The sequence below is a fragment of the Hippopotamus amphibius genome, chromosome 17 (assembly GCF_030028045.1).
Source record: "Hippopotamus amphibius kiboko isolate mHipAmp2 chromosome 17, mHipAmp2.hap2, whole genome shotgun sequence".
Lineage (NCBI taxonomy): Eukaryota > Metazoa > Chordata > Mammalia > Artiodactyla > Hippopotamidae > Hippopotamus > Hippopotamus amphibius.
Window position 1 is genome coordinate 39,868,999 of NC_080202.1, and position 144,179 is coordinate 40,013,177.

A 144,179-nucleotide genomic window follows, 5' to 3' on the forward strand; every position below is an offset into this window, starting at 1 on the left:
TCCAAGAGTTCCCCGTGGAACTTAACATTAGCTGCTACTCCTCAGAGAAGCTAAGATCCTCCATGACCCTCTTCCATGTATCTAGTCTTATCTTTGTCATTCTCCAAGGTGAATTCTCCACTCTGCCAGATGCAATGTCATAGTTCCGTGTAAATCATGATCAGTCCTATCACTTTTCCTTCTTTCATATTGGCTTCATGTCTGCCTATTCCAATCCTGCCTTCAAAATTCAAGCCTTTTTACTTTATTGAGCCTAAAAGCATTGTTGAGTAGATGCAAAGTAAAAATTATAAACTATGTACAAAGTGTTGAGAAAAACAATGCAACAGATACCCATGAACCACACTCAGGTTAGAAATGAGACACTGTCATTACCAGTACAAGTGAGTCACTTGTGTGCCCTTCTATTCCTGCCCCTGAATTTTGTGTTTATATTTTATTTGCTGTTTTATTATTTTTTTTTAGTTTAACCTCTTTTGTTTGCATCACTAAACCGTATGTCGTTTCATAATGGTACAGTACATGTTGTTCAACTTTACATAAATGGAATAATTCTTACTTATGAAACATAAATTTGGTGATACTCTGAACACAAAACATTCTTGTAAATAATGACCTTCTACAGTGTATTCAGCTAAAATATCTTTTCATTTTTAGAATTTCATTTATTTCTAAAAAGAAAAATACTCTTTTCATAACTTGTGACTCCAGTATTAAAAATAAGCCTGGCATGGGACTTCCCTGGTGGCACAGTGGTTAAGAATCCGCCTGCCAATGCAGGGGACACGGCTTGGATTCCTGCTCCAGGAAGATCCCACATGCCTTGGAGCAACTAAGCCTATGTGCCACAACTACTGAGCCTGCGCCCTAGAGCCCGAGAGCCACAAATATGGAAGCCTGTGTAGCTCGAGAGCCACAACTATGGAAGCCTGCGTGCTCTAGGGCCCACGTGCCACAACTACTGAGCCCATGTGTTGCAACTACTGAAGCCTGCATACCTAGAGCTCCTGCTCTATGACAGAAAAGCCATGGCACTAAGAAGCCCATGCACTGCAACAAACAGTAGCCCCAGCTCACCGCAGCCAGAGAAAAGCCTGAGTGCAGCAATGAGGACTCAATGAAGCCAAAAAAAAAAAACCAAAAAAAAAAAAACCAACAACAGAAAACAAACAAACAAAAAAGCCTTGCTTCACGTAGCGTTTCTCTCTTTGGCTTATGGTCTCCATTGTGCCATTAAAGGTAAGCACATCTTACTTTTGTCTGAAGCCATCAGCTACTAGTTTTACATTGTCAGTCTGTAGCATGAAGCTGGTATTAATGGCTGCATCTGATATCTGGAAAAGCAGGACACAAAAAAGTTGTGTTTGTTACACTTACATTCTGAACTTCTGTGCACTGGTATTTAGCAATGCCAGTTTCAGGGTCTTCAAGGAAATTTTATGTGGATGTGATTTTCTAATGACAAATACATTAAATAATTGCCCAAATATTTCTTTATAGCATTTATCTCTTCTTTTGAGAATAAAATAACTGTAGGCAATTTTACTTGGTTTAATTTTATTTTAGTATTTTGGAAATATTTCTATAACTCTTTCCACAAAATGAACTATATAAAGTTGAGAAAATTAGAAAAAAAAAACTAACATAACTAAGAGGTATATTCTCTTATTTGTTATATTCCTTAATCTGGTTAAATTGAGAAAATACAGGTGTATGTGTAAGATGTTCCTAATCTTTTAATATTTTGTCATTTTTAGTGTAGTTCTTTCATCCAGCAGTAGCAAAGTTTCTTACCTTGTTTTGAAGTTCCTCAATAATCTTTTAATATTTCTTGTAGTTCTGTTTCTCTTCTTGACCATTAGCGCCAGGCCCCAAATTTCTTATATGATGCTTTGATTTTATATTGAAGTATACTCTTTGCCTGCTCCAGAGCCCTAGCTGGTCCAGGTAAACTGTGTCATGGTCATTTAGATTTCTCATCCTATTGCTCTTTCATCTGCTCCCAAGTTGGCATTCCCAAAGTTGGTGGAAAAAGCTCCCAAGAAGCCACTTAAGGCACATTTCCCCTCTACAATTCTTCCTTTCCCTTGACCAGATTCTAATTGCCATAGACTTGATTTTTGGGGAAAGTGTGAAATGATGAAAGTCTTCAACTCTGCAAAACCCAATGCCTCCAGGAGAGCGTTGAGAGATTTATCAATTAGTAACTCCTTTTATAGCTGATAAAGTGGATGTTTCATCTCTGATAGAATTGCCTTAAGGATTTTTAATGACATCTGTAATACTAAATTATTGTTTTGGTAATTATTTGTTAAACTCCATAGTTTATTTACTTAAAGGCACAGAAAATGCCTTAGGGTATCTATTATCTAACATTGGAGAAATGGAGCCCAGAATAGTTACATGATATCAGCCTAGTTAAATTTGGATTTTCCCTTATGGAATTTCTGCCCTCGTGTGTTTTTTATGACTGTGCTTATAACACTTTATTTTCCTTTGGAATCATATGATAAGTATGCCATCTTTTCGGATGAAGCTATTTGAAATCAACTTCAAGGATTTCTGGGGAAGTAATAGAAAGTGGCCAATCCTTAGTTTAGGTACCCCGTACATTACGTAAGTAAGAATAAAACGTAGGAAGAGAAAAGGGTCTGATTCATTTTAATATTCTCTTGGTATGTTTTTCTTGAATGTTGCCAATTGTAAGAAAATGAAATGTTAAGTTTATAAGTTCTCTTAAAGCCTGCCTTGGACTTCCGAAGTGATTAATGCTATCTGATTTTGTATTCTTATTTTATGAAAGTGTAGGACCCTGGAAGAGTTAAAGTACAGTGGAGGAACGGATGCGGGATAGATAGTGTTCTGAGTTAGTATTAAACAGCAAACTTTCAAGTTTCTCCAGGTTCTTATAAACCTCTGCAGTGGCTGCTTCTCATTCCTTTTATGGTTAAATCAACATATGCAGATCCTGAACTGTGGTGGAAACACTCATCATGGAGAGAATATCCGTGACATGCTGCACTTTCACTCCTCCAATTCCTTACTAACATGGGGAATTCCATATTACAAAATGTATTTTTCTTTATCTACCTATCTAACATCTTTTTTTCAGTTTTCTTAATCGAAGTACAGTTGATTTACAATGTTGTGTTAATTTCTGCTGTATAGCAAACTGATTTAGTTATGCATACACGCACATACATTCTTTTTTATATTCTTTTCCATTGTGGTTATCACAGGACATTGAATAAAGTTCCCTGTGCTATATATAGGACCTTGTTATTTATGCATTCTATATGTAATACTTTGCATCTGCTAACCCCTAACTCCCACTCCATTCCCCACTTCCCCCCCCCCCCGCCCCCCGCTACTTGGCAGCTACAAGTCTGTTCTCTATGTCTGTGAGTCTGTTTCTCTTTCATAGTCTGTTTTTTTTTTTAAACAATTTTATTCATTTATATATTTATTTATTTATTTAGGCTGTGTTGGGTCTTTGTTGCTGCACACGGGCTTTCTCTAGTTGTGGCAAGCGGGGGCTACTCTTCCTTCTGGTGCGTGGGCTTCTCATTGAGGTGGCTTCTCTTGTTGCAGAGCATGGGTTCTAGGTGCATGGGCTTCAGTAGTTGTGGCGCACAGGCTTAGTTGCTCCGCGGCATGTGGGATCTTCCTGGACCAGGGCTTGAACCTGTGTCCCCTGCATTGGCAGGCAGATTCTTAACCACCTCACCACCAGGGAAGTCCCAGTCTATCTGTCTTTAACAAAAGCTGTCCCACTAAGGACAATATTTTCAGTCAGCAAACAGTGTCACCTGATGTTCTCTCTCTGCATGGCCTTGGCTTTGTTGTACTTAATGGGGAGTCTGAGCCTGTTCCTGAGTCTTCAAACACTGTAGTCATCAAATAAACATTCCTTAAAATTTTATTAAAGTTGAAACAATTCCACACAGAATAAAATCCTCAAATGGCGTATTTAGCGAACATAGATGTCAAGTTGAGAGCTGTTAATGGCAAGTGTGGGGCTGCAAGTGCGATAATACCTGCATCTTTAGGTTTTGTGATTGTTGCTTTTCTTCTAAATGTCCCCAAATATATGTAATATACCGAATGAGAGCATTGAAAATATATTACAGAATCTTTAGGCTGGAAGGATGACCCGCAGATAAATAAGATTTTGTAAAATAAGTAAAATTTTAAAAGTGAAATTCTGGGACTTCCTAGGTGGCGCAGTGTTTAAGAATGCGCCTGCCAATGCAGGGACATGGGGTCGATCCCTGCTCCAGAAGATACCACATGCCGTGAAGCAACTAAGCCCATGAGCCACAACCATTGAGCCTGTGCTCTAGAGCCCATGAGCCACAACAATTGAGCCCATGTGCTGCAACTACTGAAGCCCACGTGCCTAGAGCCCATGCATTGCAACAAGAGAAGCCACTGCAATGAGGAGCCCGTGCACCACAATGAAGAGTAGCCCCCACTCGCCACAACTAGAGAAAGCCCGTGTGCAACAAAGACCCAACACAGCCAATAAATAAATAAATAAATAAAAATAAAAGTGAAGTTCTATGAGTTAAAAACACAAAAGAGAACAGAACATCAGGTGAAGGATAAAATTTCTCTGCAGAAGTCCCTCCTCAACAGAGTTGTGGCTGCCAGTTAGACTACAGTAAAAGAAATTACAAACTCCAGGGGCCATCCTCTGTTCTTGAACCTGGTGTTTAATTCTGGGTGCCATATTTTAGAAGACTATTTAATTGCAAATATGTCTGTTACATCAATAACATGTGGTCCAAACAATGAAGAGTACGGAAACAATGTCAGATGAGGCTAAAGAAATTGGGATTTTTGTTTAGAAAAGAGAAGCCATTTAAAAACAGCTCCCAAAGCCTGAACCAGGATCAAATTGCTGGAAGTTACACAGGGAGACAGATTTTGGCTCAATATAAGGAAAACTTTTCTAAAGTTACATCTGTTCTTAAATTGGATGACCTGCCTTATCAAGTGAGGAACTTTCCAAGCTCTGGGCACTTTCAATTGGAGGCTGGACCTAGAATCAACTTTAAGGAAGAATTTCTGTTCTTGTTGGGAGGTTGGAATAAAAGTCGCCACTCAGCTCTTTAAGATTGTGTGATTTTGTTTTTTAATTGAAGTATAATTAACTTACAATGTTGTGTTAGAGTCTGATGTACAGCAGTGATTCATTTACACACATGTATATGTTCTTTTTTATATTCTTTTTCATTATAAGTTATAAGATTGAATATAGTTCACTGTGCTATACAGTAGGACTTTGTTGTTTATATATTTTATACACAGTAGTTTGTATCTGCTAATCCCAAACTCCTAATTTATTCCTCCATCCCTCTTCCCCTTCCCCTTTGGTAACCATAAGTTTGTTCTGTCTGTGACTATGTTTCTGTTTTGTAACTAGATTCATTTGTATCATTAAAATTGTGTGATTTTTAAAGCTGCTATGATTGTGATAGAAATTACAAGCACGGATATTGGATCTTCATGGAAACTTTTGGGTGTGGAGCACCCAGTGGGGAGAGCAAGATGACCTCATTCTGAAATGGTGCAATGGAGCCCCTGTTTGCATAAAAACATGGAGACTTAACAATCTAACTTCTCAATCTTAGGCAAACTAAGAAAACATTATTTGAAGTAATTTATTTCACAGATAGCTGCCAGCAATGAGTAAAGCTAAAAGCAATGTGTGTGTCTCTAAAGATGAAGGTCTAAGATTTAACTGACAGAGGTTATAAGAATATGAAAAGCTCTTTCCACAAGATCAGTACAGTCCAGACACTAATAAATCTCAGTTATGCGTTGTACCCATAGAGGTTTTTCAAGGATAACTGGGGATGCTTGGACTATGATTACATTTTTCAAAACATATGTGTCATATTCTTAACAAAGTTCTTTGCAGAAGACCTCCTCACCATCTTATTACACAAATTTTAGAATGGCACTTGCTTAGATTGCATCTCATCTGTACTTTTTGTGCATAAAATTTTAGTTTTCAATGAAAAATTTGCCTCGCCTGTCTCATCCCCCACCTTCACTGCCAGCGTGAGATTATGAAGCTCACTTCAAGATGCCACACCTGACTTTGCCAAGATGCCTCTCCTATCTTACTTCGAAAGCTTGTCTTCCCCTTGTTTTGCCTTCTGTGAGAAATCCAGCTTCAGTTTTAATGGCTGAAGGGGCGTTTAGCATCCTGCTTTCTATTCTGAACTCGGGCCGAGGGCCACCTTTGTTAGCGCTTCCGTTCTCCAGCTTCAACAATTTCCTTCTCTCAAAGCAGGTAGAGAAGTGTTCCGGGAATTTTAAAGCCTGCTTGTTTACTTGGGGTGGGGGGTGGGGGGGAAGCTGTTTTGGAAAATGGAAATATAATAGTCCTTTGGGGGTATCTTTTAGAGAATGAGACTACTTTGTGAGTTTATATAGGAAACTGTAGACCTCCATTAATGTTGGTAGAGTTGAAAGAGCACAGGTCTTGGGATTAGGAAGACAGGGCTTCATCTTCTAATTCTTTCCCTTACTTGCCTTGTGACTTTGAATAAATGACTTGACCTCTCCGAGCTACATCTCCTTCATCTGTTAAATAGGAACAGTGATATGTATATCATAGGGTTTCAGGATTAAGTGAAACAAAGCATATAGATGCTAAGTATTTATATATATAAGTGCTTGTGAAATGCAAATTCCTTTTTTCCTCAGAATTCATCTTCTTCCTCTCTTTTTTTGGTTGGCTTAAAAAGTTATTATGCTTGACATCACTTATAAAAATGCCTATTTAGACTTATTACAAACTTACTAGTTCATTGTAGTGCTTCTACATCATGAGTAGAACCACATACAGATGCACTTGCTATATGTTCTTTTTACATACAAAAGCAGTGCCTACACCATATACTAAGTCAAGCAACTATCAGATGTCTTAAGAAAAATTCTTCTTCCTCTGCCCACTAGCTCCTCACTAGGCCTTGCCAGGTAATCACTGCTAACCTTTTGTTGTGGACACCTTTCTCTATGCTCATACAAACACGTACAGATACATAAGGCTTACTTTCTCCTCTCTCGCTTTAGTTTTGTTTGCTTTGTTTGTTTTTTGTTTTTTTAACACAAATGTATTATATGTACTGCCTGAGCATTTTGCCCTTTTGACTTAACAAAATATCATAGATATATTATCAGGTTACTGCACAAAGATTTAATGCATTCTCAAACATTTTTTTATTTTTTATTTTTTTATTGAAGTATAGCTGATTTACAATGTCATGTTAATTTCTGCTGTACAACAAAATGATTCAGTGTTTATATATGTGTGTGTATATATATATATACACATTCTTTTTCAATATTCTTTTCCATTATGGTTTATCACAGGATATTGAATATAGTTCCCTGTGCTCTACAGTAGAACCTTGTTGCTTATCCATTCTGTATATAATTGTTTGCATCTGCTAACCCCAAACTCCCACTCCATCCTTCCTCCACCCGCCTCCCCCTTAGCAACCGCAAATTTGTTCTCTATGTCTGTGAGTCTGTTTCTGTGTAATACATTCTTTTAATGGCCACGTTGTATTCCATTGTCTGCATACACACAGTTTATTCTTTATTGATGGTCATTCAGGCTATTTCCATGCTTTAGAAAACAATGCAACAAACACCCTTGCACATACCAGATCTCTGGGTCTTAGGGTGTTAAGGAATCCGACAGGTCTCAATTGTTGTCAAATTATGAAAAATGGTCAGTCTCTGGGAGGATTTTTCTCCCTATGATTGTGATGTATATGTATTAGCTTACCAAATGAAGTGGCTTGTTCTCTTAATTTCTCAGGATTCTCCATATCATAGCTTTATATTATAATATAACATTTTATCCCTAACTGTTGCAACTTACTGAAAACAGTTTTCAGATCTTTGGACAAGTTTTGTGGTGGGTAGGCTGGAATGCAATACTTTTCTTTGAAATGTCCCAGGTCCCTCCCAGCTGACCGTCAACTAGGGTTTCTGGACTGAGTTTGATATCTTTCCTGCTCTCCCACCTCTGAGTGGTTCCTGACTCCGTTTCGAGAAAGATAATGAAATTCTCCTAAAAGTTGTGAATGATTTCCTGGCGAATTGATGTGGAAGTCAATGTAAATTTTTCTATTGTAACTTATAGACATACATTTGTAGGATATTATAACAATAATTTTTGGGGGTAGTCTTTTCTTTTTCCTTTTAAAAGAGGGCTATGGCATAAATAAATAAATAAATAAAATGGCTATGGCAATATGACTTTTTGTAATTTGTTTGTTTGAACACTACCCAACGCTGTGGCATCACGGAGAAGCAAGCAAAAGTCACGTAACGAACATCCTCTTGTAGTTTTGTAATGAGCACCCACGTGCTTTCATTTTCCTTGTGGTTCGGTCAGCAAAACAAACACTTTCTCACTCCTCTCTCTCTCTAGGAGTCTATGAATTTTACATGTGCTAGATCTGTGATGCACTCTGGGCTTTTCCTTTATACGCCATTTAAATAGTAATGTTAAAAAAAAGTGGTTGAAAACTAGTAGTTACCAGTGGGGAGGAGGGGCAGTAGAGGGATAGGGAGATGGAAGGTACAAATTACTGGCTATAAGATTGGCTCAAGGATGTATTGTACAAAGCGGGGAAAATAGCCAATATTTTGTAGTAACTATAAATGGAAAGTAACCTTTAAAAATTGTATAAAAATAATCTAAAGAAAAAGAGATGGTAATTATGTGACATGATAGAGGTGTTAGCTAAGGCTATGGTGGTTAGCATTTTGCAGTGATAAGTGTATCAAATTCACACATTGTACACCTTACACTTATACGATGTTGTATGTCAATTATGTCTCAATAAAGCTGAGGGAAAAAAAGAAAAGAAATGAGACCAATATGTGCCACAATATCAACAGTGATTATGCTAGACAGTGGGGTTATGAGTGATTTTAATTTTCTTCTTTTAATTTGCATTTTCCAAACTGTCTTTAATAAATATAAATTATTTTTATAATAAGAAAAAAGTTATCTCAATGTTTGCTTCTTTCCACTGGATCATTTCATATTGACATTGGTATTAGAAATGATTAAATGTTTTTAAAAGAGCTTGACCAATATTTCCTGTTCTTCAAGTGCCATATTTGAGCTACTGATAATTTTATTTTTTGATAATTTTTTAAAAATTAATTAATTAATTGCCTGCACTGGGTCTTCGTTGCTGTGTGCGGGCTTTCTCTAGTTGTGGCAAGTGGGGGTTACTCTTCATTGCGGGGGTGGTCTTCTCAGTGCGGTGACTTCTCTTGTTGCAGAGCATGGGCGCTAGGCATGTGGGCTTCAGTAGTTGCAGCACACGGGCTCAGTAGTTGTGGCTCATGGGCTCTAGAGCACAGGCTCAGTAATTGTGGCCCACGGACTTAGTTGCTCTGCGGCATGTAGGATCTTCCCATACCAGGGCTTGAACCTGTGTCCCCTGCATTGGCAGGAGGATTCTCAACCACTGCGCCACCAGGAAAACCCCTGCTAATTTTTTAAGTTATCTATTACTTGCAGTATTTCATTACTTGAGGAGATTGTCTGAAGGCTATTACTTGAGCTATTTTCTGGGTGATTTATATTCATCACTTTGTCTCCTCTTGCAGGTCTTTTGAACACTAATTTTGTGATGTCATGAAGCAAGTTTAGGCTACTTTCTACAGAGTCTCAAGTCCTTTGGTCGTTTCCTCTTCTCTGCCTACTGTAAACCATGCCTCTTGTTTCTAATCTCTGTGAGGATGGATACCACTTCCAGCATCCTCTCCATTCTCATCCATTGTCCTTTGAGGTCAGAAAGACAAGAAGAACCTTATGAATCTCTGGACCCGAAGTCAACAATGAACCTCCACATGCAAACTGGCATTGGGCTCTTCCTTCTTACCGATAAGTCCAACTCTCAGAAAAAAAGAAACACATTCCTCTTATTCAAAAGTTGACTGCAGAGCTGAGCTTTAGAGTTTCAAAATAAAGCCTATGACTGTTGTGCGGTTTTAAAATAATTTTAGGGCAGATAATAACGTGTGAACACCCTGTCCTTAATATTTTATTCAGTATTCTAAATGAATTTCACAATCCAAAATGGTTCAATAGTTTCAGTTTTTAAAATCAAATGAGCTCATAACACATTCTACTGCATCTCAGTAGTTTGGCACCTGTGATCTGGCCCTTTCTGTATCTGTAAACAATCGTTCAGTACAAATGTAGCATCTCAACACAAGCCAAGGAAACCAGAATGAGGGTTTCACTTCAAGATAATTTTCAGAGTAACCACACACTTTTGCCCTGACATGAGGCTACTACTAGGCACGACTATAGGTCCAGGTGGTACAGGACTAGAAGACTGGACCTGGGAAGACTCAGGGAGAGACGCTTTCCCAATGTGACTGTGATGGCCCAAGGGATGGGAGACCACATACAGCTGGTTTCTGTGTCTGTGCTTCTGTCTTTAATCCAGGCTGAATCAATGAGTTCATATTTCTTAACTTTTCAGTAGAGGAAAAACATCCAAGGTTTTGCTGTAATGCGTTGATGGGAAACATGTTTGACTTGAGACAGTGTTGCTCTTTTTCTCTGAATAGTGGTTGATGTTTAGCTATTAACTTCTTTCTGTGGTTACAGTGTGCGTACAGGTTCATTTTTTGTTTTGTTCAATGTGCCTAGAAGAAAACAAACTACATTATTTGGCTGTTTTTATTATTAAGGTTTGATACTCTCATGCAGCTCTTACTGATTTTATATTTGAAGGTACAATTTACATGAATTACATTCAGGTTTACCCTTTTGTAATTTTTAATTTGGTTTTTATGCCGAGTCCCATGTTCTTTTTTTGAGGACTGGCTTGTGGGATTGATGATCTAATTTGTGGTCTGGTCATATTAAATTTCCTGAGTGGGAAAGTCCTTACCCACCGTGGCTTTGTCCTTTGCCTGTTTCTTCTTGAGACAGACCTATACCACCTGTATCCTAATTTAACAGGCTTTGTTTCCCAAGTGACAAGGCAGAGCTCTGGACCACCTATGGGGTAAAAGACATTAGCAATGGAGAGTGGGAAAAGGAAACACCAGCTTGGCTAAATGACAATTTTTGGTTAGAGGTGTGGGTAGATTTGACAAGGGAGCAAATACCTGAGCATCTCTTCTCTTTGGGACTTTCAAGGTTTTCAGAAATCTGGCACTGTATCACATATCCCATCTTATTTTGACCAGTCTCCTAAGTGTCCTGCAAACATGACTTGTCAGATTCCTATGGCACTTCTGGTGGATACTGTGGAATCAAACCCTTCACTATTAACCTCCTGTATTGTCTTCTCTGTGTCTTTAACTTTCCTCTCCATCTAAAATGTGCACTTTTTGAAGTAGGAGGCATATCTTATGTTTCTTTTTATCTCATGAAATGCTCACTTCGATGATGGACATGAAGAAACTACACATTAAGAATTTGTATATGTATAACTGAATCACTTTGCTGTACACCTGAAACTAACACAACATTGTAAATCAACTATACTCTAATATAAAATAAAAATTAAAAAAATAAAAGTAGAAAAAAGAGAAAGAAACTAGATATTAATTAATTACAGAATAATTATTCAAATAATCTCATCCTTTGTGGGCTGAGCTTTGTGGGCTGTAGTGTTAGGGACACTGAGGTCTAATGTCAGGTATCACTGTGTTCTAATGTGATGTTGTTAAAAATTCCCATATGTAAAATGCCTATAATCTTGATTCTTATAAATAAGATATTACACACACAACGTATAATGTACACATTATTATTAGTAACGACAGTGCAGTGAGGTCATCATCGACAGCTTCATTTCTAGGTGAAATATTGAATTTCTTAAAAAAATTCAGGAATAATTTAGTTAACTTGCAACAGTAAGTTTATTGAAGCATAGAAACAAGCAAAGCTGTCATTTCAACTTTTTCAAGAGCATTCTATTAAGAAAAGAAGAAGATGCAGAATAATTGGTTAGTCATCTATTTCCGGATGAAAATTTTCCCCAAAGGTATGCAGAACGATGGCTAGATTGATGCAATTTCTTCACTTATGTCCTTTAGATTTTTTTTTTCTCTGAAAGACACTTGTGTTGATCTGGAAATTGTTTACTTGAGTTTCACCTCAGAAATATTGCTGACTTGAGATGAGACGACTTTGCCATCCACCACCTCCTCTACGATGGTCTTAGTCACTCTAGTCTTGCTTGGGTCTGAAAATCACAGAATCACAATGTCAGCCTGGAAACTGTCACAGAAATATAGATCAAGGGAAATCCAAGTGCATTCACTGAGTATGCTCTGTCTGGGTAAGATGAGGTGAACACCGGTATATACTTTTTATATGACGAAGTGTGCCTTTACGTTTCAATTCTATAATTTTCAGGGACATGAAAAAAATGTCAAAAATGTCTACCTCTTCCTTGGACAACAGAGCTTCCAGATCTCGAGTCACCAGATATGGACGAATCCCTGGATCCTGTGATTCTGGACCCCGTGTTTCTGGATCCTGAGTTTCTAAAATCAAATCCTCCAAAACCAGAACCACTGGAGAAAAAAAAAGAATCGTTTTCCTTTGCACTTTGCAAAGGCAGGAGAAACCTGCTCTTTCCCATGAAGGCAGTGCTCTTTTCATCGGACTGTGTCACTCTTACTTTATAAACACAGGTCTGGTCCCCAAGCCACCTTTTGGTTTCATAATGTAAATACACCAGGGTCTGCCTTTAGCATGTTCCTGGCTTTTGTTTACCCTGCTTCTCCATCGAGCAGGCGGCGGTAGGTCTCAATCTCCATCTCCAGGCGGGTCTTGATGTTCAGCAGCTGCTCATACTCTGCGTTCTGGCATTCGGTCTCACTCCGGATCTGGCAGATCTGCTCCTCCAGGCCGCCGATCTGCATCTGAATCTGTGACAGCTGCTCCATGTAGCCAGCCTCTGTGTCAGCCAGGGTCCCTTCCAGGGAGCTTTTCTAAGAGAAAAAGCAAATGAGAATTTCATGCTGAAAATAAATCATTGGGTGATTTAAATAATACATCGTTTAAGATACTAGGAGAAATGCACTTTCCATGAGTTACGACCTCTACTGCTCTATCATTGCTTCCTTAATGTTTGTTGCCATCACTTTTTTAAAAACGAAATCTTTTATGGAAATAGATACATTACTTTTAACCAGAATGTCTTATGCTTTTGACAGCCACAGTGCAGTCCTCCCTAATCCGGCTTTTATTATGTGCCAAGTGGAATATCTTGGCAAAGAAAGAAAACCGAATCGTTCAACTCCCCGCTGGAGATTTTTGAAAAGCTCTTTGCACAAACCATGGTCAGTTGGGACTGCAGCTCGATTTCCAGGGCTTGCAGAGTGCGTTTCAGTTCTGTGATCTCACTCTTGGCGGAACTGGCTGCCCCGGAATCGGTACAGATCTGTGCTTGCAGCGATGCACTCTAAATACAAATAAAATGCAGTCATTGCAGGCTGATACAATGAGCGGAAGTGGCGTGTGTGTGTGTGTGTGTGTGTGTGTGTGTGTGTGTGTGTGTGTGTGGCTGTGGGCCCAGAGGCTCAGGGTGATGACCTACCTGCTTGTTGAACTGCTCCTCGGCCTCTTGGCGGTTCTTCTCAGCCAGCTCCTCATACCGTGCCCTCATGTCATTCAGTAACTTAGTCAGGTCTGTCCCTGGGGCAGCGTCCATTTCTACGGTCACGTCCCCCCCGGAGCTTCCTTGCATGCTCTTCATTTCCTAGCACAAGGAAAAAGGACCATAGTGATGAAAAGCAATGACTTCCTAGAATGTGCCTAAGTCAACAAAAAGTTGAGACTAGGACACTGAAGGGAAACCCACCCCCACCAAATTCACATATGATTTTCTCATTATTACTCCCCCTCCCCGGTTATATATATAGAAGCTGGAAATCCATCCAGATGGAACGAATTTATTGTATTTTTACAGAATGGCTGTGGGGTAAACTCTGTTGGCCAGAGTCATTTAATCGTGGACCGTGTTCCTACCTCCTCATGGTTCTTCTTCAGGTAGGCCAGCTCCTCGGTGAGGCTCTCAATCTGCATCTCCAGGTCAGAGCGGGTCATGGTCAGGTCGTCCAGGACTTTCCGCAGGCCGTTGATGTCAGCCTCCACGGTCTGCCGAAGATGCAGCTCGTTCTCGTATCTGGAAGGATACAATACAGCCCATTTCAAAGAGTACAGTCCATTCTTACATATCCAAGAAAATATTTTCTCCCCTGAGCAATTTGATCATTGAAGGCTAAGTTTCCTCCTAGGAGTTTTTCCCTTGTAAAGAAAAATCTGAGCTGTACATTAATTCTATTGATGGCCAATATTTTTGATAACAAAATTTTCATCCTGAAATTGCTTCTTTCTTTCTTGTTGGTGGAATGATGGTTTTTAAAATGTACCCTTGGGATGTTTGTGAATTCAGGTCTTGATCCCCTAAAAGGTTTTTTTTTTTAAATTTAGAGTAAACTAAGCTAAGGGATTGAATTTTATTTTTCCTAGAACATTTGTTTTCAAGTTTTCATTTTTCTTACTTCAGTCTGAAGTCATCAGCAGCCAGTCTGGCATTGTCGATTTGCAGAATGATCCCAGCATTTTCGATAGTGGCAGTAATGATCTAGAAAAAACAGTAACAGTGAGTAAATCATGGATGCTTTTTACCTGTGTCTACATGCCCACCTGTGAGACAAGATGTCTCCTGAGGTAGCTTTTAAAGGTGAATTGCTTTGAAAATGTGCTTAGTAACACCAGCATTGATAATCCTGATGTATTTAAACCATATCTTTCTGCAAAAATTAACAGCTTGCACATTTACTGGAATGGCCACGGAACATTGTTTCACAGAACACAATCCTCTGCATATTTCTGCTGCTTTGGAAGATCAGTTGTTCTATGAGCTCATACAGAAAACAGTGCAAAACAAAACAAAAAAAGTGAATTTCACTTCCAAAAAAGTCTTTAAAAATATATTTCCCATACAACCATAGCTAAACCATTTTGGATTCCACCACATTCTCATACAATATTTGCACCAGGTTTTCTAGGAAGAGAAATAGTCGTAAGACTATTTAAATCTAGCAAGACACTAAAATACATCAACCTGCCAGAATTAATCACGAAGTAATTAGATGAAGCTGGTGTCAACTCACAGCCATCACTCTTATGTTAATTAGCTACCTGGCACTGTATAAATTTCAGTCTTATAGAAATACTCAAATGTGACATGCAAACAAAATTAATGTGGTTGGATGTCGTGTATACAATACTGTCAAAGTTAAAGCACACCAAGTCCCATTTTACATGTACAACAAAACAAATATGTTTTCAAATAATTCCTTGACTCAAATTCATCATTGCAGTTCATGATCTGAATACATGGGAAAGGCACAGAAATACAGTAATAGAAACTCACCTGATTCTTGAGATCTTCAATGATTGGATAGTATTTGCTATAATCTCTTCCAGCTCCGCCATCTCCAGACCCGGGCCCAAATTTGTCATACCACGCCTTGATTTTGTTCTCCAGATCAGTGTTGGCCTCCTCCAGGGCTCTGACCTTGTCTAAGTAATTGGCCAGCCGGTCATTGAGGTTCTGCATGGTTTGCTTTTCACCTCCAGAGAAAAGCCCCCCATCGCCCACGCCACCACCCATACCACCACCATAGCTGTAGAAGCCTCCGCTAGCACCTTCGCGGAATCCAGCACCCCCGCCGAATCCAGAACCCCCACCAAAGCCAATCCCAGAGCCTGAAGCTCCTCCAAAACCACCAGCTATTGAGCAGCTACCAAAACCCCCTCCAAAGCTGCCTCCAAAGCCCCCACTGGAGCCCCCACTCAGGCCACAGCTGCCGGCCCCTCCTTGAAAGCCCCGGGCAGAGCCTCCTGCCAGACCGCATCTGCTTCTGCTGCTTCTGCTGCTGCCACCAGCAGACACCCTGACAGAGCTGCTGCCTCCAGCCCTGGAGGAGGACACGCGAGATGAGCAAGGCATGGTGTTCCTGCAAAGGTTTGGCTTGTCCAGGTGAGTAGGAGAGGTGATTGTGAAGAGCCTATTTACAGGTCCTTATATACACACTTTTAGGGTGTTCCTTTCCCATGTCACTTCTTAATCCCTGTTACACTTTTGCTAATCCTCAACTGGATAATATTTCCCGCCCCCCCCCCCCCCCCCCAACCTACTCTACTGGCTTCTTTTCTGAAGCTGGGTCAGAGCCTCGGGGCATTTACTATATCAAGGGAAAAAAAAATAAGGTGGAGCAAAGCAAAAAAAAACAAAAAAATTTTTTTTTCAGAATTACAAAATCTTTCAGAGGTTTTGATGACTGATAATTTTTTTCTGAAAAAGTAATTCTGTTAAATTTGCTTCATGATTTCCCAATTGCAGGGCACATCCCCAGATTAACAAATGTAATTAAAATACTTATTATGATGAGAATGGGAATTTCCCATCAAACTTGTAACTTTTTGTTCATATTGTTTTCTTAAAGTTGAAATGAGCTTTAGCATCAGCATTTGTTTCAGGTTTACTTAATTGTCTTCTCTGATTATTTCAATCAGCATATTTCTAAGGTTGTTGAAGTCTGTGATTTTAGATGATTGTGCTACAAAGATGCTTTTCTTTCTGATTGAATTTGAGTCTGATATAGTGATACCAACTTCCTTCTTCAGAATCAAATCTTAAGAAACGAAGAGCTAATGTTGATTTTGTCAGTAACCAGAGAAAGATTTGAATCACTGCTTTTAAAATTTATTTATTTTTTTGGCTGTGCCACAAGGCATGTGGGATCTTAGTTTCCCAACCAGGGATTGAACCCGTGTCCCTGCAGTGGAAGTGTGGAGTCCTAACCACTCGACCACCATGGAATTCCCTAAATTTATTTTATTTTTTATTTTATTTTAAAAAACTTTATGTGAATCACTTCTGAGAACCAGTGTTAGGCTTGGAGTCATTTTGTGCATACCGAAATTTGGAGTTTCCTGCCTACTCTCTGCTCAGGCTTTTTCTGTTTTTGTTTAAAAGACATTTAGAAAAGAGGATCTGGATCCACTTCCGATGACTAATGTTATGATTGGAGTCATATTTTACAAATACTAAAATCTAGAATCCTCCCCCGTCGTTCACTTTCTGCTTCCTGTTTTTCTGCCCCTTGGTTCTTCAGATTATTTCCATTTGCCTCTGCTAGTAGTTTCTCTGTTCGAAAGTGGTATTTTTTTTTTTAGACAAATACTGTACAATTCTATTTATGTGAGGTACCTGTTGTAGTCAAATTCAGAGACAGAAAATAGAATGGTTGTTGCCAGGGGCTGGGGGAGGGGAAATGAGTTATTTAATGGGTACCGAGTTTTATTTTGCAAGATGAAAGGAGTTCAATGTACCTAACACTCCTGAACTGTACACTGAAAACTAATTAAGATAGTAAATTTTATGTTATGTGCATTTTACCATAATTTTTAAAAGATGTGTTTTGTTTTTTGTTTTTTCTTGTTTCTTTTAAAGGATAGATGCTTCCCAAAATATCTCTTGGCCTCCTGAGCTTTCGGCCCAAGTCACTGACTTTTGTTTATTTGCAACTTTCTTGCTTGTCTTGGCCGGTTCTGTTAAACGATGTGCATGTTTGAATCTTTATACTCAATCATTTCTTATCCAGTGTTCTCCCTTCTTTTAATTTTCCTTAGACTGCCTTTGATTCCTTAGACTGCCACATGATTAAATAGGTGATCATTCCTTTTACTGGGTAGCTCTTTAGGTTCTTAGCTTTTAGGTTCAACTGCATTGTTTTTGCAGTACCGCTGTGTGACTGTTCTTGCGTTTAGTGTGCCACTGCTTCAAGGGGTACAAGGTGTTTCCTAAACTTTAAATCTAATGATTTAAAGCTGGGAGTAATTCTCATTATACCCTTCCAAGGTAGGCTAAAAAATGCACCACCCATTACAGGTCATCTTGCCTCACCCCTCCCCAAAGCTATGAAACCAAAGAAGTCTAAACACTAATGGCTAAATTATATGCAGGTATTAGAGATGGGAGGAACAACACCTTTCTTTTCCTCCCTCTTAAAATAATGAAGAGTAATCTTTCCACTTTCACAAAGGCTGGCATTAGGCTAAAAGATTTAAAGAAAGGAACAATAGCTAAGTGAAAGAAGTTTGGTGAAACAGAAATTTCAGATCCTGGGTAGAAAGAACGTTAGATGGAAAGAATGAGAAAAGACAAAATTTAGCAGTATCTTTGGCCTCTGAATTTTGCCGGGTCTTGTGGAGTTTTTCTTTGTTGTCGTCTGAGTTGTGATAGGTTCAGTTTGGAAGCTTTATATATCTTATGCTTTGAGATATTTGGACATTTGGGCCGCAATTGAGGAAGCTTGTGATGACAGGTATTCTGTGTCTTGTTTCTTGTTTTTTTAGCTTTCTTCTTAATACGATTTTTAATGCTGGCATCTATCTCTTCTTGGTTTTTAAAATTCAGCTTAAAAATTAAGTTATTCTGAGATACTTCTCTGATGTTATTCTGTGATTCTGTACTTTGCACATGACCGCTGAGAAAGGCATTTAATGAATAAACTGGCCATTACTGCCTCAAATTCTTTGCCTAATGAGGCAGTGTGTAAATAAATGTAGAGGTGATTCCATAGGAGTTCCTTCTGTTTGTATTTTTGTAAATGCATTATTATGCTCTCTCTTTTTGTATCTATGTGCCTTTTCTTTTTTCAAATTTTATTTATTTATTTATTTATGGCTGCATCGGGTCTTAGTTGTGGTAAGTGGGATCTTTCTTTGCGGCACAAGGGCTCTTTGTTGCGGCTTGCGGAGTTCTCTCTAGTTGTGGCACTCGGCCTCAGTAGTTGTGGCGCATGGGCTCTTTAGTTGTGGTGCATGAGCTCTCTAGTTGCGCCATGTGGGCTTAGTTGCCCCGCAGCATGTGGGATCTTAGTTCCCCAACTAGAGATCGAACCTGCATCCCCTTCATTGGAAGGTGGATTCTTAACCACTGGACCACCAGGGAAGTCCCAATGTGTGCCATTTCTTTTAAATGGTGAATCTATCCAACAGACTAAGCTTGATTCTGTCATTTGCAAACTGTCTAGAATGTTGGTATTTCGTGGATTAAAGAATTTTAATCACATATGTAAATGAAGTTTTCTTCTTGCCTAAAGTGTTAGAATTCTTTAGTAAACATTAGTCCCCATTGTTCCAAGACATCCCTGAATTTAATGCTCATTCTCTTTATTTGAAATAATGATTTGCCAAAGATCACAAACGAGTTCTTGGCATTTCTTTCATCTGTGAAATGAAAGCTTCAAGAATCTGGTGAGGCTGTAGTGAAACAGAATGTTCAGATATGCTGGTTTCAGTGCCTGGCATCCAGTAGTTGTTCAATATATAATTGTTTAAAAGCGATGGACTGAACCCCAGATGTCCGGGCTCCTAGTTCAATGCTCTGCCTTCAGTTATATGTGGGTTTGAATACTTTGTGATTAACAGTTTTTTATTTATTTATTTTTACCTGTAAAGAATCATATAAACTACACTTCACTATAGAACATGACTTTTATAATAAGTGCAGAATGATTTGCAAATAGTAACCATCAGCATTTTTTTGTGAGATAGATTTGTATTTAAAAAGATTTTGGAGGAATAAACTGAGTTTTTAGATTAGGAGGAAAACCAAATACCGAAAGGTCTGGCATGTTGCCCCTGATGAATCGTCCGAGTTAAGAACGGAAAGAACTCAGGGCTTCTACCTTTTGTTCACTCCAGAGAATATTCTGTCATGAACCTTTCAGATAAGAGCGCAAGATTGGAATAGCTAAAGGAAGGAATTGGGCACAGAGTATTTGTGGACTGTCAGCAGAAATTTTTGTGGCAGGCAGTACAATCTGCTGTGTGCACAGCCTCTTTGTAATAGGTAACATACTGTAGAGAGACAATAAATAATCCTTGAATGAATGAAAAACAACACGGCTTGACTTGCTTTATGGGCGCTTTGATCACTTTTGTCCTTTACAATGTGTCCTGGCTTCTAAGTCGTTATTTCTCCACATTCTGGGTTTGTGATTGTGTGTGTGTGTGTGTGTGTGTGTGTGTGTGTGTGTGTTGGAAGGGTTGTTGGTGAGGGAGGTGTTGTTTGGGGAGGGGGCAGGGAAGGACATGCCAGCAGAAGCCGGGGCCTCCCCTGTAGAGAATCATTGTTTAGGTCAGTGTCCTGCTGGTGGCCACTGTGAGACCCTCCAGGCTCAATTACTTGGAAGAAAAAAAAATTTACAACACTAAGTACCCTGAGAGGCCACTCCAGTTGGATCTGGCGCCATCCCTAAATGGATTTCAACCCAGCGCTCTTGTCAGACACTAAAGAAGTTACAAACAAGTACAAAAATAGAGCAGAAATCCACTTTTGCTGTGACTGTTCTCTTCCTTCACGTCTTCCTCTCCTTTCCTGAATTCTTTCTCTGTCACCTTCTCCATTATTCTCGTAGTAGCTTCAGTTAAGCGTGTCTGTTTGAGGGCTTCCTCTTCCCCACTTGCATCTGTTCAGCTCCATTTTGCCAAATTTTGTTCTGAGAGAAAATGACTTAGCTTTGTACTTGTCATGTTTGAATGCTCTGGAATCCCTTTATACAGCTCTGTTTTCTGTATTTCCTGACGATCATTTAGTCACTTTATGGAGAGTTAAGAGAATGGGCAAATGACTTTGTAGGGAGGAAAGTTAAGACAGAGTGAAGTAAGCACAGAGACTTTTTTGGGGGCTTGAGAGGTCCTTTTGGACCTTTCTTCATACCAGGCAGACAGTAGCTTCTGTTCAGAGAACCCACAGACATCTATAACCCAGATGGTAATATGAGCAGCAAGGCCCAGGCTCCCATGGCTCTCGCCACTGCTAAGTCAATCCACTGGACATCCTACCTTCTATCTCTCTGAGATTGACCCCTCAGTCTCCTCTGACCTTCTGATCACAGACAGGTTGCAAACTTTGGTCAAGGAGTCCCAGTGGTAAAAGAATATAGTTTTATAGGAAGGAATGGAATGATATTTTATCTCATAGGCTCAAGGGGAACCTTCATCTGTTCATGTCCTCTGTCCTCATCCACCAGGATGGTGACACTTTATAAACATTGTTCTCAAATTCCAACACCTTGGATGTCTCTAGGTGAGGTCCCAGACTCCTGATCTGGAAAACTATTATTTGACTCTATAATTTTCAGGTTCCCTTCGAGCTCTAATATTTAACGATTTGGTTATTAAGTGCATCAGTTCTTGGTCAGATTTAGGAAATGTTTTATATTACAGTTAGGAGGGATTTCCTTTACTAGTGTGTAAGCTACAAAAGTTCAGCACTTGTACTTAAGAACTAGGTAGAGAGTAATGCTTATTTGGTAGACATCGTGCCAAATTAGAGGTTAGAAGTTAGAGGTCCTCCTTAACTGGTCTGTACATGTCCATCCTGAGAGAAGACCTGATAAAGGTAGCTGACTGAGGAAGCGGGAGCTTGCCTAGGAATTCTTCTGAGGCAACGTGCCAATCGAGTTACAATTGACCAATCACTCACAATAGCCCATTTCTCACCCTCTGCTTTGTCTTGACCTTGTCTGCTCTGGCTTCTCTCTTTCCTACAGGTCCTTGATCTGCCTGCCCTCAAGCTTGAGGAAGCACACAAAAAAGGTGGAACATGCCCTCCGTATGAACTCCTCCTGGGAATCAGCTGACCACAGCGAGACCCTTTTCCTGTCCGACCCCAGCGGTTATTCCTCTTTGCTTGCCCTGTTTCCTCTTCAAAGCTTCTGCTCATCTCTGCCTATAAAAGAAAACCTATACTCTTTTACTCTACAGAAGAAAACCCCTTCTCTGTATGATTTTGACATGCTTGCAGATTTCTGAGATCAGAGCAATCTCCCTATTGCAAGTCTTTCTAATGAAAGTCACTCCTTATCCAAGTCCAGATTTGTTTTTATTTGACACAGTTAGAATTCAATAATAAAAAGTCAACCAGAACAACCTTAATTTGTAAATTCAGATACATTTTTCTAAATAACTCTTGGACCAGAGGAAATCAAACCTGATATTACAAACCAACTTGAAAGTAATGAAAAGAAGAAAGCTTTGTACCTGGACTTTTGGGTTGTAGCTAAAATTGTAGAGGAAAATTTATAGCCTCAAAGGGCTGCATTATTAAAGAGAGGCTAACAATGAAGAAACTTATCACAAAAAATTTTTTTAAAAGAACAAGATAAAATAAAATAGATGAAAAATAAATTAATAAAGAGCTGATATCAATGAGATAGAAAATAACAAATACATACAGATACTCTGTATGTATCTTTAAAAAAAAAAACTGGTTCTTTTAAGAGACCATTAAAATAGATGACCTCTTTGTGACCCCAGTTAAGGAAAAGAGAGAGAGATTCAAAATGTACATGATTAGAAAAAAAAATTGGAAAGATTAGAAATGGGAAAGGAGACATAACTGTGGGTACAGGAAAGGTTAAAATAATTATAAGAGAATGCCATGTACAAGTTCATGGAACACATTTGGAGATGTTTCTAGCACTTGGCAAAATTGTTATTTTCCTGTGAGTAATCTCTGTGTTCATCAGACCAGTCCCACCAAGGCTCATCCCAGGCTCAGGGACTGGGGCAGGTGCAGGGACCGGGGCAGGCGCAGGGACCGGGGCAGGTGCAGGGACCGGGACAGGCTCAGGTAAACAGTCGACCTGCACTGGCCCCAGGGCATGCTGGCAGAGAGGAGGCACAGGGCTGACCCCCGAGGAACAGGGATGTGGAGAAACCGTTGCAGAGCTGTGGCCTCGGATAGGAAGGGCTCAGAGGACAAGCCTGAATAGAGAGGTTGTATATCTGGGCCAGGCTTGGGAGGGTTGGCTGTGGGGTTAAGACCCAGGGGAGCAGCTTATGGGGTTACTATTGTGTGGAGGGAACCCATGGGAATGCTGGCTCAGAAGCCAGATCTTTCCAGGAAGGGAGAAAAGGAAAAACATTCAGCACTGATGTAGGGCTTGACTATATGAGTGAGGAACAGGTCCCAGCAAGCAGTTGTTCTCCTCCTATGCCTGTGCCCTGGAGGGAGATAGAGAAACCAGGTGTCCGGGAATCCTTGGTTGAAGGGTGCCTGGTAAGCCTAGCATCCTTCCCCAGTGGCATTCAACAGCAAGCCCATTGCTCTTCTGGGTTCAGAGTGAACGCAAGTATTTCTAGAAAAGACAAATGCATGATCTTTAGGTACTAACCCGTCACCTCTTCATGGTAGGTGACTGGGTATTTCTAGAAGCACTTTGACATGATTAGTCTGGAGCGAAGGACCCAAACCATGCCCTTTCTCTTCTTTGTATGTATCCACATTTTACCACCGTTCAAACCCTGCCTCTTCTAGAACGTTTTTCTTGTCCCACCTACCAACTCTTAATTTACCAGCTTCTCCTCCCCCATGCACTTTTTAAAAAAAGATTTATTTTATTATTTATTAATTTAGTTTATTTTTGGCTGTGTTGGGTCTTTGTTGCTGCACATGGGCTTTCTCTAGTCGTGGTGAGCAGGTGCTACTCTTCATTGCGGTGCATGGGTTTCTCATTGCAGTGGCTTCTCTTGTTGCGGACCATGGACTCTAGACATGTGGGCCCAATAGGTGTGGCTCACAGGCTCAGTAGTTGTGGTGCATGGGCTTAGTTGCTCCGTGGCATGTGGGATCTTCCTGGACCAGGGCCTAAACCCGTATTCCCTGAATTGGCAGGTGGATTCTTAACCACTGCTCCACCAGGGAAGCCCTTCTTTCTTAATTGTTCTTAAAGTTTCTACCGCATTACTTCCTGGTTGGCTACTCTTTTATTTTTTCTTAAAAATTAAAAAAAAGGAAACATTGTAAAAACATTTAAATATACAGGTTTTTTTCTTCAAAGATCTAAAAATTTTACCAGTAGTACATGTTTATTTCAGAAAACGTAGACAATGTATAAAGACAGTAGCAGGAGGGAGGGTGGGGGGGGAGTCAAGGGAGGGAGGGAATACGAGGATATGTGTATAAAAACAGATGATTGAACTTGGTGTACCCCCCCAAAAATAATAACTAAATAAATAAAATTAAAAATAAAATAAAATAAAATAAGCACCTAAAAAAAAAAAGACAGTAGCAGGAAGAAACATCATCCATATTTCCACTACCCATGAAGAGTCACTGTTAACTTTTATGTGTATATTGTTTCAAATTTTTAATAAGCATGTGTGTAATCTGTGTACAATTATTTTTCTTACAAAAGCAGATGATACTGTATTTATTGTCTCGAAACTCTGCATTTCATTTTTCAACTGATGATTGACACCTTTTCAGGCCAATACATGAACCTGAACATTCTTAATGGCTGCATGACCCTCCTCTGATGGACTTTGATGGGTGTTTTCTAACAGTCTGTTGATTCTTCACTGTTGAATATTTTATTATGCCTAATTTTTCACTATGATAAAACACTGCTGGGAGGAATGGACATATAATAAATAACCGATTATTCAAGAACAAATTCCTAGGGACTTCCCTGGTGGTGTAGTGGTTGAGAATCCGCCTGTCAATGCAGGGCACACGGGTTCGATCCCTGGTCCAGGAAGATCTCACATGCGGTGGAGCAGCTAAGCCCGTGCACCGCAACTACTGAGCCTGTGCTCTAGAGTCCGCATTGCCACAACTATTGAGCCCATGAGTCGCAACTACTGAAACCTGCACACTCTAGGGCCTGTGCTCCTCAACGAGAGAAGCCACTGCAATGAGAAGCTTGCACACTAACAAAGAGTAGCCCCTGCTCGCCGCAACTAGAGAAAGACTGCATGCAGCAATGAAGACCCAACCCAGACAAAACAATAAAAACAAAGAAAAGAACAAATTGTTGGAAATGGAGCTGCTGGCTTTAAGGATATATTCTTCTCTTAAAGGCTTTTGATAACTGTTGCTGAATTGTTTTCATGAAGGTTTTGCCAGTTTATATTCCATTCAGCAATGTATGAGTGCTTTTTCCCTACAACCTTGCTAAAATGGGTATAATCATTAAACAAACTGGACCTGTTTTGATGCCTTTCTTTGATTTCTAGAGATGTTGGGCATTGGGCACTTTTTTTTATTGATTTTTTTGTTTTTATTTTTTATTTATTTTTTAAAATCTTTATTGGAGTATAATTGCTTTACAGTATTGTGTTAGTTTCTGATGTACAACAAAGTGAATCAGCTATATGTATACATATATCCCCATATCCCCTCCCTTTTGAGCCTCCCTCCCAACCTCCCTATCCCAGCCCTTTAGGTCTTCAATAAGCATCAAGCTGATCTTGCTGTGCTCTGTAGTAGCTTCCCTCTAGACTGTATGGAATCTAGCAAAATGGTACTGATGAACCTAGTGGCAGGGGAGCAACAGAGATGCAGATGTAGAATACGGACCCGAGGACACCGGGGCGGGGGGGGGGGGAGCTGGGACATAGTGAGAGAGTAGCATCGACATATACACACTACCAAATGTAAAATTGCACTGTTTTGACTTTTTTTGTTGGTTACTTAATTCTTCTCCATCAGAGACTCTAAGCATGCTTTGAAAAACTGAAATGAATGTTTCATTCTCAGAGTTTAAGAAATTCCATTTCAGTATGCTAAGTAAAAATTCAGCAATTGGTCAAACTGCCTATTTGATTATAAACATGACAGGAAGACATAAGCAAAACCTTCTGGCTTTATGTTTTTATTTATTTTATTTTTTTAAAATACACATTTATTGGAGTATAACTACTTTACAGTGTTGTATTAGCTTCCGCTGTACAACAGAGTTAATCAGCTATATGTATATGTATATCACCATATCCCCTCTCTCTTGAGTCTCCCTCCCACCTTTCCTATTCCACCCCTCTAGGTCACCACAAAGCATGACCTGATCTTCCTGTGCTATGCAGCAGCTTCCCACTAGCTATCTATTTTATTATTATTATTTTTTTTTTGGGGGGTACACCAGGTTCAATCATCTGTTTTTATACACATATCCCCGTATTCCCTCCCTTCCTTGACTCCCCCTCCTCGAGTCCCCCCCACCCTCCCCGCCCCAGTCCTCTAAGGCATCTTCCATCCTTGAGTTGGACTCCCTTTGTTATACAACAACTTCCCACTGAGTATTTTACAGTTGGTAGTATATATATGTCTGTGCTACTCTCTCGCTTCTTCTCAGTTTCCCCTTCACCCCCCGCCCCCTCCCATACCTCGAGTTCTCCAGTCCATTCTCTGTATCTGCTTCCTTGTTCTTGTCACTGAGTTCATCAGTACCATTTTTAGATTCCGTATATGTGAGTTAGCATACAATATTTGTCCTTCTCTAGCTATCTATTTTATTTTTGGTAGTATTATAAATGTCAATGCTAGTCTCTCACTATATCCCAGCCTCCACTGGGCACTTTTTTTTTCTTAAAGAACTTTTATTGAGATACAATTGACATACAATAAACTGCATATATTTAAAGCATACAATTTCATTGGGCACTTTTTAATGTTTGTTGGCCATTCATACTTTATGAATTACTTATGTGTATCTTGTACTCATTTCTGACTTATATGGTTAACTCTTACTTACAGATCTATTCATGAATTTATATATTGGGGATATCAGTCCTTGAACAGCCATATATAATACAGTAGAACCCCTGTGGCCTGCTTTCTTGGAAGTCAGCTGGTCCCAGAATTCTCTCTTGATTGTAGATGTAGAAGACAGCTGCCAGCAGGTGGCGCCAAACTGCAGGTAGGACAAGATTGAAATGGCACAGCCCCAATTTGGAGTCGCTTGGTTGGCTAGTTGTACAGATTTCCCTTGGGGTTGGGATGGATTTTTACCATATTCTATTAAGGTTTAAAAGGTTTTTAAAATGTTCTATTTTCTCTTATTCTTTTTGTTAAAATGAACTTTGAAGAAAAATGATTGTTTTGAAGGTGAGATTGAAAATCATTGAGACACGATGCTATTTTGTGATGTCTCTTTGTTCAATTTGGTTTTCACATTCATTTGTAGGTCAGCACTCATCAAAGTTTTCAAGACATCAACTGGGCAGTTGACCTCCATTTTGTTCTGTAGATAGAAACTTATTTTCATACCATTGCTTTTGGAAAGTGGTTAAAAATTGATTCAAATAAGAATATTTCTAAAATATTTTCTATTAAATTATATGCATTTTCTGCTATCTAGTCCAAAGACTTTAGGCAAGCTTTGACTAATTCTCTAATTCTCACTTATGGATGAAGAATGCATAATAATTTAGAACAAATTATTTCTTTTAAATTTAAAGATTTAAGACGCAGAGCGATAATTTCTTTAAGATCTCAAAATAGTTAATGGAATTGCTTAAATAAAGCTCCATGGCATCTGCATTTTAATTTGTTTACTTATTCATAGGATAAAGAGTATTCTCCATTACATTGCTTTGTAGATTTTGGTGATGTGTTCAAAGAGGAAGTTGTACTAAAATGTCTGAATAAATTGGAATCATATTTCTGCTGTACTGTAAGATTTTCAAAATTAGATTTGGGAATTTTGAGAGCTTTGGAATAATTTATTTTGGGGACAGGATTAATTTAATGCCTGCTTTCTTAATTGTTCACATTATATGTCGTATAACAAGGTATTATGATTATTTCAAATTCATTGCATTTCTTATTGTGAATGTAATAGTTGATAGTTGGTGTTTTGCTTCATTTACTAGTCACCTATTACTGTTCACTTATGATTATATTCACTTATTAGTCTATTATTTATTTTTCAATTTGTTATGATATTTATTTATCAATTATTCTATTTGTTTATTCTAGTACCTATTTCCTATTTGTAATTCTATAATTTATCATTCTAGTATTATCTTGTTACTTTATTATTCTATTTTATAATTTATCATTCTATTATATTATTTTATATTTTATACATCAGTAATAAGTCAATTTTTATCAATTATTAATTGAGCATCTTGCAAAAAACACTCTGTCAGATCTTGGGAATAAAACTGACAAGTCACAGTCCCTAATCTTAAAGAACTTGTATATAACTTTTGTTGTATTTTATATGATCACAGCAAGTCTTCTCTTATATAATTTTGACAGTGTTGAGAAAGTGTCAGAAAAATAATTTACTTTTTTTTTTTAATCAAGAAACAATAGAGTTTATTTACTGTCACAATGGTTGACCTAGTTGTAGACTTTTGGTTGCCGGTGGCTTATTTATAATCTTCTCTTGCTTACAAACAGCTGCCCTAGTTAGAGACCCAGTTTCCCTGTAGCTTCGTCCTTTCAGGTCACTTTGCCATCTCACTACATACTTCACACCACCTTCTGTCACAGACTTGCAGTCATGCCCTGCTACCCAGCAGTAGGAACCAGATTCTCTCCACAGTTTTGCTGCTGAAGTTTAGAGCTGCTTCCCTGCTGCTAAAACCAAGACCCCATCTGTCACCTGCTGCCAAAGACTTGTACCATCCACAAGGTGCATTAGTCCAAATTCCTTTCCACCATAAAGCTGTTGGGACCAATGTGGGCGATGTTGGAGAGGAGAACACCTATGTTCCTGCAGTTGGGTGCTCCAAGTCATTCTAGAGTGCTGATGTCATTAGTGGGGTGTCCTTTCTATATTAAATTCAATGAGCATTTATCAAGCACTTACTCTGTGCTGGGAACCAGGGATAGTACAGCGACAGAGCTACAGAATTTCAGCTCATGTGGTTAACTGTGATTAAAATAAGCTAGCCTGTTATTTACAACTATTCGTAACACTGTTTCCAAGAAAACATATTCAAGTTCCCGAAGGTCAGCATGGCATGGAGCCTAAAGAATTCCAGAGCCACATTTTTGCACTGCTATCTCCCCAGTTATTATCTGGCTATTTACCAGCTGTGTGATGTGGAGAAAATTACTTAACATCTCTATACCTTGGTGTTTCTTCATCCTTAAAATGAAGACACTAGTTCCTACTTCATGGAGTTGTTGTAAGGATTAAACAAATTATATTCATAAAGGACCAGGAATAATATGTGACATATGGTAAGTGTGAAATTTTGTTACATAGAAAAATTTACAGACAACTCATGGAATACAACCCCCTTTTGAACAGAAGACTGATTTTGTTTTTAATGACAAATTGAGGTTATCAATAACCATATGTCCTTGCTCACTTAAAAATAGTTCTGGAATTTTGATCATTAGCAGCAGTTACCTAAAAAATAGAAGGCAAGATTATGGATATGTTGCAATGCTTTATTTTTTATTTTAAAAATCCTGCAAAACTATTACCTATAAGAACGAGGTTGTGGATTATAGGTTTCTTGCTTGACTCATTAATTCTTCAATTACTGAATATTTGCTCTAATCTCTGGCTGGACCAAATCTCTACTGATTTTTAAATTAATTAATTATTTTTGGCTGCATTGTGTCTTTGTTGCTACACATGGGCTTTCTCTAGTTGTGGCGAGGGGGGCTACTCTTTATTGTGGTGCATGGGCTTCTCATCACAGTGGCTTCTTTTGCTGTGGAGCACAGGCTCTAGGCTCACGGACTTCAGTAGTTGAGGCACATGGGCTCAGTAGTTGTGGCACACGGGCTTAGTTGTTCTGCAGCATGTAGGGTCTTCCCAGACCAGGTATCGAGCCTGTGTCCCCTGCATTAGCAGGGGGATTCTTAACCACTGTGCCACCAGGGAAGTCCCAAATCTCTATTGATTTTGGTTTTCGAATCAGCAGCTTGTTTGTACTGTGTTCTGATAACTGAGGTTCCGGGTGGTATGTTTTTCACCTGGGAAAAGCCTACTGTGTAGATCTCAGTCATTATATCATGATACTGCCTTAACCGTAGGAGTGTTTATTGCCATGGAAATCTATACTTACACCCACACCACTATCCCTAATTGGCATCGTGTAACTTTTCAAGTTTGTTCTAATGATTCATCAGAGTTAAGACTTTTTGCCCCTTTAAATGAAAAATCATTTTCTTGTCTAACCTCTTCTGCTATTCATGCTTGTATTTCTACATCACTTTTGTGGTTTTCAACCTTTCAGCCTACGTACTAGTGTATAAGTAAATGCTTATGAGTGATGTGAGAGGTGGTCAGGAAATTTTACATAGAAGGAAACTAAAGCTCGAAAGTTATGTTTTCCTTTATGTAATCCTGTTCGTTGGTGCAAGAATCAGGATAGAACCTGGGTCTCTTGACTCTGTCCAATACTCATTTCATTAGGTCAAAGTAAGCACAGGGCTGACATGCTGTCCTCCAGGTGGTCGTCCTCACTGAGGGAGTGCCCAACCACCCACTTACCTGGAAGAGAATCTAGGCTGAGAGGTGTCACACCGGAAGAGATGACGTTTATCAGTGAAGAGCATGGATCTTCTAGTTTTCAGGATCCCTTTCACATGAAATTCAGTGCTTCCTCCTGAAATTCTGCCCCTTTGGAGCCCTTTGGAGCAATTTAAAAATTAGCACTGGATAGTTTATATTTTGTATTAGTTTATTTCTTTGAGAAAGAATTTCTCTGTGTGTGTGTGTTTGTATGTATATATGATGAGCAGATGTGGTAAAGCATTTTTTAAAATGAAAATTATAATCTTGATAATTTAAAAATTAAAGTCTGTGTTCTCTCAGTACTGTATATAAATATACCCTTTTCTACATCAAGCAGTTTACCTGATGAACCATGGCCGTCATGTTCCTCTTCCCCTTCTGGAAAGCTTTTAGCTACTTCCTACCTTAGACACTAGTTCAAGCATGTTAACTGCTTTGCCAGGTGGTACCTCCTACCTGAGTAGCAACACCTTGGCCTTGCTGGGCACCACGTTGCTGCAGGCATGAGCATCACAAGGAATAGGATCAGGAGCTATGCCTTCTCTGTTCTCTTTGTAGACTTGCCATTTTGGCAACACAGTCATTGGAATTAAGTCATTTTTTTCTCCTAAATGCTTCTGTTTTAGTTGGCTGATTTATTCAATTCAGTGCCTGAGCCTTATCATAAACTAGGGAGAGTTATTATTCAGCTTTTAAAGGACTGATAAGATTATCTCTCTCATTCTGAGTACCAGGGTTGACTCTATATTAACCACTTCATCCTTTGGGGCCTCAGTGGGGAAACTTGGCAGGGACTCCATAACCTCTAATCTCTCCTGTGTCTTTAAAGTTCTCTGATATCATGAACTTAGTTTTTACATTTTAATTTCGTCATCATATAGCTACATTTATTTTTTTTAAATTTTACTTTCTCTTCCAGTTTTATTGAGATGTAACTGACATATAGCACTGCATAAGTTTTTTAAAATAAATTTATTTATTTATTTTATTTTTTATTTTTATTGGCTGCATTGGGTCTTCATTGCTGTGTGCGGGTTTTCTGCAGTTGCGGAAAGCAGGGGCTACTCTTCATTGTGGTGTGGGGCTTCTCATTGCCGTGGTTTCTCTTGTTGCAGAGCATAGGCTCTAGGTGTGCAGGCTTCAGTAGTTGCGGCACATGGGCCCAGTAGTTGTGGCTCGTGGGCTTAGTTGCTCCTCGGCATGTGGGATCTTCCTGGACCAGGGCTCGAACCCGTGTCCCCTGTATTGGCAGGTGGATTCTTAACCGCTGCACCACCAGAGAAACCCAGCACTGTATAAGCTTAAGGTGTACTTACATACATCATGGATTTGACTTACATACATCATGAAATGATTTGACTTACATACATCATGAAATGATTATCACAACATATTTAGTGGACATTCGTCACCTCATATAGATACAGGATTTGAAAAAATAGATTTTTTTTTTGATTAGAGTTCTTAGGATTTACTCTCTTAACAACTTTCATGTATAACATAGAACAGTGTTAATTATATTTATCATTGTACATTACATCCCCAGTACTTATTTATTTTATAACTGGAAGTTTGTACTTTTTGATATAGCTACATTTATTGAGGGATTAATATGGACCAGGCACTTTTCAAAGTACATGGATTGGGTATTGAATCCTCACCACAACCCTCTGAAATAAGTATTATCCTTATTATCCCAGTTTCACAGGTAATGAAATTGAGGGACAGAGCAGTTAGATAACTTTCTTAAGAACACACAGCTAGAAAGAGGTAGAAATTATTTTGAATCCAGGCAGTTCAGGGCCTGATTCCTTAACTAGGCTGCAGTGCCACCTTCTCTAACAAGTAAGTGAGAGAGTTCATTTTTCCTTAGTTTGATATGTTGGTTGACTCATTAATGAGATGGATTAGAGGGGAAGGTCTGAGTCACGGTGGCCTGACCTGCCAGCTGAAGCCAGGACCACTCAGCTCCAGTCTGAATTGTCACAGAGCTCTTGCTCTGGTCACTATTTCCTGCCCTGGACACTGACCATTTGGAATTATGGAACATAGTTCTATACACCAGACCACTCACCACTGAGCCTACAGATGGGTCTTTAAGGCTCTTCTAGGGACATGAACAAGAAAACAAACAAACAAACAACAAAGAAATATAGATGAAACAAGATGTGATATTCAAAACATTTAACAATCATATGACATGGGCACTGATGAATCAGAACAAGCACCTGAAGCTGGCAGGTCTGGGGTGGGATCCTGGAAGCCCCTGCTCTGTCTCATGTGTTTAGTTACTGGGCGTTGGGAAGGGGGTCATGGAGGAAGCCCTCGGGCCATGAACGAGGGCATTCATAGGGTCTGTGGGCAGTGCTAACTTACCAATACCAAGAAATATTTTGGTATTTTAATGACGTACCAGCACTGATGTAGTCCTTCCTGTACCTCTGTACCTGTTAGGAAAAGGTGCCTCCTCTCTTGGGCACCCAGTTTGGGGAGTGAAGTGTGGGCTAGGAACCCCAGTGCCGGGTATAACCTGCCCAAAGCCTTACAGATAACTTTTTGTAATAACAATTCCTCAGCTGGGTGTAGAGAGGGGCGTGCATATCAGAATCTCTGTGGGGCTGACATGTTGCTTTCATTTTTATCCCAAAGGAGACAGACATTAAACAGAGTTGAGATCACAGCTTTAACACATTTGCAAGGCAATCATCATTCTCTGCAGCTTGGCCATGTTCGTATGGAATGATTTCTTGTTCCAATACAGTTCAGGGGCAAAGTTTTTGCCTAAATTATCTCAGGAAAACTATTGTGTAACTTCCGCCCACCCGCATCCCCCAAATCGATGATCTGATTCTTTGCGCTCATTTCCATAGATGTCTTTTGGATACTTACACTAAGTATGGTACACAGGGGAGAGATCGAAGTTTATTTTAGCACCAAACATTTTCAATGACCAATTATTTACATTTCCTTTAGGCCTTAGGTGCAGCTTCGAATTGTTTTGGTGCAAGCCTGACTCACATCACTCATTTACTCAGCTGTGAGTCTGGTCTTGTGCTAGGTGCTGAGGATCCGGAGATGAGAGAAGTAGCCCCTGCTCTCAAGAGCTTACAGTCAGCCAGATCATGAGCCAGATGGGGAAATAACACAGAGTGAGGCTATGGACCTAGGTGCTATGGAGTGGGTGTTTTGAGAGGACTTCCAACAGGAGAATGAGGAGAAGTCCCCAAAGCCAGGCCATGCCTCCACCATCTCTCGTGTAGGTCATTGCGAGAGGCTCTCTGTAGCCACTCCTGCTTTCTCTTTTTTTTTGAATAAACTGATTGATTGATTGATTTTATTGGCTGTGTTGGGTCTTCGTTGCTGCACACGGGCTTTCTCTAGTTGCGGCAAGCGGGGGCTACTCTTCCTTGTGGTGCATAGGCTTCTCATTGCAGTGGCCTCTCTTGTTGCAGAGCACCAGCTCTGGGCGCGTGGGCTTCAGTAGTTGCGGCACATGGGCTCAGTAGTTGTGACTCACGGGCTCTAGAGCACAGGCTTGATAGTTGTGGCGCACGGGCTTGGTTGTTCCGTGGCATGTGGTATCTTCCTGGGGCAGGGATTGAACCCATGTTCCCTGCATTGGCAGGCAGATTCTTACCCACTGCGCCACCTAGGAAGTCCCCACTCCTGCCTTCTTATGATCCATTGTCTACACAGCAACCAGAGTGATTTTCCTTTCCTTTCCTTTCCTTTCCTTTCCTTTCCTTTCCTTTCCTTTCCTTTCCTTTCCTTTCCTTTCCTCTTCTCTCTCTTTCTCTCTTTCTCCCTTCCTTCCTTCCTTCCTTCCTTCCTTTCTTTCTTTCTTTCTTTCTTTCTTCCTTCCTTCCTTCCTTCCTTAATATTTATTTGTTTATCTATTGGCTGTATCAGGTTCTAGTTGTAGCATGCGGGATCCTTTGTTGCGGGTGCGTGGGCTCTTTGTTGTGGTGCATGGGTTTCTCTCCAGTTGCTTTGCAAGGGATCCAGTGCGCCTGGGCTCTGTGGTTGTGGCCTGAGGGCCCAGCCGCCCTGAGGCATGTGGGATCCTAGCTCCCCAACCAGGGATCCAACCGGTGTCCCCCGCATTGGGAGACGAATTCCCAACCACTGGATCACCAGGGAAGTCCCCAGAGTGATTTTTCTAGATTCATGTCACCGTGAGGTCTGGACCTCCCACGGCTTCCCAATGAACTCTGAATAAAGCCCAGCTTTCTCCATGGCCTCGTTTGAACCTCCCATCTCTTTGCTCCCTTGCTCCAGCCACACCGGTCATGCTTGTATTTCCGGAAAGTGCCAGCCTTTTGCCGGCAGTGCTAGCTCGGGGTGTTCGCACTGGCTGCCGGCAGAGCTTCCCATGATTGGCGCCTTCTCATCCATTTGGGCCTCAGCTTAAATGTCGGCCCCTCTGAAAAGTCTCAAATGACCCTTCCATCTAAAGAAACCACCTTGCTCCTGTATTCATCACGCTTTTTATTTTCTGATGTTTTGACGTCTTAAAAAGCCCACGGCTAGACAATTCTTAGAAATAGCAAAGGGCTCAGCTGGGAGCATGTCTTTTATATGCAAACCAACCAATCCTGAATAGAAAGCACCAATCAACTTCTCTCACATTAAGCCAGTATTTCTGTGGTTCTAAATCATCCCAGGGCCAAGTATAGACCACCCCATCTACAGCCCAAAACTGGAGGAAATTATTCAAACTAGCCAAATCTAAGCTGTTTACTCTGCCCTGCCTGCTTTTCCTGCAGAAACGCCAGTAAAGGCTCTGGCCTTGGGCTTCCCCTTGCTCCTTTCTGCCTCTTGACCGACACTGGTGCTCCCTATGTGGCCCTGTTGTGATATGCCCCCTCTTCTCAGGAAATATAAGTCACAAAAATCTTCTTTCAGTGGTATTGGCCTCTCTGGGTTGTCACTCAGTTGTACCTCTAAATTAAATCCTGGGTAGAATTTTAATACAGTCCACAAACTACCACTCTGTTGCCATCTTTAGGACACTGAGCAGCGTCTGATGTCATCTTGCTTGTTCACTCGCCTGTGCCCCGTCTCCCTCCATTAGCACGTAAGCTCCATGAAAGCAGGGGCAGCATTTGTCTGGATTCCCATAGATCCTGGGCCCCTAGGATTGCAGTGGGCACTTAATGGATGCGTACTTTTTTGGCCAAATCAACGAATAACAGACACCAGTATTGCCTGTGCTCATACTGATCTATCTACATTCCTCTACAATGATCAGAAGAGAAATGGGACTGAGTTGGAGTTATTCCATGCTGAAGTATGAAAGTGCCAGTTATAGATTTTCATTTAATAGATGTGATCACTCTCCAAACAACATGGTGATATAAGTTTTAAAAGAACAGATCAGAGATGTTTGCAGAGATAGACTATTACATGTCAGTTTCAGTATCATCTCTCTCCTTCCTCTTAGATTATTCCCATAACTGAATATAAATCCATCACTTGGGCAGTTTTATTGTCTTTGCAGATCTACGTGGATATAACTTTAAGCCTAGGAAACGACGGATGCAATTTTATAAGATTTGGTTTCCCCTTGAAGGAAGACCTTACCTGATAAGACATCTGTGTAAACATCTGAAAATTCTCACAGTTGCTGTGAGAAAACTCTTCAGTGAACCAAGAAGGAGGCGGCGGCGGCGGCAGCAGTGACAGGGAGAAGAGAAACATCTCGTTAGGGAGCAGTGCTGGCATGCTGGCTGCAGAGTGTTTTCAGAGCGGAAGCTCTGAATATGTTCCCAGAATGTGATCTTCTTTCTGCAACATACTTACTGTTCAATTTCCACAATGCTTTCCAAATGAAGTAGTAGTGTTATTGAACAAGAGTCATTACTGAGAAAATTCTTGGTTATTGTTATCGAATGAATGGGAACGGCGGCACGGAAACCACCAAGTGCTGTAAAATCGAAAAGTACTTCCTGTTTGGCAGGGAGGGTTTCTATGCTCCCATTGATGGAGGAGCTGCATTTCTGGGAACTCACGATGCTCTTTCCTGGCTTCGCTACCTCTGCACCCTCCCGGTTTCCTCTGACCTGCTTTCCTAATTCACCATGATCTGTATCCCTCTCCCCTGCTTAGCGCGGACCTCTGCTCTTCACCCTCTGGAGAGTTCTTTATTCTCATCTGCATTCAGGACCTTAGTGGTTACCTCCCTCCTGTGGAATCTGAAACCCACCTCCTGCTCCTGTTCATTTTCTTCCTCACTTGTCCTGACCTCAGTGTCCACGTTCCAAAGTCATCTCACCATCTTGCATTCTCCCAACAGCATTTCTATTTTCTAGCCATCTTTCCTTAAAATATTTGCATCACTTTGGGCATCTGTTTGTTGCAGAAAAACTGATCCCACGAGAAACCAAGCACCACATTCGGAGAGTTGGAGAATTCAGGTTTATTGAGCCGGCAGACCCAGACGAGCTAACGCTCCAAAATTCTGGGCCCCGTTTCAGGGGAGTCTTCTCCTTATATAGGTTAAAACATACAGCTATAATTGGTACAAACTGATTGGCTACAAATTTCTATAGGTCACAGGCAGTTACAGAGTGAGGGGGTTGTCATGGGTTACACACATGGTAGGGGGTCCTAACAGGAACTTGTAGGAGCCGGACATTCCATTCCTATCAGGACTAAGGTCGCAATTTGCATTCTCATATTGGTTGCAGGTCGAAGTTAATGGTCACTTAACAAATCTATGTGCAAAGGGTTTCAAACAAAGGCTTGAGGGGGTTGCCTGAGAGTGAGACATTCTTCCCTTATCTGATCACTCTGGTAATTCATTTTACTGTTTAACTGAAAGTGGTGAGCAGGCCTTTACAAGATAGAGGAGGGTACGAGTATGGAAATTTCAATTTCCTCATCATGTTTAAAATTTTTTTAATTGTAAAATATCTTATATGCAAAGGATTTAAAAATTATCTGTGTAGTTTAAATAACAATAATGAAACTTACCTGTATCTGAGAGTTCCTGTTGTGTCTCCTCATTCCTGCTCAGATGTCATCACTATCTTGAGTTTTCTTTCTTCTTTTCTTCTTCTTCTTTTTTTTTTTTGGCTGTGTTGGGTCTTCGTTGCTGCTCGGGGGCTTTCTCTAGATATGGAGAGCAGGGACTGCTCTTCACTCTTCGTTGTGGTATGTGGGCTTCTCATTGTGGTGGCGGCTTCTATTGTTGCTCAGCATGGGCTCTAGGCTCGAGGGCTTCAGTAGTTGCAGCACACAGGCTCAGTAGTTGTGGCTTGCAGGCTCTATGGTTGTGGCCTCTTTAGTAATCAAGGAAATGCAAATTAAAACCACAATGAGATTCCATTTCACACTTTCCAACTTGACAGATATCAAAAAGTCTCACTGTATCAAGTGTAGATGAGGATGTGGAGCAACAGAAGTTCTAACATTCTTGTAGGGTTGTAAATACAATCACTTTGAAAAATTGTTTGATTTTACCTAATAAAGTTGGGTATGTGCATATTCTGTAAGCCTGCAGAATGTATGGATTTTGTTTTTTAGAATGTATGGATTTCCTCTTCAGTGAGGAGCTTGTTCGAATTTGTATAGCATTTTTATAGTGCTGCCTTCCTTTATCCTCATGTCGCTCTGTCTTCTTATATATTTGTTCATATATATGAACATTATGAATATATATGAATATATGTATAAATATATATTAGTCTATTTCGCTCTGTGATGAAGTTGGGATCATTTCTTCAGAATACAATTTACTAATATTCTTTTCCACTGTGTTTAATCAATCCACTACTGAATCTAAACATTGAAATTTTATATTTCATTTCTTACCTTCTTTCTATCTAGACATTTACATTTGTTTCTTTTTCAAATCTGCTTAGTCGTTCTTTTTAGATTTTTGCATTCTGCTTATGTTTTCATAGTTTTTAAAAATTTCTTTAAATATATTCATCATATTTTTTAACACTTTCTGTTTTATCATTGTTTCTATTGGTTCTTTTTTTAAAAAAATAAATTTATTTATTTATTTATTTTATTTTTGGCTGACTTGTGTCTTCGTTGCTGTGCCCGGGCTTTCTCTAGTTGTGGTGAGTGGGGGCTACTCTTTGTTGTGGTGCGTGGGCTTCTCATTGCAGTGGCTTCTCTTGTTGTGGCTCATGAGCTCTAGGTGCACGGGCTTAGTAGCTGTGGTGCACAGGCTTAGTTGCTCGGCAGCATGTAGGATCTTCCTGGACCAGGGCTCTAACACTTGTCCCCTGCATTGGCAGGCAGATTCTTAACAACTGTGCCACCAGGGAAGCCTTCTATTGGTTCTTGCTAATTGTATTTTGTTTCCCTGGGTTGATTTTTGATCATGAACAACTAATTTTCCTTGGAATTTTATTTGCGAGAATTGTTTGAGGCCTGGGATGATGGTGGTTTATCCAGACAAAATTTGTATTTGCTTCCATTAAGTCACCTGGGAGGGTACCAGTGGGTATAGGGATTCTCTTAAATGGAATTCTCAGCTTAAAGTTTTTTTTTTAAAGATTTATTTATTTATTATTATCATTATTATTATTATTTTGGCTGTGTTGGGTCTTTGTTGCTATGCATAGGCTTTCTCTAGTCGTGGCGAGCGAGGGGCTACTTTCCATTGCAGTGTTTGGGCTTCTCATTGCGATGGCTTCTCTTGTTATGCAGCACGGGCTCTAGGTGCACAGGCTTTAGTAGTTGCAGCATGTGGGCTCAGTAGTTGACTTGCAGGCTCTAGAGCTCTAGAGTTGTGGTGCACTGGCTTAATTGCTCTGCAGCACGTGGGATCTTCCTGGACCAGGGATCGAACCCGTGTCCCCTGCATTGGCAGGCTGATTCTTAACAAATGTGCTGCCAGAGAAGTCCCTTAAAGTTATTTTGGAACAGCCAGATAATGTGAAGTTTGGCTCCAAATCTGTCTAAAGTTTGGCTTGTAACATATTCTCAACGGTAATTTTTTCCTCTTCCCTTTCTGCCAAAGGTTGAGACAAGAAACTTTCCTTGCAGTCCTGGCAGTGGGTGAGTTAATTTCTTGGTCATGCTTACACTCAATGCATGGCCCTTTGGGGCTCACACCTACAGGGGAGGGTCTCTGTTTATACTTCCCCCTTTAGGCAAGCACTACGCCTTATCTCTTGGCCTTCATACTCTGTGCGGTCATAAAAACTGAAGTCCAAGTTCACAGCTTCAGCAAATGCCTCAAAGTTCAAGCCAGTTTCAGATCTCTACGTAGCTCTTTAGGTTCCCTCCGTCATGTGTGTTTGATCTGAATTTCTTTTCAGTTATTATCAGCCTATTAATGCTTTTAAAAAGATTTAAAAAGGAGTTTAAATATACAGAGTTTTGATATACAGAGTTTTTAGTTGTTTCCAGTAGGAGAACCAGTCAAAACAATCTCCAGTATCATCTACTGATTCTCCTTTTTATCTCTGTGATTGTTTCTATTTATTGTCCTTCATAGATTTTTGTTCCTCCAACTACTCCTTGTGTTGTTATTCCCCAGTTTTTAAGTTACCTCACTTTACATCCTAATCATTTTCATCCCCTTTAATTTTTTTTCTTCACCAAAGCTTATCAGCTTTCTATATCTGATGTGGATAACTAGTACTTCACCTTGAATGGGAGACTGGCTCTCGATGAGACATCACAAACCCTCAACTTGGGGAGAATAGGGGCAGAGGGCCTTGAACCTGTTATGCCCCTTTCTCTCCTCAGGGAGCCATCTGTGCCCCTCTACTTTTCTCCTCTGCCATCAGAGAAATGTGGGGGTGGCTTAAGGGGCCCAGAGTCCCCTCTTTCAGGCCAAGGCAAACTCTCATCACTGGAACAGTTATTGGGCACCAAGCTGGTGCAAGACATGGATTTTGCAGTAAGGCGGGGAGATGGTAAAAATGTGTAAAATAAGCTCTCTTTCTTTTAAACGCTTCCAGACTAGTTAAGATTGTAATGTTTGTGTTTCACATAATCTAATAGGGAACATAATTAGGAATTTTGACTCTAATGTCCTCTGGCTAGGAGTCATTAGAAGAAGGCAAAGTAATTCAAGGATAATTCTAGTGCCCTTTGGACCCCATCATATTTTCTGCTTAATACTTTCAGATGGATTTTGAAATCAAAATTTCATAAATGAATTACAATATGGATAATCCACCCATAGAGTACTGAGAGTCAACTAAATGTCTAGGGGTAATACTGATCTGAGGAAATTACGTTTTCAGTTCATCTAATTTATTTCACTTTATGAGAGATGTTGATCGAGTTATAAGCATCAAGTGTACTTTGTAATATAAGCGAATTACTCCATTAATAGAATTTAAATTCTAAACCAGAATTTTTGCCTTAGCCTCTCTTACATTTGGAATATTGTTTAAATATTTATTCAAAAGGGAAATGAGACCTGAAAATTAATCATTATAAATATGAAGTATTAAAAAATAAGAGTTAACATTTATTGAGTGCTTACCCCTAAGTGCAATTTACAATAATTTGTTTAATCTTTATAATAACCACTTGAGAGAAGTACTATTATTATTTTACAGATGAATCTGAAATGTATACATTTTAGCTACTATGAAAAGGAATAGCATTGTTATATGTGAAAGGATGGCAGACTGGGGATTTGTGGAAGTATTTTTATTTCTTTTGAATTTATCTCATTTTGAATTATTGGGAAAGCCTCAGGAAAATCTAGGGGGAAATCTGTTAATTATTTTTTAAAGTTTTCGTACAAATCAGAGCTATTAGGTGTTCATACATCTGTACCACAGACGTGAACATTTTAAAGATAAGACAATACCACCGGTGATAACTTGCTAAAGGAAGAAGGTTTATTGACTACAAAGAATTGACGGCATTTTCTGTACGGTAATCAAATGAGTCATCACATTTGTACGTGACGTTCTTCCAAATGAATGGGAAGATACTATTGATGATGCTATTGATTGCCCAGATAGAGATTATATTTCAGTAACAGAAAGACAGGAGGACAGACTTTTTCTTAGACTTGCTCATTTTTCCAGACAGATACGTAATGCCTTCTCTTCTCAGAGAGTATCTGGCATACGCTCTCCCTTGCGTATCAAATTAATTGCTTGGAGATTTCTCTTCCAGGGAATGGAGCCTGGTGGTAAGTATTTTGCTGCGTTGGTCTACCTCCTCAAGGACTTTCTTAACCACTATGGGTTTGGCTGGATCTAAAAATTAAATTTTAAAAGAAGATTTTAGAGAGCTGAAACAAGATAAGTAAGATCACAATAGCTAAAATGTGGAAGTAACCCAATTAACAGATGAATGGGTAAACAAAATATGGTATATCCATACAGTGGACTATTATTCAATCTTAAAAAGGAAGGAAATTCTGACACATGCTTCAACATGGATGAGTCTTGAGGATATTATGACAAGTGAAATAAGTCAATCACAAAAGACAAATATTGTATGATTTCACTTATATGAGGTACCTAGTATAGTCAAATTCATAGAAAGAGAAAGTAGAATGGTGGCTGCTAGGAGCTGGGAGGAGGAGGAAATGGGGAGCTATTGTTTAACAGGTATAGAGTTTCAGTTTTGCAAGATGAAAAGAGTTCTAGAGATGGACAGTGGTGATGGTTGCACAACAATATGAATGTACTTGATGCCACTGAACCGTAAACTTAAAATGGTTAAGATAGAAAATTTTATGTTCTGTGTATCTTACCACAATAAAAAAAGTGGAAACAAAGTAAATGATAAGAAGTTACATCATTAAAGGAATAATAGGATTTTTATATAGAATGGGCTATGCAGCAAGCACAAATAGACTCATTTTGGGGGAATTTTGATTTCTTGGTTAACTAAAAATGTGATGACATAACACTTTAAAATTAGCACACATCACTAAAGTTAGACATCTAGCACACACTAGTATCTACTACAAATATTTATTATGTCTGTCCTTACTGAGCCCTGAGAGTATGAAAATGAAGTAGTATAACATAAAACCAGAATCCCCTTTTAATTACCTTTGATTTGGTTTCCCACATTTCCAGATCCATAATCTTTAGACTTGTAACCTCCAGACTTGCAAGCCCTGTGGACACAAATGGTTGAAAATGTCACAAAAGACAGTGACTTAGAGAGAAACCCTTAAACTCTAGAGTCACTCTTCTGTTTTCTTTAGTTGTTTGGTGAGAAGAGTTTCAGTGGGTTACACAGTTGAAACTACTTTGCTGTAGTATCAAGAGGTGGTCTTTTGAATTTTCTCACCTTAAATATGGGGCTGTGGCACTTTGGTTTTGTAAGATATGGCTAATTTGTATCTTGGCAGTAGCATATTATGTTTAATACTTAGCATGCATGATAATAAATGTGGTCATTTCAATTTATGTTCACTTTCCAGGGATCTAAGTTTCAAGCAGATTTTGGTATGTTGCATCTTCCCTGTAAAGTATTCCACCTACCCTTCATCTCCGCCGATGAGGAGACAGTAGGTCTCAATTTCTTTTTCCAGGTGGACCTTGATGTCCAGGAGCTGCTCGTACTCTAGTTTCTGGCCCTCGGTCTCGGTTCTGACCTGGTGCAGCTGCTCCTCCAGGGCCCCGATCTGAGCCTGAATCTGGGCCAGCTGTGCACAGTAGTTGCCCTCAGTTTCCGTCAAGGAGCACTCCAGGGAGTGTTTCTGTTAGGAAACAGTAAAGAATCTGGGACGTATATACAGACACGCAGGCATGTGTTTTGATAGATGACTTTCTCCTCTTGTTACCTTTGCCTATAATTGTTTTAGATTTCACATTGACATGTAGTTAAGAAGACTCTAGGAAACTCTTAAGAATCAGCAAATTTTTCTTTTTTTGTAGAATAAGCCTAAAGACATTGATGATGTTGTTTTAGCTGCTACATAAAATAACATTCTTTTCTTACGTTCTAAGTTAATTACATAAAAATACATATGGATATATTCTCAACACAGTTAAGGGCTTTAACATCAACTGGCACACACTTAAAATGATAACCTAGGAGCTTAATTTACAAAATATGTATATATATACAAATAGCTCATACAGCTTAATATAAACAAACAACCCAATCAAAAAATGGGCCGAAGACCTAAATAAACATTTCTCCAAAGAAGAAATACAGATGGCCAACAGGCATATGAAAAGGTGCTCAACATCGCTAATTATTAGAGAAATGCAAATCAAAACTACAATGAGGTATCACCTTACATCAGTCACAATGGCCATCATCAAAAAGTCTACAAATAATAAATGCTGGAGAGAGCATGGAGAAAAGGGAACCCTCCTACACTATTGGCGGGAATGTAAATTGGTACAGGAGTATGGAGGTTCCTTAAAAAACTAAAAATAGAGTTACTGTATGATACAGCAATCCCACTCCTGGGCACATCTCCAGAGAAAATACTTATTCAAAAAGATACATGTATGCCAACATTCATAGCAACACTATCTACAATACCCAAAACATAGACGCAACCTAAGTGTCCATCAACAGATAAATGGATGAAGAAAATGTGGTATGTATACACAATGGAATACTACTCAGCCATAAAAAGGAATGAAATCATGCCATTTGCAGCAACATGGATGCAACTAGAGATTATCATGTAAGTGAAGTGTCAGACAAAGAAATATATGATATCACATATATGTGGAATCTAAAAAAAATGATACAAATGAACTTATTTATAAAACAGAAACAGATTCACAAACATAGAAAACAAACTTATGGTTACCAAAGGGGAAAGGTGGGGAAGGGATACATTAGGATCTTGGGTTTAACAGATACACACTACTTTATGTAAAATAGATAAACAAGGTCCTACTGTATAGCACAGGGAACTATATTCAATATATTGTAATAATCTATAATGGAAAAGAATCTGAAAAAGAATATATGTATAATATACATATACTAAATGCTAGTTATTATGATAATTATATCATCGTAGAAGTTGGAATCTAAGTCTATATATCTGTTTTGCAGTTTTGCAGTCTGTCTCTCTATATATCTGAATCACTTTGCTGTACACCTCAAACTAACACAGTGTTGTTAATCAACGACACGTCCATTAAAAAAAGAAAAGAAAACAAAAAAGATAACCTAGGAGGTGGTAAGAGACCATCCTTTTCATACCGTGGCTAGGAGAGACTGAAGTTCAATTTCCAGTGTTTGGAGATTGCGCTTCATCTCCGTCAGCTCATTCCGGGCTGAGGTGGTGGCTCCCACGTCCTCAGAAATCTGCTGCTGCAGCGAAGCGCTCTGAAAAGGTGTAAGGGAGGGAGCAAACCTTAGTTTTGTCAACATCGCTCAAACGCAGAGGGAGTGTTTTCGGGATAAGACTCACCTTTTCGTTGAACCAGGCCTCCGCGTCCCGGCGGTTCTGCTCCGCCAGGGCTTCGTACTCGGCCCGCATGTTGTTCAGCAGAACCGTGAGGTCCACGCCGGGCGCCGCGTTCATCTCCACGTTCACGTTGCCTCCCGCCGCGCACTGCAGGACTTGCATTTCCTAGAGGCGGGTGAGAGGTTGGCTCAGCCGCGCAGGGATGTGGTAGAAAGTCTCGAGACTTAGCTTTGCTAGGATTCTTAGAGTTCCTCTGGGTCCACCTCCCAGGCTGTGCAGGGACCTCTACATTTTGTATTTCCTGTCTCATGAAGTAGCCTGTTTTGTTCATGCAAAGTTTTAATTGCTCCAAAGCTCTTTCTTATGGTGAATTTAATTCCTGCTCCTTTAACTCCAATTCAGTGGTTTTCGTTCTGTTACACAGAAAAGTCTTATTTTCTTTTCCAAATGAAAGTCCTTAAGATATTTAAAACGAGTTATCCTTATCTCTTATTCTATTTATTTATAGCTGAAATGTCTCCACCTTGGTGGACTGGTCTTGGTTTCACTTAGAGACCAGCTTGGATGTGTTCTCCACTCAGCTGTATCCTGACCACAGACAGCATGAACACGGCCCAAGGGCTGAGTCTGAAGAATTCTGAGCAATTGAAATAATTACAAGTAAATAAATATTTGTTTATATATTTATATTTATTTATAATCATAAGCATATTAATTTATTTACAATTACTAAAGGGAGCATATCATCTTCTAAAGAATTCTAGCTGTTTATTAAGCTGTTAAGCTTACACAGGGACGTTACGGTGTCATGGTGGACTCGGGTGTCACACAAACCTCTATGTGATCTCTGGTTCTGTCCTAGAGTGCTTAGGTGAACTTGGGAAAATGCTTAACTTTTTAAAGTCTCGATTTTCAGATAAGAAAATCAGAATAAAAAAGTATCCTTCTCTGGCTGGTTGAAAGATGTGAAAGAAGTGTTAGTAATAAGAGCTTGCAATACTACCTGCCGTGTATATGCTAAATACATGCTCGTTACTACAATTACCGTCATCATAGATGCTGGAATCAGTTTTATATCCAGAGTCTACTTACGATTGCATCTGAGGTGTGGGCTGTTGGGAGGCACTGAGTCAGTTCTAAGATTGTGGGTGGCAGACATCGCTGCTAAGACTGTATGTTGAAACAGCAGGGATCAACTTCTGTCTCTGCTGCGGGAACCCTCCTCCCTACCCACATCCCAGACCCTGGATTGGACTGAATGATGATAATGAGGCTTTCTTTTCTCCCTGGTGGTCCCTATACCTTCTCTTTCTCCAGGTGGGGTTTTTACTTGGGATTTAGTGAAAACGTCCTCAGTGCAAGCAGAAAGAGAAAAAGATAAAAAAGATGCATATGGGTTTGTCTGTGAGTGAATTATTTAAAAAATCAATTGCATTCAATTCATTAAAATTTGGTTGCATAGCTACCATGGACTATAAACATACCTGAACCCACATATCCATATTAATGTTGTTTTTTAAGTAGTTATCTTTTCAAGACAGCATCATGGCTAATCAAGTAGCGTTCTCAGCTTGGTCTCCAGCTTTGAGCATTTGGCTTGACTCTAGAATTTTTTTGGCTGTCTAAAAACATCAAGTTCGTTTTCAAAGAATAACAATTTTCCCAGAAAATAGTGGTTCTGAAAGCAGCCCCCTAAATGTGTCTTGGAGTTGTGGCTGTATGACTTAATTGCAAATCTAACTTTCAACTGTGACCACTTTGGAAGTGTACTATTTATTTGGAAGTGTTCATTTTGATATAACACCTTAATTTCGGTCCCATTATTTTTATAGCCATACCTTTTAAGAATATACGTTAATATTAAGTATATATGCTTAATGTGTGTATGAAGTAAATGTTTAAGTGTTTTAAGTCTGTCACTGTTTTATAGACATCTTCATCTGGTTTTCTTAAGGTGTCCTTAAAGTATATTTATTATATCTAATTAGATGTAATCTCCTAAGTGTGCCATTTTAACTTAGCTATAATTATTGGGTTGGCAAAAAAGTTCGTTGTAAGATGTTACAGAAAAATCTGAACAAACTTTTTGGCCAACCGAATAACTAGCCAAAACACACCTCTCGTAAGCCTAATTGGTGTGGAAAACAAGATTCTTTTTTTTTTGGGGGGGGCGGTTTGACATATACACACTACTGTATATAAAATAGATAACTAATAAGAACCTATTGTATAGCACAGAGAACTCTAGTCAATACTCTGTAATGACCTATATGGGAAAAGAATCTAAAGCGTGGATAAATGTATATGTATAACCGATTCACTTTGCTGTATAGCAGAAACTAACACAATATTGTACATCAACTGTTCTCCAATAAAAATTAATTTAAAAAAAGGATTCCTTTTTTCCCCCATGGGAAACTTGATGCAAGATCAAGTGTAACCTGTACGAATACTTCACCACTTTTACAGACAACTCAGGCTCCTGCCTTTCTGATAGTTGGTCTTTAGTGCCAATTTCTTATTTAAGACATCAATTATGTTATCTCCTGTTAGATGGATAGTGTCTGCAGAGGAATGGCCACATGGTAGTCAGCTCTTACCTCTTTATGGTTCTTTTTGAGGTAAGTCAACTCTTCACTCAGGGTTTCGTACTGAATCTCCAGGTCTGTTCTGCATAGGGTGATTTCATCCAGAACTCTGCGAAGTCCATTGACATCACTCTCTACGCTCTGGTGAAGAGCCAGCTCATTTTCATACCTTAAAGAGTGTTAATAATTTTCCAGTTTATCAGATGGTTGGAGAAATAGTCACAGATCAATGATCAAATGCTAGAATTCTGAAATTTTAAAGTGATGAACTTGGCCATGAAAGACATTTTCAAAGTTTATTGTAACATAATTGTTTTATTTTGAGGTATTCTTTGGCAGAAAAACAGCTAGGGTATTGGACAGTACTTTTATAGCAGTTCATACCTTTTTTTTTGGCCACACCGCATGGCTTGCAGGATCTTAGTTCCCTGACTGGGGATGGAATCCGAGGTTTCAGCAGTGAGAAGGCGAGTCCTAACCGCTGGACCACCAGGGGATTCCCATATAGCAGTTCATGCTTTATATTTCATAGCCAAAGTATAAAAAAATAATAATATTCTCTTTGTTTTAAATCCTAGTGTTTTACAGTGTTGGAGTAAGAGTCGGTAATATTTAAGGAGGGATCAAAAAATAAATTCAATTTAATGCTTCTCATTGACCTCATGAATTCTTTTCACTCTGTAAGGCTACTTACTTGAGTCTGAAGTCATCAGCTGTCAGCCTGGCATTATCGATCTGCAGAACAGCATTGGCATTGCTGGTGGTGGAAGTGATGATCTAGAAGCAGGAAGTTTGACTTTTTAGAGGCAATTTATCACAACCAATAAAAAAAAAACTAAAGTGTGTGTTTTTTTTTAAGATTAGGAAATGGAAATAATCAAAATTAATATAATTACAAGATAGTGACATTTTCATCATGACTACTGAGTCTACTTAGTGCTTATTTCCAGTGCTAAATTGAAATTCCCTTTAAGAAGTCACAAGTAGGAACGAGAAATGTTTTTAGTATTCAGTCAAAGAAAAAGAACGTTTAGAAATAAAACTACATAAAAAGGATGGCAAAATGTAAACTCGTACCTGATTTTTAAGATCCTCAATTATTGGGAAATACCGACTATAGTCGTGATCAAGACCACGACAAGAACCAGGCCCAAATTTCTCATACCAGCCCTTGATCTTCTGCTCCAGGTCAGCGTTGGCCTCCTCCAGGGCGTGCACATTCTCCAGGTAGGAGGCCAGGCGGTCATTGAGATTCTGCATGGTCACCTTCTCGTTGCCAGAAAGGAGGCCCCCCTCATTTACAGTAAAGCCAGCACAGGGGTTGCCCCCCATGGCATTTCCTCCCGATGAGCTGCCCCCGAAGGCACATGAGAAACCGCTTCCAATTCCAGGCATGCTGCAAGCATTTCCAGCCCCAAAGTAGGCTCCCCCTCCGGAGAGCCTGAGTGATCCTGCAGTGGGACAGGGACTGGCCCTCCTGGATCCACTGGGAAGTCGAAGAGACATGGTATCAGTGCAGGTGTGGCACAGAGCTGTATTTGTGAAAGCCGGAATGCAGTGACTGCCCGTCCCAGCCCTTCCGTTGGTCTTTTTATAGACAATTCTCAAGTGTGTTCTGGATGAAATTCTGCCTACATAGAGTCAAACACAGCTTGCTGGCCTCAGCAAGTTAGCATAATTGGATGATTTTTCCTAATTAGTAGCTAACTTTGCTGGGCTCATTTCTGTAGGAGGGCAGTTGCCCCCAGGTCGGTGGTTATCTGAGAAATGGGTCTGGGTGGAGCAATTTCAGCTTCCTTATTACATTTTTAAATTGCGAGTGAGTCATTTCTTACTTCCCTCCTTAGAAGATAAAACTCACCAGTCCATCACACAATAAAAATCTGGCGTTGTGATTTGGGGCTATTACGCCAAGGCAGATTTAGATGTTTCTGAGACTTTCACGGCTTTTGTTTTTACAATTCTTCCCACATAAGTAGAAAACAGGACTGTAATCGTTATTTCCCCAATTTGGAACTTAATCACCAACTTTCCCCTCAACTCTTGCCACTGTTTCTGGTGGGAAGTTAATTTCCATTTTGGCTGACATGCGCTGTATTTTGTTGACACTTACGTATGTCTGGGGTAGTTGTCTTCTCACATCCATTTTGGTAATTAGGAACACACCCCTAATTGCTGTTATGGGTTGTGGGAATCTGGAAGGACATTAACTTACTTCCTGACCTTGCAAAATTTGAAGCAAACCTGGAAGGAAATATTTCATCTGTTTCTACTTCATTGTGGTTTAGCGTAGGTGAAAGTCATCAGTAAACTATTTACTAGATGTGGATTCCCATATATTTTATTTATTCATTTATTTGTTTATTACTATTATTATTATTTTTAAATGGGGACAAAGTGGTTCAATAGCTTTATATATATATTTTTTAGAATGTACAATTTGGTATTTTTTCTTATTAGTAATGTGTATATGGCAATCCCAATCTCCCAATTCATTCCCTCTCAACCCTCCCCGCTTTCCCCACCCATATCCTTTTGAAAACTCTAAATATTATGGAAATTTTGGGAAAGTCTGGAAATCGGCTTATGGATAAAATTTGCATGAACATTTATTATGTGAGGCTATTGTGAAAATATGGGTTAATTCATTCATTTATTTAAAACCTACTATGTGTCAGTCATTGTTCTGACTCTTGTGATAAGTAGAATCATACATTGTTTGTCCTTTTGTGACTGGCTTACTTCACTTAGCATAAAGTCTTCGAAGTTCATCCATGTAGTAGCATGTGTCAGATTTTCCTCCTTTTAGTGCTGAATAATAGTCCATTGCATGTATATACCATATTTTGCTTATCCATTCATCAGTCAGTGGACACAGGTTGCATCCACTTTTTAGCTATATTAAATAATGCAGCTATGAACATGGGTACATAAATATATGTTCCAGTCCTTGCTTACACTTTTTATGGGAGTATACCCAAAAGTAGGATGACTGGATCATATGGTAATTCTATTTTTAATTTTTTGAAGCAATGCCATACTGTTTTCCATAGTGGCTGTACTGTTTTACATTCCCACACATAGTGCACAAGGATTCTAATTTCTCCACATCATCACCAACATTTGTTATTTTCCTCTTTTGATAGTAGCCACATCAGGTGGTATCTCACTGTAGTTTTGATTTGCATTCTTTTTAATGATTAGTGATGTTGGGCAGCTTTCATGTGCCTGTTGGCCAATTACATATTTTCTCTGGAGAAATGTCTGTGTAAGTCCTTTGCCCATTTAACATATCATGTTGGTTTTTTTTGTTGTTGTTAAGTTGTGGGAGTTTGTTCTATACTCTGGATATTAACCCATTATCATATTATTATTTTTTAAACATTTTATTTGTTATTATTATTACTATTATTATTGGCTGCATTTGGGTCTTCGTTGCTGAGCGTGGGTCTTCTCTAGTTGTGGTGAGCAGAGGCTACTCTTTGTTGTGGTGCGTGGGCTTCTCACTGCGGTGGCTTCTCTTGTTGCAGAGCACGGGCTCTAGGCATGCAGGCTCTAGGCACTTGGGCTCTAGAGCACAGGCTCAGTAGTTGTGGTGTGTGGGCTTAGTTGCTTTGCGGCACGTGGGATCTTCCTGGACCAGAGATCGAACCCGTGTCCCCTGTAGTGGCAGGCAGATTCTAAACCACTGTGCCACCAGGGAAGTCCCTATTATCTTATTTTTAAATCGGTTCAATTTATCACTCTTTCCTTTTTGGATTGTGATTATTTTATCTTATTTAAGAAGTGATTAACTCTCTGAGGTCATAAAACTATTTTCCTATAATACATTCTAAGCATTTAATCATTTTGCCTTTCGTGTTTAAGGCTTTGGTAGTTTGGAATAATTTTTGTATGTTCTGAAATATAGAATTAAATTTTGTTTTTCCAATATGGATAATAATTTCAGCACTATGTACTGAATGGTCCTCTCCCTGCAACATCATGCCATATTATTATAAAGGAAGTGTCCAATGCCTCAATAAGTCAACAAATCAAAGTCCTCAATAAATCTTCATATAGGTGAGGGTTCAATTGTTACTATTTTTCTGTCTGGTTCAGAACCATTTTGGTTGCTATTGCTCCATAATATAACTTGATATCTTGTAAGGCAAGTATTCTTTTATTCTTTGTTCTTATTTGCCATCAAGTCAAATATTCCTTCTCTATTTCTCTTTCATATAAATTTTAAAGTCCGATTCTCAAAGCCATTTGAAGAAAATTGACATCTCTATGATATTGTGTATGTCTATCCAAAAAAACTGAATATTCTTTCCATTTATTTAGGTCTTCCTTAATATCCTCAGTGAAAAGTTACAGATTTCTCCATAATGTGCTTTCACATCCTTTTTTTAGAACTATTTCCAGATATTTATCTAATATTGTTGTTAAAGATATCTTTTAGAAATCACACTTTTTAGATAAATTGTACTATGTAAAGAAATGCAATTGATGTTTATATAGTGATTTTTATCAACTTTGCTACACTCTGTTGTTCTTTTTTCCCCAGATGTGATGTGATGTGATGTTGAGTTACATTACGTTATTTTTTTGGCTGCACCATGTGGCTTGTGGTATCTCAGTTCCCTGACCAGGGATGGAACCTGGAAGCATGGAGTCCTTATCACTGAACTGCCAGGGAATGACCACCCACCAGTTTTTATTTATTTGTTTTTCCAGCTTTATTGAGAACCAATTGACAAATAAAATTGTAATATACATGTATAATGTAAAATGATACAATCAAGTTAATGAATGTGTTCATCACTTCACATGGTTACCTTTTTTTTTTCTTTTCAGTGAGAACATGTAATATCTGCTCTCTTAGCAAATTTCAAGTCTGCAGTATAGTATAATTAAATTTAGTCACTATGCTACACCTTAGATCCTCAGAATTTATTCATCTTATAACTGAGAGTAGGTACTCTTTCATTAACCTATCCTCATTTCTCCACTCCCCAGTCCCTGGCAACCATCATTCTACTCTCTGCATCAAAAGAGTCTTGATGTAAACAAATCAACAATATCTATGGAATAAAATGTTAAAGTCCTTCCTCACCTTCCCCTCTCTTCTGTCCTTCATGCTCTCCCAGGAAACTGCAGTTTACTTTCCAGATGTTTGCACCCTTTCATATGGGTTTCTTTGCATTTACATGCATACACAGCATGTAAACCCACACATGCCATACGTGAGTCTTCTGTGTTACATATGTTGTTCTGTAACTTGCTTTGTTCACCTTCTATAATATACCTTAGAGCATGGATAGGTGCCCAATGTGGATGAAACTGTTGGTTGACCCCCAGCAATAGCTCTCCACAATAAAGACTACTTTCTCCAGCTTTCTTTGCAGCTAACTGTGGCCATGTAATTAAGTAGCTGATGTGATGGAAGCAGTATATGTGGCATGTTCTAGAAAACTTTATCTAAGAGGAGGAAGACACACATCTTTGTCCTGTCTTCTCCCTTTCCTCCATCCTGCTGAATTGGGTGTAATGGCTAGATATGAGGGTTGGAGCTTCGTCTTTGACCATAAGCCAGGCCTGCATCCTGGTATGGCAGAGTAGAAAGCTGAAAGGAATGTGATGCCCTGAGGATGCCCTGAGGTGCAAAGCTACCATCCCAGCCCTGAATAGCCTACATCTGAATTTTTATGTGTGAGAGTAATAAACTTCTTTCCGTGTAAAGTCATGTTACTTTGTTAGTTACTCAGGGTCAAATCTAATATTAAGGAATTTTTAACCATTATCTTATTAAGGGACTTTTCAGATCATTTCCAACTTTTTGCTCTTATTAATAATGCTGAACATATTATCATTTTTCTTTAGGATAGATTCCTTAAAATTTTTTTCAGTTCTTTTCAGCCGGATTTACTGAGGTTTAATATGTATGTGTAATAAAATTCATTCTTTAAGCATACAGTTCTATGAGTTTTGACAATTGCATAGTCATGTAACGCTCACTACAATCAAGATATAGAAAGTTCTGTTATCACAACCCCCAATTTCCTTGTACCCCTTTGTCATCAACCCATCCCCATAACCCCAGCTCCAGGCAAACACTGACCAATTTTCTATGCCTATAGTTTTGCCTATTCCAGAACGTCATATAAGTGGAATCATACAGTATGTACCTCTGTGTCTGACTTCTTTCACTAAGCATAAGGCAATTGAGATGCATTCACTTTTGAGTTAGCACAGCAGGGCAGTGGGAATATTCCTAGAAGCCTCCCATGGAAATGATGAAAACCTCATGAATATATCCCTCTATGCTCAACTCAACTTCCTTAGAGCTCCACTTAGAGTGACTCTATGTCCATATGCCTACAATAGATTGATTCATGCCTGCTAGTGTGCCTGGTTAATAGCATCCTTTGTTCCCTCTCAGATGTTGCATTTGGATAATAACTTATGGTCACCCTATCTTAGAAGGGCCCTCAGAATGCTTGTGGATATTCAAGTGCCACCAGACCTGAGGGAAACTGATGATGGAGGGGAAATTGGTATGGAAACAGACAGCAGATTTAATCAATTGTGGTAAATTACCTTAGTTTTGCAAATTTTACAAAAATAGCAATATGAACATAATTCTAGCGCCCCTCCTGTGTTAATGAGGGGCCCTGAAGCTTATGTGTCATTAGTATCATGGTAATTTCACCTCTCTCATCCACCCTGCCCTCAGCTTCACTCCTCAGCCTTGTCCTCCATCATACTTGGTTCTTCTAAGTCCTGAATCTCTGCTGGATTCTATGAGGTCAGCTAGCTTCTCGAATATGTATTTTGTTGTTGTTGTTGTTGTTGAGGCTACAAGATAGGCTTTCTCTACCCACTTTCTTTCTTCCAAAATTAAAAAAAAAATTTTTTTATGGAAAAAGCCATGGAATTTTTTCTTTCTTTTTTTTTAAATTAATCTTTCTTCTAAATTTTAGATCCACTTTTATTTCTTCTCTTATTCTTTTTTATCTTTATGATTTTATACTTTTTTCATTCTTCAAATGGGGTTTTGGGAGGGAGGAGAACCCACATATTCAATACAGTGCATTTTGGGAAAAAAGGTGGCAGTACTCTGTCTGCACCGTGATTGGATGTAGCCTCAAACTGGTCACATTCAAGAATGTGATTCTTGCATCAGTCCCAGGGGCTCAGGGCACATGTAAAATATCTGAATCAAAGACAAAATATGGCCTTCCAAATGTCCTCAGGAAGTTCTGATACACAAACAATACCGTTTGTGTCTTTCCTGTACAGTCTTTTTGCTGCCCTTATAGGACTGAGGAAGGAGATCCTGCCTGATGCCCTCAATCCATGTTTTACTCCAGAGAATATGAACTCTGATGATGCTCTATATTCTTATTGGTCCTGATTTTTCAGGGCAGTACCTTCTCAACCTGTTCTATAAAATATTTGTTTCCGAGGGCCTGAAGGTGAAATGTCTAGGACATGTTCTGTTAGCCAAGGTGTCTCAATGATGGATACTGGACAAGGATTGGTAGTTAATGATTAAGGGTGCCCAATAAAAGTTTTGGAGATTTGTTAACTATTAATAATAGTCTTCCACTTTTTAATTTCTATTATTCACTAAGACTGACTTCTTAGAAATGAGGATGAGTACTTAAGCTTTCCAGCCCTCATTTCAAGAAGTATTGTTGTTAGCCAAAAACATCTATTTTTGAATCATAATTTATGCTTATATTAAATATAAATCTGTCTTATGTAGACAAACAAATCTATCTAAATAGGAAAGGGTGGATACAGAAAAATGGAAGTGAGTCAGATAGTTCTTGGAAAGAATAAGAACTGTCTTGGGAAGAAGGAATGACTAGTACTGGTGATCACAGAGAAAGAGGGTCCAACATTGTGGTGTAAGATGGTGGATTAGCCAAGTGTGTTGAGAGAGCTGAGGCTGTGACGCTGGTCCTCTAACTCCTGGGACGTGGAGCCTCTGGACGACCCTACACGTCAGAATGAGACGGTAACAAGGCTTAATGAGGTAACTTGTAGCCTAAGAGTGGGGGATATCTGATGACCAGGATTTAGCCAATATGGAGACAAAGAAGGTTGGTGCTGGAGAGGCGCTGGAGATGGGGGATGGACAGAGAGGAAAAGGCTATGTCTGTGCACACAAGGATCTGCTTGATGATGGACTCTCTCAGTTGGCAATGGAGTCTTAGTGTGAAAATAGAATGTGCTTGGGGGACATTACTATGATGATTTTTTTCCTGGTCAATGAGATTATGGTCACCATGGTGGAGAGGGAGATCTAGATTTGATTCTAGGCTCCACTGCACATCATCTGTGTAACTCTGGGGAAATTACATAATCTCTTTGAATATTTACATCCTTTATGTAAATAGAGATAATAAAAACTCTTACCTTATAAGTCTTTATGAAGATCAGACTGGTTAATTCATGGAAAGCAAGATTAACTCAGTGAATGTAAGATATGGTACAGCAATTGAAAGTACCTCTAACCTAACTCAATACAACTCTACACCACTGAAATTGTGGCTCCCATCACCATCGCTGGGACCATTCATAATAAGAAGATATGGAAAAGGTAACATTCAGCTGTAGCTACACCTCAAGAAACTGTGTCTTGGCTGAGGTCAACTACCTTATGTGGGACTAGGAAACAATAGTGGTCAAGACGATCTTGGAGACTTGGAGATGCAACCTTGGTGGGGCTGAGTGCCCTGAGGTGGTATAGTTGGGTTTATGGGCCACTTTGAATTCCACATGGTATATATACCAGTAAAACCCTTTAGTGATGCCTTTTCATTCACTTTGGAAATCTAGGTCATTGCAGAGCTCTCTGCCTCACCACCCAAATGAAATAAACTCCTATAGCCTAGAACTTTGCCGCTGTCCAGCCCCAGGTGCACTTTCCAAACTAACTTGGTCAGGATATTAGGCAGGATCTTATGTGCATGAGGATGTGAACAAGATTGAGAACCACCCCAGACTTGAGTAGGGCAGATCTCAATTTGCTTAGTTACCTCCATGGGGCAGAGAGAATCATGTAGTGCAAGATGGAAAAACAGCTATCCAGATTCAGATTAACAAACTAACATTAGCTGATCACCCCTGCAGGTGAGGCATTCTAAATCCTAATGCTCAATGAGTATCATCATCTATTACATCCACAGAAGCTCAAACCCAAAGAGACCTTGTCTTTCACACAGTGAATCAGGGACAGATTTGGAACCAGAGATCAGGGCTAGTGTTCTTTCCAATTCAACCTATCATGAACTGAAGTAAATATGACTGTAAGTGAAGCACTTAATTTTACCAGCATATCCTCAGGACCGTGACATTGAGATCAACTGTGGAATTTCAAAAGCACCAAATTTATCAAAAATAACTTGTGACAAAATTTTTTAATGAAAAGGCCAAAAAGATCCCCCCAATACAAACAAAAACCAGGGACAGAGCAAGATTTTTTCCTATTCCTGAGAAGGATTACATGCAAAGAACATGAGAAAGGGAAGAGAAGGAGAACACATTCTAACCCTTTCATTTTGGAGAACAGAAATGAATGATTTCCTTGGGTTTTTTGGCCAACAGGATTTTTCAAAGGCAGACTTAAGAAAAAACAACTCCCCCCCCCCCCCCCATTGTGGGATTTTAGAAGGCACTTGTTGCTCCATTTTAATGTTGCTTATTTTTGAGGATTTTTCTTCAACCGAGAAGTGGACCCTTAGTGAGAGGACATTGCCAAGCTGGTCAAGTTCCCCAACCACTGTGTTAACAACAATTTCATCTTTTGGGTCTAAAATAAAATAAATGCAAGTTTAGTACTCATTCTTAACAGGTTGAAAGATGTTTAGTCATAATGGGTAGGCTTTTAAAAACTGTGTTTGCAAGTTTGCTGTAAATTGAGATGTAATACTGTGTTTGAAGTCTGCGCTTAGCAAGGCCCAGGCTATCTTTCTTGTATTTAGCACCGTTTTTTAGAACAGTGGGCATTTGAAAGCATAAGTGAAACGTGGATTAAAAAGTATCAGGCGAATGCAGGCCTGGAGCAAGTAATATCTTCTTTTAAACACCAACTTGCCCTATTTTTGTGGTTTAAAATAAAGTCACTCTTCTAGCAAAGCATTGAAACTGGGCAAATAACAGGTTCTAAGTAGGAAAGATATTGGGGGAATTGATTCCCCATTTCAGTAATTTCATAATTTGACCGCATCTGTTCTACAGGAATATGAAATACAAATATTAAGAACTATCATAATGACCCAGTATCCCTTTATTCACTAGGACTAAACTTAGGAACAGTTTTATTTAATTTACAAATAAGTGACTTATTCAATATGACTGCTGGAGTTCACAAGAGTTACACCAAGTGAAAAAGCCTTCTATACCTTTGACTTCATTTTCAGAACTTATGGGCCTATGTCCTTTTTTTTTAAAATTTATTTTTATTTTTTAGCTCTTTATTGGAATATAATTGCTTTACATTCTTGTACCAGTTTTTGAGGTACACCAAAGTCAATCAACTGTATTTATACACATATCCCCATATTCCCTCCCTCCCACAACTCCCCCCCACCCTCCCTGTCCCGGCCCTCTAAGGCATCATCCATCATCGAGTTGATCTCCCTTTGTTATATAGCAACTTCCCACTGGCTATCTATTTTACAGTTGGTAGTATATATATGTCTATGCTACTCTCTCACTTTGTCCCAGCTTCCCCTTCACCCTCCGCCCCCACAACCTTGTGTCCTCCAGTCCATCCTCTGCATCTGCATCCTTATTCTTGTCACCGGGTTCATCAGTATCATTTTTTGTTTTTTAGATTCTGTATATATGAGTTAGCATACAATATTTGTTTTTCTCTTTCTGGCTTACTTCACTCTGTATGACAGACTTAGAATCTGTCTATCTACATACAGGTCTATCCACCTCATTACATATAGCTCCATCTCATTCCTTTTTATAGTTGAGTAATATTCCCTTGTGTATATATGCCACAACTTCTTTATCCATTTATTTGTTGATGGGCATTTAGGTTGCTTCCATGTCCTGGCTATTGTAAATAGTGCTGCAATAAACATTATGGTACATGTTTCTTTTTGGGTTATGGTTTTCTCTGGGTATATGCCCAGTAGTGGAATTACTGGATCACGTGGTAGTTCTATTTTTAGTTTTTTAAGGAAACTCCAAACTGTTTTCCATAGTGGCTGTACCAAGTTACACTCCCACCAACAGTGCAGGAGGGTTCCCTTTTCTCCACACTCTCTCCAGCATTTCTTGGTTTTAGATTTTTGACGATGGCCATCCTGACCAGTGTGAGGTGATACCTCATTGTGGCTTTGACTTTCATTTCTCTGCTGATTAGTAATGTTGAGCATCTTTTCATGTGTTTGTTGGCCATCTGTATGTCTTCTTTGGAAGAATGTCTATTTAGGTCTTCTGCCCATTTGTGGATTGGGTTATTTGCTTTTTTGGTATTAAGCTTCATGAGCTGCTTGTATATTTTGGAGATTAATCCTTTGTCCGTTGCTTCGTTGACAAGTATTTTCTCCCATTCTGAGGGTTGCCTTCTTGTCTTGTTTATGGTTTCTTTCGCTGTGCAAAAGCTTTTAAGTTTCATTAGGTCCCATTTATTTATTCTTGATTTTATTTCCATGATTCTAGGAGGTGGGTCAAAAAGGATCTTGCTTTGATGTATGTCCTAGAGTGTTCTGCCTATGTTTTCCTCAAGGAGTTTTCTAGTGTCTGGCCTTACATTTAGGTCTTGAATCCATTTTGAATTTATTTTTGTGTATGGTATTAGGAAGTGTTCTAATTTCATTCTTTTACATGTAGCTGTCCAATTTTCCCAGCACCACTTATTGAAGAGGCTGTCTTTTTTCCATTGTATATTCTTGCCTCCTTTGTCAAAGATAAGGTGCCCATATGTGCTTGGGCTTACCTCTGAGTTCTCTATTCTGTTCCATTGATCTTCCTTTCTATTTTTGTGCCAGTACCATACTGTCTTGATGTCTTGATCACTGTTTTTTTTCTTTTTTTACAAATTTATTTATTTATTTATTGGCTGTGTTGGGTCTTTGTTGCTTCTCGCAGGCTTCCTCTAGTTGTGGGGAGCAGGGGCTACTCTTTGTTGTGGTGCACGGGCTTCTCAGTGAGGTGGCTTCTCTGGTTGGGGAGCGTGGGCTCTAGGCCCGCAGGCTTCAGTAGTTGTGGCGTGTGAGCTCAATAGTTGTGGCTCGTGGACCCTAGAGTGCAGGCTCAGTAGTTGTGGCACATGGGTTTGGTTGCTCCGTGGCATGTGGGATCTTCCCAGACCAAGGCTTGAACCTGTGTCCCCTGCATTGGCAGGCAGATTCTTAACCACTGTGCCACCAGGGAAGCCCTGGGCCTACCTCCTTTTGATTTGTAACATGTGGACTTGCTTTTTCTGTGAAGAGAAGAGAAAATTATTGCATTTTTTTCTTTCATTAGGGAGCTCATAAATAGCTATAAATGGGGAATACAAGTTTTGGAGTCCTAGTTTCAATAAGATTCAAATTCCTCTTATGTTTAAGAGACATTAGTAAGCTTTTCATGACTTCAACAGAGTGAAAGAAGAGACTTAGTGGGTGTTTATGATCAGAAATTCCCTTGTGACCAGATATTAACTCATATACAGTGCTATGGGGACTCCCAGTTTTCATTCTGACTTTTCACTTGGCCAGTGAACATGTTTGGAAGGCCTACTACTTGCTGGAGAAAATATAGAATGAAGATACAAACAGTTTACACTGTTGAAAATAAAATGAAACAAAATATATGCATGCAGTTGTCTACAACATGGCATGAAAGATGCTGTAAGAGAAGTGAACAGTGAATGATGTAATAAGCAGTTTGTCCGAAGGAGGAAGCAATCACTGATGGTTTCTTATAAGAAAAGGCTGTCAAGGGCTGACCCTGGCCTTGGAGGATACATAAGATGTTACTGACTCATGGTGCAACCACAAGCAAACGTTTAGTAAGAGTCACTGATTACCAAGTACCTTTTGTGTGCAACCCACTGTCACATGAATTTACCTACCTAGTGAGGCACTATGGTTAACAGGAGATGAGTATGGTTTTGGTGTGATCACAGTTTTACCAATAAGGAAACTGGGGTTTAAAGAGGTTAAACAATGTGCTCAGAATCACCCAGGGGTGTGATTTGCACCCAGAGCTGTTTGCTCTTGGCTAACAAGCTCTGGTGATTTCTCCAATTAAATCTTCCTGTATCTTCATTGCTCATCTTTTCAAGTGTAATAACCCACTTAACACAGGGTGCATGTGTGGTGACTACTGAAGCCATAATAAAGAAGAGTGTGTTATTATAAGAAACGTGCTTCAACATTCAATCAAGAAAGCAATTTTCCTCCTGGATTGGAGTACAGGCATTGTTCAACATTCCATATTTAAATGTTCTCTATATTAATAGGTATAGATACTTTACACACTTAGAAATTGGATTTTGCTGCCTGTTTTCATTTCACTGGGATGCAGTAACAAATTCCTAAGGTATGCTCTTTAGAGTAGGAAATTCTAGGCTACAGTATTGGTATACATGTACACTGAGAAAACTGAGTTGATGTGAGATTAATTTTTTTCACAAGTTGATGTTTACCTTCCTTCCCCATCTATTAACTTGCAGTGTTTCAATTTCTTTTTCTAAAAATAGCTTGACATCTAGAAGTTGTTCACACTCCAGCTTCTGGCCTTCTGTTTGAATCTGCTGGAGTCGGCCTTCCATTGCCCCGATCTGCTCCTGGATTTGCTGGAGCTGAAGGTGATAATTGCCTTCGGTCTCGACCAAGGAGCATTCGTAGGAACATTTCTGAAGGAGGAAAAAAGCAAAGCTTGCATGTGTCACAGATTGGCCACATGTTCACGTTTTAAAAACATTCTCAAGGTGCAAAGAAATGTTTGCACAAGGGCTAAGTCTTTTCTATTGAAAATTAGTATCAGTCAGGTTTTAAAAAAATTTTTGTTCTCCATTGAAAAAATGTTTTTTTTTTTTCCTTTCAAGTTTTGGGATTGGTGAATCAGAAGTAATGTTTATGGACAAAATGCTTCATGTGTAATATGTCTATGTCTACTTAATACATTTTTAGTTACATGTAATTAGTTATATATATTGAGTATATATATATCATACATACATATATATGTAAATACATATATAAGATGTATTTACTTAATATACACGCACACATTCAAATCAATGGTGATTCCTACGAACCATGGCCACGAGAGACTGAAGTTCTATTTCCAAGGTTTGCAGGTAGTATTTCCGTTCCATCAGCTCATTTCTAGCTGCCATGGCTGTTCCTGTGTCGTCAGAAATCTGCTGTTGCAGTGAAGCGCTCTGAAGCATAATTGTCAGAAGGCTTAGTGACCTGCTAAGCGGTGTCCTGAACAAGCCCCTGGCCTGTGATTTGCCACAGATGTACCTTCTCATTAAACCAGGCCTTGGCGTCTTTGCGGTTCTGCTCTGCCAAGTCCTCGTAGTTGGCCCTCATATTGTTCAGCAGAACTGTGAGGTCCACTCCTGGGGCTGCATTTATCTCCACACTCACGTTCCCCCGGCTGCACCCTGCAAGGCTTTCATTTCCTGGAAAAGGGACCTGTATTAATCATCAAGGTAGACTTTAAAAAAAAATTATTGAAGTATAGTTGATTTACAATGTTGTGTTAATTTTGTCTGTACAGCAAAGTGACTCAGATGTGTGTGTATATATATATATATAATACATATATTCTTTTTCGTATTATTTTCCATTATGGTTTATCATAGGATATTGAATATAGTTCCCTGTGCTACACAGTAGGACCTTATTGTTTATCCATCTTATGTATAATGTTTGCCTCTGCTAATCCCAAACTCCCATTTCTTCCCTCCCCATCCCCTCCTCCCCTTTGGCAACCACAAGTCTGTTCAAAGTAGACTTTTGATTGAGATCCACACAGTGGACTTGAGGAAGGAAATCAGATACCACAGGGAGCCACTCTGCATGGCTCCTTACCTCCTTGTGATGTTTTTGGAGGTACATCAATTCCTCACTGAGCGCTTCGCACTGGATCTGCACGTCGCTTGTACAAAGGGTCAGCTCATCCATACTCTGTGAAGACCGTTAACGTTAGCCTCAACACTCTGGTGCAGAGCAAGCTCATTTTCATACCTGGAAGGTTGTTACAGTGCTTGAGAATTAGAATCGTAGGCAGGTCCAAAGCATAACTTTTTCAGACACTTCATACACTGAAAGATAACTGATGTTCAGTACACACTCCTAAAACACTCTGGACTACCTACGGATTTATGAATATTATTTGTTTCTTCAGAGTTGACTTTTGGCATCCCATGTGCTAAACAGTTGAAGAAAAATAGGTTTAAAATTTATGATAGCTTTTTATTAGGGCATATTTAATCTCTTCAGTGATCTAATCCGACTTTATAAAAATACTGTTTTTTAAAGAAACATTATGTTCTTTACTCCAACCATAGTATTTTTACCTTTATTATAATTAATTGCTTTATGTTTACCTACTTCAGCCTAAAGTCATCGGCAGTCAGTCTGGCATTGTCATTTTGTAGAGCAACGCTGGCATTACAGGTGGTCACAGAAATAATCTAAATAGGGTAGATGGTGCAAAATGTTAAGTCCCAAAAGTCAAGGGAGACTCCAGATTTCAGAGTGATTCTTGTCTTCTTAACCCATCAAGCATCTATTTTAGTATCATTTTTCTACCTTAAAGGAATCTGGATTTTCTGCAGAGCTTAAGAGCCAAGTGTAAGCTTTTCTAATCACGGACATATTTATTACTCTTGATCAAAAATACGAGCTAAATAAAAGATCAACAAAGCAATTATACCTATTTGGAAACGATTTCTCTTTCACTGATTAATTCTACAAACTCTTATCGCCAGGCAGTGTGATAAGCACTGGGAATGCAGAGAGAGCAAATTCTATATCACATAAATTTACTAAGCACATTTTCTGTTATGTCTTTTTTTTCAGGTTACACACACCCAAAGTCTATAGAAAAAGTATCCATCTTTCTTACCTGCCTTTTAAGATCTTCAGTGACCGAGAAATATCTACTATAGTCATGAGCAAGTCCCCGGCCAGAACCAGGCCCATATTTCTCATAGCAGCCCTTGATTTTCTGCTTGAGGTTGGCATTGGCCTCCTCCAGAGCATGCACATGGCCCAGGTAGGATGCCATGGTCACCTTTTCATTTCCAGAGAGGAGACCATGCTCATTTTCAAGAAAACCAGCACAGACACCACTTCCCAACCCTCCACCACCATGAGGGAGACCTCCTCCAGGAGAAATGCTCCTTAGAGGACAAGAAAGGCTTCTTCCTGCTCCCAACCCACTGCACACATTCCCAGCCCCCAAAACTGTCCTTCCACCAGATAGCCAGCCAGCGCCAGGTGTAGAGCAGAGCCATCTGGATTCACTAGAAAGTCAAAAAGACATGGTGACAGCACAGCCAAGCGACCCTTTCTCAGGAAGAGCAAAGCCAAAATACATCACCCATGGAAGTTAGCTCCATTGGTCTTTTATAGGATTCGGTAGATCATTTCCGTCTTAACTATGCCAATCTGTAATAAAATATTACCTGTATGCTAATTGTTGTTTTTCATAATTGGGTGATTTTTAATAGTGTCCAGTCTGTAGGTGGAAAGCTTCCCCAAGTGTATCTTTGTATATGAAAAAGATGCCTAGTAGAGTCATACCAAAAGTCAAAATTATGAGTAAATGTTCATCTTTTTGACCTCTGGTATAGATTTTAGTTTTTTTTTTCCTTCCTATATAACAAAGGATTCATAATTCAAATGGGCAATGTCTACTGCATTTGTCCTGCAAATACTTATGGAGTATCTTTATTATTCATGCATTATTGAGTGTTTTCTCTTTTATTAAAATCAGATGCTCTTAATATATAGTGATCCTTTGGTAGTGGGAGTTCTCTAGTTGATTTTTTAAGTAGAAAACAGAAATAATAAAAGTGCTAAAAGACTTTGCTTATCAATTTTTGTTTTGCTTATCAATTTAACTAAAATTAATGAGTATGTGGTAATGATAGAAAATTATTTGTATTGGGATTCCTTGGTATAGTCCAGGAACAGACTGTCCATTCAACTAACTTCTGAGCCTCTAAATTGTTCATTTTTCCACCTAAAAACTACTGTTTAATGTTTTTTTGGTTTAAATGTATGTATTTAAGACGGATGATTTTGAGAAGTGAGCTTCATATTGGTGAGGAGGGAGTGAAATATATGAAAAAGAGGGGTATTTTCATCACTACCTAGAAAACTAATAATCATGGTACTCTAGACAGAAGATTAGTTGTCATTGGTAAGCAGACTCTTTCTTCTTTTGCCTTGATGCCCATGGGAAGTTATCCTGTTTGCTTGTGCTTCTTTTCCCTGTTGGGAAAATGAAAATAATACTGTTGAATAGTCTCAAATGAATGTTGAGCAGTTCCAATAATTAAGAACTATAACACAGTTTGAAGGGCACAAACACTTTGCAAATGCTAATTATTTAAATTATTATAATAAAATGGACATGTCAGACAGAGTCAGCTCTCCATCACTTAAAATGGTACAAATTGATTTGTTAACTGATCATGGGTTCAGATAATTTTGAAACATTAATTTTCTGAGTAAGATTTCTCAGTTCGTGGACAGTGAATACTTTGAAAAACTTCCAACATTATTGTCTCTAAATGATATGGGATATTTGGTGTACCAGAATCCATAAAAATCCATATTTTTTGAACAAAAATATTTAAAGATAATTAATGGAAAATTATAATTCAGACCATTGGTACATGTTTAGAGCGATATGTGATGAGATTCAGGTCATATTCAGAGACTTGCTACTGATTTTTATAGTGGTCTGGTCAAAATTTTCATCTTTTTGCCCATGTTTCCCACGAATAAAACAAGAAAAACAGAATCTGTTGTCAGTGTAATAGTTGATGTCTTGAGTTTCTTGGATAAGAGGTATTATGAGACAGCAAAGTGTTATTAACATAATCTACCTATCTCTAGATCTTTTATAAATACTAATTAACTGATAATCTTTTGTGTAATAAGGTAAGCATATATTATTAAAACCATTTTGATGATGAGTTGGCTGCGAAGCTAAGAGGCAACAGATTACAAAGCATTTCTATATCAAAGCAGGACTGGAATGTATGATGCTAAACTCAACGAACCATTGTTATCTATTTATTCATAAGGGCAAATCTCGAATTTTTTTAATCATAGATTGCCTTCAAACTAATGATTACTACAAAAGTTTAGGCGTGCTTTAGTTCTTTCTGGAAGTGGGGGATAGAGTTAACAAATTCTCTAGGCCATTTCTATGTATATATTTCCTTTTTTTTTAATGTTTCCATGTAATAGGCTTATTATTGTTATTCTTTTTTTCCCCCAGATCTTTATTGGAGTATAATTGCTTTACAATATTGTGTCAGTTTCTGCTGTACAACAAAGTGAATCAGCTATATGTATAAACATCTTCCCATATCCCCTCCTTCTTGAACCTCCCTCCCACCCTCCCTATCCCACCCCTCTAGATCATCAGAAAGCATCGAGTTGATCTCCCTGTGCTATGCAGCAGCTTCCCACTAGCCATCCATTTTACATTTGATAGTGTATATATTATCTATATATTTCTTCCCTGACAGTAGTTATTTTATTCATGGTAAGAAACACATATTCAGCTGCATATCATTATTTCTTGAGAATCTATTGGGTATTAGAACATACATTATATAACATGCATATTGTAGGTACTCAAAAATAATTGACTTGCAAACTGTGTTACGCAGTGTTAATGTTTGCTTATCTTAGGATAAAGTTTTTCCTTACATCATCTTATACTAATGATTGGATGCTAATTTTTCCCCTGATAAATTTAGCCTTCAGTTTCAAATGTGCTTTGATGTCTTTTGCCGATGTTTAAAATTCACGTTCTACATTTCTGTTAGCCAAGTTTAGAAAAGTGTATTTCTTGAAATTGAATGAGGTTTGTTTTGTCACTAGGTGCTTAGTTTTTTCTGAGAATCAGATTCTGGTGTGCTAACTCCTCTCACAAAATGGCTTGCCTAGTTGGTTTTGGAAGCAGACTCTGGTGACTACTTAATCTCAGACTGTTTGGAGTTAGAATGCATTTAGTAGGTTTTAAAAAAATTCCTTTTCTTGATGGGAGGTGGAAGCATGAAGTTCTCACTAGCATAGTATCATGTTGTAGTTAAGCACACAGACTTTGAGCCAGACTGCTTGGATTAGCATTCCAGCAACTCCAGTTATTAGCTGTGTGACCTTGGGCAAATTAATCAACCACTCTCTGTCTCAGTGTTCTTATCTGTGAAAAAGGATGATAAGAGTACCTACCTCATAGGGTTGTTGTGAGAATTAAATGATGCTTAGAAGAGACCATAGCATGTAGTAAGTGCTCGTTGTCATTATTTTGATTTTTTCCTCAAAGTTATGTTAACAAGTCCGGGATATAGGTTTGGTTTCATTGCCCGTTGCTTTTGGTGTTAAATCTGAGAAACCATTGCCAAGACCAATGTCAAGAAGATTTCCCCTATGTTTTCTTTGAGGAGTTTTATAGTTTCAGGTCTTATAATGTTTAGGTCTTTAATCCATGTTGAGTTGATTTTTGTGTATAGTGTATGATAGGGGTCCAACTGTATTATTTTTACAAGTGGATATTGAGTTTTACCAACACCATTTGTTAAGAAACTATCCTTTCCTGATTATGTATCCTTGGCTCCCTTGTGAAAGATCAGTTGACTGTATATGTGTGGGTTTAGTTCTGGGCTCTCTATTCTGTTCCAATGGTCTATACCTGTCTTTATACCAGTACCATACTGTTTTTTGTTTTTTTCCATTGTAGTAAAATACACAAAACATAAAATTACCATTTAGCTATTTAAACTGTACAGTTCAGTGGTATGATATACATTCATAATGTTGTGCAACCAATGTACATCTCAATAACTGTTTTCATATTGTAAAACTGAAACCCATATGCAACTCCCTCCTCTTCCCAGCCCCTGGTAACCACATCCTCACCAACACTTGCTATTTTCTATTTTTTTGATAGTAGCCATTCTCATGGGTATGAGGTCATATCTTATTGCAGTTTTGATTTGCATTTCCCTAATGATTAGTGATGTTGAGCCTCTTTTCATGTGTTTATTGGTCATTTGTATATCTTCCATAGTATTTTAATTACTGTAGCTTTGTAATATATTTTGAAATTTGGAAGTGTGATGCCTTCAGCTTTGTTTTTTTCCCGAAATTGCCTTGGCTATTAAGAGTCTTTTGTGTTTCCCCTATGAATTTTAGGATTTTTTTCTATTTCTCTAAGAAATGCAATTGGGGACTTCCTAGGTGGCACAGTGGTTGAGAATCTGCCTGCCAATGCAGGGGACACAGGTTTGAGCCCTGCTCTGGGAAGATTCCACATGCCATGGAGCAACTAAGCCCATGCGCCACAACTATTGAGCCTGTGTCCTAGAGCCTGTGAGCCACAACTATTGAAGCCCACGTGCCTAGCGCCTGTGCTCCACAACAAGAGAAGCCACTACAATGAGCCCTTGCACCACAATGAAGAGTAGCCCCCACTCACAGCAACTAGAGAAAGCCCGTGTGCAGCAACGAAGACCCAACACAGCCAACAAATAAATAAAATAAATAAATAAATAAATAAAATGCAATTGGGATTTTGATAGGGATTGTCTGGATCTGTAGATCATGTTAATAGTATGAACATTTTAACATTATTAATTCTTCCAATCTATGAACTTGAATGTCTTTCCATTTATTTGTGTCTGCTTTAGTTTCTTTCATCAGTGTTTTATAGTTTTCAGTGTACAAGTCTTTTAACTCTTTGGTTAAATTTATTCCTAGGTATATTATTCTTTTTGATGCTATTGTAAATGAGATTGCTTAATTTTTTTTGAATAATTTGTTAGTATATAGAACTGCAACTGATTTTTTAAAAATGTCAATTTTGTATCCTGCAACTTTGACAAATTTATTAGTTCTAATAGTTTTTTGAGGAAGTCTTTAGGGTTTCCTATATATAAGATCATGTAATCTGCAAGCAGAGATAATTTTGCTTCTTCCTTTCTGATTTGGATGCCTTTTATTTCTTTTTCTTGCCTACTTGCTCTGGCTAGGGCTTCCAGTACTGTATTGAATAAAAGTGGCAAGAGTGGCCATGATCTTAGAAGAAAAGATCCTTGTCCCTGATCTTAGAGGAAAAACTATAATCTTTTCACTGCTGAGTCTGAGGTTAGCTGTCAGATTGTTATATATGGCCTTTATTACGTTGGAGTACATCCTTCTATGCCAAATTTTTAAGATTTTTTTTTATCATGAAAGGGTCTGGATTTTATCATATGCTTTTTCTGCATCTATTGAGATGATCATATGATTTTTATCCTTCCTTCTGTTAATGTGGTGTATCACATTTATTGATTTGTGTGTGTTGAACCATCTTGCTTCCCAGGGATAAATTCTATTTAATCATGGTTTATGATCCTTTTAATGTGCTGTTGAATTTGTTTGCTAATATTTTGTTGAAGATTTTTGCACCTATGTTCATCAGGGATATTGATATATAATTTTATTATCTCACAGTGTCTGTGTCTGGCCTTGGTATCAGGATAATGCTGGCTTTATAAAATGAGTTTAGAAGTTTCCCTCTTATCTAATTTTTCTGGAAGAGTTTAAGAAGGATTGGCATTAATTCTTCTTTAAATGGTAGAATTCACCAGGAAACCACCTGGTCCTGGGCTTTTCTTTGCTGAGAGGTTTATGATTACTGATTCAATCTCCTTATTCATTATTGGTCTATTCAGATTTTCTGTTTCTTCATGATCAGACTAGGTAGGTTGTAGGTTTCTAGGGATTTATTAGTTTCTTCTAGATTATCCAGTTTGTTGGCATATGTGTTCTAGTATTTTCTTATGTTCCTTTGTATTTCAGGCATCCATTGCAATGTCTCTTTTTTTCATTTATAATTTTGAGTCCTTTCTCTTTTTTTTCTTGGTTAGTCTAGTTAAAGATTTGTCAATTTTATTAAAAAAAAGATTTGTCAATTTTATCTTTTCAAAAAACCAACTCAGTTTTGTTGACCTTTTCTATTGTCATTCTAGTCTCTATATCATTTATTTCTGGTTCTTCGATTCCTTATTTCCACTTCTATGGGTATGTTGTACTCAGTGATTGGATTTTATTAATTGTTTTACTCTTATGGTTGGTGTGTAGTGTATGCTCAACAAGTATTTATTGAAGGAAGGAAGGAAAGTTTAAAATCTGACAAAGATTGAAAAAGATACCAATTAGTTTCTGCTGGTTAAACTTACTTCTAACTTGTGAAGAACACTGCATTAAAGAGAAGAAATTAAAAACAAATTCAGCTTCCATTGGGGGGTATATTTAAAATGCAAAGACTGACCAAACCAGTGAGGATTACTTGCAACAGGAAGAACTTTTATTGAAACACCACCATAGAAAAAGCCAAAGAAGTGTTACTATTCTAAAAATAATTTGTTTTAGTTCATTGGAAGAAAAGCAGAAAAATAAGAGGGCTCTTATTTAGGAACCTAGCTTCGATGCGATATTTTGATTTAGGGGCATCCTTTTTGGGCTCAGGAAGGCACCCCCTGTTCTCTCTTCATGCTGTTGACTTTTGCGGACTTCTCTTCCATAGTATGAACTCTAGATGAGAGAACTTTGCCACGAGGATCTATTTCTTCAACAATTGTTTTAACCATGGTGACTTTAGATGAATCTAAAATGACACATATACTGTAGCAACATGGATGCAACTAGAGATTTTCATACTAAGTGAAGTAAGTTAGAAAGGGAAAGACAAATACCATATGATATCAATTATACTTGGAATCTAAAAGATGACACAAATGAACCTATTTATGAAACAGAAACAGATTCATGGACATAGAGAACAGACTAGTGGTTGCCAAGGAGGAGGAGGTTGGGGGAGGGATGGACTGGGAGGTTGGGGTTAGTAGATGTAAGCTTTTATATACAGAATGGATAAACAACAAGGTCCTACCGCAGAGCACAGAGAACAATATTCAGTATTCTATGATAAACCATAATGGAAAAGAATATAACAAAAGAATGTATATATATGTGTAACAATTACTTTGCTGTACAGCAGAAATTAACACAACATTGGAAATCAACTATACTTCAATTAAAAAAAGTAAAATGACACATATGAATTGTTAGAATTTATCAAATTCATAAAGAGGAAATAACTCATCACTTGAAACATATACAAATACACATTGAATGCTCAACACAGCTTTTGTTGTTTACCTTTTATCTGATTTCCTGGTCCTCCATAGCCTTTTGATTGAACACAAGAGCTGTAAAGATATAAAGCGTGTATCAAATATTTCATGCTGTGTTTTGCTGAGGAAACTGACTTAAGAGGAATGATTTAAGATGGGAGATCACTGGACTCCTAACAGTAGGAGGGGTTTATGTACATATGACCCAGAATCTAGGCCCTAGGTCCTAGATCTTAGGTACTCTGTAGTTGATTTCAAAAAAATCTTTACTAACCTTAAAATAGTTTTCTCTGTGTAAATACTACTTACCCATCCTCTCCATCTATCAGGCGGCAGTAGGTCTCAATTTCTTTTTCTAGGTGGACCTTGATGTCCAGGAGCTGCTCATACTCCAGTTTCTGGCCCTCTGTCTCGGTTCTGACCTGGTGGAGCTGTTCTTCCAAGGCACCGATCTGAGCCTGGATCTGGGCCAGCTGTGCACAGTAGTTGCCCTCGGTTTCCGTCAAGGAGCACTCCAGGGAATGTTTCTGAGGATCAGTAAGATGTAATTTAGCAGAAAATGTCACTGTTGTTTTAAAATATAGCAAAGCACTTAGGAGATATTTAAGAGAGTTAACCTTACACAATAACCATATTCCTCTTGTTCAGTATTAATTGTTGCCCTTATTAGATGCCATACTATTTTTGGTCTATTTGAGAATAACACAGTTGGTGAATGCTACTCATATCTCCAGGAGTGTTAGAAAAGTTGTTTCCTCATAGGGCATAGTCTATAGATTCACCTCCTCTCATCTAGCCTGTGCTTATAGAGTCTGGCACAATTTGCCACATTTTCCAGGAATAAAAGTCCCCCTACATTTTGTTGCCTCATTTCTAATCATGTGACAGCCTTATCTCATGAGGATGATAGCTCTTCTATTAAAAAAGTAATCCTCTGTATAAACTTCCAGAAGTAGAATGACCCTAAGAAAAGAATGATCTTTTTAGGCTTAAATAGTTTGATTCATTGGCTTGTGAATTCAAATGGGTTTACACACAGTTTATCCCACAGATGGGACGCTTGTTGTAATTTTACACGACATGAAGATGAGAGTGTCTTATCCTTTCATCTGCAAGAATTTTACATGCTTTTACAGCCTCTTCTGGAGGTTTACTAGACATAGTGGAAAAAGTATAGACTTGGGAGTTAGAAAATTTGGAGAGAAATTCTGGTTCCTTCATACCCAACTGTGGGACTCTTGGAAAATTGCTTAACTTCTTTGAATCTCAGATTCTTCTCTTGGAAATAATGACATGAATTATAAAGTCTGCTCTGCCCAAGCCCCAGGGTTATTATGAACTCATGTGGGTGAAAGTGCTGGGCAAACCCTTAATGAAAAATCTTATTATTATATCATGCATATTTAGCTTTATGGGCAACCTTCATGCTTCTACTTGCTTGTTTCTGCCACTTAAAAGGAAACCTGTAAGTGCTCCAATTAAAATTAAGTGGTTAAAAGGAATGCTAGATGAAGAAGCTAGGAGGGGTGCAAATGCATTTTTGCACTCCATGGATAGTGATTTTTGATCTCTTGGGAGAGCAGATTCAGGGTGAAAAAGGTTTTCTTCTTAGAGTACCTCAAAATCATTGTATTTTTAAATTTCTGATGTTCCACAGTTATTAGCATCTTGGTATAATTTTCAGGCCAAGGGGATTCTACTGTGAAAAATGCAAATGTGTCTTGTTTCAGGCATAGTAATGGATGGATAGAAACAAAAATTAATGTCAGATGGCAGAAAACTCTGATTTTTTTCTCAACTTCTGAAGCAAATCTTTGGTGTCATTTTCACTTACTGTTGCTAAGAGGGACTGAAGTTCAATCTCCAGGGTTTGAAGGGTACGTTTCATCTCAGTCAATTCATTCCGAGCTGAGGTGGTGGCGTCAGCATCATCAGAAATCTGCTGCCGCAGCGAAGCGCTCTGAAACGTTATGAGCCTTGTTCGGGCGATGCTTGTATCAGCACCGGGTGCCAAGTCAGCGCGCCCTAGCCTGCTTTTACCTTTTCGTTGAACCAGGCCTCCGCATCCCTGCGGTTCTGCTCGGCCAGGGCTTCGTACTCGGCCCGCATGTTGTTCAGCAGAACCGTGAGGTCCACGCCGGGCGCCGCGTTCATCTCCACGTTCACGGTGCCTCCAGCCGCGCACTGCAGGGCCTTCATTTCCTAAAGGAAATGTGTTTAACCACGTTGGATTCTGAATGTTTCTAAAGGAGCCAGACAGATGCGATCCATATGGTTAGAAATTTCTGTTACGGTTTCTTTGGAAGGAGATGAATAGAAACATTTCAAACCATCTAAGGCTCATGGAGAAATCGACAAATTCTTTCTTGAATTCAAGATATTATAGTTGTCATCTGAAATGTATTTTTAAATGTTGGGAGGAAGGCGGCGTGTGAAATCCAGGGAGGGAGAGCACCTACCTCCTCGTGATTCTTCTTGAGGTAAGCCAGCTCCTCGCTGAGCGTCTCCAGCTGAATCTCCAAGTCCGTTCTGCACAGAGTCAGTTCGTCCAGGACCCGGCGCAGACCGCTGACGTCCGCGTCCACGCTCTGGTGGAGGGCCTGTTCATTTTCAAACCTTAGAGAAATATTTGAAAGCTTCATCACATTAGTCATCACCTTTTAGGGCATCGTAAAACTCAAACTAAGCTTTCAGGTTAAACCGTTAAAATAACTTCAAACTTCAGGTAGATCATTCATAATCCAATAAATAAATTTCTTTGACACAAGAGAATGGGAATACTCAAAATTCCTTTTTCTATGATCTGGACGTTCATTTGTATCAGCCCCCCAATTTCCCAATAAAATATATAATTCAGTTAGTCATTTGAATATGCATTTGGTTTAAAACAAAGAAACCCAGACAAAGAATGGAGGTGACCTCAAATAGACTAAATAAAAGAGGGAAATGCTTAGGTGACTTTTTTTGGTTTCTCTTCAGCTCTACTTACTTTAGTCTGAAGTCATCAGCTGTGAGTCTTGCATTATCATTTTGCAGGACAACATTGGTATTGCTTGTTGTTGTGGAAATTATCTGATAAATGGAGAGTTAGTTAAAGAATGAGGGGACATTTAAAAAAATTCAAGTTTCCTTGAAATAAAGTCAACTATAAAATTATAGTAATCTTTCTGGCATTGTGTCTCCAATAATAAGATGATTCTTGAAAATGGAAAATTTAAGTATAGCCTCTTTTACTTTTCACCTCACCCATTAAAAAAAAACTCTATCTATGGAAAAGCTTGTAAATATATAGCTGGAGACATTGGGCAGTTTTTGATATTTTAATATTACCATTAAAAGCATAAACATGCATACCACATACCAGATGATGAGTGAGCCATGTTCGGAGACTAGAATTTCAATATAAATTATGTTTAATACTAACAAATAAACTACCAAAAAATATAAGGTGGGAGCAAAGCCTTGCTGTGTGTGTTAATGTACGCATTTGAGCGTGTGTGCTGTGCGCATGTGCATGCGTGGCTAGTTACGCTTACCGGTGTTAAGCCTCATGGCCTTGTGTTTCTTACCTGGTTCCTGAGGTCGTCAATTATTGTAAAGTATCTGCTGTAATCGTGATCAAGACCGCGGCAAGAACCAGGGCCGAATTTCTCATACCAGCCCTTGATCTTCCGCTCCAAGTCGGCATTGGCCTCCTCCAGGGCGCGCACGTTGTCCAGGTAGGCGGCCAGGCGGTCGTTGAGGTTCTGCATGGTCACCTTCTCATTGCCGGAGAGGAGGCCGTGTTCATTTCCAGGGAAGGCAGCACAGGAAGCACTTCCTCCGCCCAGTCCCCCGCCATAGCCTCCTGCAGAGGAGCTGCTCCCAAAGGCGCAAGAGAAGCCACTTCCAAAGCCTGGCACACCGCCTGCATTGCCAGCCCCAAAGGCCGCTCCCCCACTGGAGAGCCGCACAGAGCCTACGCCCCCACAAGAGCCAAGGCGTCTGGATGTAGAAGAAAAGCGCACAGACATGGTGTCCAGACTGCCGCGCTTGCTCCTGGAGGTAAGCTCTGATGGCAAATGTCCAATTCAGACAGTTTCCTTTGCCTTTATATACACAGTAGCCGGGTGTTTCTTGATGAACTATGCTACTCATAGCAAAATGGTGTTTGCCAGCTCATCGGAATTATTCATAGTTAGGTGTTTTCTTCTTAAATTAATGCCTTTACCCTACTGTGTCCATTTCTGTAGGTGGATAGTTACCTTGGAGTTATTTGTTATCTCTGAAATGGGAAAGGGAGGGGTATTATCAAGATGATTATAGTGATGCATTTCAAATGTAGTATGAATAATCCTTCCTGTCTTCCAGGCTTTAAGACTGTAAAATTCCTGTAAGAATAAAAAGGTGTGATAAACAAATTTCTTTTTCCCTTGCTCAGACCAACAACATTGCATTTTCTCCAGTAAGTGAGCCATCACAGGCATGGTTTCCTAGGGATGATAATGATGCTTCTTTTGGATATGTTGAAAATAATTTCAAGACCATGGGTTCATGTACCAGAGGAAGAAGGCCAGGTCCTAAATGAACATCAAGGAATTAAATAGACTCTTCTTTGGAGACAGAAAGTCTTGCCTTGATCCTTATCCCTCCTGAGTGACCATTCTGTCTTTACTGGTTTCCTGGCTAAGCTCTGTTGCTAACCAGGTTAAGTACTGGTATTGGTTAACCTCTATGGGCCTCAGTTTCCTCATTGTAAAATAAGGGTACTAGACTATGACCTATATGTTCCTGTTCTATTTCTAGATTTCTTGTGTTTTTACATTTCTTCCTTTCATTATTTCTAGAAAAATTTTCTGTGTTCACTCCGTCCATGTTTCACTTCCTACACCCCCCTGAATTTTGGTCCCACCATTTTACTGACATTTATCCCACAAAGATTGCTAATTACCCCACATCTCCAATCCAGTCATCATTTTTCATATTTATTCTCCTACACCCTCTTGAACACATTTCATACTGACCACCAGAGTCTTAACTGAGTTTTAAACAATTGCTTTTGAGAATTCAGCTACATCTCTGCTCTTTTTCCTTCTTCCATTCATAGCTTCTGAAAGAATTGTCTAAAGTTTGTCCTTCCTTACAGTTCTGTACTTGGTGCTCCTTTTTTTTTCTACCCACTCTCCCTTGGTGATTTCATCCCTTCTTGTGGCTTTGGGTCTATGTGAATGGTTTCACATTCTTTAACAATGGTTTCTTCCCCTTTCTGGACACATACCTTTCTGTGCCCATCAGACATTCTTACTTGGATATTCTATCATGACTTTCAACTCAACACTAAATCACCTTGTCATCACACTTTGGTCTTTTGCGACTTTCTTTGTTATTTCTTGGTGGAATTACCCTGAGTCATCTCATGATTATTAAGAAAATTTTAATTGCTCTCATTTTCTACCAGCTGAATCCAATAACTCACCAGGTCCTATAGAATCTACTTCTGCAGTTTCTCTTGAAGAATTTCTCTCTCTTCTCTTTTCCTTGTCACTATCATTTTCTTTCAGCTCAATTATTAGAACCTTAATTGGATTTTTGATTTCAAGACTTTTTCATTTCCATTGTGGTCAGTAGGTGGGTCAGGAGGTCAAGGTACCATTCCTGAAGTACCACACCATTCATGTAATTGAAAGAATGTGGGCTTTTGAATCAGATATATCAGCATTCATGTACTAGTTCTGCCATTTTTATAGTTGTGGCACTAATGCAAAATTCATTCTCTCTGAGCCTTGGTTTTTCATTACCAAGATGGAGACGTTACTTGTATTGTCCAGAGAGTATTAAATGGTAGTTAAATATCTAAAGCAACTGTGTTTGTCAGTGATACATAGTCAGTGAGTATTTCTTTCCTTTCAGTTTAAATCCATTGGACATAGGATAGATGAAGCTCCTTTGCCTGACATTTAAGACTTTTCTTGATGTGAGTTCTACTTACCTGACTTGTCCATTCTTTTATTTTACTCCTCTCCTCCCTCTCTCCCCTTTTAGTCTTTGTTCCATGTTGTTTTCTCCATTTGAGATTATTTAAGATCTTGAGAGATCTTGCATTTGCTGAGAATGACTGACATCACTTTCAATTATACAGATTGAAAATGAAGTTGCTAAAATATAAATTTTCATGAGCTAATAAGTGAATATGCAGAAAAGCAAGCCAGAAAAATCTGTTGATCAATCAAGAAATCACATTAATAAACAGTTTATTGTGGGACTTCCTAGGTGGCGCAGTGGTTAAGAATCCGCCTGCAAATGCAGGGGACATGAGTTCAGTCCCTGCTCCAGGAAGATCCCACATACTTCAGAGCAACTAAGCCTGTGTGCCTATTGAGCCTGTGCTCTAGAGCCCATGAGCCACAGCTGTTGAGCCTGTGTGTTGCAACTACTGAAGCCTGTGTGCCGCAACTACTGAAACCCGTGTGCCTAGAGCCTGTGCTCTACAATAAGAGAAGCCACTGCAATGAGGAACTCTCGCAGCACAATGAAGAGGAGTCCCCACTTGCTGCAACCAGAGAAAGCCTGTGTGCAGCAAAGAAGACCCAATGCAGCCAATAAATAAATAAATTTATAAAAAAAATAGTTTATTGTATTACATAAAATTAGGACATCAAAATTTTTTTTACAATTTATGTTTCTGTTATTAGATATGTGTCATTATTACCTCTATTATATGTTACAAGTAATATTATATTTTTAAAGAAAAATATTGATACTTTAGTACCTCTAACTGAACTTTTTCCTGAATTTGAGCAAGGAGTCCAACATTTTCATTTTGCATTAGAGCCTGCAAATTATGTAGCTAGCTCTGGTTATTGGGGCCTTCTCTAGGGAAGCTGAAAAAATCCTAGAGAAGAGGACTCCAGATACAGGTATTTGAGTGTTTCCCACAAAAGGAAGCTCACTACACAGCCACCCAGGAGGGAAATACAGACATGCACACACAGGACTTTCAAATATCTAAGGCCTTACTCTTGGAGGTGAACAGAATTTCAAAGCTTACCTTTCACTGAAAAACACTCCAACATAAAAGACAAAGATTCAAAGAAAGAAGCAAAAAATAGCACTCAGGAAACAGAGACAATAGAGGAAGCTGAAGAAAACCTTTAAAAAGAATCTACCTATAATTAATGCCCTTAGAAGTAACAAAAATATTGCATAGTTGAAATATGAATAGAATATCGTCAGAGTTGAATGGCAGAGCACAAGAAAGAGATCTTGGAATTAAAAGCTAACTTCCACAACCAAATGTCAATAGATTGGTTGGAAAATAAACTTAAAAAGATTTCCCCAACAATAGAACAAAGGACAAAAAGATAGATAAAAGAAAAGATTAGAAAATTAGAGGCTTGGCCCAAGAAGAACAGTCATAAGGTCTTCCTGAAGTAGAGAAGGAAGAAATAATGAAGAAATTATTTTATAAACACATTTTGGAGTACTACTCAGAACTAAAGGACCGAGCTTCTAAATGAAAAGAGACCACCAAGAACCATGACTAATAAATGAAAAAGAACCACAGCAAGGCATGTACACAGAATATTTCAGAGAACCATGGAAGAAAAGACAATATGTATCCAAGGATGGGGAAATCAGAATGGTTTGGGACTTCTAAACAGTCCTGGAAGCCATGATTCTGGTGAAGAACGCCTTCAAAATTCTAACTGAAAATGATGTTCAACCTAAAATTCTCTACTTTGACAATTAATCGTGAATGAGGATGGAATAAAAATATTTTCAGACATAAACGGTCTCAAAAAATTTACCTTCCTGCACACTTTGTCAGGAAGCCACTGGAGGGAAAAATGAACAAGAGGTGGAAAAGCTTAGGATCCAGAGAATGGGGTTCCAATACAAGAGCGCATTGAACAAGTGTCCCTGATGATGTGTACAAGGTAAGTATGTTATGTCTATGAGCAAGTAAGGCAGGGTCTCTAACAACCCCAAGGGGCCAGGCTTTCCATTCAAATGGAACTTGCTATGAATGCAGACAGAGGCAGTGGTGTTCTAAGAAACATGAACAATCAAGCAACCCTATCAGATACTGTGTTACATTCCTGTATTAGCCAACTACCTCTGAAAACAGTGATTGGTAAGGCAACCCAGTGTCCTTTTCTGTCTTTTCTTCCTCATCAGAAAGCCAATGCTGGCAGTGCAGTGGTTAAGACTCCGCACTCCCAATGCAGGGGGCCCAAGTTCCATCCCTGGTCAGGGAACTAGATCCCACAAGCATGCTGCAACTAAGAGTTCACATGCCACAACTAAGGAGTCCGCCTGCATCCAACTAAGAAGCCCATGTCCTGCAACTAAGGAGCCTGTGAGCTGCAACTAAGGAGCCTGTGAGCTGCAACTAAGACCCAGCGCAACCAAATAAATAAATAAATACATATTAAAAAAAAAAAGAAAGCCAATGGTGAAGAGTGTTGGTAGAATGTGAGCATATAAAGTGAGATAAAAAAATAGTTGAGTTTGTTTAATAGAGTGTTTCCACTCTTTTGGTAAGAACAAAATACATATGCATGTATGAGCTACCAAATATGGATTGTATGATTTTGATGACTCTGTATACAAGTTATATGTTCTTATATTTGCCTTTAAAACTGGCATGACACAATATAAAAATGAGTGGTAAAGCTTATGTGAGTAACTTAAAACTTTAATTTTGGGCTTCCTAGGTGGCGCAGTGGTTAAGAATCCACCTGCCAATTCAGGGGTCACGGGTTCGATCCCAGCTCTAGGAAGATCCCACATGCCGCGGAGCAACTAAGCCCGTGTGCCAAAAAAAAAAAAAAAAAAACTTTAATTTTTACTTACTTAGAATGACATTAAATGGCCAAAAACCCCACCTCCAAACCACGACAAGTCAAGAGTATGACTGCAGAAGGAAAAAACTTTTAGTGCTTTTAGTGATACTTTTTTTTCCCCTGATTTCTGAACAAGGAACTCCACATTTCCATTTTGCATGGAGCTGGCCCTGTACATTGTACCGTTGGGAAATTATTTCCCCATAAATTTCTAGCATTTGCTTCATCTAATGACCTTTGGCTCAAGGTTTTGTAAATATCCCATCCTTCACCCCCTTCTTTGAACTCCCACATAACTTGGGTTGTTTGGTAGAATTTCTGCCCTCACTGGAGCTTCTCATTAGAATCAGGCCACGTATTCGAGAAATATGAGAGCTGTTCTTCTTTTAGGGAATTTAAAATTTGTTGGGAATCCTGACCATGCATTTTGATCCAGAAAGATAGAAAAACATATTCATCAATCTCATAAGATTTTAAGTTCTAGAACAGCTGTTGATAGGTTAAATCTGGTCCACCACCTGTTTTTGTATAGCCCATGAGCTAAGAATGGTTTTTCATGTTTAAATGGTTGGAAAAAAATCAAAAGAAGAATAATATTTCTTGACATGTCAAAATTATTGGCCATTCAGATTTCAGCGTCCGTAAATGAAGTTTTCCTGGGACGCAGTTATGCTGGTTTGCTTATCTGTTGCTTATGGCTGCTGTCTGTGACAATGGATGAGTTGAGTAGTAATTGAAATAAAGAACTTATGGCATACAACGCCTAAAATACTTACTATCTGGGCCAATTTTTTACAGAAAAAGTTTGCCAACCTCTGCTCTAGAAAAATCCATTGGCATGAAGATCTTTGCTGTGGATCTTTCCAGAGATAATCCTGATCATGGGGAGTGGTTTCCTGGGAAGCATCCAGATCTCCAGAAGAGTCTGAGATAGGCTCATAGGTGAAACACCAGGAATGTGCCGTCTAGTGGTGGAACTTTTCAATCACAGAATTTCTAACATTTTCCAGATTATTTGCCCATGTAAAAATGTTGAGATTTAAAATTTATGCCTAAAATTTATACCACTCATTATTTATTTTTGGTTTTGTTCTTTAATTTTTTTCTTAACTTTTATTGGAGTATAGTTGCTTTGCAGTATTGTGTTAGCTTCTACTGGACAGCAAAATGAATCAGCCATACATATATCCCTTCCATTGAGGACATTACAGTGCATTAAGTGTAGTTCCCTTTGCTATACAGTATGTTCCTATCAGTTGTCTGTTATACATAGTATCAGTAGTGTGTTTGTGTCAATCCCAATCTCCCAATTCCTCCCACCCCATGCCTTTCCCCTTTGGTATCCATACATTTGTTATCTATGTCTGTGTCTCTATTTCTGCTTATCAGTTAAGGTCATCTGTATCATATTTCTAGATTCCACATACATGCATTAATATACGATATTTGTTTTCTGACTATTATTTAAAACGAGTAAAAGGCAATTAAAATATATTCTATAAACATCTCCCTATGCATTAGGCACAGAAAAAATAAATCTCAGATAATTATTTATTAGTCATGAGTGAATGGACATAAATGCACATCAACTTTTTTATTTATTTGAAAACAAACACCCAACTTCCTATAAAAGGTAACTATGAAAACAGGATTTTTTTTTTTGCTAAGTAACTTATCTTTAAGGGTACAAAGTGTTTTTATTATCTCCTTGATATTTAGAATAATGCAGTTTTGCAGGATCTTCCCCCAAATGATTCTTTTCTCAAAAGTGACAGCTAGAGAGGAACTCTTTGGTCTGTCTTGCCATTGGTCGTTTTAGATGTCTTTTCTTCAATAGACTGAACCCTTGATGAAACAACTTTACCACGTTCATCTATCTCTTCAACCACCATCTTTACCAGTGTGGTTCTGGATAAATCTAGAAATAAAACATATGTGAATACACATAGTAAACCTAAAATGTTACATGACAAAGAATTCCACTGCTGGTTGTAATATATTATGTACATTTTTGTTGAGGGGGTTAAGTATCGGTTTATAATAATAGTTTCCGATAGTTTTATCTACTCAAAAGAATATTTAGGTTCAGAGCACTTTAGTTAAAATTATTTAAATATAGACTGTGGCCATAGTGTATGATTGTCATTAATGTAAAAATATTTGCTGCAATAGAAAAACTAGATTTTATTACCTTTAGATGAATTTCCTGAGCTCCCTGATCCAAAGCTCTTTGATTTGGAGCATGAGCTGTTAAAAAAAATCCAGTTTATTCTATAATATTTGTTTATCACTTCATAAATATTCATTGACTCAACAGATGAACATGAACTCAAGTGAACTTTGTATGCCCAAAACAGGTCTTCATTTTCTATAAAGGAAAATATTAAAATTTTTGTGTGCCAATGTTATCTAAAGAGAAGATATAAAACAATCTCGTTTTCATTTGATTTTTTTTAAACCCAAGAATTTTAAACTTAAGGAATCTCAATACTCTGTAATGACCTATATGGGAAAAGAATCTAAAAACGACTGGATATATGTATATGTATAACTGATGCACTTTGCTATACAGCAGAAACTAACACAACATTGTAAATCAGCTATACTCCAGTAAAAATTAATTTAAAAAATAAATAAAACTTAAGGAAAAAGCATATATTTTACATATAGATCCTGGGGGTTTGTACAGAGTATGTTTATTTCAGGACAGCAGTGATATTAGGAATGGACTGAAAGATGGATAAAGCCTGTGGATGGGGTGGGGAGAATCTTGAAATCCACAAGGATTAACATGGACAACAAATGAGGGCTTCTACAGGGATGACTGGGGTCACCCAAGGCAGATGGAGAAGAGGCTGTAATGTACACACTAAGGAAGAGAGGACAGCAGAGACAAGAGAGGGCTGTGCTTTCCTGCAGTGGGAAGGAAGGCTTGGAGGCATGGAAGGGGAATGACTGTATATGGTCGTGGCTTGAAATAGGTAAAAACTGAATTTTCTAGTAGCGTTCCTACTTTCCGTCTCCATCTATCAGGCGGCAATAGGTCTCGATTTCTTTTTCCAGGTGGACCTTGATGTCCAGGAACTGCTCGTACTCCAGTTTCTGGCCCTCGGTCTCGGTTCTGACCTGGTGCAGTTGCTCCTCCAGGGCCCTGATCTGATCCTGAATCTGGGCCAGCTGTGCACAGTAGTTGCCCTCGGTCTCTGTCAAGGAGCACTCCAGGGAGCGTTTCTGAGGACATAAAGGATGTCAGAGGAAGGGATGAAGCCACTTGGAGGGCATGTGGACTAGTATTTCTAAGCAAACGGCAGTACTGCTCCCTAGGCGAGCTTTGGAAAAGTGGGGGCTCCTCACAGTTAAACAGGAGGTGGTGAGAAAGAGGAAGTGACTGGCATTTACTGAGCTGGGGGCCAGGCCTGATGGATGACCTGACATGAGATACGTGACCCTTTTCCCACAATATTTTCATCTGTTCCAGTGGACATTCATATATTTAGGTATTATTTCATATGATGACCAAGCTTTATATTAGAACACTTTTTGGGGGGTAGCACAATAAACAATCAATATTGGAAATCTCATTTGATATCGTATGATATCCCTTATACGTGGAATCTAAAAAGAAATGGTACAAATGAACTTATTTACAAAACAGAAACAGACTCACAGACTTAGAGAATGAACTATGGTTACCAGTGGGGGAGGATGAGGGGAAGGGATAGTCAGGGAGTTTGGGATCGACCTGTACACGCTGCTATATTTCAAATGGATACCAACAAGGACCTACTGTATAGCACAGGGAACTCTGCTCAATGCTATGCGGCAGCCTGGAGGGGAGGGGAGTGTGGGGGTGAATGGATACACGTATATGTATGGCTGAGTCCTTCTGCTGTGCACCTGAAACTATCACATTATAAACTGGCTAGACTCCAATATAAAATAAAAGGTTAAAAAAAAGAAATTGCATACTTATTTTTGAGTTGCCTGTTTTTCCTTCTTATTCTGCTACTGCCCCCAAAGATCTACCCCACCACTTTTCTAAGGCCTTTTGTGCTGCTGTTTCTTTTTCTAATTCGTCCTTGATTTCCTTCCTTCCTTCCTTCCTTCCTTCCTTCCTTCCTTCCTTCCTTCCTTCCTTCCTTCCTTCCTTCCTTCCTTCCTTCCATCCTTGGCTGCATTGGGTGTTTGTTGCTGCATGTAGGCTTCCTCTATTTGTGGCGAGCAAGGGCTTCTCATTGTGGTGGCTTCTCTTGTTGCGGAACATGGGCTCTAGGCATGCGGACTTCAGTAGTTGTGACACATGGGCTTAGTTGCTCTGAGGCATGTGGGATCTTCCTGGACCAGGGCTTGAACCCGTGTCCCCTGCATTGGCAGGCAGATTCTTAACCACTGTGCCACCAGGGAAGTCCCTTGTCCTTGATTTTCTGTCATCAATCAAAGGCCTTTTATTAAGCACTTGAGATTGAGTGAATGCCCTCACAGGGATGGGATTTCAAGATAAGAGATGTATTTTATAACACAGGACAGGCCATTATTTCAACACTGCTCTTATGAATATTATTTCTACTTCCATAGTCTGTAATTTGTCATCATGTGGTCCCTACTTTAATTAACATAATTTTCTCTTATATCACATCTGAGTGGTTATTACTTCTCTCGATATTAGTTATTATCTGAGCGTCCACTCCTACTTCCACTCTTTCATTTTCTTTTTCTTCTTGTGTGGACCGATTCCTGATCTTATATTGTTTAAGATAAAACTTACCCATCAAAGGAAGGTATAAGCCTCTGTCTCTTTCATTACATGTTCTAGGGTAGTTGGGCCCAAGTGTTTACATATTAAATATATTTTATTTTAAAATACTTTTATTTTTACATTTGATTGCAGTCATGGCATTATATTAGTTTTTAAATTTTTTTTTTGTGGTGTGTTGCTAAATATATTATCTATTGACTTCATTTTGAGGATTGTAAAGAGGGAGTTATAAAAGATTTATCATAACAAGCAGGTACTGGGTCTCATGGGGCTAAGAAGCGTTGCCTTTGATAAAGAGGCTGACCAGCCCATCACATGGGTGGTGCTGGGCTCTCTTGGGCAAAGGAGCGGAAGGTGATTGGGACCACAGTGGGGAGGCTGAGGCAACAACAGGTGCCAGGTATCAGGGAGGCTGTGTGCTCGGCTGTTCAAAACTTTAAGTTCCCTGATAAAGTGTTCTCACACAATGTTCCTTTTCAAGATTGCTAATACTCTCCTAAATCAGAGTGGACACAGCATCTCTACATCACATCCTTCTGCTGTAAAGGTTGGCTTGTAGACGAGGAGAGAGGTCAGGGTGAACTTGAAAGTTTGTATATTACAGAAAGTGTGTGAAGCATTGATATATTTAGACACCTCCCAGCTTGCTGACAATTTGTATTGTAAACCATAGAAGTCATCTGACCACAAAAGAATCTCAGGAATGGAAGACGGGTTCCATGACACCATTATTCTATCATTCAGTTATGTTGGAAGTTAAGATGGGCTTTTTGGTGGATCATCTCATGAGCCCAAACTATAGGACTGTTGGCTGCATGGAACTGAATTACTTTATAACATCATTGCTTCTCTGTGAAAATGCTCCAAATTCTGTTCTGGGAACTCAGGAATGTATTTCCTTCAACACAGCTCAGAAATGAGAGGGAGGATTTGTGCTCATGGGCACGGCAGCAGGAACTAGAACCTCAGGAGTCTAGTTGCAGAAAAGAAGGGGATGGGGACGAGGGGAGGGTTCCAGGAGCCCAAAGTGGCAAGGGGGAGGGTGTAGGGTACCAGCCAGCAGTGGTGATGAGGGTGAGGAGGAGAGGGGCACACCTGTTTAGATGGGGTTAGTCAGTGGTAAAAACAAGTCTCCACTGTAAATGCCATATGGGAAGAAAGCACTGTGCCTTTTTAGGGTGGCTAAATCAAATTCGTCTTCCTGTTGTCATGAGTCATCTTTTCCGTCTCTGCTTGCTGTGCTCATTTGTATAATAGCAGCTCTTTCTGTGACAACCTGGTGTCCTCAGGGAGCGTGAAACCTCTGATGAGGACAGAGAACTCTTGGGCCACGTGTGTGCCATAATTCTCCAAACCAAGCCTTTGGGTGCTGCCAGCTCACTCCCCAGAAGGGAAGCCATTTTCCTCCTGGGCTGTCTCCACGGAAACCTTGGACGTAACTGGCAGTAGGTGCCAGCGATGGCTAAATGCCAGGCCATTTGGGGTATGTCCGGATGGGATGTCTTCCCTGGCTGAAGAGGCTGGCAGTTCCCACACAGAATCAGGTGTGTACCCTCTTCTTCTCTGCCTGATGGAAAGCACAGTGTGGCCTTTAATAGGCCTTGGTCAATATTAGGAGATGCTGGTGACGGCAGCTCTGCTTTGCCTGACCCCCAGCCTGAGCTTGCCGCCGAATTTTCAGGTGGAGCAGTGCTGCTGCTGCTTGTTCTGCGTCCTGAGATGGGCCAGCTGAAGGAAGGAGCTGCTTTACAAAGTGGGCAGCCAGCGTGGGTGGGAAGGAAACATCAGTGACCTCAGGGAGGAAGAAGTGCTGTCCGTCTCTCTGAGCATCTCAGGGTCTGTCTGTCCTGCCCTCTCTGTTAAGCATTTGGAGGTAATCTTGTCACAGGGGGACAGGGAAGAATTTCAGTTAGACTTTTCGGACTCCCTGACCTGCGCTCTCACCTACCGTTGCCAGGAGGGACTGCAGCTCCATGTCCAGGGTCCGCAGGGTGCGCTTCATTTCGGTTAGCTCGTTCCTCGCCGGGGTGGCCGCGCCCGCGGCGTCTGAGATCTGCTGCTGCTGCTGCAGGCTAGCGCTCTGCAAGGTCGGGCGCCCAGGGGTTAGTGGGTCTGCCCTCGCCGGGCGTGGGGGATGGGGGTGGGAGGTGCGGGGCGATGCGAGGGGGGTGGGAGTGGGGTACCGGCCCGGTGGGGCTGGGCGGCCCTCACCTTCTCGTTGAACCAGGCCTCCGCGTCCCGGCGGTTCTGCTCCGCCAGGGCTTCGTACTCGGCCCGCATGTTGTTCAGGAGAACCGTGAGGTCCACGCCGGGCGCCCTGTTCATCTCCACGTTCACGTTGCCTCCCGCCGCGCACTGCAGGGCCTTCATCTCCTGCGGGGAAACGTGAGCGTGACCTGCAGGCGGTGTGTGCTCACCTGTGCTCTTGTTACTTTATGCCTCAGAGTTTGTGGTTTAAATTCAAGTTGTCTAAGTTAAGGCACAAGATATATATATATATATATATATATATATATATATATATATATATATGTATGTATAGACATACAATAAACTGCATATATTTAAAGTGTACAATTTGATATTTTTTTCGTATTAGTAATGTATATATGGCAATCCCGATCTCCCAATTCATTCCCCCCACCCCCCACCTTGGTGTGCATATGTTTGTTCTCTACATCTGTGTCTCTATGCATTGGAAACCAGTTGATATTTACCATTTTTCTACATTCCGCATATATGTGTTAATGTACCATATTTGTCTTTCCCTTTCTGACTCACTTCACTCTGTATGACAGTCTCTAGGTCCATCCATGTCTCTACAAATGTCTCAATTTCGTTCCTTTTTACAGCTGAGTAATATTGCATTGTACATATGTACCACATCTTCTTCATCCATTCATCTGTTGATGGACATTTAGGTTGCTTCCATGTCCTGGCTATTGTAAATAGTGCTGCAATGAACATTGGAGTGCATGTGTCTTTTTGAATTATGGTGTTCTCTGGGGATATGCCCAGCAGTGGGATTGCTAGGTCATATGGTAACTCTAGTTTTAGTTTTGCAAGGAAACTCCATACTGTTCTCCATAGTGGTTGTATCAATTTACATTCCCACCAACAGTGTAAAAGCGTTCCCTGTTCGCCACACCCTCTCCAGCTTTTACTGTTTGTAGATTTTCTAATGATGCCCATTCTAACCAGTGTGAGGTGATACCTCATTGTAGTTTTGATTTGCATTTCTCTAATAATTAGTGATGTTGAGCAGCTTTTCATGTGTCTCTTGGCCATCCGTATGTCTTCTTTGGATACATGCCGATTTAGGTCTTCTGCCCATTTTTTGATATTGAGCTGGATGAATTGTTTATATATTTTGGAGATTAATCCTTTGTCTGTTGCATTGGTTTGCAAATATTTTCTCCCATTCGGAGGGTTGTCTTTTTATCTTGCTTATAGTTTCCTTTGCTGTGCAGAAGCTTTGAAGTTTCATTACGTCCCACTTATTTATTTTTGTTTTTATTTCCATTACTCTAGGGGGTGGATCAAAAAAGATTTTGCTGTTATTTACATCGAAGAGTGTTCTTCCTATGTTTTCCTCTAGGAGTTTGATAGTGTCTGGCCTTACATTTAGGTCTTTAATCCATTTGGAGTTTATGTTTGTGTATGGTATTAAGGAGTGTTCTAATTTCATTCTTTTACATGTAGCTGTCCAGTTTTCCCAACACCACTTATTGAAGAGGCTGCCTTTTCTCCATTGTATATCCTTGTCTCCTTTGTCATAGATTAGCTGACCATAGTTTATCTCTGGGCTTTCTATCCTGTTCCATTGATCTATATTTCTGTTTTTGAAGGCACAAGATATTTTTAAATTGACTTCTTTGATTGGTAGTCATGCCAATCATTATTTAATTCGTTATTTGTTAATTAAAACAACCACAACTAACACCACAACAAAAAAAGTCTCAGCATCCCGAGTGGTATTTTATCCTTTTAAGTGAGAAAGGGATGCAAAGACCAGAGAGTTATGAAGCATATAATTATTTTTTCTTTATTTTTTAAAAATTAAAAAATTATTTTATTGAAGTGTTGTTGATTTATAGTATTGTATTAGTTTCAGGTGTACAGCAAAATGATTCATATATATATGAATATATATATATTCTTTTTCAGATTCTTTTCCATTATAGCTTTTTACAAGATATTGAACATAGTTCCCTGTGTTGTTTATTTTATATAATTCTTGATTAAATGTCAGCAGAGTGCTTGTTGATGTGCCTAGAGCAGTGGAAAGAATAAATAAAAATCCCTGCCCTCGTGGAACTCTCATCTAAGGGACTTCAGCTCTCATTTATTGAGCGCTTGTTATATGCCAGACACTGTTCTAAGCAGTTTATGGGTGTTAACATCTCTATCTAGTAGGTACTATTGTTGGACTTATTTTGCAGATTGCGGAATGGAGGCACAGAAAGATTAATGTATTTGCCCAAGATACTTAGTACTTGAAAGAACTGGGATTTGAACATTCCCGGATTTCAACACGGTAAGTGAAAGTAATGCATTATTCTCAAAAGTCTAGGCTATTACACCAGCCTGAAAATGGAAGGATACAAATCAAATTGTTAACATTTGTTACCTTAGGGGTTGAGATTAAAAGGGCAGAGTGGGAGACATAGAATTCTTTCTTTATAGGCCTTGGCATCATTTGAATTATTATCATGAGCATGAGTTACTATTGTAATTTAATTCCCCCCTCCCACCCCAGGTATTTAAAATGAGCAGAATTAAAACTTCTCCTACCTCTTCATGGTTCTTCTTGAGATAGGTCATCTCTTCACTCAGGGATTCGTACTGCAGCTCCTGGTCAGTCCTGCAGAGCTTCAGTCCATCCAGGACTCGCCGTAACCCACTGATGTCTGCCTCTGTGTTTTGGTGAAGGGCGAGCTCATTTTCATACCTTGGGAGGCATTCAGTGAATTTCAGCACAAGTTAGACTAGCTCAAGAGATGGAAAAATAAAGCCTCAATTGCTTTTAACTGAAAGTTAGAAATTGAATAAGGTCTGTAAATATTATAGAAGTATACAAAGAAAGCCCTTCTCCTCTCCTCTCACCCAATTCTATGCAGGGTAATTGGCAGTTATCTAGTCACACAAATTCTAATAGCATATGCCAATTAAATAGAAATGGACCATTTTATTTTTTAAAGTTTTTTAGTTCCGGGATCTTAGTTCCCAGACCAGGGATCCAGCCCGCGCCCCCTTGAGTGGATTGCTAGGGAAGTCCCGAAATGGACCATTTTAGAATTTTATATGATATTTGTATTTAGTCAACAAGTAGTTATAGACATTTACTTTGTGGTTGGCATTGTTTTAGGCAGGCATAGAAATACAGTGATATTTTGTTTCAAGAATGTAATAAGTATGTAAAAATTGTGAGTCTAGCTGATTGTAATAGTATAACATGCTTTGTATTGTTCGGTATTGTAGTGCTGTAACATGTGTTACTTCCTTTAATCTTTTAGGTTATGGCTTGTTCTACTTGGGGTGAAATTGAAATTTTATTTAACACATTAAGTAGATTGGAAACATGTTCTAGGGGTGATTATTTTCTCTGTCTTACTTTAGCCGGAAATCATCAGCAGCCAGTGTGGCGTTATCAATCTGCAGAATGACATTAGCATTTCCAGTAGTGGAAGAGAGAATCTAGGAGAAATCAGGAGGGAGAACACCACTAATAAGTCTGCTCTTATAACCTATTCATTCAGGAAACAAGCAAACAAAAATATTGCACGATCAAGCCTTGGCATAAAATCTCACTTCCTTATGTAACAACCAAAATGCTTAAAGTTTAATTTTTTAAGATTACAAACACACAAATATGGTTTTATTTCTTCTTATATGTCTTTTAGACTATAACACAATACTTCCTTATCAATGAATATATCTCAAAATAAATAAGAATAGAACTAGTAACATTTAAACTATATTAACATTCATGAATCAAAGTGCCCATTTTTAATTAATAGGAAGAATTATGTTTCAAAATAAATAATAAATATGATATAAATGAGAGATAACAGTTCTGAAGCATTTCCTGTTCTACTTCTATGTCTTTTGCTAGGCAATTCTTAGTTTTAAATACTTTGAGTAGTTCCAAATTTGTGAATTCTCACCTTATTCTTAAGAGCCTTGATTGTTAGGTGATATCTGCTGTAGTCATGATCAAGTCCACGGCCAGATCCAGGACCATGTTTTTCATACCAACCCTTGATTTTTCTCTCTAGTTCAGCATTTGCCTCCTCCAGGGCTCGCACGTTATCCAGGTAGGATGCCAAGCGGTCATTAAGATTCTGCATGGTCACTTTCTCATTCCTAGAGAGGAGTCCCCCTTCACTTCCAGCAAAGCTAGCACATGTACCACTTCCAAGGGTACCACCAGCATGGTTCCCACCAGGAACATTGCCCAAGCCCCCTCCCAAAGCACAGGAAAATCCACTTCCAGCCCCAGAGCTGTCACATGCATTGCTGCCTGCAAAGCCTATGCCTTCATTGGATGGTCTGACAGATCCAGTTCCAGACCCTAAGCAAATATGCCTGGACCCACTAGAGAATCGGAGAGACATGGTAGTATGAGAAATGTTCACCTTGTCTGTGAATAGCTGTAACTTCAAAGGAGAATAGAATATTGTGTGCTGATGGTTTCTTTGGGCTTTTATACACAATTATTGGGGGTGTTTCTATTTGAGTTATGCATGCCCAGAGAAAAAAGGCATCATTCAAATTAGCATGAAATTATATATAATTGGGTGGTTTTTTTTTTTTTTTTTGTAAATTAATGTCCACCATTCCTAGCTGTTGCTTCAGGATACTTATTATCTTAAATATAATAGGGTTCATTCTATATTAAGTTCATTATTTTAACTTCTAATTTTGGGTAAGTAATCCTTTACTTTCATCTAGACCCTAGGAATATAGCATCATTATCTGGCACAGGTTATTATAAAGTTTTAAAAGTTAAGTAAGATTGTGATACGGTACCATCAGCTGCAGTAGGGTCTTAATTACCACAGAGGTATATAAAGAACCATTAACTACAGAAACATATTTTATCCCACCATAGCAAAAACATTGTGTTATTTTTAAAATATATGATCCTGGTAACTTCTCTGGTCTTACCATGATTATGACGTCTATTCGTTACCTTGAATGATAACATAAATATTGACTGATTCCTTTATTTAACATGTATAGCTACTATGTTTGCGTTCAATGCTAAATGCAAAAATAAAGACATGATGTTAAATAAATACAGAGATGAAAAATATAGGGTTGCGATTTTTGAGAAATGTATGGTCAGCACCAGACAGGAGCTGGATCATGTTTAGCCTTCTGTGTTAAACAGTTTGAAATGAATCCTAGGTAAAAAGCAGAGGGCAACACAATCACACTGAAATGAAAAAAGAAGGCCAGTTACAAGGTTAAGACAATGGTCCAGGTGGGAAGGATGAGAGCAGTGGGATGGAAAGACGTTGAAAGGATATGGTCATTGATTGAATTTGGAGAATAAGGAAGAAGGAGGAGTTGGGGATGACTCTTAGGTAATTGATTTCAGATGCTGGAAACCCTGCAGTACTAACTGAGATAGGGAATATAGGAGGAGGAAGATACTGAGTTTAGTTTTGGCCCAGCTGAGTTTTAGAGGTTGGTGGAATGTCTCATATGAAGATAGGAAGTGTGAATGTTTAGAATAAGTACGTGGAACTGGAAAATACTTGACTAGCAATGAGTGAAGGGGTTGTCAGGGAGAAATGAGGGCCCAGCTCTCATTTGTAATGACATTCAAATACATATTTGGAAGTTATCTTGGTGCAGGAAGTGAGGAGATGATGATCAGGCTGATGTGCATTTGGGATGTGAAGACAGGTTCAGAAGAAGGAAAAAGTAACAAAGAAGTTTCTGATGCTCTTGAGAAAATGGTTGAGATGATTGACCATGTGGTCACATAGAAAGAAGGAAGTAAGACCAGAGGGACAGATACACTGAGGAAAGACAAAGGTTGAGTCATTGGGCATCATTTATGAGGATATAGAGCATCTTTAAGGTTAGGGTTAGGGTTATGAGACTGATAGAGGTGAAGGAAGGTGGGTTAAAGTCGGACAGAGGAAGCCAGAATTTAGAATTTTAAAGGCGATACAACCCCAGATCTTGACAAAGTTCAGTGAATAGCCATGGGGCCTGGACCCAACAGTCACTGGAATAAGAGCTCAGAAATGGACTGATACAAAAGTCATTGGAGAAGGAAGGTAGGAGCTACTAGGCTGGAGTGTTAAGTGGGCCATCTACATAGCCGTGATGGCAGGAGATGGGAGAGAAGTGAACTGTGAGCCAGGTGCCAAAGTCCTTGGATGATGGGAGGGTGTGGTGGGGGGCAGTTGGATAGCATCAGCCTCAAAAGAAGAGTTTTAGCTTAAGAATGAGATGACATGAAGCTGGGTGTGGTGTCAGGGATCTCAAGAATAGAGATTCTGCCTTGAAGTCCATATATTAGATATGTGGGAGTGGAGTGGGAAGCAATGGGGAGAGAGGTGCAAGGGGAGATGGAGGAAAGAAAAGAGGGGGGAGAGGAGATGGGGATGGAGATAGAGGCTGAACAATCAGTTTCCAATAGAATCATTTGCTAGGCCAATTCGGAAGAAAGGTTCATTAAGCGTAGTGCTATAAAACATATCTTTTCAATTGAACCCTTGTGCAGGGAAGCCTGCAGAAAGGGTTCGGGGAGTTGTCAAAATGTGGATAAAAAGAGTTTCCACCTCCTAATTTTGTTGTGATACTAAAGGAGACGACGCTTAGCACAATGCTTGGCAAATGAAAAGCTGTTGATGAAGGGCAGCCGTTATTTTACTGTTGTGGTTATTGTGTTACAAACTGGTATGTGTGTGCGTGTGTGTGTGTGGATGGTCTGTGGAGGTCAAGCTGGGAAGGAAGGAGAGGTGGGCAAGAAATGACCTGAGAACCCTCCTCTTGAGGCAGTGGCAGGAGACTGGGGTGACAGAGGTGGAGAGGACGGGAAAAGGGGGAGCAGGAGGGACTTGGTTGGACTTGACGGGTTCAGGTTCTGTGAGGGAGACAGATATGAGGTTGTTTTGCCACCAGGACAGTCAAGTTGTCTCCTGGAACTCTGTTGTCACAAGCAGCCTGAAGCCTGGTTAATTGGTGCTGAAGCTGGCATCGACATGGCCTTTAAATGCATTTTCTGGGCAAAGTTGTAGGATCTTTTTAGAGCTGTGAAGCGCCTTAAACATCACATATTTCAACCCCTTTATTGATGAGGCAACTAAGATCCCTAGATGTTAAACCATTTGCTCAGAGTCACCAGGCTTCTGCCAGGTGAAGAAGTGGTATATTTTCAAGGTGACCTGCAGAGTCTGGTATCGAGAGTATATTTCAGATATAAGTAATTACTCTAGTGAGTACCCGCTTTATATATTGCCATCAACAGTTTTAAAATGCTGTATGGATTGTAAAATTATCTTTCAATGAAGTTATTGAATTATTGAAGTTGAAATATCAAATAATTAGAATATTAAAATATATAAAGAATTGTGACTTTCTTCAATGCTTGGTCATTAACTGTAAATAACAATAATTAGACAAGTAATTGGTGTAATGGGTCTACATTCTGCATATGTAAAGAAAGCATTTCCAAAGGAACATTGTGTGACAAAAAAGGAAAAAAGGTGTTTTTAAAGAAAAAAATGTGTAAGTTTAAGTGGTTTCTCCTCTTCAGGAGGCATCACCCCTGGAGATCCCATGTGGTCAACCGCACCTGCCCCGCCTTTCTATCTCCACCAGGGGACAGCACTCACCTGTAAATGGGTGTTTCTTGGACCTGACTTCAGCCTGGGTCGCATATGCCCTCAGCTGGAAATTATTAAACTCCTGTTAAGTTGCTTCCACATCCTGGCTATTGTAAATAGTGGGAGTCACAGGAGGGAGGGGATATGGGGATATATGTGTAAATACAACTGATTCACTTTGGTGTACCTTAAAACCTGGCAGGAGAGTGTAAAGCAATTATATTCCAATAAAGAGCTTTAAAAACAACAACAACCCTGTTAAGAAGCAATGTCAACAATGATCTTTTCCAAAGTCCAGAGCACAGTGAATATAAAGATGACATTTCCTTACATTTATAGCAGGCTTTACAACTTCCGAAGGGATTTCTTGCATATTAGTTTATTTGAACCTTACAATGAATCTGGGAATTAGGAAGAGAGGTTTCCTTCCTCTGATTTAAAGACGAGGAAACTGAAGAAAAGGACTGTTCAAGGATACACAGCATCAAACTAGTGAATCAGGCCAAGATGAGCCTGGTGATTTAGTGTGGTTCCTTTCAGTATATGCAGTTGTCTTAAAGTCAGGTAGAAAAGTAAAAGCTCAAAGAATGCAAAAATCCTTCTTAAAGAAAAGCACAAATGTATTTCTCACAACATTCTCTTTAGAATTTCTAGTTAATAGCAAAATGAAACTTTTGACTGCAGTTATGTTGCGGATCGGGTGTCATTCATTCATTTTTTTGTTTATTCAAGAAATATTTAATGAGTACCTGCAATATACCAGACATTGTACTAGTAGCAGGGGATATAGTGGACAAGAACATAGATGCCTTCCAAGCTCTTATTGTGAATAATTCTGCTTTGAACATGGCATGTACAAATATCTCTTCAAGACCCTGATTTCAATTCTTTTAGCTACATACCCAGAAGTGGAATTGTTGGGTCATATGGTAAATCTATTTTTAATTTTTTGAGGGACCATCATACTGCTTTCTACAGCAGCTATACCATTTTACATTCCCACTAACAGGGCACAAGTATTCCAATTTCTCCACATCCTTGCCAGCACTTGCTACTTTCTATTTTTTTTTTTTTTTTGATAGTAGCTGTCCTAATGGGTGTGAGGTGGTGTCTTGCTGTAGTTTTGATGTGCATTTCCCTAATGCTTAGTAATGTTGATCATCTTTTCATGTGCTTGTTGGCAATACCCCACTTGCTTTTATCTTTACAACAATTTGTTCAATCTATCAAGATGCATTTTGGTCCCATTCTTCTTCTAGTCTTCCCTTCAAATTTCTTACTTTACAAAACCTTACAGAGGCTCTATAGGTCAGAACTTTAAAACAATTTTATTGAAGTATATAGTTGATTCACAATGTTGTGTAATTTCTGCTGTACAGCAAAGTGACTCAGTTATATGTATATATATCCTTTTCATATTCTTTTCCATTATAGTTTATCACAGGATATTGAATATAGTTCCCTGTGCTATACAGTAGGTCCTTGTTGTTTATCTATCCTATAAATAAGTTTGCATCTGCTAATCCCAAACTCCCAGTCCTCCCCTCCCCCAACCCCCCTCCCCCTTGGCAACCACAAGTCTGTTCTCTATATCTGTAAATCTGTTTTTGTTTTGTAGATATATTTGTTTGTGTCATATTTTAGATTCCACATATGAGTGATATCATATGGTATTTGTCTTTCTCTTTCTGACTTCACTTAGTATGATAATCTCTAGGTCCATCCATGTTGTTGCAAATGGCATTATTTTTATCATTTTTAATGGCTAATATTCCATTGTATATACATACATATATGTACCACATCTTCTTTATCCATTCATCTATATGATGGACATTTAAGTTGTTTCCATGTCTTGGCTACTGTAAATAGTGCTGCTCTGAACATAGGGGTGCATGTATCTTTTTGAATTATAGTTTTGTCTGGATATATGCCCAGGAGTGGGGTTGCTGGATCATATGGCAGCTCTATTTTTAATTTTTTGAGGAACCTCCATACTCTTCTCCATAGTGGCTTCTCCAATTTACATTCCCACCAACAGTTATAGATCAAAACTTTTAATAAGAGTTCCTCTTCCAAAGGGGTCATTAGCTAGCCTTTGAACACATTTATTTACACTTTTCTAGCATTTCTTCAGAGATAACTTATTCTATGTAGGAAAGGTTAATTAAAAGCTTAAGTATGTGATTTTTTTCTTTGCTAAAGTCCTGAAGGACAAAACTATTTTCAGAACACTACCCAAATTCTTCCTGGAGGTAATGTCCAATATGTCTACCAATTCACAACAATTCCTTCCTTTCCTAACTGACATTAGGCTGAAAAGACCTTTTTCTCAGTGTTAGGATGTAGATGGTGTTTGTGCTTTTATCTAGAGACTGAGGAGCAAGATAACAAAGGGTCCCTCCTCTTATGGCATGGGTTTTTCTGTGGGATGACCTAGTTCAAAAAGTATCCTTCAAAAAGAAAAAAATACCCTCACACCTAGTTTCCAGACTGGTTTTATTTCTGTTGTGGTAACTTGTTCCCCTTTGTCATCCAGGGACACAGCTTGTATAGTTTGCCTCATGACCACAGCTGTGGCTTTCAGAGGTGGTCAACTATCTCAAACCTTGGAGACAGTCATCTGGTCTTCCTCACTTACTTTCACAAACTTCTTGCTGTATTTTATTGGAACTAGACAAGTCATAACCCTTTGTGATGCACTGGAATTTAGCTTTGCAGCCCTAGGAGGGCAACCTGACCTTGTTCTCCACCTCCTGGTAGACCATGTTAATGATCACTTACTCTGACAACTTACTGTGATGTCCATCTTTGGAGAAACTAAGTTATTTAGCCAAAAAGAGTATTTCTTTGAAGCTGAACAGAATACTGTTTCTTCAGTACCTACTCTATGGTGGGCATTTTTCTAAGGGCTTTGTAGGTGTTAACTCATTTTATCCCTACTATAATCTCATATGAGGTAATTATTATCCCTACTGTAGAGATAAGAAAACTAAGACTTAGGAGGGTTCAAGTAATTTGTCCAAAAGTTACGTGATTTGTAAATGCCAGTGCCAGGATACGAAGTCCAGGAATCCCTGACTTTGAAATGTATGTTTATAACCACAAATGAGCTCTTCCCCTAATTTCCACTCTCAAGATGCGATCTAGATGGGAAATACTGGATGAACCTTACTTAATAAAACTAACGCAAGCTATTTCCCCTATAAAGCCGGCCATAACAAAGTTACTTCTCCATGCCCAAGCAAGATATCAACTCATCATGGACATAAGGTCAGGGTGCAAAGTTTCAAGGCTTGTAGTAGCATAAAGCAAAATCTTTGCAGAAACAAGCTTTTGCTGTTTAGCATGATTTCACATGTGTCAAAATTGGCTCGCCAGTCTCAGTGAGCACTTCCTGCTTAAGTAGCAGGACTCTGTAACACCTTTAGAATCTGTAAGAATGTGTACAGGAGTTTTTGATTAATAGCTACATGGTAAATCTGTGTAGTAAAAATAGTGACCTGTACCACTAACAATAATTTTTTAAATTATAAATACGAATGTTCTTGTTAAAATCAAATTGCTTGTTTAGACAAACTGTCTTTATTAAACTGTAGTTTTGGAGTACAGTCAAGGAAAGTTTTTTTTGATTTTGTTTTTTTCAGTTTTATTGAGATATATTTGACATACAGCACTGTATAAGTTTAAGGTGTACAGCTTAATGCCTTGACATACATATATCAAGAAACAATTACCACAATCAGATTAGTCAACATCTATCAAGAAAGTAGTCATTTATCAGAGATAAACTAGTTACTTTATCAGAGAATATTTAATATAAATGTTTAAGGAGATATTAGAAGATGAAAAAAGTAAGAAGACAGGACTACCACGATTCAGACCTTTCAGGAATGAAGGTTTGGGTCACCACCCCACCAGATAAATAACTAACCAGCTGAGATCCTGGCTTGGAGCACACAACTATTTCATAATAACATATTTGTATTTGTTTCAAATGAGTGTTATTGAATATTAAAACACTTATTCAAAGTAATGAGAATAGCCATCTTGGATTATGAACAATACTCAGGTCCCAGGAACTTGGCTAACTTTGTTAGATAATAATATTTTATTTATTTATTTATTTATTTATTTATTTATTTATTTAGGCTGTGCCGCATGGCTTTCAGGATCTTAGTTCCCCAACCAGGGATTGAACCCAGGCCCTTGGCAGGGTTCAACCACTGGACCGCCAGGAACTCCCCAATAATAATATTTTAGAAGAGAGTGTTTTTGAATAGCAGTCTGTATCTACACAGTAGGATCTCAGAGGGTCCTTACCCAGCAACATCTGTTTCAGGGCTGTACAAGTGGCATGTTGGGACTTCAACAGACTGGCCCCCAAGAAGGGTGGCTGGTACACATGTGAAAAGAAATGTAAACTAAAGCAGAGAGTCTATGGTAATATTTAGTAGGTCGTGGAGTTTTCACTATAGTGAAGTCCGTTCACATTGAAATAGGGCTTCAGCTGTCAGTTTGGGGTGGAGCATAGGGTTTACCCAGCAGGAGTCCCATTCAAGTGGCCTGAAGACTAGGTTTCAGGTCTTGGGGAGAACTGGAGCTCAAATCATGAAGGATACTGAGGAAGGCTGCTATTTGGTGGACATGGGTAACCCAGGATTCCACCAGGGAACACAAGGTAGTCTTAGGGGCACAGAATAACTCCAACCCTTACCTACCTCATATACTAGCAGGGTAGTAAGTAATGTCAGTTGGGTTCCTATTGGCTGAAGGATGTGACTAGATTGACCCTACAAGTACCAGGTCTTTAGTACTGGTCACTGTATTAATTGGTGTCCTTTTGGTTAAATTGGCATCATCGTGTCTTGACGGTGCTTCTCCTGTTCATCTGATAGACACCAAATAATTTTGTTGGGGTAATATGATTTTATTGGGCTAGTAAGTGTTGGAAGATATCTCTTTGGCTGTATAGCAATTGGGCAGAAGTAATATAGGAATGGGAAGAAAATAAGAACAGGTAAATGTGATAAGGCAAGTAATCAGAAAATGTGAAATTTCCAATTAACTTTATCTTTGGAGTATTAGTTGAGATTTTCCAGAATTTGCAGGACTGAAAGAGTTCAATGCCAGAGAACTGGGAGCTTCCTACATACTTTGTATCTTGGAGAAAGAGACTGGGGACTCATGGACTTTTTCCTCAGTGAGATTACTAACACTGGTCCAACATACTCGTAAGATTAAAAAACTGCCTCAGAGAAATCATAATGACAATCTGTCTCCAGAATTTCTGGATAAATCAATCTTCAAATGCTATAGTTTACTAGTCTATAAGGTTAAAAAACATTGTCTAATTCAAATAAAGACAATTCTGACCGAACTGGATAGTTTGCATCAGTAAGAAAGTTTATTGAAATTCATTAGTAAATGAGAATAGAAAGTTTTTCTTTTTTTCCTTTGGATTAAAGAACACTTTCTGGTAAAGTGAAAAGAAGAAATACAGAAACTACAAAACACCATTTAGACACCTTATGTTCAAGGAGTGGATCTATTTCCATAGACCATTAAGAGTGAAGTGTTTTCTTGGAGATTTTGTTTTTCATGCCTCTGTGCATAATGGCCTGTGTGAGGGGAGACCTTCCTCTTGATGTGGCTTAATAGTAGTGTTTCTTGGTTTCTGATTCAACCATAGTTGAAAGGACTCTACCATCAGGTGCCACCTCCTCGATTATGGTCTTGATTATTCTGGTTTTGTTAGTATCTGTAAGTTAATGACAATAAAAAGGATAGAATTTAGACTACAATTTGTGGGGTCCTTACTAAGTAACATCAAAATATCTAAAAGAAAAATACATTAAACTGAAAAAAAGAAAATTAATTTTTTTACATTGCTTTTAAAAGCACTCGAGCAATAGCATTTTAGTCAATGCCATTTTCCCTTCGAGACTGGTGTCAAGACTACAGTTGGTTAAAAAACGCAAGTGGGAACTCTAAGATTTTAATTTTTAAAGCAGCTCCTAAAAACACAAAACAAAACAAAAACAGCTCTAGAGCTTAAAAAGCAAAAAATTCCCAAAATGAAACATCACAAAGTTAAAACTAATTCTGATTACCCAAGCTAGTGTCTGCTGACCTTGAACCCTTAGATGAGGACTCTCCAACAGACCCTGAAGAGGATGACTTGTGGCCTCCGCTGGAGCTTCCGCCGCCGTAGATGCCGCCGCCGCCACCGCCGCCGCCACCGCCGCCGCCGCCACCGCCGCCGCCGGAACCGCCGCCGCCGTAGCTGCCGCCACCGCCGCCGCCGCCACCGCCGCCGCCGGAACCGCCGCCGCCGTAGCTGCCGCCACCGCCGCCGCCGGAACTGCCGCCGCCGTAGCTGCCGCCACCGCGGCCGCCGCAGGTTACTTGCCAGTTACTGCTAATTTAGGAAATAAGCAAAATATGTTTTGAGAAAAACCACCCCCGTCGATTTTGTATTTTAAAACCCATTGTTTTAAAATAATTTTATACACACACAACCCTAGGAATCATTCCTGGGTCAAACCCGTGGGACGTTGAGACTGGTTGCATACTCTTTGTGTACTCTGCCTCCTTCCTTCTTTCCACTTTCTCCCATTCCCTGACACATCCTTGGGTTTTGGGAAAAGCCTTGCGACTTGGAACACTGAAAAAAAGCAATTGGGATGATTTTAAAAAAATTTTATAACTTACCTTCCCTCTGACTCTAGCAGGTTCCGGTAGGTTTGAATTTCATTCTCCAGTCGGATCTTAATATCCAGGAGTTGTTGGTACTCGGCATTCTGGCACTCGGTCTCAGCTCGAATCTGTTGCAGTTGTTCTTCCAGAGAGGCAATCTGGCACTGAATTTGAGAGAGCTGCACACAGTAGCGACCTTCTGTCTCTGCCAAGGAGGCTTCCAGGGATTTTTTCTGAAAAGAGGAGAGAATATGTTGTAGCTTAACGACCTCATTGTTCAGCTGAGTACAGGGAGGCTTCTTTAATAATTTAATAAGTCGTGTAGAGGAATAAAGAAAATGAATAGATTTGTGTTTTGAGTTTAATGGTGGTATTTCCATTTCAGCACTTTTAGATCAATGCCAATAATGCTTTTCTCCCATTAACAAAGAGCTCCAATTTTATTTCTCCTTTCTTACCCCCAACTCTGGATTTTCTCTTGTGTTGCCTATTCTTATGTGAGCACGAAAGTTCACATGACAATGTGAAGCCATTTCACGACAGAATTATTAACTTACTAGGGCTAGTTGGGACTGTAGCTCGATCTCCAGACTTTGAATAGTGCGTCTCAACTCAGTAATCTCAGATTTATAGCTGGACACTTGTTCAATGTTACTGTTGATTTCTGTCGTCAGTTCCTTGCTCTAGAATATTAAAAACAGGGTGAGTGATGAGAAAATTCTGAAATAATCACCAAATCTCCATTGGCTTTGTTGCGAAGGAAGGTGAATTACCTTTGCATTGAACCAGGCTTCCGCATCTCTGCGATTTTTTTCGGCAAGTTGTTCATACTGACTTCTCATGTTATTCAGAAGTTCAGTGAGGTCAACACCCGGGGCAGCATTCATTTCCACATTCACACAACCACTGCCTACATTTTGAAGCTCTTTCATTTGCTGTTTGAGGAACAGAAACATTTAATGACTGCACGGTGACCACGAGTCCCTTTTTGACTGGGGGAAGTATAATTTTTTTGGTCACCTCTTCGTGGTTCTTCCGGAGGTAGGCCAGCTCCTCTTTCAAACTCTCGATCTGCATCTCCAGGTCAGTCTTGGCCAGGGTCAGCTCGTCCAGCACCCTGCGCAGGCCATTGATGTCAGCCTCCACACTCTGGCGCAGGGCCAGCTCATTCTCATACCTGAAACAAGCATGATACAAATACTGAGTGTAACTTATATCAGGGAGGTGTTCCTGGGCAGAGACTGTTTAAAAACTGAATAAAGAATTGCCTTCATATCTTGGCAACATTTATTATATACACTAATTCACACAGGGATATTAGTGGTTTAATGCAAAGAAACTTAGCAGTTACTTTAAAATGCATCTTTTTCTTTTAACAGTGTCTAAAAAGTAATATTGTGATTGAAAATTTCTCTGACAGCTCCAGTAGGGTTTAACTTTGAATGAATTCGGGAAAATGTAAATGCTATTGTGGGCATACATTGTTAAAAACAGCTCCTGTGTTTGTTGTGACAGTATTGTACCACATTGGCTTAGCTTACTTCACCCTGAAGTCATCAGCTGCCAGCCTGGCATTGTCGATCTGAATCAGGATCTTGGCATTGTCAACTGTTAGATTGATGATCTGGAGGGAGAGACAAAGAAGTCAGATACAGATACAGCTTTTATAGTGGCCTAGATGAACTGCGTTTCTATGTTGTTCTGTTACTAAATCTTGGGGAACTTTTAATTTTAAATCTGACATACTGCAGGCTTACCCATATACTTAAAATTGAGTCATTTGTTCTCTTGAAGTTTCTATACTTTTCTATTTCTGTATCCTCCCTTTCTGAAAACTAACTGGAATTATTTGGCTGTGTTCCTGCATGCGTGTCCTGCTCTTGTATAATGTGTGATTTCCATGTATTATTGCAGCTAACTTTTGACTGACTCATACCCATATTTGGTTTAACTTGTTATAAATATATATTCTAAATGAATATGATCTGGCACACAGCTGAAATTTACAAATTCCTTAGAGGCAAGCAATATCCCATTTTCATACTGGAGAATTCATGTTTCTTGCAGTGTTGGTAATGAGTACTTTTTTGTTGTTATCAATCTAAATAATGTTTTGTTCTGATTCATTGAGTAATTCTTTTGGTCCCTATATTTATAAGTGTTCTAATGTATTTTAACTATGGGCTCATTATACACTCATTAAAACCTAAAAATTTCTCAGTAATCTCCTATCTTATAAGACATACAACAGACATGTTGGATGGAGATTGCAATGACCATACCCTCATAACTATTTACCTTTGAAGAGACTGGATTGTTTTTGGAAGCAAGAAAGCAATGTAGTCAAACACAGTGAACATTGTAGTTAATTTAAAATGTATCTGAATTACATGGAATAAAAAGAGGCTTAAAGTTGCATTTTTAAAATGCCCCTTACCTGATTTTTAAGATCTTCAATGATTTGGTAGTATTTGCTGTAATCACGAGGCTCCCGCTGCTTTGAGTAGCCATGCTTTTCATACCACTCCTTGATTTTGACTTCTAGATCATAGTTTGATTCTTCCAGAGCCCGAACTTTGTCCAAGTAGGCAGCCAGGCGGTCATTCAGATTCTGCATGGTTATTTTTTCATTTCCAGAGAGAAGGCCACCATCTCCTCCAAATCCACCACCAAAGCCTCCTCCAAAGCTGCCGCCACCGAAGCTGCCCACTCCGAAGCCCCCTCCACCAAAGTTGCCCCCTCTACCGAAGCTGCCCCCTCCACCGAAGCTGCCCCCTCCAAAGCTGCCCCCTCCAAAGCTGCCTCCTCCATAGCCCCCAGAGATGCTGCTTCCATAGTTTCCACCAAAACATCCTGCTAATGCCCCTCCATAGCCACCTCCACCAGAGCTCCCACGGCTAAAAGAGCCACTACTGAACCCCCGTGAGCAAAACCCTCCACCAATGGAGCCTTTGCTGCTCGAAATTTTGATGGACGATCCTATTCCTCCTCGCCCCCCTCCTCCTCCTCCTCCACTGCAGGAGGAAGAGTATTGCTTGCTTGAGCTATATTTAACAGACATGGTGATGCTGTTTAGCCCAGCAGTGCCTGCTACTGAGGACAGTGACAAGCCTTTATATAGTGAGAGGGTGTGTCCTACATGTGTTAGAGTTTTGCTTACTTGCTTGGTTTTTTGTTGGTTTTTTTTTTTTTTTTTTGCCAATTTTGCATCTTTGGCTTATGATTGCATAAATTATCTTAAGTAATCACCAGTCTCAATATGTTTGGTTTTGAATTTGTCTTAAGAACAAACAGGAGGTTTGCTATGTTGAAATTGAAAATGGGTGTTGTTCCGATGAGCATGTTTCATTAAACCTTTTCACCTTTTTCAGAACACTGAGCAACTTAAAATCTAGTGTTTTCTCAGCCCTAATTTAGTTTGCACAGAATATTTGCAAAGTTTTGAAAAAGAATTTTAGTTACAAAATCATAGTTAAGATTTTTCAAATTCATGTTTTAAATGGTTTGAATTAATTAGAACAACAATTAGCATAAAGTCAGACAGAATCATGCTATAATAGGGGTCTATAGTAAACTGCAAGCAACCGAAATGAAAATAAAACAATCTAAACAATCTAATAGTTTTCAAAAGTTGTCGCATATAAATAGTTGAAGCCATAAAAACACAATTTAGGAAATGTGTGTATGTATGTTTATAGGGAATCTTTTAATTTATTTGGAGAATGAAAGTATATTGATATTTTTCCTAGGAAATTGGAAGTGAATAATGATTTAGGAATCTTCTAATTTAATGGTGCTATTCTTTTTAACATTTAAAGAAATCTAAAATCATGAAGTTATCCTGGATTTTTCTTTTGACTTTTAAATTCATAATAGTGAAGGCTTATGTGAAGACCATAAGGCAGAAATTCTAGCACAAGATATGAAGAACTAATTTCCAGTACTTTGTTTACACTACGTTTGACCAATAGAAAAGGGAGAATTTAGGTATGTTGTGAGTGACAATTTGCTTGTGAGAATATACCAGATTCAAGAATGATATTTCAATATTTTAAAAGATAAGCAGTGACCAGAGCATTAAAAAGTATTAAAAGAGATTTGAGCTAAATGAATATTATTTGTATTGTGAATGATCAAAATACACTGAATGATTAAGTATGGAGGAAGTGCTTTCACTTAAACAGAATCTTTATCTGGGGGAGATCATGTCAAGAAACAGTCTTGAAACTTGCTAAATAGTGCTGTAATATTGCAAGGGGTTAGGTGAAGGCTGTTGTCTGCAAACCAGGGAGAGTGCCTTACCAAGAACAGAATCTGCTGGCACCTTAATCTTGGACTTCACAGCCCCCAGAACTATAAGAAATAAATGTCTATGTGTTTAAAAAAAAAAAAAGAATGATACTTCAAAACTTATGAACTGGTCTGTGAACATATGTTTGCAAGCTAGATCCTGTTTCTCAAAAAAAATTTCCTTGGATTTATTGTGTATAGAATTTGGTATAACAGTGTGTCTAATAAAATATTTAATTGGGACTTTAATACATGATATAAAATTATTTTTTATCCAACCATAGGCTATGACATTGCTACTCAAAAATATGTTCACATATATATTTTTATACATAGTCACACACTGCTTACAGTTATGCAGTGCTATTTGTGATGCTGTGATTTTATAACTCTGAAACTAACTCTGAGATAAGGATAGTAGTTATTGTCTCTAGTTTATAGAAGAGGAGGTTGAAGCTGAGAAAGGTTATGATTTTGCCTAAGGATATAAACTAGGTGGATGAACTGAGATTAGAAAATTGGTCCTTTGATGCCTGGCTTTTGGCTCTTCCTGCTTTACCAATGTGTGTATAATTCTCTATTCTGGTGGATTTGGTGTGATAGAACTGAATACCTCTATTTCTTACCATAAACTTCTCCACGTGGGAAGAAACAAAACAAAACAAAAAGCACTTGGAAGCATGCATATTTTGAAAGGGTAGAATATTTGGCATACACTTCCATTACTAATTGCTTTTTCAAATTAAATTTATGGCTGTGCATTCCAGTTTATGAAAAGTATAGAAATAGTTTCTGCAGGGAAAGGGAATGTGGCTTGGAGCATGAATGAGGAGTTGATTGTTAGAGTAGAGGTTACTACCCTGCAAATTGCAGCTCCTCCAACTTGTTAGCACATGCAAGTGGGGCAGTGGTTAAAAGAAAGAAATGAAACCCAACCATGGGAATTGATCCTTGCTAAAGATAACATGCAGTAAAGGAAGGCTATGGTAAGTCAGGGTAGGAAAAAAAAAAAGATTCCAGTAAATTCAGAGAGGATGTTGAAGCCTTAATATTAATGAAAGCAATTTGGAAAGAAAATCTTTTCATTAAAGAGATTTTGCTAAATTTTACCTGTGATTATAACACATTTTGAATGTTGATCTTACCAGTTTCACTTTTGTATTAGCCTTTAATTTTTTTTTTACCCTAATGGGAAAATAGAAACATCTCAATCTAGTTTCAGTTAACAAGTGGTATGAAGAGATCAGTTACAATCATATTAAATCACAGAATATGTGAAAAGAAACCTTCCTAAAAATACATGGGAACAAGTACATGTATAGAGACTCTTCTAATACCGACTGAAACATTTTAAGCCACCTTTAATGTTATCATCAAAGGCTACTTATGAACTTGTATACTCTAGAAATTGGTTTCTTTTTATTTGTATTGTCATTTATTGAAATTGACTTTTGGCATGTGTAAAATTACAGAGGTGCCGTGTGATATTTCTGTGGCTAAATTGAATGGAAAATTTATGATGGTTGGTTCTAGTGTTGGCCCTGTTGACACTTTACTGCCAGAATCCACTGTAACTGTAATTTCATTGTTCTCAGTTTTTGTTGTATCTCTATGTAAGGCACACTGAGAGGTGTTTAGAAGATGGAAAGGTGAATGAGATTCGGCTCCTGCCCTTAAGGGTGTTACCAGTTGTTACAGTCTAGTCAAGGAGACAAAACATACACTACCAGTTTATGGTAAATGAAGTGGGAGAGAGAAGGAAGTAGTGGGGTGAAGGAGTTACTCTCCTTTAATCCTCCTCCCAATTCTCCAGATAGGTATTATTTATCTCATTTTATAGCTAAAACATTAAGCTTTAGAAAGCTTTAGGAATCTGCCAAGAGTAACACAGCTGATTTATGCTGCAGCCTAGTTTTGAATCAGGCCTATGTGGCTTCAAAGAGGATGCTGTGTTCCTGATGCTGAGCTGCCACCTTAAGACTGATGAGCAAGGAGTCTTGTTGGAATAGGGTCATCTGACAAAGTTTCATGGTGCAGGTGGAATTTAAGCTGAGTCTTGTGAAGATAGGTAGGATTTTTCCTTGTGTGCAGTAGCAGAGAGGACTGTTCTGCAAAGTGGGGACTGTGAAATCCCAAGCAGGTGGAGACTCTGAATGGACCAGTTTGGCTGAAACAGATTATCCATATTTATTAATTTCTTTTACAGATTGTATTGAGTATCTGCAGGATTCCCTGAGGATACATAGGTGACTAAGACAGTTCCTGCCCCTCAAGGAGTTTATGGTCTACTGGGAGAGGCAAACAAACATACCGTGAATCAGAATTAGGGTAATCTGGGCTACATTTGAGGCATGGACAGGGTGTTGAGGGGATCAGAGAAGGGTTCTAACAGTCTGATGTGTGTGTGTGTGTGTGTGTGTGTGTGAGAGAGAGAGAGAGAGCGAGCGAGCGAGCGCACAATGAAAGAATAGTGAGATCAAGTTTTGAGGGGAAGATGAGTTTAAGACTTGTGATTTTGAAATCATACCAGGATATTGATGTAAAAATGTCTTTCAACAGAGTCACAGGACTACGGTTCAGGAGAGAGATTAGAGCAGCAGATTTCAGGATAGGATCTCTGAGGGAAGCAATTTAGAGAAATGAGCAGGGGATCTAAACCTGAACTTTTGGGGACAGCCACTTGAGGGGCTAGTTAGAAGCTAGAGAATAATGCCAAGATGGGGGACACCTAGGACTGGGGAAAATGGGGAGAAGGATCGTGGAAGCCAAAGGGAGGAAAGAACCCACATAAAGTGGGGTGGTCTCCAGAGAAAGGTCAAGGAGAAAAAGGACTGCAGAAGAAAGATCATTGCTTGGACATTTAGGAACCAGTGGCATCCTTTCAGAGGGCAGATTTAGCAGAGTAGTGGTGGGACCATCCACCGTGTATATCGGAATTGATGACTTTAATTATGGTATTTCATTTTCACGTAATCCAGTTTATCAGTTTATTCTTAATTGCGTCTGGGTTTTGAGTCATGGTTAGGATGGATATAGCTGCTATTCTCATCAGGTTAAAATGGCTGGGGGTCTTGAAGTGTGTTGTTGATTTAGCTTTGTTATCAGCTTGCCTCATCTCACTGTTGGGATCTGAATCTCTTTTCTGTTTCTTTCTTATTTTGCCTCAGGTGAGATTCTCTTTTGAAGAAGTTTTCCAGCTGAAAATTCTATTTGCACATTTCTTTCTCTGATTAACTGAAATGTAATAAATAATTTAGATAGTGACAGAAAGACAAATCTGGTAATGTAAGTTATGTCTCAAGATAGCAAGGTTGATGAACTAAATGCTTAGAATTTTTTATTTATCACATAAAGTTTGAAGAGAAGGCATTTTTTGCTTGAATGTTCTGTGACGGTACACATTGCCTAATGTGCCTTTGTGATTACCACCTGCAGAGTCAACATCAAGTGGAAAGTTGTACAACTGTTTGATGGATTTGGTACGCTCCTCCCAGATAGCTGAGTAATTAGGACAACTAAAATATTGATAAAACCCATGTCTTCTCATTGGAAAACTTCTAATATTCAGGGCTCTGAAATCTGTAGACATTTCCATGCTACACAATATTTCTGAAACTTCTGGGACTGCACTGTGACAGAAGCTGTAAAAATATGGAAACAGCATGAAGGCTTTTCAGTGTAGTGTAGCAGAGTGATGAAATTGGTAGGCTCTGGAGTCAGACTGGGTAACAGTCCAGGGCCAACCACTTACTGTGTGAGTTTGGTTCAGTTTCCTCACCTGTAAAGCAGGCATCATAAATTTGCTTATCCTATAGACTTGTAGTGGGAGTTAAATGAGTTAACAAATATAAAACATTTAGAACAGTGCCTGGCATATATAGAATAAGTGCTTAAAAAAGGTTTTTCTTTTGCTATTATTACCATTACTGTGATCAGAACCTAACCCAGGGTCTTCCCTGGTGGTACAGTGGTGGTTAAGACTCCGAGTTTCCAGTGCAGGGGGTGTGGGTTCCATCCCTGGTCCGGGAAGATCCCACATGCCAAGGAGCAACTAAACCTGTGTGCCACAACTACAGAGCCTGTGCTCTAGAGCCCTTGAGCCGCAACTATTGAGCCTGTGTGCCACAACTACTGTAGCTTCTGTGCCTAGAGCCCATGCTCCACAGTAAGAGAAGCCACCACAATGAGAAGCCTGTGCACTGCAATGAAGAGTAGCCCCCATTCTCTGCAACTAGACAATGCCCACGTATAGCAATGAAGACCCAAGACAGCCAATAAATAAATAAATAAATAAATTTATTAAAAAAATAAAAGAACCTAACCCACAGTAGGCTAGCAAACTATGAGTGAATGAAAGGCTAGGGTTAGAAATTGAAATATGGCTAATGAGGAGGAGAAAATGGCAGGGAGTGGGAGGAAAGTCAGACAGGGGAAAGGTGTTCTATGAAAACTTTCTAACAAACCATGCTGTTTTTCTCTGAGTGACACTTGCTTTCATTTTTAGCTTCATTCGTTTATCTCTGGCATCCACCAAGTTACCAATTTTGTCACTTTTGATTTTGTCCCATCTGATATATATATATATATATATATATATATATATTTTTTTTTTTTTTTTTTTTTTTTTTTTTTTCTCATCCCACCGCAACTGTCCTAATCCAGGCTTTCATCACTTCTGTCATCAGTTACATCACCAGCTTCTGAAGTGGTTTTCTTGGCTTGGTGCTATGTCACTTAAGATCTGTTCTGTTCACGGCTGCAACATGACTGTTCTTGAAAAAGTACTGTCATTGCTTCAGCAGCATGCTCAAGTACCTACAAGGGATTTCTCTTATTGGTGGGTTATGTCTTTTCAATAGCCTGGCCCTACTCTGTCTGTCCCACCTCATGCTCCCTGCAGTGAGTGAGGTGGTGGAGTGGAAGGATTGTTGCATTCTCCTCGTAATGTAATTATGTGGCCTTGGGCAAGACACTCAGCCTTTCTGTGTCTCATATTACTACTCTATAAAATATGGATAATAATAAAGTACATACTAAAATATATATACTACTACTACTAATCCATGATACAGTGGAAAAAATGTATTAGCATTTCCTTAAAAACATCCTTTAATTATAAGCAAGCCTTTCTCCTATATCTTGCTTCATCCCATTTTAGACACCGTGCTTCATCCCATTTTAAGGCCTTGGCTGCTTTTTCAAATCATTCCACCTCAGGTCCAAGCTCCTCTCCTTCGTGAGGCTTCTGACCATTAATCTAGCCATGGCTGTCTCTTTCTTTTCATTTCCTGTGTGTACAACCTAGTATTTTATAATATGGTATGATTATTATTATTGTCCCCAATGAAATAAGACACTTAAGCGCCTTTAGAGAAGGGAGGTGCCTTATTTTCTTGCTGTACCTGGTAGACACTTACTGTTTTCTGAATGTTTTCTTATCATCTCAGTGGCTTTTCCCACTTTCTTTTCTTTGCCTTTATTTTGGTCTCAAAACTCTTCTCCCATATGTTTTGGCAATATGCAAGTTTAAAATTTAAATAAAGGCTAGTTGAAGACAACTAATTTAATTTTGCTTTAAAGCTAATTATGATAATTTTCAGTGGTGAGAATGTTGTATAAGAACAATAAGAAATCTAAGACACTGCATAGGAATTTTAAGATATCTTAAAATATGTAAAGATATATACCTGAGATTATATATATACCTATGTGTATATATATTTATATTAAGAAAACATTTGGAGTCTCACTTTTTCCTCTTCACTTTTGGTTTTGGATCTGTTGACATATTCTGGATACTAGTAAACTGCTAAAATAGATCTGTACTTCTAAAATTTGAACTTTTAAAATTAGGAGTATTGACTGCTTTAGTTGGTTTCTGGTGAGCTAGCCTGAATATGGTGTAATGTAGAATTAAAGGTAACATGACTTGGCATTTAAGTTTCAGTAGTGTGCCATAGGTTTCTTCCTTTTGATCAAGTCAACTTCATTCTGTGAGAAGCTATTGCTCACTATGACCTGCATTAGGAGAATTTACTGACATAGAACAAAAAATAGAAACATAATATCCCTCTTAGTTTTAATAAAAAATGGTAAAGGTGAAAGTACCCCAAACCCACCAACCAACCTCTACAGACTCCAATCTTAAGATACTGAATCTGGACATTGTCAGAAAGTCAGGGGATGTCCTCCCCACCTGCATTCACAAATCTAAGAAAATTCCTGTAGGTCCATTTGTGGTTATTTATCAAAATCAATCATTTCAAAGATGGCTGGTAATGAGAGAAAGGAACTTTATTACCAAGTCTTTTTAATTTTTACTTAGGGAGTCTAGGCAGATCTAAAGAGAATAGAGAAAAATTTGGATTAGAAATGGTACACACAGAGGTTAAAGTGTATAATGAAAGCAGGAATCCCCTACTCCAGTGATTTTAAGTGCATATATGTAATGTGCTTATATTGAAAAGAAAAAAAAATCTTATGAGGTTAATTTCTTAATTTGATTGTTTAGAGATTTTCAAAATACTTTAAAAAGTCAAACAACTTGTCAGTTTCATAAAAAAATCAAGAATAGCTCTTTGTCAGAATCACCTTTTTTATTTTTGGTGGTGGGAATGGTAAGGAATAGATTTATATAATTGTTTAACTGTAACACACCATAGCAGTGGAGAAAATTTACCATAACCATTCTGTGACCTCCCTCCACAAGGCTGAAGATTGAAAACAACCAGAGCTTTTAATTTCTTGGGTTAAACCCATCAATTAAATATGCAACATTTGCAAAGTCAGTCCTCAGATAATTAGAGCTTACAGAGCTAATTGAAATTTTTCTACGTTCCAGGGACTGTGCTCAGCACTTGACTTGAATTTTTCTGTCATCAAATCCTGACAGCAAGTGTAAGGGGTAGCTTTTATTTTAACTAAAAAATTTAGTAGCTTGCCCAAAATTATTCAATAAAGGGGCTCAACTGGGGTTTGAACACAGCTCTGTCTTCAGAGATTTTGCTTTAACACAACGAGCAACTCTTGGAGCTCTTCCGAAGTAATGTGGAATTGTGTTTTCCAGTCTTGTAACTTAGGAAATTAGCAATAACATAAGGGATTTCACTTTCTCAGATTGGACAAGCTATTCTTATCATCATTACATTTGTGATGATAAAATAGACTACTTTGAAAAGAAGAAGAATTAAAGGGGCAAGAATTGTTGCTGTTGAAGAGGTCAGACTTGCAGGTCTCATCTACCCAGGCTACCCTCTGCTGTAACTTTCTGAGGGTGCCTTCTGCTTGGGTTTCTGGAGGTTTCTAACTCTGTCAGATTGTCCTCAGCTTCAGACCAGTCATTAAAATAAGAAATCAGAGCAATTAGCCACCATGCATAATCCCAGTGTTAATCCTTTTTTAATCCTGGTTTTTCCAGATGGAGCTAACACCCATTGTAGAGATTAACTGCTTTTTATCACGTTTTTACTTTTAAGACTTAAACACATGGTGTAGGTCTGAATTAATTTAATACAAAACCGTGACAGGAAGGGGTTTTGTTGCTTTGAGATTTTACAACTTCATTAATTCAAAAGCTATCAAACTTTTTGATGTCTCTCACAAATAGTTCCTATATTGATCATTTTGGTTAAAATGTGGAGCTAAGATTAGAATTTTCTAGTCCTAAAGCTTGGATAGAATTGAGTGGATATTTATAGAACTGTAAGGTGTTGTGTGTTATTTTTTTCCCTTGACATCTAGAATATAAATGCTGCAATTTAAATATGACCTAGTAAGATTACTTTTTTTTTTTTAAGTATCCAAGGATGAAGACTCCACAACCTGATTGGGATAACTATTATTAACAATCTATCACACTGAAATCCATCAAGTTGCTCTAAGTGTAAGAATATTAACGTGAACTTTCACCAGTTTCACCACTAACATTTATTTAACATTTACTTGGTACCAGACACTGTGTTAAGGGCTTTATGTACATTTTCTCATCCAACCCACTTAACACCCCTAAAAGGCAGATACTACTTTAGACCTTTTTTCCCCAGAGGAGAAAACTGAAGGTTAAAGTGGTTATATATCATGTACAGGGTAATACAGCTAATAAACTAGATGCTGAGCCAGAATTGAAACCAGGTCTGCCTTTTCTAGATCCTACACTCTTAGCCACTACCTTTTACTGTCAAATATTTAATTGAACTTGCCTGTGGTTCCAAAGACTACCCCAGAAATGTGAATTACAGTGGTAAGGATGGAACCTTTTTATTATAGAAGGTCTCTTTTAGGATTGACTTACATTTCCTACTTATAAATAAACTAAATGGAGTTTTTAAGGGAAGCAGATTTGAAAAATGTTCCTTTTTGTCTAGCTTATTTTATTTTATTTCTTGGCTGTGTTGGATCTTTGTTGCTGCTCACGGGCTCTCTCTAGTTGTGGTGAGCGGGGGCTACTCTGTTGCGGTGCTGGGGCTTCTCAGTGCAGTGGCTTCTCTTTGTTGCAGAGCACGGGCTCTAGGAGTGCAGGCTTCAGTAGTTGTGGCACTTGGGCTCAGTAGTTGTGGCACACGGGCTTAGTTGCTCTGTGGCATGTGACATCTTCCTGGACCAGGGATTAAACCTGTGTCCTCTGCATTAGCAGGCAGATTCTTAGCCACTGAGCCACCAGGGAAGTGCCTGTCTAGCTGATTTTAGAATGTTATTTTCAAAGATGATTCTGTCAACACTTTGTGATGTGGATTTTTTTTTTAATTTTAAAACTTTATTTGCCATTTCATGGGGTTTATGAATACAAATGTTGAATAGACAGTTCTTCAAAGATGTACAAATGGCCAGTCAACACATGAAAAGATGGTCCACATCACTAGTTATTAAAGTAATGCAAATCAAATCCCCAGTGAGGTACCATTTCATACCTACTAAGATTTAGGGTAAATATTAAGACACACACGCACACCCCGAAAGACAACAACAAGAACAAAAAATAAAAAATAAAAAACAACAAATGCTTATGAGAATGTGGAAGAATTAGAATCCTCATATATTGCTGGTAGGAAGGAAGGGTTCAGCCTCTGTGTTAGAAAGTTTGGTGATTCAAAAAGTCGAACATAAAATTAACATATCACCCTACAATTCCACTCCTAGGTAGATACCAAAAAGAATTATGAAAACAGACATTCAAGCAAGTACACGTACACTTATATTCATAGCAGAACTATCTACAAGAACCAAGAGGTGGAAACAGCCCAAATGTCCATCAACAGATGAATAGATGAATGAATTATGGTACATATATACATATATATGTACACACACACACACACACACACACACACACACACACACAATGGAATAGTGTTCTAACATAAAAGTGAATGAAGTACTGATATACGCTACAATATAGAAGAACCTCCAAAAGGAAAGAACTTGACACAAAAGGTTGTGATGCAGATATGTTTGAGGGTAGAGGATTTGACTGGTTTAAGGGTGGGTCAATCACCATGGTAAATTATTTTATGGCAAGTGCTATTTGGCTTGATATTATAGGTTTGAATAAGTATACCCAATAATTTAAGAACTGAGTACTTAAAAGAAGGGCTTGGGTTTTAGTGGATTATTTATTGGATCACTTCCCCAGACTTTCCATTCATTAGCTTATGGTATTTTTCAATCTCATTTACCAGTTGAATCTTCACGCTCAGAAGTTGTCCCCATTCAACATTCTGGCTCTCTACTTGAGTCCTGATTTGTTGAACTTGACTGCCCCCAGATTGCTGATCATTTCTTGCATTTGTGAAAGTTGAACACAGTAATTATTTTCAGTTTCTGTCCAACTAGATTCAAAAGATTGGTTTCTGAAGGAATGGAAATAAAAGTAGAAAGGCAATTCATTGAAAATTACAGTGTAGAAAAACATCATAATGACATAATATAGACTACTACCAGACAGAACTTAATTTGTGATTTAAAACAACCATTCTAAACTTATTTACTCTTGGCATGGTGTCTTTCTATCTTCTCCTAATTTGCTGTTCCTCTCATGTCTAACCCTAAACAGAGCTGCTTTTAATTTTTACACGGCAGACAGTGTTCTGTGGAGACATGAAATGGTCTGAGAGATCTGTGACCACTCAGTGTCATAGGTAGGTAACCATTTGGACTTTGAAGACAACATGTCACAACATTCTTACCAGAGATCATTGGGCCTGAAGCTCTAATTCCAGTGACTGAAGGGTTTGCCACAGCTTCCCATCTTGCTCTGTTGGTACTTGTTGTAGCAGAAGTCAATACTTGCCCATTCAGTTCTTTACCCTGAAGTATTAGAGTAGAATAACAACGCAAACACTTTGTACCAGGTTTTATGAACTCTGCTTAATACTGGATGATGATGATAGGGTGATGATAGGTTTACCTTTTCATTAAACCAGGCCTCAGCCTTTCTGTGATTTATCCTACCAAGACCTCAGATTGACCCTCCTCTGGTTCCACAGGGCAGTCAGGCCCACTGCTGGGCCATCTTGATTTCTCCGTTGACTTCAGCATGAGGTAATGTATTATTGGCACCTTCATTTACTGATCCAAAATAAAATCATTAAAATGCTGTCGGTTACTTGGCTTTTGCATCTGCAGTATGATCATTTAAAAGCATTAAAAAGATAAAAAATGGAAATGTAGGTTTTAGAAATCATTTTTAAGGTTTTAAAAATTTTCTAGGAGATTACAAAATAGTGTTTTCCCAGATTTAGCAAATAAAAATAGAGAATGCCCAATGAAATTTGAGTTTCAGATAGACAATGAACACTTTTTTAGTATAAGTGTATCCCATACAATATTTGGAATATATTTGTACTAAAATGTTATTCATTGTTTATCTGAAATTTCAGTTTAACTGGAGTCCTGTATTTTATCTGACAGTCCTATTACAAAAATATTTAGGCGAATTCCCTGGCAATCCAGTGGTCAGGACTTGGAGCTTTCACTGCCGGGCTTGGGTTCAGTCCCTTATCGGGGGAACTAAAATCCCACGAGCCACGTGACATGGCCAAAAGAAAAAAAAATTCAGGATCAATGTAATATAAAATAATATATTTGTACGGGGATATGTGTGTAAAAACAGATGATTGAACCTGGTGTACCCCCCCCAAAAAAAATAAAAAAATATATATATATTTGTATTTTAAAAGTGTTTTGATATTAGTGATTCATTTGATCTTTCTTGTCACCCAGAGAGGGAGTAAGTTTTGCTGGGAGGTGGGGAAAGGGGTGTTTATTATTCTTTAATTAGCAAACAGTTGAGACTCAGAGAATAACAGTTCATCAGAGCAATGGATGAACAATGCATGGACCTGAATCCAAGGCTTTTGACTCTTAGTCCAGTGCTTTTTCTCACAATTTTGAAACTGTTGCAAAATATGAAAAAGCATCAGGAATTAAGATTCAGAAGGATGCAGATAATAAGTAAGAAACCCCACATTCCCACCACCCAGCATTGCTGACCCTCATTTTTCATATTTGCTTCCGGTTGAGTGTCCTTTCCAGCACAGTGCATTACCATGCTGCTCTGAGAAAGCATCACATTTTTCCAGATCTTCTCTCATGACCCAGGTCCCCATGGGCCATTACTGAGATCAGAGGGCTAGGCAGAGGGAGGAAGGTGGGAAAAACCTAGTAGACGTTGATTTTACAGTCTGTGTTATTTTAGCTGTGCTTTATGAAATGAATGTCTCTCAGTGACACCACCACCATATCTTCCCAAGTGCTGACATACTGAGACTTTTGATTAACATTTCATACAATTCCAGACTCTCCATGTTTTTTTTGAGGTACGTCAACTCTTCCATCAGGCTTTCCATTTGCAACACTAGGCTAGTTTTGTTTAGAGTCGGCTCAGCCAAGGCTTCTCCGGACAATGTTATCAACCTCAATACTCTGGTAAAAGGCAACTTGACTGTGGTATCTGAAAAAAGCACAATTAGAACAAATACAGCTTAGGTAGTAGTGGAACTCTCCTCATCCCGTGGTAATAAAACATCCCACATAGTGGAGGTTCAAGAGCATAGCTCCGGAGTGTAAAGACCTGGCTTCACATTGCTCCTCTGCCACTTTTAGTTGTCACCTTGAGCAAATTGCTTTTCTAAACCTTCATTTCCTCGTTGTTAAGATGGGAATATTGTGAGGATTAAATGAGTTAATGTGTGCAAAAGTGCTTAGCACAGTGCCTAGCACATCATCAATGTTCGATAAATAGTAGAGACAGTATTATTTGTCATAAAAGAATGAAAATCTACTGACTGCTCTTTGACTATGAAAGGTACCAAATTCTCTAATTTTTAAGTATAGTCCTGGGGACCTTTTGCAACTTTATAAAAACGAGTCTCTGATCTATGATTTGAAAGTTGTATGCCATGTGTTAGATTTCAGAGAGCTGAGACTTTTCAGATAGCTACCCTATGACTGCTATTTATTGTAATTTAAGTGTTTGAAAAGAGATTGTTATATGTTGGGGTGTTTAATAATATGAAAGAATAATATTGTAAGTTTGGTAGTAATTGCTTGTTAAAGTAAATATGGGGAAAATATTTTCTTAATATCAGTTCTTTACATGTTTTCTGATCTAACTTGAGCTTGAAGTCATCTACAATGAGCCTTGAACTGTTGATATGAAGCAGAGTGAGGAAAAGGAACCATATCATTCAACAAAATAATTGAGTGCTATTAGGTCCAAATCATATACTACACAGATTTCCATAATTATAAGTGTATGCCAATTATAGCTATATTTGTATAAATTATATAAACATCTATGTAGTTTAAATTCAGGTCTTTCTGGGACTGCTATGGAATGTTTCACCTAAATATGTTTTCTTTTAGAACTTCCAAAGTATAGAAAAATAAGTCAAATATTCCTCATTCAAATGAGTGTCAAGCCATTTTATGTTAATCTTAATGTACATTAGATTTTTCTGTTTACATCAAATGCATTAATTTATCTGATATAATGGATTTTGGCCAGGGAAAAAAGTGTTTCCTACGTAAGACAACTTACCTGAGTTTTAAGGTCCTCCATAGTAATGTAATATCTGCTATAGTCTTGAGGTTGACCATCCACATTTCATTTTCCAAAACTCTCATACCATCTTTTCCTTTTGAATTCAGTGTCAGCATTGGCGTTTTCTTTCTTTTTTTTAAATTAATTTTTATTGAAGTATGGTTGCTTTACAATGTTGTATTAGCCTCTACTGCACAACAGAATGAATCAGCCATACACATAGAGATATCCCCTCCCTTTTGGACTTCCCTCCCATTTAGGTCACCACATTAGGTAGAGTTCCCTGTGCTACACAGTATGTTCCCATCAGTTGTCTATTTTTTTTAAGCTCTTTATTGGAGTATAATTGCTTTACACTGTTGTGCCAGTTTCTGCTGTACAACAAAGTGAATCAGCTGTATTTATACATATATCCCCATATCCCCTCCTTCCCGAGACTCCTTCCCACCCTCTTTATCCCACCTGTCTAAGTCATCACCAATCATGGAATTGATCTCCCTGTGTAATGCAGCTGCTTCCCACTAGCTATCTATTTTACATTAGTTGTCTATTTTATACATAGTTTCAATAATGCATATGTGTCAATCCCAGTCTCCCAATTCCTCCCTCCCTACCCCTTTCCCCCTTGGTATCCATGCATTTGTTCTCTATGTTGATGTCTCTATTTCTGCTTTGCAAATAAGACCATCTATACCATTTTTCTAGATTCCACATATATGCATTATTATACCATATTTGTTTTCCTTTTTCTGACTTACTTCACTCTCTATGACACTCCTAGGTCTATCCACATCTCTACAAATGACCCAATTTCTTTCCTTTTTGTGGCTGAATAATATTCCATTGTATATATGTACCACATCTTCTTTATCCATTTAGCATTGGCATTTTCTAGGTGATGCACCTTGTCAAGGTAGGAGGCAATTGTAGTTTAAATTCTGCATATTTTCCCTCTCATTACTTGAAATAAGACACCATCATCAGAGCCACCAGCATTTCCAAGGCTCCCATTTGGTCCAGCACTCACACTCCTCTACCCTGTGCCAGTGCCCAACCCAGTCCCAGCACCATAAACTCCAGCAAACGATCCCCTACATTCACTGAGCCCCCTATAATACTATAGCTCCCCCTGAGGCCTTAACAGACCCATAGCCACTTCCAGCAATGCTGTGCTGCCAAAACCCAGAGGAACAAGGCATTGTGTGCAAGAGCAGCAGAGGTCAAGGTCAAAGTATAGCCTCGAAGTCAGTGTGCTGTGGAGACCATTGTACAGCTTTTTATATATATACCACTGTAACATAACATTATTTTTAATGAGCAGTTTAAAAAAAAAGTATAGTTTTTTTGGGTCAACTTAATCTCTCTACCCTTAGTTTAGCAATTGATGAGCCACATATGCTCAAGTCATGCCTCCTCAGGGTGTTGGTTTTATGTAATAGAAAACCATGTATGAGCAACTTCCCTGGTGGTGCAGTGGATAAGACTCCACGCTTCCAATGCAGGGGGGCCCAGGTTTGATCCCTGGCCAGGGAACTAGACCTCACATGCATGCCGCAACTAAGAGTTTGCATGCCACGACTAGTGAGCCCACCCATTGCAACTAAGGAGCCCTCCTGCCACAACTAAGACCTGGCACAAGCAAATAAATTTTTTTTTTAAAGAAAACTATGTGTGAGTGGGAAAAACGGAGAAATCCATTCTTTCATGACTTTGTCTTTTGATCCATGATGATCATTTTTTTAAACACTGCAGGCACTCCTCTAACAGAATCTTTGTTTCCTTCTGACCTTATATTCATATCATTCTCATGCTCTTGAGCCTAGCTCAGGTCTCCTCTTCTTCTACATAGCTCTTCAAGCCAAATACTAGTCCCTTTCCAGGGAGTCCATGTGGAGTAGTGTGTACACTTTGGAGTTAAACAGATCTGTGTATGAGTCCTGGCTTACTGTTTTCCAGCTTGGATAAATATTAGTTATCTTCTCTAAGTCTCAGTTTCCTTATGGGTGATACTTCCAAAAGATGTTGGGAAAATGAATTGAGAAACAAATAATAGTGCCTGGCACAGAGTAGGCACTCAATAAATGCTCGTTCTCTCTCTTCCCTTCTTCTACCCCTTAGTCCCCCATTTTAGCTCATAGTGGTCTCTAAAACTCAATTATACCTAAATATACCACACACAAGCAGTATTTATCGAATGCTAAGTGTGTGTGCCAGGGACTTACGGGACAGTTACGAGCCCTTGATTTTTGACAGTTGTCATGCATGCTTCCTGATCAAAGTTCCTTCTAAGCCCGACATCTGAGCATGCACTGATTCTAGATATTTACACCTATCCCAAACTGTCCAGAGTTGCCTTTGGACGAAATTGTGGAGTTGTTAAAGTTTGTCATTGGCATTTCTACTCTCTTCTTCCTTTGCTCTTTCTTCTCTAGGTCAAAATCTCTCTCTGCCTTTCTTCTGAAGCCACAGGCTATCTTGTGTTTAAACTTTTTTTTTCTGTTTAAAGAAGAGATATGATATTGTTCATTTACACTAACAGAAGTATAGCCTTATTCACTGTGTGTTGTTCCAGGCACCCTAGCATTTGCATTTTGAACTTTTTCTTCAGTTGTGCAATGAGAGATTGTTCCTTGTAATGGGAATTTCAGTTCTTGGTGAGGAGAAGAGAGGTTATTTTGGGCAGAAGTCTCTTGAAGTCACTGTTGCACACAAAGGGGGCAACTTTTCAGGGTAAGCATTCTTTTCGAATGCTTGTGGGGGAGTAGATTGAAGAGAAGGCACAAATTTTCTTATTGCTTATTCCGTACACAGATCTCCTCCTGCTTCCATGCCCAGTTCTCAGTTCTCTGTCCCTGGAGCCTGCTCTGAATTTCAGGAAGTTGCCTCTTCTTCAGACTCTCTCTCTGCCATTTCTTTTTCCTTTCTTATCTCCTAGTCTACCTAAGATTCCCAAACGCCCATAAGTGGGAGCTCTATGCTACCCCATTCCCGTGTGCCAGGATCTCCACTTCAGTCCACTGCACCCCATCCCCACAACATGGGGATCGTTCTGTCTCTCCTATGTTAGCTTCCCATGGCCCTGAGAGCCCATGATTTTGTTGCATCTTGGTGCACAGGATGGAGGAGGTGAAAATGCACGGAAAGACAGAATCATCTCAGCTTTCATCAGGGTTTCAAGAGTAGATACTGATTATTGGGAATTTAGATTCAGGACAGTTGTCTTTTAGCATATGTCTATTTCTGTAGCAGATACAAGGAAGAGAATTAAACTTGCATGTATCAGGAAAACTGTCAATGAAAACACTAACATAGCAGTTTGAGAACCACTAAAATGAGCAAAGTGTAACTAGAAATTGTTTGCATACATACAGTAATAATAATCTAATTCAGCGAATGAGTACTGAGTGCTGACCCTGCAAAGCCATTTGACCTCCAGATCCACTTCCCACCATTCTGCATCCTGCTCTCTGCTCCAGGAGGATAGCTGCCCTCTGGCCTTCATTACGTTTGCCCAGTGGGGACCCAATCAGGAAATTGGAGGGAGGTAAGAGGATGAGTTTGGGGTGTTTATTCCCCTGGCATCTCCTACATGTTGGCTGTGGCCTTTCATAAAAGGCACAGCTCCTTTCAAGGTGGCCTTATTTATATGGCTTTCCCTTTCTGACTTACCTCCCTTCATTCCTTTGGACGTGGGGGTCATAAGCTACTTGCGGCGGTTTCCCTACATCACAGTTTTGCAAATAGTCCTTTTATTGAATTCTTCTAGATTTTCCCTAATTCCAGCATGTAAGTTGCTTCCTACTCAGACTCTGCTGTATGGTAGGGCTTGTATAAAGTTTTTGTCCTCCAGGAGGTTACTAGGAAAATAATTGCAATGCCATGGTTAATAAATACTTATAAAAGCGTAAGCTCTTTGAAGGTAAGACCCCATATTATTCATGTTTCTTTCTTAATACTTAGCATCGTGCTAGGTGTAAGCAGGTGGTTACCAGTGTGGAGGTAGAGGTGGAGGTATGTATAAGGGGTGAGAGAATGGAGATGGAATTGAGCAGCTGTTCCAGGAAGCTCCAGGTAGGCTTCACAGTGTAGCTACTCATGGCAGTCGAAACAGACTGGTTGCATTAAACAAAGGAACTAGAAGAATACCAATGGCTTCTAGAATCAAAAGAAGCCAGAAGAACAGGTTTGGAAGAACTAGGGTGCTCTGTAGTTAGAAACCACGACAAAAGTCACTCATTTAATATGAGTGGGGCATCCTCATGAACAGTCCTTGGCTTCGGTTTCTTTAAGGTGTATTGACACAGCTTTCTGCATACATGTTATATTCACTCTGTGGAAACTTTCTGGGCTTCTTTCTTCCAATCTTCCTCTCAGAAAGCCTGCTCACTGCTGCAGGTAAGGTAGGAGGAAAGAAGACCTCAGGTGCGATCAGGTAAATAGAATAAGATGAGATCTAATCCGCTGAGACAGCCTATGTTTTGGGACTACAGAAATGCGCTCACCTCTCTCTCCCTGGCCTCCTCACTAGATGGAAGGCAGGGTAATGAGGGCAGCAGGTGGGAACAATAGCTAGATTAGGAGAGTAAGCAAGAGTTAAGTAACAATGGAGGATGAGTTCTTCCCCTGAAGAGCCACATGTGTGTGCAGAGGTGGGGCTGCTTTTGCTGAGTGTGAAAGAGGGTGTTTCCCCATCTCTGGGGAGAAATAGAAGAAGCAGAACCACTGAAGTTTCCGTCACTGAATCTGGACCTTTGTTTTGCTGGCCTCTTAGTCTCCTACCTCCCCCAGAAGCCTGTGCTCTGAAGTTTCTCCCCAGTACCCTAGAGCCACATCCCAGTTGCGTTTGTCCTCCCCTGATGGGTTCCATTTCCCTAACTTCTCCTTCTCTTCTGAAACTTTACAGCTTGTGTGGGAACAGGTGTTAAGGTATACAAAAAAAAAAAACCATCTGGTTAGTCTAATTCAGTCTAAGGTGTTACTTACTGACAAAAGTGGGTAGGGATGGAGAGGTAGTCACCAAAACCATTTACGTTAAAAAAATGTACCTTTTACCTAAGTGAAATTTCATGCAGTGTGGTGATGAAAATTTTGGAGAAATGACTTTTATGTATTCTTTCAATAAATACAATTTGACTATTAGATCAGCTGAATTAGGAAAGAGGGTAACAAGGTTTTTAATTTGTTTTTGTTTGTAGGTCATTTTTCCTCACCTGGAGGGAAGGGGAAGTGCCTTGGCTCTGAAATTCCCCACTTTTGTGCACTGACCTTGTATTATATACCATAAATTTTATGGGGATGCTGAAGATGTAAAGATAGGTAAGATGCGGTCTTTGCTCTAAAGGAACCATATCTTGGGGGCGGAGGGTAGGGGTAAGACAAGAATAATTACAAAATAGGATGGAAAATTTAATACAGATTTATAAAAAGCGTATGAAGCACCAGAAAAGAGAAACCAGTCTTTGGAGGACTTAGGGAAATGCCATTTGAATGGTGTCTTAAAGAATGAGTGGGGAAAAAATTTTCTAGGCAGAGGGACCAGCATATATAAAGGAGGTATAAACATGCATGCCATATTTGAAGAACTGGGAAGAGTTTGGTTTGGCTGGGGCGTAAAGTTCGTATGAGCAAGTGCCAACGGATAAGCCTGGAAAAATAGGTTGGGGCCAGATGGGGAAGGACCTTTAATATCATTTTAAGGAATTTGGACTTGATCCCATAGTCAGGGGGTGGACCATTGGTGTGGACTTGTGGACCATTGATATGGACTGGAGGGAAACTGGAGGCAGGGAGAATTTGCAAGGGTCTAGGCGGAGGGTAAGAGACAATGACAACTTCAAGACAGTTGCAGTGGAGTGATCAGAAGGGGAAGTTAGGAGATAGAAATGGTGGCATTTGACTATTGGCTAGTTACAGGTTGATGGAGGAGAGGGAGGAAGTCTTAAATGACAAGAGGTCTCCAGTTTTGAACTTTGGGGAGTGCCATTAACTAATATGGGAATAAAGGAGGAGCAGGTTTTGTCGGAAAGATAATGAGTCCAGGAGAAAAAAAGATTAGGGATGAAGCACCTGTCAACACCCAGGGATAGATAGGTATTCCATAGGTGTTTGCAATGTGAGTTCTGGGATTCAGAAATTGTGGCTAGGGACTTCCCGGTGGCGCATGGTTAAGAATCCACCTGCCAATGCAGGGGACATGGATTCGATCCCTGGTCCAGGAAGATCCTACATGCCTCGAAGAAAATTATCCCGTGCACCACAACTACTGAGGCTGCACTCTAGAGCCACAAGCCACAACTACTGAGCCCACGTGCCCTAGAGCTCGTGCTCTGTAACAAGAGAAGCACCGCAGTGAGAAGCCCATGCACCACAATGAAGAGTAGCCCCCACTCACCGCAACTAGAGAAAGCCCACGTGCAGCAATGAAAACCCAGCACAGCCAAAAATAAAAGAAGAAAAAAAGAAATTGTGGCTAGATTTGGAAGTTTTAGTGGCAAAGAGCAACCATGGGATGGGATGAAATTTCCAGGGAGAATGAGTAGAGATGAGGGCCAAGAATAAAACCTCGAGGAACGATATATAACACTTAAGGAGAAACAAAAGAGATTGAAAGATAACAAATAAAAAAAAGACCAAGAAACAGAAGTTTCAAGAAAGCCAAGGGAGAGGAGAATTTCAAGAAGATGGATTGGTCAACAATGTCAAAGATATTGACGGTTCAGAGATGTCAAGTAGGACAAGGGCTTTCAATATGGCTGTTTTGGGTTCTGGAAAGACCGCATAAGTACTGGAGAGTGAGCTCTCTCAAAGCTACTAACTAAAATACATACAGATTCTCATTCTTCATAGTTTGTGAATTATGTAACATGATCATTTGCACAGATTAAAGGAAAATTTTAATTTCCTTTAAAGGAAATTGATATAAGAATTTAGGAGAGAGCTAAGGCTTAGGGATCATTAGTATTGAGGTGATAGTCAAAGCCTTGAAAACAACTGCATTTTTAATGTAGAGAAGAGCAGAAGGTTAAGACTGGAAGTTGAAAAAACCCTCAAAATTAGGCTTAGCACAGAGGAAAACTAAGTACCTGGTAAGAAAGGCATGAATAGGAGTCATCTGGAAGGCTGAAAAAGCCTTAGGGAATCATAGAATGGATTGAAGCATGGGTGATTCACCTGGTGGAGTTCACAGAACCTCCTAGAAGTTCTTCCAGGTCTTGAGTTTCAAATTCTGCAGACAGATCAAGGAGAATGAGGTCTAGAAAAATGTCCATGATATTGGCCACAAGATCCTTGAAGATTTGAAAGCAAGAATGTTCTGGACAGTTCAGGCCCAGAAGCCAAACCATCTGTCACTAGGGAAGGAAAGGATGGTGATGGAATGAAGCCACCTGTGTCTTGTGTTGCTACAGCATCCCTAATGGGCATGAAAGACAAAAGGATGATGAGGAGGGAAGCAAGGGTGGAGTGAAGACAAGATTGTTGGGTGTAGAATGTACTTGGAAACAGAAGCAAGTAGAATTTTGGAGCTCCTTAGAGCTTCTGGGAAACAAACAAACAAACAAAAAAGGAGAACACTGAGGGAGCCAAGAAGTGAGATAGCTCTTAGATACCTGAAAAGAAAGAGTAACCAGAAATAATAGTGATCCAAGAGAGAGTGAGGCCTCAATACTGTAGGAAACTACCTGTTAGATGATTAAACTTCATCACAGAGAAATTTTCATAAAGAACAGATATATGGTATCATTAAAAAACGAAAAGTTCTAAATTTTACAAGAATCATTGTGGTGAATGGGCATTGAGCTTGAAAGGTGTGTATCATTCTGCCTTGTACTTTTAAAATGATAGACTTCATTCTTATGTACCATGAACCCAGGGGCTGCCCTCTGATACTTGAAAGAGGTTGTTACAGCTACAAATATAGGTGTGATATTGAAGTATTGCCATGAACTTGATAGAAAAGGAAAATATAGTTGCCTTCCTAACTGAACCAATAAAACCAAAATATAATCTATCTCCTGGAGTCAACATCTGGGTAAGGAGTGTGGTCATCAGGGAATATCAAAAGGGGAATTCAGAGAAGGTGTCTTTGGCTTCATCTTAGGCAGAGAGATGCTGAATTTGGGCACATGGATGATCCAGACACTAGAGAGGAATTGCCTAGTATGGGGCAAAGGTGTTTCACCTGGCCTCAGTAGGATCTGGAGGAAGTGTTCCTTAAACCTCTGCTTGAATCTGTGCTTATGTAGCAACTTTATGATCCCTAACTCATCCTACAAAGTACACCTTTAGCAGGTAAGTGAGGCATCAGGAATGAAGATCTTTCTGATGTTCATCTTGAATATCTGGAAAGAAATTTCCTTTACTGTTAATTAATAAACTGGAATTCTAATCTATACATTAGTACTGTGTGAATACAATCATTGTCAGTCTGTCATCAAGTGCCAGGTCACCTTTGGGTATACCGGTAAAGTCAAGTTTCTGGAAATGAAAGGCTGAGAGGAACAGATTCTAGGCTGAGGGAAGTTTTTCAGTCATTCTTCTTATATATATATATATATATATATATATATTTTAAAAAAAAACCCTCTTGGTAATCAGTCTCATGGGCAGCCTTCTGTCTGCCTCATGTGTTCCCATATCCTCCATTAGTAGTTTTAGGGATACTATCAGTAAGCATTACTCTCAACAGTTAGTTGGTAAAGAACATAGAGCTTGTATATGTTCAAGAACTGATGATGAAAAGTAGAAAGATAGTTTTAGGAAACATGTAGATCAGAGACAACAAATACAAAGTATTCTTGCTACCACTCTTCTGTCCTGTATTCGTGGCAGACATTGCTAATTGATAATGACACTCTTTCCTGCTGAACCTAGACTGATGGTTGGGCGCTTCTTAATGATGTTAATCCAGGAAGTCACAACTGGTGGCCTAGATTGGATCCTTGTGAGGTAAAACTCTGCCCTTTCTAGTTTAGATGGGTTGTTAGGGATTCTGGCCATCAAAATTACAGAATTCAGCAGCAAAGGACCTAAAGGATGGTTTATCTTTTGAGTTCGATGTCATGGGGAAAGCAAATTTGATCTTTTGACCAAAAGTCCCTGGCTATTTTGACAGATATAATACCAGACTAGATAAATTGACAGAAATTATCAGAATGGAATTATCTACAACTAACACATTCACTGCCATGATGTCAACCAGGAAAGAACTTGCAAAGGACTTTAGACACCATCACCAGGTTTTAAATCCTAACTCTTACTGCGTGTGTGGTAAGTCAAGTCTTAGTATCCTCATATGAGAAATCATATCCAATTCATAAGTTTGAGACTACCAAGTTAGCCAGCACATACAAAGTGTTTGCAAAGGGCAGATACTCACAAATGTTAGTTTCCTTCTTGCTTCTCTTGTTAAAAATATTCAACACTGAGCAGAACTCCCTTATCAAATCTCTCCAGTCTCTACTTGAATATTTCTAGTGAAGGGAAGCTCATTATTTCACAAGGTATTCAATTTTGAGCTGCTCTAATTACTAAAAAGTTTGTCTTTGTATTGAACTGAAATCTGCCACATAATATAGCTTGCATTTTGCCACATGGAACTTAGCTTTGGAGTCTTTTAGATATTTGAAGAGGGATACCTTGCCCTTCTAAATCTTTCATTTTCACCAGTTCATTCAATTGTTCCTTAGATGACACTTCCATTGTCATCTAGGTTGCCATAACTTGGATCATTTCCAAATTTGCAGGATTTATCTGGCCTCTTATTTTCTGTCTCTAGTATCAGTTCAAGGAATATGTTTTATATATATATACTCACATACATACATTATATATATATAAAATATATGTTATGTTACATATGTATATGTATTTGTATGTTACATATATGTTATATATGTTATATGTTATATATGTGTGTGTGTGTATATATATATATATTTAAGCAATGCATGCTGTTTTATTCCATTGCATCAATCTCCAGCATAATATTACTTCTGGAGATATAATACAGTGCAAAATTTCTTGTTTTCCTATTAAATCTATGGAAATTATTTAAACTTAATAACTAATCCTTAGTAATAATATTCTCCTCCCCTCTTGGTTTCAGGGCTTGCTTTCACAATAGCGCAGGTGCCTTGAACACATTTTAATGGAAACTTGTTTTACTCACTTTTTAGGTTCACCCTCTTTTCTTGGGTGTGGAACCAAGGCTTGTTCCTCAGATAATTCTGATTGTGGTGTCGATTAACAAGGTGGCACCTAAGCGATAATTATCTCCCTCCTTCAATTGAAATTACATTTCTATATTTCAACATGAGCTATTGCAAAATCTAACAATACATATTGGATTTTTATTTCCCTCTAAGCAACTTTCCCTGACAGTACATATTTTTTTCTTCTGGATTGTTAGTTGCTGAGGAGGACATTCTTCCTGATAAAGATCGATCAGTAGGCACTCTGCAATATTCCTTTTTTCTGTTTTCCTGTTTCTTCACTTGCTGTTACATAGTGACTTTAAAATACACTATATTGGGCTTCCTAGGTGGCGCAGTGGTTAAGAATCCGCCTGCCAATGCAGAGGTCACGGGTTCGATCCCAGCTCCAGGAAGATCCCACATGCCGCGGAGCAACTAAGCCCGTGTGCCAAAAAAAAAAAAAAAAATAAAATAAAATAAAATACACTATATTATTTTTTCCAGATTAGAGAATTTCAAGAGACTCATGAACTAGACCCATACTGATGTGACAGCATAACTGGTGTCAGTGAAATATTCAATCAACACAAGCTTTTATTTTATTTTAGCTCTTTATTGGAATATAATTGTTTTACACTGTTGTGCCAGTTTTTGCAGTACAACAAAGTGAATCAGCTTTATTTATACATGTATCCCCATATCCCTTCCTCCCGTGATTCCTTCCCACCTTTGCTATCCCAGCCCTCTAAGTCATCAGCCATCATCGAGTTGATCTCTCTGTTATGCAGCTGCTTCCCACTAGCTATCTATTTTACATTTGGTAGTGTATATATGTCAATGCTACTCTCTCACTTCGTTCCAGCTTCCCCTTCGTGCCCCCACCCCCCTCTTCCTCAAGTCTATTCTCTACATCTGCATCTTTATTCTTGCCCTGTCACTGGGTTCATCAGTAGCATTTTTTTAGATTCCATATATATGAGTTAGCATACAGTATTTATTTTTCTCTCTCTGGCTTACTTCACTCTCTATGACAGACTCTAGGTCCATCCACCTCACTACAAATAACTCAGTCTCATTCCTTTTTATGGCTGAGTAATATTCCATTATATATATGTGCCACATCTTCTTTATCCATTCATTTGTTGATGGGCATTTAGGTTGCTTTCATGTCCTGGCTACTGTAAATAGTGCTGCAATGAACATTGTGGTATATGTTTCTTTTTGGATTATGGTTTTCTCAGTGTATATGCCTAGGAGTGTGATTGCTGGGTCATATGGTAGTTCTATTTTCCATTTTTTAAGGAACCTCCATACTGTTTTCCATAGTGGCTGTACCAATTTACATTCCCGCCAACAGTGCAGGAGGGTTCCCTTTTCTCCACGCCCTCTCCAACATTTGTTGTTTCTAAATATTTTGATAATGGTCATTCTGACTGGTGTGAGGTGATACCTCATTGTGGCTTCGACTTGCATTTCTCTAATGATTAGTGATGTTGAGCATCTTTTCATGTGTTTGTTGGCCATCTGCATGTCTTCTTTGGAGAAATGCTATGTAGGTCTTCCGCCCATTTGTGGATTGGGTTATTTGCTTTTTTGGTATTAAACTGCATGAGCTGCTTGTATGTTTTGGAGATTAATCCTTTGTCTGTTGCTTCATTGACAAGTATTTTCTCCCATTCTGAGGGTTGTTTTCTTGTCTTGTTTATGGTTTCCTTTGCTGTGCAAAAGCTTTTAAGTTTCATTAGGTCCCATTTGTTTATTTTTGATTTTATTTCCATGATACTAGGAGGTGGGTCAAAAAGGATCTTGCTTTGATGTATGTCGTAGAGCGTTCTGCCTGTGTTTTCCTCTAGGAGTTTTCTAGTGTCTGGCCTTACATTTAGGTCTTGAATCCATTTAGAGTTTATTTTTGTGTATGGTGTTAGGAAGTGTTCTAATTTCATTTTTTTACATGTAGCTGTCCAATTTTCCCAGTGCCACTTATTGAAGAGGCTGTCTTTTTTCCATTGTATGTTCTTGCCTCCTTTGTCAAAGATAAGATGCCCATATATGCATGGGTTTATCTCTGGGCTTGCTTTTTATTTTAAACTGTGCCAAATGATGGGCTTGATTAATAGTTTTAATTGGATTTTATCCCCAATACTTTCCCCCCAAATATTTTTAATCATTTTGGCAATCTGTAAACTGAGTGTGATGTGTCTAGGCATCACTTTAATCAACATGTATTTGTCATACCTACATTCTGCCAGACCCTGCATTAGTGCTACGGATTTATTTCTGGATGGCCAATAATACATGGTCCTGCCTTTGAAGAGGTATCAGACCCACAAACTCACCTAAAAATAAAGTTCAGACCACGATGGTCAAAGAACATAGGGTTCTCAGAAGAAGGCACCTTAGTCTTGTGGGCAAGCAGCCCAGGGGAGATGCTCTTTGCTCCTGTTCCTGCCTACCCACTTCCACTTAACACCACACACTGAGATTTTATGTAGTCATCTAGGCTCTGCTCAAGTGCTTCTTCTGCCAAAAGAGTGGCCCTGGTCCTCATGCCCCAGCCCTGTGTATTCTTTCCCTCTTCCAAACTTCTCTGGTCCCTCATTGGCACTTTCTCTCATAGGCATTTCTCATACGTGTACCTCAAGGTAAGGTTATTTGCATATATGTCTATGTTTGTTCATAGTTGCTTTTGTAATGCCCAATAAATATTGGTTTGATTGAGAGAAAAGTAATTTAGATAGAACAACTTTGTTAACTAAGGGGGAACAAGTTCTATTTTGATCTAGATTGCCAGGAGTATTAAGATTTTAGACTCTTTTTTTTTTTTCATGGAAAGCCAGTCTTCTATCAGTTGCTTCAAGAGAACTCTTTTGTATCCATAGTTAGTTGATTGCCTGTGTACAAAGCATACTCTTATGATGAAGAAGAGGATTCCCAGGTTGCTTCTACAAAAAAACATTAATGGACACATTTTTTTCTTATAAAGACTTCATAGAAATCAAGTTACTCTATTTTGTAAAACAACTCCTAGTACTCTTTGGGTGGATTGGAAAAAGCCTTCAGGTTAAGTTGGTTAAAAAAAAGTCATGAATTAAAAGACTGGTTATTTAAACTGAAGATCACTTCCTCCTGAGTCATCAGCAACAGTGTATTAAGCAATATGATTCGTATCAATATGTCTTATGAAATTGCCGGGTCAGGAGTTGTATATTTTAGATAAAACATTTACATCTCCACTGAGTGTCAAGTATCTTAAAAGTTTTCTGAAAATATTAATAGGATCCAATGAATTTCTCAGTAAAATGCAAACAACTTCTTAATGGTGTTTTAGTCCCTGACAGCATAATTCCTTTATTAATATTTAAGGAGAAGAGGGTAAGTGGAATTCATTTCCATGTGACTCAAGATCCAAAAAAATAAAAGTAATCAAAATTAATATTCAGATTAAATATATTCACAGCATCCTCTTAATGCCTTGTATGTGATGGCAACCACTTAACCTCTGTACACCGATGGCCATGTGTTTTCATTTTGTAAGTTTTATAGATTCACTCTGAATTATGCAATCTTTTGCACGTGTGTAAAGCATTGCATTTACTCAGGATTTTGCTAAAAGTTATACTATGCTTGTAAAAGGAAAAAAAATACCCCTAAGATTATGAATGATAATCCCCAAGAGCCCTGAGGTTTCCTCAACCTGTTTTCTATGCCCTATGTTTACTTGTTGAATGAATGAATAAATAAATTGATGGATTCCGGAGACATGGAGCTTGACCTAGTTGAAAAGCTACAATTGAAGGACTTTTAGACCAACACTGATGGTGGAATAACTTTACTTGGATTGTTTAGCTAAAGTTCAATTTGAGATGCATAAGTTTGTTGAAATAGCACTTTCTTATTTGGTGATTTTTCTCACCAAAGCAAATATAAATTAAATGACCCAAAACATCCTAAATGGAGATATGTTATCATGATGATATAAGATGTCTGTATATATGTGTGTATAACAAGTGTTTTATAAAGCACATTACACATTTTTAGGATGTAGTTTTAAATGATTATGTTTTCAGGGTGCCATTATGTTGGAAAATGCAGCTAATCAACAAATCATTGTGTAACCTGCTGCTTTAGTTTTGTATAATGGGAATTACAATATTATATTGTCCTTTAACTCCTCAGAAATCACCTCCTCTGTTTGCTGTGTATCGAGGTGATGGATAATGCTGATAGTGATGACTAAATGTGCGCTGGGTTCTCCTCCCTGCTGAGACCGACCTTCCCCTAGAGCAATTCTTATCTTCCCACTGGTTAACAGTGAAGTCTCCTTGCTCCTTCGAGCTCTACGAAAACATCTGCAGGAGTCACGTAGGAGAGGGAGAGATTCCACTGAAGCCTTCAGTGGGGGAATGGAGTCAGATTCTCCCACCTTTCCATTATCCCCCAGAGGACTTTTCCTTACCCACAGCCTGTGCCTCATGAGACAAGAAAACTAAACATCATTGTTTGGCTCTCATAGTGCTGTCCAATGAATTTGGTATTAGTCTGGATCTAATTCTGCAGGTTTTGCTCCAGGATTATCTCTTGATTGTATGTTTGTTTTCTTTAATAATGATGAAAATTTATCTTATTATTTATCAGCCTACTCAGTCACTTATTAGGTAAGATAGGGAAGTTTGACATCAAAATTGCTCTGTCATCCAGAACCAGTGCATAAGGCTGTTTAAAATGAGTGTCCAGTGGAAACATCTTAAAGTGCCTTGGAGTTACTTTTATGTGATGAAACGTAATATAAAATGTAATTAAATATTTGAGTATCATGCTTTAAAAATATGCCCTCAAAATATTTGTTTAATAGTATGGATTGCTCCTTTTAAAACTTATCAAACCCAGGAACTTCCCTTGTGGTCCAGTGGTTAAGACCTCGCCTTGCAATGCAGGGGTTGCAGGTTTGATCCCTTGTCGGGGAGCTAAGATCCCACATGCCTTGGGGCCAAAAAACCAAAACATAAAACAGAAGCAATATTGTAACAAATTCAATAAGGACTTTAAAAATGGTCCACAACAAAAAAATCTTTAAAAAATAACTTATCAAACCCATAAAAATGAATGAGGAGGTGTCATATCTTCTAGAAGGAACTAAGTCTCTCACACCTGAAAAATAATGTATGAAATCTTATCATGCATTTACTTTTAGTTCATAAAAACTGAGGCCATTTTCACTAGACTCTGTAAAGACATTTATAATTGGTACTAAATAAATATTTGTTAAATGAATGAATATACAAATAAATGAATATGGGAGGCCCCACATATATCCATAAGTATACAAACTAAACGTTGTTTAAAAACATGAAAAGTACACTTCAACTGGTTAAAAAAAGTTGTATTTGGTGGTCTGTTCCTTTGAAGTCTGAAACTGCAGCCTTAAGAGATTAAAAAAAAAAATCCCATGGTATTTTCAAATAAGTGAAATATTTTAAAATGTATACACTTTCCTTAGCAGAAATTTCATGTATATGTAATTTTAGGAAGTGGGTTCCAAGCTGATAGTTAAAATGAATATATTCTGACCAGCCAAGTTCGTAATACCCTATGTTTATGGTGTTTTTCATGAGAATTCCAAAATGCGGGGCTAATGTGATTATATGTGATATTATTATTTTTTTGTGAAGGTGAATCACCTCAAGTTGAGTAACTTGTTTTGAGTGAAATAATGACTCACTGAATGAAGCCTGAAATACCATCTAGTTTCTATCTGTTAAACTCCACTACCTCTCCGTGGACTGTTTTATTTACAAGTCTGCTTCTAAGGTCTATTTCCACGGTTCTGAAAAAAAAAAATTGCATTTCTTTAAGAATGTATGCATAATGCAACATAACGATGGTGTTTTTTTAGCAACTTAAAATTCACAGTTTGAAGGAAGACCAGAGCGCAGAAATGGTTTCTAAAAGGCCTGGTGGCCCTGTCTTTGCCTTCTATAGAGTTTAAATATTTACTCTGAATTTTGCAATCTGTTGCATGTATGTAAAGCATTGCATTTACTCAGGATTTTGCTACAAGTTATACCATGCATGTTAAAGGGGGAAAACATCCCTGAAAATTGTGAATGATAATCCCCAGGAGTTCTAAGGTTTTCCTCAACCTGTTTTCTATGCCCTCTGTTTACCTGTAGAATCCTCCCCTTCAACCTGAGCAGCGGCTTTAACATCAGCATCTTACAATTCTGGCATGATTTGCAGCTCACAAAGCTCTTTCACAGAAATTGGTCTTTTTGATGCTCACAGCAGCTTGTGTTGTAGGGGGGATAAATATTATTACACCAATATGTGCTGTGAGAAAATTTGACCTCGTAGCCGTCAGCTTAGGAGACACGTTTGAGGTGAAAAAGAAAATTGTACATTTCTTTTTTGAAATTGGAATTGTTTGGGAGTTTGCTTGAAGAGAAGGAAAAGCATAAATAAGTCTAGGGGTCTGAGAGGAAATCTGCAAATCAATTTCTTTAGTTGTAGAGTGACTTTGTTTTTCTTTTCTATAATAACAGCTACCATTAGGTTAGTGCTTATTATGTGAAATGTGAATTAACTCACTGAATCCTCATAACAGTCATGGTACTATTATTGCCTTGATTTGTACAGAACTGAAGAGCAGAAGGGTAAATAAAACCCCTGGAAAGTGGCAGAGCTGGAACCCAAACCCAGATATCAGCCTCTGCATCTGTGTTCTTAACTGCTGTGCTCAGTTGTGAACTGGTTTAAACCAGCTCTTCAGAGGAATACGTAAGTAGTGTAGATATTCCCATCATGGCTAATTTCAAGCTACCAATGGCTTAATAGCCAGCTTGAAAAATTCCTTAATATTAAACAATCAGCACTTAAGAGCAGGTGCAAGCCTGCCCTAGCACGTCATTGATTATCCTGCATGGCCTCTTTGTGCTTTCAACACAGCATTGTCACGAGTACAGACTATTAAGTTACTATTATTACCTAAAAATCAGCTTTGAAATATGATTTACATACAACAAAATGTACCCATTGAAGTATACAGTTTGAAGAGTTTTGACCATAATCAAGATATAGAACATTTCCATTAGTCTTAAATATTCTCTTGTGACACTTCCTAGTTAACCAGTTAATCCCCACTCAACCACCCGTTTCAGTCCAGACAACCACTGATCTGTTTTATGTCGCTGTAGATTAGATTTGTTTTTCCCCCCCAAGAATTTCATATGAATGGAATCAGGCAGTATGCATTTTTTTACATCTAGCTTCTTTTGTTTCAGCAAAGTGGTCTTGAAATTCATCCATGGTGTTTTCGTGTCCATCCTTATTTATGGGTAGGTTGTATTCTGTCGTATGGAAGTACCATCATTTATCTATTCACCAGATGATTATTTTTCAACTGTGAATTTTGGTCGTAAAAAATCCTTTTATAAATATGTTGCTGAATGTTGCAGTCATAGCTTTTATTAAAAATTGTAGTGATGAAGAGGACACTAATGTTTTTTAGTTTGATGCTGAGTTTATGATACTAATATTAAACAGTGGCATTTTAATCTTAAATCCAGTACCAAGATTTAAGAAACTTTCACTACCCCAATAAAAAGCCATTTACTTAGGTATATGAATATATTTTTCATTTGATGTTTGAGTATATTTTTAAAAGACTGGGTAGTTCATACCAACTGTAAAATAGATAGCCAGTGGGAAGTTGTTGTATAACAAAGGGAGTTCAACTCGAGGATGGATGATGCCTTAGAGGACTGGGACGGGGAGGGTGGGGGGGACTCGAGGGAGGGTGGGGGAGAGGCGAGGGAAGGAGGGAATACAGGGATATGTGTGTAAAAACAGATGATTGAACTTGGTGTACCCCCCAAAAAATAATAAATAAATAAAATTATTAAAAAAAAAAAGACTGGGTAGTTCAGACTGGCTGTCTGGTTCTCTACACTATAAATAACTACTAGCTTTCTTTTTTACTTTATGCCTGATAGAACTTGCCCCCTTACTGGTGGACTTTCTGGAAACTAAGCCACTTATTATTTAAATAAGAAAGTTTGAATTTATTAAGTTGATACTTTTAAACAGGTTTGCTTTTTTCCTTCTCTTTTCTTTCTCTCTTTCTTAAAACAAACAAACAAACAAACATACAAACAAATCCCAAACCCATTTTGTAGTATCCAGCATATAAGTGTCTTAAAAAGCAGGATTAAGTTTTTTAAAGTTCATATCCTGAGTTTCCAGTAGGTGGCACTCTTACAAAGCCTAAAGATGACTGCTTTAGCCATCCATGGTTGTTTTCTAGATGGTTTCCTTTCTACTGTGACCTACTTGCAAACCCATTTGTTCTGGATAACTAAAATTCATCCCCCCCCCCCCCCCAATTATCAGAGTTTGTTAAGCATTTAAAAAATGTACAAAAGAAAAAATATTCTTCAACCCCCTTGATTAATTTCCAAGAGAAATTAGAACCACTCTAATAATTTAGTATATACAATATTTTCCAGACGTTTCTCTTGCCTACACACACAGTTAATGAATATAGAAGTTAAAATTTAAATTAGTAAAATTTTAGATTTTAAAATAATCATAACGATATGCTTGTCTTTGTTTTCTGATCCTGTACCTGGGTTTTTTCTTATGAGTTATTTTCCTTTAAGGCAGCCCTCTCATTTCTGCAATTCATTAATTGCTGAGTCCAAAAGAACCTTTCACATCTGTGTTGAATTAGGGCTTGTGGTGTAGTGAATGAGGTCTGGACTTTTGTGATAAGGATTCTGTGCTAATTGCATTTCGTGGTAGTGAGTAGGGTAAAGAGAACTTAAATAATAAGAGATCTAATGCTTCCTTTGCCTCTGAAGACTATAGAATAGTCTAAGATTTTAACAGAATAGGACTGTGATTTTGAACTTGCTGGCTGTTCCAGGAGATTCTAGCTATTGGTGCTTCAGTGGGACATTTTGTGAAATCACTGATTTTTTTAAGGTAGATTCCCCCCTGCCACAGTATAACCTTAAGGACAGCTAATTTTCCCCAGAATGAGCAATCCGAGAGACCAAGCCAGAAAGAAATGCTTTTGTGACCTAACCTTGGAAGTCACACACGGTCTCTCCTTCAATAGGTCTGCTCTATTCATTGTGGGAGGGAACAATGCTCAGGGACGTGAGAACCAGGTGGTGAGGCTCATTGGGCCATCTTGGAGGCTACCACAAGGAGTAATCAACGCACAGGTGGTTACTTTATTTATTTCACTGAGGTATAATTGCCATATAACATAATGATTTAATATTTGTATACATTGGGAGATGGTCACCACGATGAGTTTCTAGTTAACATCCATCCCTAGATGGTTACTTTAAAGCCATGGGATTAGATGAGGTCACTGAGGGAGCCAGTGCAGAGAGAGAATGGTAGGATTAAGCCAACATTCAGAGGTCACAAAGAAGAGTCAGAAAAAGCTTCCAATGAGGTGATACCTTTGGGATCCCAGTGGAGAAAATATTTCCAAAAGAAGGGAAGGCTGAGAAAATAATAGCTAAGAAATGACCACCGGATTTATACGTGTGCAAAATCCCTTTCTCCTTGGAGTCTCACACAGTTCAGATGTAGCTGTAAGGAAAACAGATGCTGTTTAAAACACTAGCTATTTGCAGCCACTTTTGAGTACGTGGAAGTGGCATTATTTATTAATTGGGGGCTATGGAGCTTGTGCTGGAAAAGACCTTGTTAATCTCTTTGGGTCTGAAAGGTAAGGTTCTCCTAGAGTTAGTTCTGGAAGGTGAGGGCTAGACCGAGAGTTGAATTGCTGTGCATAATAAAGTAAGATGAATGGAACATCTGATACCAGTAGCAAATTTAAAAGGAAGTGTGGGGACTGCCCTGGTGGTGCAGTGGTTAAGAATCTGCCTGCCGATGCAGCGGGCACGGATTTGATCCCTGGGCCGGGAAGATCCCACATGCCTATGGAAGTGGAGCAACTAAGCCTGTGCGCCACAACTGCTGATCCTATGCTCTAGAGCCCGTGAGCCACAACTATTGAGCCTGAGTGCCACAACTACTGCAGCCCACGTGCCTAGAGCCCGTGCTCCACAACAAAGGAAGCCACCACAATGAGAAGCCCGAGCACCGCGACAGAGAGCAGACCCCGCTCACCACAACTAGAGAAAGCCCACGTGCAGCAACAAAGACCCAACACAACCAATAAAAATAAATAAGTAAATAAATTTATTAAAAAATTAATAAAATAAATAAAATAAAATAAAAGGAAGTGTGACTTCAGAAAGCTGCACTTGGAAGCAAGTCAGCTGAAAATGGCATAATAATTTTCCATGGGCTTTTGCAGCGCTGGAGTTCCTCCAGGCTTGCGTGACTCTCTCCTCTCCTTTCTGCTCCTTTGACTCTCCTTGCTTATCAGTTCCCCTGGTTTCTCCATAACATTTTGATTACACACAGTAAATAATAATAGGACACAAATATTGAGTACTTGCTAAGTGCCAGGGACTATTCCTACTAATTTATGTATGTTATCTCATTTAATCTTCACAAACTCACCCCACTTTAAAGATCAGGAAACAGAAGCACATAAGAGGTTAAGTTACTTGCTATTAAGTATTAGGGTCAGAATTTTAACCCAGTCTGGCTTCAGAGATTATGTTCCTAATTGTTAAATGTCGCTCTCGTTTTCCTTTCAGGGTTTTGAATTTGGCAACTTAGATTGAACCACTGTCTACTCAGGCTTAGACTTTGGCCACCTTCTGCCCCACCCAGAACATGCCATCTGTTATTGACTTGTGGGTCTGCCCCACCCCGCTAGATACTCCACCCTGGGCCTCGCTGGTGCCAGATAGGAGAAAGGCCATCAAAACAATGTTTGTTCATGCCCCTGTGTCCTTTCATATGTGCTTCCTCTCTTCCCTTTCTCCCTTCTCTGCCTGGCTGGTTTCTTTTTTTTTTTTTTGAAGGAAATAATTCTGCCTTTATTTATTTATTTATTTATTTTCATTATTATCTATTTTTATTACTTAAACAGATAATTATCATTATTATTATTATGTTTTATTGGCTGGTTTCTGTATGAAGCATTTGGTTGCCTCCTCACAAATTTTTCTTCTTTCTCCAAGTGTCCTTTGAACTTCTATTCCGCCCTATCTCACTGTATCACCGTTCCCAGTGGGTGTCTATCTCTGCCCTCAACTGGGAGCTCCTCCAGGCAAGGACCATATCTTTATTCACTTTTGAGTCTCCAGTCTGGCACACTGTGGGAGTTCAATAAGTACTGCTTGACTGAATGAAAGAAGGTGCTAGAAAATGAACAGGATGTTATCCCCTGTAGTGAACAGGTTTTTTTGTAACCCTGATGGGCTGATATAAAAAGGAAAGAACTTCTAAAAGAATCTTCTTAACTGAATCTCCAACTTCAACATTTTTATCTCAGTGTTTATCTACTTTATTATTAGTATTTCACAAATCTCTCTCTACACCTTTGACACTATTGTTGGAGTCAAGAAGGTACACATTTCACATTAGTACCATTCATTTTTTATTAAGATTAACTTTATTAAAATGATACTACTTGATTAAAGTCCTATGATTAAAAATATGTTCCAGGTCACTAGAAGAAAGGTTATTAAAAGACTACTCTAGGTCTAGAAAGATGGAAGGCAATTTTGATTTGTTATAAAGACCAACATTTCCACAATTACTTGTAATTAAATTTTGTTTCAGAAGGCCAAAAAAAAAAAAAAAAGACTCTGAGTGAATAGGGAATCCAAAGGAAATGAAACAAACAGAAACAGAGATTGAACTAATATATCATCTTACTCTAAAAGGAATAATTTCTATCTGTAAATTTCTTGTTCCTAAGGGACCCATCATGGGGCAGATCTCGTGAAATTTTACATTAGTTCTTCAATTTCCTGAACTTGGGATGAGACCACCTCACCATTCACCACTTCCTGCACAATTGTCTTGATTTTTCGGGCTTTCGTAGGGTCTAAAGATAAAAATGGAACAAAGAGGGCAAAAGTTAGTGTTTCAAATATTCATCTAAAATAGGTTATTTAACAAGCTTCTAAATTAGGTATTAACTGATACAGTCCATCAAATTTAAACTTGCAAAAGTAACTTTTGCATTCTAAACACAATGCATTTTATTTAATAAAATGTATTCAGTGCTGTGCACAAATGAAAATATTTTCTTTTTAAACATTTCAAGTGTTTATGATTCTCATAATACCTCTTTGTAGAGTAGGTTGTTTTTTTTCCTTCCCGAGCTTGCCAAAAGTTTTAACACAGTATTTACAGACTACTCATTTTTCTGCAGGAATGCATAAATCTTTTTCCTTGGCTCCAAATACAAATATACTTTAAATTAGTAATAACACTGCAATATTCAATGAGGTCTTACAGTTTTAGTCATTAATAGATGTTGATTCTGACTTATTCTAAGTGGTTCTTAGGGACCCTGCATACCTTTAGAGGAATCGGTTGATGGCGTTTGAGATTTGGAGGCTGTCACATATGAACTGTCATCCAGGAAGTTACTGTAAAGAAAACAAGGGAGTTGATATCACATGATGCTTTCTGGAATGAGAGGGTATAAGGAATTTGCTATTTGAGCTTAAAAAAATGGCCAATTAGAGAAGGTATTCCAGATTTCTTGATGAAGAATGACTGAATGTTGCACCCTGAGAGTAATCAGTTGGAGCACTGTACCTTTGTTTTCAAACCCCGCCTAAAATGGGCTCTTAAAGTGAAGCAAACTGGCAATTAATGGAAGATCTGGTTTCCTGATTAACTGTCCTGAATTCTTCCCACTAGTCCAGGCTGCTATTACTTTTGGAAAGTTCACTACAGGAGGTCTGAGGTGGTTGCCTGGCTGTTGTTTGATGTGTCATTCTTAGCATCGGGGCATTAATAACATAACTGAGACAGTTGATTTTTCTAACACTCATCTGCAGTATGCCCTTCTGTCTGCGGTGCCCCTGCTCATCCCAGCATTTTATGAACGTTTCTCAGGGAAGGTAATGGGTGACAACACTTTGCAAAATGTAGAGCACGGAATAGATCTAAGGCATGTCTTTACTAGATGTGTTATTTCCAGCTTCTATGGCCCCCAGACTGCATCTGTGTCCGCGGTGGGTCAGCCACTGAGGTTATTTTCAACCTCAGTTATCTATTCACCCTTGGGCCTCGCCGTCCAGCAGGCTGCGGTAGGTCTCGATCTCCAGCTCCAGGCGGGCCTTGACGTTCAGCAGCCGCTGGTAGTCGGCGCTCTGGCGCTCGGCGTCGGCGCGCACCTGCAGCAGCTGCTCTTCCAGGCTGCCGATGACCTGCTGCACCTGGGACAGCTGGCCGCAGTAGTCGCCCTCGGTTTCGGCCAGCGAATCCTCCAGGGATTTCTTCTGCACGGGGGAGGGAAATGGCACAGACGTGACAATGGAGGGGACCGAAATGCGGAAGGTAGCCAATGGCCTTATTAATTTGGATGCAACATTTCCTTTGCCCTGAGAAAGGAAGCCGCGTCTTTTGGCGCGCGCCCTACCATGGCGAGCTGGGACTGGAGCTCGATCTCCAGGTGCTGAAGCGCGCGCCGCAGGTCGGTGACCTCGCTCTTGCTGGACTGCAGCTGCTCGGTGTTGCTGCTGATCTCCTTCCTGAGCTCCCCGCTCTGCCACAGCAAAGAGGGGGGATGTGAGCCAGCCCTGCTCGCCTCCCCTGTCTTTAATACAAGCGTGTTAACGCCTTTTGTGTTTGCTCGTGGTACCTTTTCGATGAACCAGGCTTCCGCATCCTTCCGATTCTGCTCCGCGATGGCCTCGTACTGGCCCCGCATGTCGTTGAGGAGCCTCGTGAGGTCCACTCCGGGGACGGCGTCCATTTCTACACTGACCTGGCCTGGGCCCCCGGCCCGGAAGCTTTGGAGCTCCTGGGGACAGAGGGTGAGAGAGAGGGGCGCAGAGGCCCAGTGTGACTTCGTGGGCCTCTTCCTCCACAAAAAATAGGAAATATTGCACTTTACGGCTGCGTTGGTATAAAGACAAACCTATTAACACAATAGATTCAAACTTTTTTTTTAACCTAAAAATTGGTATTCTTCTGATTTTGAAAGAACTTAAGACATTTACACAGGCCCCTAAACTCACCTCATGTCCTAGGCACTGTGCCTACCATGCCTGATGGGTGAGTTGGCTCTGCTTCTTGGGACTCCACCGCCTTTACATGAAGGGAAGGCCTGATGGAAACGGCACCCCGAGGCTTTTAGCTACAGTTGCCAAACCGAGGGCTGCAGACAGTCTCTGGGCTTGCCCACTGTTTGTACTGTAGTCACTGGTTTCCAGTGGAAAGCTCTTTAGGAGCCTAGTGCCAGGGTCATGCCTGATTACTGATATACATTGTGGTATATCAGAGTTCCATGTGTGTATTACGCTGGGTATAACCAGTTTCTCTAACATATATAACAGTATGTATTATTGGTAGACTTTTATATTTGAACTTTAAAAATGCTGTATTTTTTTCTTGATAAATGTCCTTTTATTTTCTATGACAAAACTATTAATTCTTCAATCCTTCCAGAATTTGTTTCAGTAGATAGTGCGTCAGCCTCTTAACAGTTTTTTCCTCGCTAATGAATAAAAATACTATCTTTTTAAAAATCACTAAATCAGGACAATTAAAATTCTGTCCTTACCCAATGATGAAAATGACAAAATCAGAAAGTGTCTCTAAAAAAATAGAACTACCATATGACCCAGCAATCACACTCCTGGGCATGTACCCTGAGAAAACCCTAATCCAAAAAGAAACATGTACCACAATGTTCGATGCAGCACTATTTACAATAGCCAGGACATAGAAGCAACCTAAATGCCCACCAACAGATGAATGGATAAAGAAGATGTGGCACATATATACAATGGAATATTACTCAGCCATGAAAAGGAATGAAACTGAGTTATTTGTAGTGAGGTGGATGAACCTAGAGTCTATCATAGAGAGTGAAGTAAGCCAGAGAGAGAAAAATAAATACTGTATGCTAACTCATATATATGGAATCTAAAAAAATGGTACTGATGAACCCAGTGACAGGGCAAGAATAAAGATGCAGACGTAGAGAACGGACTTGAGGACAAGGCAGGCGGGGGTGGGGGGACGTGAAGGGGAAGCTGGAACGAAGTGAGAGAGTAGCATTGACATATATACACTACCAAATGTAAAATAGATAGCTAGTGGGAAGCTGCTGCACAACACAGGGAGATCAACTTGATGATGGCTGATGACTTAGAGGGCTGGGATAGGGAGGGTGGGAGGGAGTCTTGGATATGGGGATATATGTATAAATATAGCTGATTCACCTCATTGTACAGCAAAAACTGGCACAGCAGTGTAAAGCAATTACATGCCAATAAAGAGCTTAAAAAAAAGTGTCTCTAATCTGTTTAACAGAAACCACCACCAATACCACCACCACCACCACCCACACAACTTCAAAACAGACGGTCATCTTAACAGGGAGATAATGTGTCATGTATATAGCTCCAGATTTGTAAATTTGAAATTGTAATTTTTGAGTCTGGTAGAAAAAAGCAGCTTAGAGAACTGTGCTTTCTGGCTGACCTCCTCATGGTTCTTCTTCAGGTAGGCCAGCTCCTCTTTCAGGGTCTCGATCTGCATCTCCAGGTCAGCTCTGGTCAGGGTCAGCTCATCCAGCACCCTGCGCAGGCCATTGATGTCGGCCTCCACATTCTGGCACAGGGCCAGCTCGTTTTCGTATCTGAAAACCAAGTGCAAAACAGTCTAGGGAATCAACACATCCATTTGAATAAGACCCCTGTCATCTTCAG

The 144,179-nt window shown here is 39.0% G+C and overlaps 6 protein-coding genes and 1 pseudogene across 8 annotated transcripts in view; all 7 read right to left on the bottom strand.

Annotated features, from left to right (window-relative positions):
- Positions 1–11,915: 11,915 nt before the first annotated feature.
- On the bottom strand, positions 11,916–16,046 carry KRT24 (keratin 24). Its single transcript, XM_057715232.1, has 8 exons — positions 15,468–16,046; positions 14,590–14,672; positions 14,054–14,210; positions 13,623–13,784; positions 13,362–13,487; positions 12,797–13,014; positions 12,464–12,594; positions 11,916–12,260 (listed from the first exon to the last, which is right to left on the bottom strand). Exons 1-8 carry the CDS (start codon positions 16,044–16,046, stop codon positions 12,157–12,159), a joined length of 1,560 nt encoding a protein of 519 aa, XP_057571215.1. The 3' UTR covers positions 11,916–12,156.
- A 25,417-nt stretch (positions 16,047–41,463) lies between these two features.
- Positions 41,464–48,813, bottom strand: KRT25 (keratin 25). Its single transcript, XM_057715122.1, has 8 exons — positions 48,385–48,813; positions 48,002–48,084; positions 47,320–47,476; positions 44,723–44,884; positions 44,512–44,637; positions 42,819–43,036; positions 42,381–42,448; positions 41,464–41,573 (listed from the first exon to the last, which is right to left on the bottom strand). The coding sequence occupies exons 1-8, from the start codon at positions 48,811–48,813 to the stop codon at positions 41,464–41,466; spliced, it is 1,353 nt and encodes a 450-aa protein (XP_057571105.1).
- Positions 48,814–55,218: 6,405 nt separating this feature from the next.
- LOC130839574 (keratin, type I cytoskeletal 26-like) lies at positions 55,219–63,810 on the bottom strand (annotated as a pseudogene).
- A 6,031-nt stretch (positions 63,811–69,841) lies between these two features.
- Positions 69,842–74,751, bottom strand: KRT27 (keratin 27). The gene is made up of 8 exons (XM_057714462.1): positions 74,260–74,751; positions 73,680–73,762; positions 73,150–73,306; positions 72,731–72,892; positions 72,525–72,650; positions 71,000–71,217; positions 70,716–70,765; positions 69,842–70,161 (listed from the first exon to the last, which is right to left on the bottom strand). Exons 1-8 carry the CDS (start codon positions 74,701–74,703, stop codon positions 70,019–70,021), a joined length of 1,383 nt encoding a protein of 460 aa, XP_057570445.1. The 5' UTR covers positions 74,704–74,751; the 3' UTR covers positions 69,842–70,018.
- Positions 74,752–81,103: 6,352 nt separating this feature from the next.
- KRT28 (keratin 28) lies at positions 81,104–90,909 on the bottom strand. Its single transcript, XM_057714463.1, has 8 exons — positions 90,439–90,909; positions 89,886–89,968; positions 89,066–89,222; positions 86,483–86,644; positions 86,220–86,351; positions 82,529–82,746; positions 81,707–81,762; positions 81,104–81,433 (listed from the first exon to the last, which is right to left on the bottom strand). Exons 1-8 carry the CDS (start codon positions 90,886–90,888, stop codon positions 81,291–81,293), a joined length of 1,401 nt encoding a protein of 466 aa, XP_057570446.1. The 5' UTR covers positions 90,889–90,909; the 3' UTR covers positions 81,104–81,290.
- An 8,598-nt stretch (positions 90,910–99,507) lies between these two features.
- On the bottom strand, positions 99,508–103,921 carry KRT10 (keratin 10). Of its 3 annotated transcripts, none has more exons than XM_057714897.1 (8): positions 103,259–103,921; positions 102,363–102,445; positions 101,842–101,998; positions 101,595–101,756; positions 101,379–101,504; positions 100,837–101,054; positions 100,236–100,540; positions 99,508–99,883 (listed from the first exon to the last, which is right to left on the bottom strand). In XM_057714897.1, the coding sequence occupies exons 1-8, from the start codon at positions 103,880–103,882 to the stop codon at positions 99,777–99,779; spliced, it is 1,782 nt and encodes a 593-aa protein (XP_057570880.1). In that variant the 5' UTR covers positions 103,883–103,921; the 3' UTR covers positions 99,508–99,776. The 3 variants fall into 3 exon arrangements, with proteins under 3 accessions (XP_057570880.1, XP_057570879.1, XP_057570881.1); XM_057714896.1 differs by having other exon boundaries at positions 100,236–100,543; XM_057714898.1 differs by having other exon boundaries at positions 100,256–100,543; positions 103,259–103,920.
- Positions 103,922–140,231: 36,310 nt separating this feature from the next.
- KRT12 (keratin 12) overlaps positions 140,232–144,179 on the bottom strand; it is a 5,870-nt gene continuing 1,922 nt past the window's right edge. Inside the window, exons 3-8 of the mRNA XM_057715337.1 lie at positions 143,953–144,109; positions 142,103–142,264; positions 141,881–142,006; positions 141,520–141,740; positions 140,809–140,879; positions 140,232–140,329 (exon numbers count right to left, since the gene is read on the bottom strand). Coding sequence (XP_057571320.1) covers positions 140,232–140,329; positions 140,809–140,879; positions 141,520–141,740; positions 141,881–142,006; positions 142,103–142,264; positions 143,953–144,109 — 835 coding nt within the window. The remainder of the gene's footprint in view (positions 140,330–140,808; positions 140,880–141,519; positions 141,741–141,880; positions 142,007–142,102; positions 142,265–143,952; positions 144,110–144,179) is intronic.

Bases quoted from the DNA above. Each gene is read 5' to 3' on its own strand.
- KRT24 (XM_057715232.1), bottom strand. From the start codon at position 16,046: ATGCCTTGCTCATCTCGCGTGTCCTCCTCCAGGGCTGGAGGCAGCAGC. The intron at 14,211-14,589 runs GTAAGAAAAATG...GTATCCTTCCAG, and splicing joins GCTGATGACTTCAGACTGAA to ATACGAGAACGAGCTGCATC. The intron at 13,488-13,622 runs GTAGGTCATCAC...ATTTGTATTTAG, and splicing joins AGGAGCAGTTCAACAAGCAG to AGTGCATCGCTGCAAGCACA.
- KRT25 (XM_057715122.1), bottom strand. From the start codon at position 48,813: ATGTCTCTTCGACTTCCCAGTGGATCCAGGAGGGCCAGTCCCTGTCCC. The intron at 47,477-48,001 runs GTAAGTAGCCTT...ACACTCTTTAAG, and splicing joins GCTGATGACTTCAGACTCAA to GTATGAAAATGAGCTGGCTC. The intron at 42,449-42,818 runs GTAGGTGGAATA...TTGTGTCCACAG, and splicing joins CTCATCGGCGGAGATGAAGG to GGCTTGCAAGTCTGGAGGTT.
- KRT27 (XM_057714462.1), bottom strand. From the start codon at position 74,703: ATGTCTGTGCGCTTTTCTTCTACATCCAGACGCCTTGGCTCTTGTGGG. The intron at 73,763-74,259 runs GTAAGAAACACA...TCCATTTATCAG, and splicing joins TTGACGACCTCAGGAACCAG to ATAATTTCCACAACAACAAG. The intron at 70,766-70,999 runs GTAAGTAGTATT...ATATCTTTACAG, and splicing joins CTGATAGATGGAGAGGATGG to CTCTTGTGTTCAATCAAAAG.
- KRT28 (XM_057714463.1), bottom strand. From the start codon at position 90,888: ATGTCTCTCCGATTCTCTAGTGGGTCCAGGCATATTTGCTTAGGGTCT. The intron at 81,763-82,528 runs GTAGGAACGCTA...TTTTTTTAACAG, and splicing joins CTGATAGATGGAGACGGAAA to CTCATGCTCCAAATCAAAGA. The intron at 81,434-81,706 runs GTAATAAAATCT...TTTTATTTCTAG, and splicing joins CTCAGGAAATTCATCTAAAG to ATTTATCCAGAACCACACTG.
- KRT10 (XM_057714896.1), bottom strand. From the start codon at position 103,882: ATGTCTGTTAAATATAGCTCAAGCAAGCAATACTCTTCCTCCTGCAGT. The intron at 102,446-103,258 runs GTAAGGGGCATT...CTCTCCCTCCAG, and splicing joins TTGAAGATCTTAAAAATCAG to ATCATCAATCTAACAGTTGA. The intron at 101,055-101,378 runs GTAAGTTAATAA...TCCTCTTTTCAG, and splicing joins TACAGTCCCAACTAGCCCTA to AAAAAATCCCTGGAAGCCTC.